Raw genomic sequence first — 144,179 nt, forward strand, 5'->3', positions numbered from 1 at the left:
TTGCGGTGATGTAGTGAGATCATTTAATTCTTCTGGTGATATCTCCGCAATCATATGCCTTAATTATTGTAAACAGACAAAGAGAGGATCAAATGATTTTAAACAAAACAACAAGAGATTATTTTTTTTTTTACATTTATTTTTTAGAGAGAACAAGAAATGAAAAACTGATAATAGCAAAATGACAAAAAGTTAAATGTTCAAGAGCTGAGTAGGGGGCAGTCCGGGTTTTCCAACTTTGCGAAGACCTTGTCTGGCTGGAAATCTCCTCCGTAATAAGCTTTTATCCATTGTCCATTAACTTTAAATGTTCGGCTACCATCCTCAGTGATCAGTTCCACCGCACCATGTGGAAATATTTCCTTGATGATGAAGAGACTAGACCAGCGTGATTTTAATTTTCCCGAGAAGAGCCGCAATCTTGAATTGAAAAATAAGACTTTTTGCCCGACTTGGAGGTTCTTACCGCATATGCGTTGATCATGCCAATGCTTGGTGCGCTCTTTATAAATCTTCGCATTTTCATATGTGTTGTTCCTCCATTCTTCTAGCTCGACCAGTTGCAATTTTCTCGCTTCCCCTGCCTTCTCCAAATCAAAATTTAGTTTCTTGACCACCCACAATGCCTTGTACTCCAGCTCCAAAGGCAAATGACACACCTTGCTAAATACCAACGCATAGGGGGACATACCTATTGGTGTTTTAAATGCGGTCCGATATGCCCATAACGCCTCATCAAGCTTCATTGCCAAATCTTTTTGCGAAGGTTTGACTACCTTCTCAAGTATCAATTTAATTTCCCGATTGGACACTTTAGCTTGGCCATTTGTTTATGGATGGTATGTGGTGGCCACTTTGTGGAGGATATTGTACTTGCGCAGCAGCTCCTTTATATTGTGGTTGACAAAGTGTGATCCTTCATCACTTATGATGGAATGAGGAGTGCAAAAACGCGTGAAAATTTTTTCTTCAGGAACTGGGAGACTACTGTCGCATCACTTGCAGCACATGCAATTACCTCTACCCACTTGGAGACATAGTCAACAACTAATAGAATATAGTGCTTACCGTTTAAAGGAGGGAATGGTCCCATGAAATCAATCTCCCATACGTCGAATAATTCTAGCTTCAAGATAGTATTCATCAGCATTGCGTTCTTCAATGAAATGTTGCCAGTGCATTGACACCGATCACATTTCATTGCATAGTCAGCAGCATTCTTGAATAATGAAGGCCAAAAGAATCCACTTTGCAAAACTTTGGTTGCAGTGCGTTGTCCTTCAAAATGCCCTCCATAAGGTGAATCGCGGCACTGTGACAATATGCGTTGTTGAGCAGCATCTGGTACGCATAATCGAATGATTTGGTCTGCACCTCTTTTATACAAATTTGGCTTATCCCAATAGTAATGTCTACATTCATTCTTGAGCTTCTTCTGTTGATGGTAGGTGTAATTTTCAGAAAATTGTTCACAGACCAAATAATTAATGATGTCTGCATACCATGATAGTTCTTCTATGCAAAACAGCTGCTCATCCGAGAACACGACACTCACTTCAGATTCATTGCAATCAACTTCAGGATTCTTCAGTTTGGACAAGTGATCCGCAACTTGATTATCTGTCCCTTTTCGATCAATTATCTTGATATCAAATTCTTGAAGGAGGAGAACCCATCTGATCAATCTCAGCTTTGTGACCTTCTTTGTCATCAAATATTTGATTTCCGAGTGATCAGTATGAATGAGTATCTTGGTTCCCAACAAGTATGCCCGGAATTTTTCCAATGCAAAAATCACAGCCAGGAGCTCTTTTTCAGTGGTGGTGTAATTAAGTTGAGCAGGGTTCAGAATTTTACTCGCATATGCGATGGGGTGCAAAATTGTTTTCTTCTTTTGCGCTAATCCAGCTCCCATCGCATACCCGTTTGCGTCGCACATGATTTCGAATGATAGTGTCCAATCCGGCGCAATTAAGACGGGTGTAGTAATCAGCGCATCCTTTAGAATTCGAAATGCATTGAGACAATTGTTGTCAAATTCAAACTTTCTGTCTGCCTCTAGTAATGCACTCAATGGTCTTGTTATCTTAGATAAGTCTTTAATGAATCGTCTGCAGAATCCAGCATGCCCCAGGAAGCTTCGTACTGCCTTCACATTGGTTGGAGGTGGAAGCTTTTCAATTGCGTCAATCCTTGCCTTGTCCACCTCCAACCCTTCTCGAGAGACCTTGTGCCCCAACACTATACCCTCTGTCACCATGAAGTGACATTTTTCTCAATTAAGTACCAGGTTCGTCTCTTCACATCTTTTCAGAATTTTCTCCAAATTGGCTAGGCAGACTTCATAATTGTTCCCATAAACGGAGAATTCATCCATAAATATTTCTACTGAGTCCTCGAGAAAATCTGAAAAGATTGCCATCATGCACCTCTGAAACATGCTTGGCGCATTGCAGAGGCTGAACGACATGCGGTGAAAAGCGAATGTCCCATATGGGCAGGTGAATTTGGTCTTGTCTTGGTCTTCAGAAGCTATTATGATCTGGTTATACCCGACGTATCCATCCAAGAAACAGTAAAAATCATTCCCTGCCAATCTGTCCAGCATTTGATCGATGAATGGCAGAGGGAAGTGATCCTTCTTTATGGCCGCATTCAGTTTGCGGTACTCCATACAGATGCGCCATCCAGTGATGGTCCTCTATGGTATTAATTCATCGTTCTCATTGAGGACTACCGTCATTATGCCCTTCTTCGGCACACATTGCACGGGGCTGACCCACGTGCTATCTATAATGGGATAGATAATGCCTGCATCCAGCCACTTGATAATCTCTTTTTTTACGACCTCTTTCATCGCAGGATTAAGTCTGCCTTAATTATCAATGGTTGCTCTGTGGTCATTCTCAAGACGAATGTGGTGCATGCAGTACGCGGGGCTAATTCCTCTGATATCAGCGAGTGACCAATCGATTACTCGCACATGCTTTTTGAGAATACTCATCAACGCATTCTCTTGATCTGCATTAAGTGCGGAGGAAATTATCACTGGCAGCTTCTCATTCTGCCCCAGAAATGCATACTTCAGGTGTGTTGGTAGGGTTTTTAGTTCAAGGGTCAGTGGCTCCACGAGAGAAGGTTGTGTTATTTTTCTTTCTTCCTTTGGCTCTGCTTCTTGCGTTGCAATCGATCCTTCTTCTTTGTTTGTTTTTGCTATGATCGCATTGCAGACAACTACGGATGCGTCAGCATCCTCTTCTTCATACTCTTCATTAGACTTTTCTTCTTCAATCAAATTCACATCGTCTTCCGAATCTGCCAGGTCTTCCTCATCAGGAAATTTCATGGCACGAATTATATTAAATTTGAGCTTCTGTTCGTTGATGCTCAAAGTGATCTTGCCCTTGTGCACATCAATTTCAGCACGACCTGTTGATAGGAAAGGTCGCCCCAAAATGATGGGCACATCTTTATCGGCCTCATAATCTAGGATGATGAAGTCAGCTGGCAAAATAAATTTATCAATCGTGATCAGCACGTACTTCACCTTACCCTCTAGATGAACCAGAGATTTTTCGATCAGTTGGAGAGTCACGGATGTGGGCACAAGTTACCCCACATTTAGTTATCGAAAGATTGACAGCGGCATTAAATTTATGCTGGCCCCCAAGTCACACAGGGCTTGCCCAATATAGAGTCCTCCTATGGAGCAAGGAATAATGAAGCTCCCAGGATCGTTCATCATCAGTGGGATAATAGATTTGGAACTTTGCGTTAATGCCACCGTGGCAAATTTTCTAGCATCTCTTTTCTTGGTTACCATATCTTTCAGAAACTTGGCATAGGTAGACATTTCCTCAATCGCTTCACTAAAAGGAATGTTAACATGTAATTACTTTAACTTAGATAGGAAGCGTTGGTACTGTACTTCTTCGTTTTTCTTCTTCTTTAGTCTCTGAGGGATAGGTGGTAACTGGACTTTCACAGTTCGTGTTTCATTTGACTTTGAGGTTAACGCAACCTCAGGTTCTACTGCTTCATTTTCTTTTTCTTCTTCTTGCGTTACCGCAATTGTAGGTTCAGCTGTGATGGAGGTTGATCTATTCTGCTCCTTCTTTTCTCCCTCCAAAGTCTTTCCACTGCGCAATGTCACAACCTGCCATTGCTTCTTACCTGAACCCCCTGGGTTGCGTGGAAGCTCGGTTGAACTTGGCTGCGCCCCTTGCGGTCTACTTTTGAGCTTATTTGCAATCTGGCTCATTTGCAATTCAAGGTTATGGATGGACGTAGCATGACTTTGAAGCACCGTCTCATTTTTCTCTATATATTGCTTCAATAGGCCTTCTAAGGAAGAAGATTGTGATGGTTGTTGTGAGCTACTTGCTTGTTGCTCTGTTGACCGTTGTTGCATTGAAAGAACCCTGTGGCCTTTCTTTTTGTGCCACATATTGGAAATTTTATTGTTGATTCTTCCAAGAAAAGTTTGGGTGGTTTTTCCACCTAGGGTTGTAAGTGTTGGAAAAGGGGTTAATTCTTACAAAATTTACAGACTGTGGGTTTTGTGGACAATCCTCCATCGCATGGCCATCACTGCAAGTCGCACACCTTGCAGTGTTTTGACTTATTGCATTGATTTGCCCACCTTGAGGTGTTGGGCTGCTAATCGTCATTACTTGAATCAAATTCATCATTGCGGTCATTTGGTTCTACAATGAAACAATAGCCTCGTTATTTGCGTCAGAATCTTTGAGTCTTAATCTCTGGTCGCTCTCCCTCTAGTCTGTTGCCACATTGGCAGCGGTCTGCGAAGCAGGATTCAAACCGTGGTAGAAATTTTCCATTTGAAGGCAGTTTGGCAGCCCATTATGTGGACAATCTCGAACCAACGTCTTAAACCTCGCCCAGGCATCACTGAGCGATTCGTCCATGTCTTGTTCAAAATTTGTGATAAGCTTTCTTTGCCTAGCATTTTCTATAGGTGGGAAATACATCTTCATAAACTTCTCCACCACCTGCTCCCAAGAAGTGATTTCTCCTGGTTCAAGCGAATAAGCTCATTTCCTAGCCTGATCACAGAGAGAAAATGGAAACAGCGTTAGTCGAACCTCCTCAGTAGAGATATTCGGGAACACAAAAGTATTGCAGATTTCAATAAAACTTCGGAGGTGGGCGTGCGGATCCTCGCCACGCCTTCCTTCGAATGGACCTGTAGCCTGGATCATCTGCAACATCACCAGTTTCATTTCAAATCTACTTCCGTCTAAGGCAGGCCTCATGATTCCCGGAGAGAAATCATAAAGGTTTGGTGATGCATAGTCCCTGATAGGCCTATTGCGATCGTTGGCCAATAGAATTGGATTTGCAATGACATTTTCGTTGTTTGATGCTTCATTCCTAGGTTACTCCGCCACTCTTCTTTATCGGATTGTGATTACTGTTGGCGGTTCCTTAGTCTCCTTCGAAATTTTCTCTCAATCTTTTGGTCGTAGTTCACCAGAGATTGAGAGTTCTGCAAAGAATTCACAAAAATTACTGTTAACAACTATTTTGCCGAAGTCCCCAGCAACGATGCCAAAAACTAAAAAACTTGATGTGTTATTTTATTGAATGGAAATATGGATGAAATGCGTTGATGGATTTGCGTTGTGCACTCAAGTTTCCCCAACGGAATTCAAGTGTAAATTCTCCTGAGTTTCTTGGTAAGTCTAAGGTCGATCACAGGGACTTGTGAAAATAGTTTGCGTTGATAATTTTCTTATGAAAACTTTGTGGTAACCGGGTAAATAAATAAGGTGGTTGGTTTGTTGTTGTGTTGATAAAAAGAAATAAAATAGATGCGACGGATTTGAGAAACAAAGTTGCGTTGATAGATGCAATGAGTATGCGATGAACGGGTTGAGAAGATCTTTAGCTAGTGTTACTTAGGAATGCGTCAGATTATGCGACCATGTTACTACCATGCACAGCAAGTCATTTTCCAATGTAAATGCGATGCTCCTAAATCTAGGACGCAAGTGTTGCATGCAAAATGTCCATAGAGCTTATTTCTAAGTCTCTATTCTTGTCCTATGCGTTGATGCAAAATGCATGAAAGCAAGGTAACCGCATACAATCATATCTTATTGCTAAGATGCATGCGATGCGTTGATAAAAAATAATGCTCATCTCTAAGCGCCTATCTCTCGTTTATGCGTCCTAATTTGGTTCTTCCAAACCTAGATTCTGACCTGACCTTCCCAAGTCTAGATCTTGTCCTTAGACTACCCTCCCGAGTATCTCTAATAAACGAATGAAGCATACGTAAACAAGATAATCACAAAGAATGAAGATTCCCTCGTTGTGCTAGCTAAATGCTTCTCAACCCATTCAACTAATTTAGCTACTCATGCGTGAATCACAGAGAGTGAACAGATATAGAGAAAGAAATTCCATTCTTATATATATAAGTTAGGTACAAAATGATAATGGAAGTTAAGGTAGAGAGCCTGGTAGCAATTCCTTGCTGACCGAGGCTTTTTACACTGGAATCTCTATTCTGAACTAAAGATATTCCCGCTTCCGCAAGAGTCGACCTTCTCTCGATCTTAGTAGCTTCCGGTGCTCTCCCAAGCTTGCCGGAACGATCAACCGGCACAACTTCCTCCTCGCGTCTGCCTTAAAAAGGTGAAAGAAAACTATGGACGGAGGCATGAACTAAAAATGGTGAACTAATCAACTGCTTAACCCCTTTTCTAAAGAGTGCACTTGGTATTTATAAGGCATCAAAAGGTGATAGAATGCTTCTCTTTCCTGGTTGTACAGATGGGACAGCTTTAATTCCTGACTGACGCGCTGGATAAATGTCACCGATAAAGCTGGATGTACGATATGACCGTTATCGGCTATCAACTTAATTTCGATCCGACTGTCATCAGCTTTCTGTCCCATCGATCTTAATTGTCCTTTCGTCCGGATGCGTCCACCATGTTGCAGTGATTCTTCTTGGGTGAATGTTTGCAAGCACGATCAACGCAAAGTCTTGCGGTGAAGTTGCGCTCGACCGATGAATGCCTATGATTGCAATCTTTATAATGCGTTAACGCATATTCTACACAAAAAGACAAAAATCAATAGTTTCAATGCGCTGACGCACGCGACCACAATATTATAGATTTTATGCTTAATGGATGCAATTTATCATTTTTCATCAACGCAATCCAACATTGTTTAATAACTTCGCACTATGATAACGTGCATTTCTGCCCATTATCAATTGTTTTGTTGGGATTAGTGTCCTAATTCTCCCAAAATCTCGTAGTTTGTAAAATTTGTACACATTGTTATTAATAAAATAAGAGTTATTTTATTTGCATTTACTCATATCTAATAAATAAAGATCCGTGGTTATTGTATGTAAACTTAAGCATGTATATGAGATATACAAGTAGATCATGTCTTAAGTAATAACCTAAAAAGTTGTAGTATAAGGATAAAGTAGGGATACCACTATGGATAAGGCCTGTTTTGTAGAGGTTTTACAAATGTTGTATACTACTACAGATGGTCCGATCTTGACCATTCATTTGAAGACATGCAAGCGGGGGTGTCCTATACAAAGAGTTTGTATAAGACCGGACCACGAGATGATTCGTCTCTTTATATAATGTCATTGATAATTGGGACTTACATCTCACTAAAACGACCATAAGTGACATGACCTTAATCCTTAGTGTTTTGAGAACTCCTGCTTAGGAGGACGATTCTTTGATTAGTATAGGTGAGAATGGCCAGATTGCCAACTTAACAAGCCTACCTTTTTAGGGATTTGTCTGATTGGGGAGCTAGGAACCCAGTTACGCAAGATGGAATTCACTCATTCCCCGAAGCAAGGGTAAGTAGATAGATTGATCCCTTAAGGGCTGATTCCGGGTCTTGAACATAGTGGCCACATCCTCTCTTTAGAAGAGAAGACTCAGTTATAGTAGGATTATGACTTATTGTTCATTAGAGGAATCAGTGGTACTTAAGGAGTTAGATGTAACTACAGAAGCAAAACGGTAAATTGTCCCAGCTGTACTTACGAACGATCTGTGAAGGGTTATCGCATTATTGATTGGTTGATATGGACAAAGAAATATATCTGTAGTGAGAAAAGTACAGCTGTCAGTCTTTAGTGGAGTGCCAGTAGTTAACGAATGATGGATCTCGTGACTAAAGAGTTTAGTCAGTTATTCACGTACCGTTGGAGCTTCAAACTACAGATTCATAAGGTCCCCTTGGTAGATCAATGGATTCATGTTGAGAATCTGATTTTGGGGTTGATTTGAAATGTTCAAATTAACAAGAGAAAATTCAATTATATATGATATAATTGGTATGATGTATGAGATACATCAAGTTGAGGAATTAATGTAAATATGATTTACATTAAGTACCATAAAATAGAAAAAGAACTATGGTTTGTATGTTTCATGAGATGAAATATTAAAACTATAAGTTATAAATATAATATGGTAAGTTGGTTATCATATTTATTTATAATATATTAATTATATGATAATTAATTTTTTTTCTCTAATAACCGATTGAGTGAGAGATTATTAGTAGTTTTATGGTAACCGTGGGAGAAAATGAAAAATGTTTTCCTAAAATTTGGTAATTACTTCATTCGGAAAATTCTCACAGAGACAAGCTATCAAGTGAAAAAGTTTCACTAAGCGATAGTTGTTCAGAGACTAAACGATCGTGTAGAGTTGACTATACGATAGTCATTCAGCTGATCGTTGCTACACAATCGAGTGGCTAAGTCTATATGAAAGGCTGTCGTTTACTAAACGATCGAGCACATCGTCTATATGATAGACAACATCTTATCTCCCACTTGCTCGATCATAGGCCTCCAGTCTCTTCCTCAAGCCAAGATCAGACAGAGTCCACAACTTCTGGATTCTCACACCAAGAATACCAAGGTAACCATTGTGGTGGTGTCCTCATTCAGTTCATGGATCGAGTTAGACTCGATTAGGTTCGAGTTTTTGTTGGTCATTCGTTGTGTTCATGGTCGTGTTGTTGGAGTTTCTGTTCGTGGCGTTCGAGTGCTGTACTTGGACGCTTGGAGATTGATCGAGGCATTATTGAAGAATGGTTCTTCAAGGGTATGCATCCTCTATCCCTTGAATCATCGTTTAGAACGCTGTAATTTCTATTATTGCATGACCTGTTAGTTTCCATTTTTATACTGTAATTGTTTGTGTTCAATTCGAATGGAATTTGGAACGATCTCTTCCACTGCTCATGAAAATCCTCGTGTTTGATTTCCTTCAATTGGTATCAGAGCCAGGTTGTTCTGATATTCCAAATTTCATTTCTATTTTGAACTTCTTTTACAGTCGTGGTGGGTTTTAATTATCTGCATTGCGTTTAAGAGTTAAATGCGTTTGTTGATGTGTTAATGAATGTTTATGAGATGGTTGCCTCTATTTAAAACTTTCTTTAAGATTACAAAGTGTTAATTTGTACGGGCCTCTGCGTTTTTGGGCATAATTAACAGCAATCGAGTCTGTATTCAAAGTATTTGATGTTTGTTGAGTCGTTCGTGATGAAGTTTCGAAGCATAGAGATACTCTCATCAAGGAAGAAGACCAAAGGTTGGTTGTATCGTGTAGCCTAAGGTAAATGATCGTTGAGATTTGGCTACACGATCGTGTAGAAAAGTTCTGCCCGATCGTGTCATATTTACTAAACGATGGAGTAAAGCATTTATGGACACTGGAGGTAAACGATCGCATAGAGTATTTGATGTTCATCGTTTAATAAAAGGTTCGTGCAATAAATGATCGTGTAGTTAGCATGCTTCATCGCATAGTCACTGACTACACGATCACCTGATATACGATACCTTGGCGCTTGCTCCGCGATCGTTTAGACGATTATGCTTCACCGTATCGTTGTCGTCTACTTGGTCATTTAAGGCTTGCGTTGCAAGATGCCCGCTGCACGATCACGTGCCTTCATGCTTCATCGCATAGTCAAAGGTACACGATAGTTGCTAAACGATCACTTATGCTCACACAACATTGCTAAACGATTAAGTAAAGAGTTTACTCTATCGTGTAGGCAATCACAAGGATTTGATACACGATCAAGGAGACGCGTTTCTTCGCTCGAATGGTTCAAGACCCAGTTCGCCTGTTTGAACCGAAGACTCATTGTTCTTTGTAATAGTTAGCTTGGGTTTAAGGATTTTGAGGCTAATTATCCCGTTTCATCAACTTTTATTTAATGTACATGAGATGTATGTTGGTTTATATGCCACAATGTATGACATATAGGTTTAAAACCCACCTTAGGTTATGCATTTTATTCATGCATCATATATTATAAGTGTTATAATATAGCAAAAGGCTTGATGAAATTACCTGAAAGCATGTGCATGCATCATGAAATATAAGAGTTATATTTATGCATGCATTAAGCATATTCATGCATCATCTTTATATTATAGTATAAGGGTGTACGAGAGCACGTATTCTTGGTTCATTGCTTTGTTATATAAGTGTTATATAAAAATTATCAATGAATGAACAATGCATGGAGCATGACACTTAGGCTTATTTGTAGAACTTATGAATTCCTTGTATGTGTAGCTTCGCATTGTGTTGGTTTTAGTTGTTTCCTGTTATAAGCATTATAATGGAAATTAGAACTAAAATCGATAAGAAAGAGTTGCATGTGGACTTAGGTGAACTCACGTTTTAAAAGGGTTTTAAAATTGGATTGAGATAAACCTAAGTTCAAGGTCCTAATGCGATTAAATACCTAAGTTTAATCTTTTGAATCGGTTTAATAGGATTAAATTGATTGGCATAAAAGATTAAATTTGTATTAAATCTATCTATAAGGGACCTTTTGTCTAAGGTGGGTTCTGTCAAGGCTGGGGTACTTAAGCTGATGAAAACGGAACACCCCTACCTGGGAACCTACCTGGAAAGGTGAATTAGATAGATTTTTTGCAAGCATGCAACAGTTGATCAAAAACTTCTTTAAAGAGTTTAATGAATAATGATCCAAAGTTGTTCAACTTTCCAAAGTAAATGTTACTTTTGGGCAAACCTAAAAATCACTTAGTAAAAATCCTTAGCCGTGTTTTTTCTAAGTAAACTAAACCCTAGGTTATAAAATACATAGTGGGAGGAAGAGATATATATGATATGTCAATGATTCCACTCACGTTTCTCCCGAATGTTCACGCCGTGAGATTCATGCTTAGCCTCGTGGTGCCCTGGGAGCATCCCCCTTCTAATGGTGTTTGCATGAGTCAATATCAAGGTGGACGGAGAGGGTGTTTATAGTAAGTGGGTGAAGGATGTGTGTCAACATGTCCTGCGGTCTCCTTTATTGGTTCGCACCGTGAGATCTTCTTGCACTCCCTCATGGCGCCCTGGGAGCGTCCCCCTTCTGATGGATTTTGTGTGGTTGGTCAATATCAAGGTGAACTCCAGAAATGGATAGGGTCGCTTTAGTTTTTGCCCCAATTGAATTTTTTCCCTTCGGATTGGCTGCTTGGGGTGGAACTCTAGGCCCTAAAATGAAGGGTCACACTTACAGAAAATTGTTAAGCAAGTTAATGATTTCTTGACTAAATCAATGATGGTTAGTCGTTATAGGAAAAAGAATTGTTCTGGTATTAATGGCTGGTTGAGAATGTCTCAATTCAGAGGAGGGATAAATTGACCACCCTTCAGTGGCTTTTGTCTAAACCTTCGAAGCGTCATTACGAAACTAGATGTCACATGGGGTTCATTTCAGTTTTGCTAAACCGTATTAGATGTTGTTTTTTTTTTCAACGAGTATTTGCTAAAATCTAATGTAGATCAATATGTTTTGTTTTTTCAATAACATGAATGATTTTCTATTAGTTGCCTCTAATTTGACCGATTACATACATTGGAAAGAGTCCGTTAAAACATATTTCGTGTTAAACGATCTTGAGTTTGTCATGGTTGAGGAGTGTCCTCAAGTCCCGACCCTTGATGACCGCGAAATGTTCGTTATGCATATGAGGTGCGGATGAAGGCTAACTTATTGGCCCGACTTCACATTTTGGCTAGCATACCTAATGCATTGGCCAAAAGGGTTGAAAACATGGTCATTGCACGTGAGATAATGGACTTGTTGCAAGAATTATTTGAACGCTAGTTCTTACTTTTTTAGCACAAAGGGATGGATGACAAAGAAACCAGTAGTGCCAGTTCCCAAGATAACCTCCAGTTAGAGAAAGCAAGTTTGCTGACTCGGATGAAGTTCATCGACGAGAATTGTTCTCTGAAATGGAACTTGCAGATTATTTAAGTTCTGATAGTAATCCCACTACTCTCCAAAAAAGAAAGAAATCTAAAGATAGTAAATGTGATTTATTGGTCTTGGAGACGTGTTTGGTAGAGAATGATGATTCTGCCTGGATACTTGATTCAGGTGCTACTAATCACGTTAGTTCTTCTTACCAAGGATTTAGTTCCTGGCAAACGTTGCCAGAGGGAGAGTTGATTCTTTGAGTCGGTATTGATGAGGTTGTTTCAGTTGTTGCTATAAGCAGGCTGAAGTTATTTTTGGACAAGAAACGTTATCTGTTACTGGATAATGTTTTTGTAGTTTCTCATATCAAGAGGAACTTAATGTCTCATTGAACAAGGTTATATTGTCTCCTTTTCTGAGAGTAAAGTGTTTATTTTCAAGAATGGCATAGGGATTGGTTTTGGTTCAATGAAAAATAACTTGTATGTACTAAGGCTGTTAGTCATAAAAGCCTTGCTTAATACTGAAATGTTCAATACAGCGACAACAGCAAAAAGACTAAAGGTTTCTCCTAAGGAAAATGCTCATCTTTGGCATCAAAGGTTAGGTCACATCAACCTCAATAGGATTGAGAAGTTGGTGAAATATGGACTTCTAAAGAGTTTAGAATAAAACTCCTTGCCGGTATGTGAATCATGGCTTGAAGACAAGATGACCAAATGACCTTTTACTAGAAAATGTTACAGAGCCAAGGAAACCTTAGAGCTTGTACATTCAGACCTCTGTAGTCCATGAGTGTTAGAGCTCGTGAGTATGAATATTTCATCTCTTTCATAGATGATTATTCAAGATACGGGTATCTATACCTAATGCAATGTAAGTCTGAAGCTTTTGACAAGTTCAAGGAGTATAAGGCTGAGGTTGTTTGAAAACTTGTTAGGTAAGAAGATAAAAACACTACGATCTGATCGTGATGGAGAGTATATGGATCTCGGATTCCAGAACTATATGATAGAACATGGAATTACATCCCAACTCTAGGCCCCAGGTATACCTCAGCAGAATGGTATATCAGAAAGGAAAAACAGAAGCCTATTAGACATGGTTCAGTTTATGATGAGTTATGCTTGTTTTGGGGTTTTGTAGTGGAGACTGCAAGTTATATTTTTAACAATGTTCCCTCGAAAAGTGATTCTGAAACACCTTTTGAGTTGTGAAGAGGCCGTAAAGGTAGTTTACACCACTTCAGGATTTGGGGATGTCTGGCCCACGTGCTTATGGCTAATCCAAAGAAGTTGGAACCGCATTCGAAAGTTTCCCTCTTTATAGGCTACCCCGAAGAAATGAGGGGTGGATACTTCTATGATCCGAGTGAGAACAAAGAGTTTGTGTCAACAAATGTTATCTTCTTGGAAAAAGACCACATCGGGGATCATAAACCACGATGTAAGCTTATTTTACATGAGATTTCTAGTGAGACTATTGAGGGTTCAACAAGAGTTGTTGAACAGATTGATAGATCAACAAGAGTTGTTGATGTCGGTACATCTAGTTAACCATCTCAAGAGTTGAGATTGCTTCGACGTAGTGGGAGGGTTATGAACCCATTGGAACGCTACATGGGTTTGACTGAAGCCCAAAACATCATGTCTGATGATGGAGTCGAGGATCCATTGGCTTATAAGCAAGCAATGGAGGATGTTGACAAAGATGGGTGGATTAAAGTCGTGAACCAGGAAATGGAGTCTATGTACTTCAATAATATCTCGGAACTTGTGAATCAACCTAATGAGGTAAAACCTATAGGGTGTAAGTGGATCTACAAGAGAGAACGAGGTGTAGATGGAAAGGTGCAAACCTTTAAGGCTAGACTCGTGGCAAAGGGTTATACCCAGGTCGAGAGAGTGGACTATGAGGAAACTTTCTCACTTGTTGTCATGTTGAAGTCTATCAGGATACTCCTATCCATAGCCACATTTTATGATTATGAGATATGGAAAATGGACGTCAAGACTACCTTCCTGAATGGTAATCTTGAGAAGACCATCTACATGGCTTAACTAGAGGGGTTGATTATTCCAGATCAAGAGCAAAGAGTTTGCAAGCTTAATAGGTCCATTTATGGGCTGAAAAAGCATCTAGATCGTGAAACATTAGATTTGACAGTGCGATTAAATCGTTTGGCTTTGATCAAAATATTGATGAGCCTTGTGTTTACAAGAAAATCATCATAGCTCAGTAGGTTTCTTGGTACTGTATGTGGATGATATCCTACTCATTGGGAATGATGTAGGTTTTCTGACTAGCATTAAAAAGTGGCTAGTCGCCCAATTCCAAATGAAAGATTTGGGAGAGACGCAGTATATTCTAGGGATCTAGATCATTCAGGATCGTAAGAACAAGAGGTTAACCTTATCTCAAGCATCGTACATTGATCAAATGTTGTTCAGGTATAGGATGCAAAATTTCAAGAGGGGTTTGTTACCCTTCAGGCATGAAATTGTTTTGTTTAAGGATCAGTGCCCTAAGACACCTCAAGAGGTTAAGAAGATGAGACGGATTCCCTATGCTTCGGCTGTTGGAAGCTTAATGTATGCAATATTATGTACTAGACCTGACATTTGCTATGCAATAGGGATTGTCAGTCATTATCAGTCCAATCCAGGATTAGATCACTAGATGGTGATCAAAACGATCCTCAAGTATCTTCGGAGAACGAGGGACTACATGTTCGTGTATGGAGATAAGGATTTGATCCTTACAGGATACACAGACTCTGACTTTCAGACTGATAGAGATTCTTAGAAATCGACATCAGGGTCAGTGTTCACTTTGAATGGAAAGGTTGTAGTTTGGTGAAGCATTAAGCAATGATGCATCACGGACTCCACTATAGAAGTCGACTACGTAGCCGCTTGTGAAGCAGCTAAAAAGGTTGTTTGGCTTAGGAAGTTCCTTACAAATTTGGAAGTTCTTCCAAATATGTCTTTGCCGATCACACTCTATTGTGATAACAGCGGGGTTATAGAAAATTCAAAGGAACCTCAGAGTCATCGTAGAAGCAAGCATATTGAACGGAAGTATCATTTGATCAGGGAGATTGTGCATTGCGGTGATGTGATAGTCACGAAGTTTGCGCCAAAGCACAACGTTGCTGATTCATTTACAAAGGCTCTCACGGCTAAAGTGTCTAGGGCAAGTGGGAGATGATACTGGGGTATAGAGTATGCCCTAATTTATTGCATATTATACTTGTTTTTTCATGTATTGTACATTAGTCTCCTAAGCCATTAGGACAAGTGGGAGATTGTTGGGATTGGTGTCCTAATTCTCCCAGAGTCTCGTAGTTTGTAAACTTTGTACACATTGTTATTAATAAAATAAGAGTAATTTTATTTACATTTACTCATATCCAATAAACAAATATCAGTGGTTATTGTATGTAAACTTAAGCATGTTTATGAGATATACAAGTGGATCATGCCTTAAGTAATAACTTAAATGGTCTGTAGTATAAGGATAAAGAAGGGATACCTTATCCTGGTAATACTACGGATACGACTCGTTTTACAGAGGTTTACAAGTGTTGTAAACTACTACAGATAGTGTGATCATGACCATTCATGTGGAGACATGCGAGTGGGGGTGTCCTATACAAAGAGTTTGTATAAGACTGAACCACGAGATGATTCGTCTCTTTATATAACGTCATTGATAATTGAGACTTACATCTCACTAAAACGACCATAAGTGATATGACTTTAATCCTAAGTGTTTTGGGAACTCCAGTCAATGAGGGCGGTCGTTTGATTAGTATGGGTGAGGGTGGCCAGATTGCCAATTCAACAAGTCTACCTTTTTGGGGATTTGTCTAATTGAGGAGCTGGGAACTCAGTTACACAAGATGGAATTCACTTCTTCCCCGAAGTAGGGGTAAGTAGATAGATTGCTCCCTTAAGGGTTGATTCCGAGTCTTGAACATAGTGGCCATATCCTCTCTTTGGAAGAGAGGACCCAGTCATAGTAAGACTATGACTTATTGTTCATTAGAGGAATTAGTGGTACTTAAGGAGTTAGATGTAACTACAGGGGCAAAACGGTAAATTGGCCCAGCTGTATTTACGAGCGATCTGTGAAGGGTTATCACATTGTTGATTGGTTGATAAGAACATAGAAATATATCTATTGTGAGAATAGTGCAACTGTCGGTCTTTAGTAGGGTGCCCGACAGTTAACGAATGGTGGATCCCATGACCAAAGAGTTTAGTTAGTTATTCATGTACTGTTGGAGCTTCAAGCTATAGATCCATAAGGTTCCCCTGGTAGCTCAATGGATTCAAGTTGAGAATCTGATTTTGGGGTTGATTTGAAGTGTTCAAATTAACAAGATGAAATTCAATTATATATGATATAATTGGTGTGATGTATGAAATACATCAAGTGGAAGAATTAATATAAATATAATTTATATTAAGTACCATAAAATAGAAAAAGAACTATGGTTTGTATGTTTCATGAGATGAAATATTAAAACTATAGGTTATAAATATAATATGGTAAGTTGGTTATCATATTTATTTATAATATATTAATTATATGATAATTAATTTTTTTTTTCTAATAACTGATTGAGTGGGAGATTATTGGTAGTTTTATGGTAACCGTGAGATAAAAGAAAAATTGTTTTCCTAAAATTTGGTAGTTACTTCATTCGGAAAGTTCTCACAAAGACAAGCTATCAAGTGAAAGAGTTTCACTAACCGATAATTGTTCAGAGACTCAACGATCGTGTAGAGTTGACTATACGATAGTCATTCAGCTGATCGTTGCTACATGATCGAGTGGCTAAGTCTATATGATAGGTTTTCGTTTACTAAACGATCGAGCACATTGTCTATATGATAGACAACATCTTATTTCCCACTTGCTCGATCGTAGACCTCCAGTCTCTTCTTGAAGCCAAGATCAGACAGAGCCCACAATTCCTGGATTCTCACACCGAGAATACCAAGATAACCATTATGGTGGTGTCCTCACTCAGTTCGTAGATCGAGTTAGACTCGATTGGGTTCGAGGTGTTGTTGGTCGTTCATTGTGTTCATGGTCGTGTTATTGGAGTTTCTGTTCGTGGCGTTTGAGCGCTATTCTTAGATGCTTGGAGACTGATCGAGGGATTCTTGAAGAATGGTTCTTCAAAGTTATGCATCCTCTATCCCGTGTATCATCATTTAGCATGCTGTAATTTCTATTGTTGCATGACCTGTTAATTTCCGTTTTTATACTGTAATTGTTTATGTTCAATTCGAATGGAATGTGGAACAATCTCTTCCGTTGCTCATGGAAATCCTCGTGTTTGATTTCCTTCATGTCTCACTAATACGAGTAGAATATGTACGAGAATTAACATGAAAGGTGAATAGAAGTCCGTACAAGCTATATCTAGCTAACGTCCTGGGTTCTACTCGATCAATAGCACTGATGAGAGCTCTATTAAGAATATTGATTGTCTTCTAAAAAATTACACTACTCTAGTCGTAGTTGCAAAAGATCTCCCAATCATTCACAATACCAAGGATGGTATAGTCAAACACCTGTTTTTTCTCCCTCCCTATCATGACCAACTCTATGAAATAGACAAGTGTCACTTTCATAGCATCCTCATCAATTTTAAAGTCCATAGCAAGAAAATGTTCTTCGACTTGAGTCTATTTTAATCTAGGCCTATTGTTGAATTATAGGTTTCTAAGCCTGGTAAAGGTTAGGATTATTCTGCACCACTCGCGTCTGTACCTTAAACCCAGTGATGAGGTCAAACTCATCCTTACCAAAAGACATCCTAGACTCAAATAGATTAAAGGAAATTACGTTCAGTCTATCATCCACAACCTCCCTGAGAAGTAGGTGATGTATCAGTTGTCCATTGAGGAAGAGAATACTATCTAAGATAGGCCTGTTGTCCATTGAGGGAGAGAGTACTATTGAAGATGGGTTCGAATATGGTCTGTCGAAACATGTCTAACTGGATCTCAGTTAACTTCATACAGATCACCATACAAGTCTTAGCCAGATGAGAAAACAAATAACAAAGCCTTAAATAATCATGTTGGCTCGATCCTCGGCTCCATAATAATTACCTATATGTGCCACAAAACATGGTACAATGTTAAAATCCCTAGTGAAAGAAAATACCCTTAGAAAGGACAAACTTCATGAGAAAGAAGCTAGAGAGCCATAAAATCTTGTGAACTCAGCTTCATGAGACAAAAGACATAAATGAACTCAATTTTATGAGACTATAGACTGTTTTTTGTCTCATAAAGTTGAGTTCATAAGTAAGTCTTTTGTCTCGTGAAGTAACTTTACAAGAAAAACTTACAACATTACAAGACAAACGAGATAGTTTGTCGTTTATCTTGTAAAGTTATAAGTTTGTCTCGTGAAGTAACTTCACAAGATGAACTCACAACATTACGAGACAAACAAGATAATTTGTCGTTTATCTCGTAAAGTTATAAGTTTGTGTCTTGTGAAGTGTTTATCTCGTGAAGTTACTTCACAAGACAAACTTACAACATTACAAGACAAACGACAGAGAGCTTTCAAGCTATTTTACAACCTTCCACTATTGTGAATACTTTCATAAGACAAATATTCGTAACAATTTCATGAGATATTTGTCTTGTGAAGTTCAATACACCCCGAAAAATGTGAAAATCAAACTCAAACGAACACTTATCCCCTTACCTCACATAGGATATTTGTCTCATGAAGTTCTTTTAAATTCGTAAAAGTTCAAAGGATGAAAAAGGGTTTTGGATTTTTCAATACAGATTCCTACCAGAAATCACACAGACTACCCCTATATAAACAATATAATTGATTAATCCTTTAGAAACAAATAAAATAGAAATGGTACTTGTGTAGCTTTTGTCAAAATCTGAATCGGGTGAAGGGGAAACGGAATATGTCCAACGACCACGAAAGATGGGTCTTCTTTGCGAGAAGAGAATCTAATAATGGTTGAAGTTTTCACGGGAAGATGAATAAATTGACTTTTATTGGGAGACAAAATGGTATTTTCACAAGGTAGGTCCCCCATCAAAGTTTGAAAAGATGGGAAAGACGTTAAAAAAGTAGATTTTAAATGAGATTACTTTTGAATTGAAAAAAAAAAAAAAAAAAAAAAAACTTTTTGGGTCAAAATCGATTATTACTCAGTTTTTTTTTTTTTTTAACTTGCGATAATTATCAACAATATATTATTAATCTCGAAAACTCCATTTATTATTTTAGTTTTATAAAAAAATAAAAAATAAAATAAATAAAAGACACCATTTATTATTTAACCTAATTTCAATGAATCCACAATTTCATTTTCTTCCACACTAAGGCACGCGCTCTGTCTCTCTCTGCCTTCGCGTATCATTTTTCCTTTGTGAATGTGAAATTCCCAATTCCCCTAAGAAAAATCCATCTCCGGCGATCAGATCCTCCGATCAATAGAAGCAATCCAATCAATTTTCCCAATTTCGATTCGTCAATCTCTATGCTATGGTACCGTCGCCGTCTCACTCCGATCCCTCGCCGCCCAATCCTCAGATAATCCAACAATTCCTCAGCTCCGTCCTCTCTCAGCGCGGCCCCTCTGCCCTCCCCTACTCCGAAGACACCAAGTGGCTGATCCGCCAGCACTTGGTCTCCCTCACCACCGCCTTCCCGTCGTTAGTCCCTCGTACTGCAACTTTCACGCACAACGATGGCCGCTCCGTCAACCTTCTTCAATCCGATGGAACCGTTCCCATGTCCTTCCAAGGCGTTACCTACAACATTCCGGTTGTTATTTGGCTCATGGAATCGTATCCTCGACACCCCCCTTGCGTTTACGTGAACCCAACTCGAGATATGATCATCAAGCGCCCTCATCCTCATGTTAATCCCTCCGGTATGGTCTCAATCCCTTATTTGCAAAATTGGATTTATCCGAGCTCTAATTTGGTTGAATTGGTTCGTAATTTGAGCGTTATGTTTGGTCGTGATCCTCCACTTTATTCTCAACGGAGGCCGAATCCTAGCCCTAGCCCTAGTGCTTCTCCGAGTCCTAATTCTAGTTTTGGGCGTAATAGTGTTAATTCTTCGATTGCTTCTAATATGGGTGCTGCTGCTTTCCCACGCCCGGCAATTCCGCCGAGGGCTTACCCACCGTCGCCGTATGGTAGTGGTAATGATATTGCTTCTGCTGCGCGTCTACAGCCTCATACGGAAGATCCTAATGAAGTTTTCAAACGAAATGCCATTAATAAGCTTGTGGAGATGGTGCATAATGATATTGTGGGGTTAAGAAAGACTAGGGAGGCTGAAATGGAAGGACTTTTTGGTGCACAGGGAGTGTTGAGACAGAGGGAGGAGGAGCTAAATAAAGGTTTGAAAGAGATGCAAGATGAGAAGGAGGGTTTAGAGCAGCAATTGCAGATGGTTTTGATGAATACTGATGTTTTGGAAGCTTGGTTGAGGGAGAATGAGGGGAAGATTAACAATGATTTTGAAGCCGATGATGCGTTTGAATGTGTTGATGGGCTTTCAAAGCAGGTGCTTGAGTGTACTGCTTCAGATTTAGCAATAGAAGATGCTATATATTCATTGGATAAAGCTGTGCAGGATGGGGCAATACAATTCGATCAGTACTTGAGGAATGTGAGGTTATTGTCACGGGAGCAGTTTTTTCACCGTGCTACGGCTGCCAAAGTCAGGGCATCTCAATTGCAAGCTCAAGTTGCTAACATGGCTTCCCGGATTTCTCAATATACTAATGGCTGAAATATTGTGGCAATTTTTCCCTTTGGCTCTGCTGCCTTGATTTGGTGCGCAGCTGTGCACTGCTTGATTTCTGCTATTTGGATGGCCTTCGGGGTTATCGCTGGAAGGTTAGAATTTTGTGAATTTTGCCCTCTTTTTTATTTCTCCATTTCAAATATGTTCCCTTTCTGATAAAGATTTTTCTAGCATTTTACTGTTGGACGGGTATGGGTTTGGAAAGAAATATGTACCAAAGAATAATATTTGTGTCAAAATCATTTGTCTACCTACAATTTGATGTGAATGATAGTATATTTTTTCTTCATAGTTCGGATCAGGAATTTGTTCTTTACAATGTTCTTGGTTCGATTATTTAGATCTATTAATTTATTATGCTCATGTGATTGATGTTTTCTTTTGAAAACAGTTGAGGTTATTGATTGATGTCTTCTCTTGATCTATATAACCTGCTTTACGTTATTGTTTGGTCTTCTTGATCTGAAGACATGGTCCTTCCTATGACAATTCACCGAAGTACTAACAATCTCGATTTGCATCATACTGCTATTATTGTGGTGATCTTTCTCTGATTCGACAAACTTGTTTTTTATGAGATGGAGTAATCTTATCATAAGAAAAATAACGAGGAATTGGGATGAAATCCCACTGAAGATATGCTCTATACATTGACTAGATGAGCATGAGCTTTGAAAACTCCCTCTCTTTTCATGGATACCCCCATAGTAAAAACCTTGTTGATGATTGAAAAAATAGAACCCCTCCCAGGAAGCTTGATGAGTCAGTATCCCTTAATCTGATTCGAGGACGTCTTGCTTTTTTTACCTGTTGACTCTACGGTTCAGTGCTTGAATACCTTTTGCTCTGCCTTTATGGACCAGCCGTCTCTGCCTTGTTGGTTCAATTCCTTCTCTTTCTCCTATCCTCTTTAGGAGCATTTGGAAAGTGTACGTCTCGAAGTTAGATTATCTGTACACTCATAGTTCCTAGTAGGACTTCTTTACCGGTCTGACCCAATCCCTCTTTGTCGTTGTAGGAAGACGATCGTGAAGGTTCTTCTATACCCACCCTTTTTTGTTATAGGTCAGGGTTTGTTCCATTTTGAGGGGTTGTGTGAGAGAAACAATAGAATCTTTAGGGTTCAAGAGCAATATTTTAGCATGTTTGGTTCCTTGTTAGATTCTATGTTTCTCCTTAGGTGCACTGGTCACTAAGTCTTTTTGTAAGTACTTGATAGGTCATATTTTATTACATTGGTTCCCCATTCTGTATCCGGCTTGGCTCTCCACATCTTTTTCGGGCTTTTTTTTATTCCCATTGTATTCTTTCATTTGAAAGTTTGCTTTTCCACCAAAAAGGACTATGTTCCCTAATTTTCTTCCAAAGAGGATTGTGTTTTACTGTTTCCTCTCTCAATGGTGCCATTCTTTACAAAGTAACTTCAAGAATTGGAATCCTTAAATTCTTAGGCTTTCAAGGTGAATGTTGCTTTTATAACCCGTGTGTTATGTGGGGTTGTCTTAGTTGAAAGTAATAGGAGGGCTTTCTGTATGTGAAATGGTTTAGGACTTCATTTAGTTAATGCTTGCTAACTTTGTTCTGTGTATTATCCCCCGTCTGCTTTCTTGTGCATTGTTGTACCGTCATGTTTTTTAAGGTAGAGTTTTGTTCTGGGATGTTCACTGTTCAGTTAGGTCTGGTAACCGAATCAATCGATTCGAAAATTTTGGTTTTAGATATACCAGATCTGAAAATTTTAGTTTTCTTATTATTTTAAACCGAACTGAATCTTTAGTAAAAATCAAATTTTTGGTTTTGTTCAACTCGGTTTGGTCGGTTTTAGTGTTCATCCCTAATTTTGTTTATGGGTTAAAAAACATTTTTGGTCATTAAGTCTCTAAACTTAGGTTGTTTAATCATTATCCTTTAATTGTATAACAATTTAGTCTATGAAGTTTAATATATAACAATTTAGTTTTTCTACTTTAAAATTTGGTCGCTAATCAGTCTATCGATTTACATAAACAAGAAATTTATCGATCTTAGTAATATTTTTTCACAATAAGGACTAAGTTGTAATTTTAAATTGTGTGGACTAAATTAATACCATTAAAGTTTAAAGGCTTAATTGTTACATAATTAAAAGTGTAGGGATTGGATTATGATAAACCAAAGTTTAAAAACAAAAGTCTTGTTTGGTAATCATTTTGTTTTTTGTTTTTATTTTCACACTCTTTCTACCCTCAAATTTCTTCCTTTATTATCTACTTTTCACTAATGGTTTAAAAAACCAAGCCAAATTTTGAGAACTAGAAAAAATAATTTTTTGTTTTTGTTTTTGGAACTTGGCTAAGAATTCAACCATTCTACTTAGAAAGATGCAATCATTGTAAGAAATGTAGATGAAGTAGACTTAATTTTTAAAAACAAAAACAAAAAATCGAATGGTTACCAAACGTGGCCTAAATGATTATCGACAACAATATTGACTATCAAAATGTTATTTTTTAACATTTATTCTAAGCACTTCAAAAATCATTTCAAATAACCTTATTTTAATCACTAAGATGCCAGTATTCATTATGGGTCACTCTCAAATTTATTACGACTTATGTTAAATATTAGATTTTAATGTTACTGTGGTAAGATGGGGAAGTGATATATATTAGATTTTAATCTTACTGTGGTAAGATGAGAAAGTGATATACATTGTGAGAACGAACTTAGTTCAATGGTGAATAATATGCATTATCTTTTTTGAGGAGGTTGGAAGTTTGATTTTCATACTTGTAATTAGGCTTTTTAGAAAAATACAAATTCTAGCTAAATTCGTGAGATTGTACCTCACCTCACCTCTCAATGCTTCAAGTTTTGATGTCAAATTAATGAAGGAACGATGAAGTTCTATTGCGGAAGCGGAGATCGGTCCAGTTTTTAATTTTTTTTTCACAGAATCAAGAATTTTACAGAACAATAAAAAAAAAAAATTATGCATTAACACAAAATTTTTATGACATGCAAGGGAGGAGAAAAAGGAAATTAGGGTTTAGAAATCAAAAAACTTACCCTTGAAGAATCGTTCTTCACGAATCCTCTTCTTCGAATTGATCACGGTCAAGGAAAATTAGAATGGTCACCACTACAAGTGAGACCTCCGTATTCTCTGTAGGGGTTGAGAATCACAAGAGGTGTGGGCTTTGTGATTTTTGGAGGAGGAAGAGATTGAGAGGAGAAGAGAGTGACTGGGAGAAAATTTTCAGAAAGATCACAAAAAACCAAAGAAGGCTTCTGTCATAAGTCTTTTTTGAAGAAGATTATCACCCCTATGAGGAGAGAAGTTATTTCCCTTCCTTTATTTTTAAAATTAAAATAAAATAAAATAATTTAAATTTAAATAAATATTATACATATATAATAACTAACTTATTATATATATATAACTATATGTTATATCATATATAATACATAACCTATAGATTAATATTGTATCAAATACAATATAACTTATAGTTTTAATTCTCTCATTAATGCATGGTATTTAATCTAAATCTCATTTATACAAAATTTAGTTATATGAATCCAATTCACATCATTCATATTTGAATTATATTCAAATATTTATTTCCTCTTAAATAAACTTTATATAATGTATCAAATACATTATATTAATTATATCATATATAATTAAGTTAAATTAATTATATCACATAATTAATTCTCTCAATTAATATCAATAATTCAAATTAATCCAAAATTGATTCTCATAAATCCTTGTTGAGCTACAGAGGGAAACCTTATAGACTTGTAGATTGAATCTTCAATGGTACTTGAATAATTAATTAAACTCCTATAATTAAATTATTCAACATCCATTTATTGGTCACTCCACTAAAGACCAAAAGTTGAATTCTTCACACTACAGATATATTTCTATGTCAATTGGATTTAACCAATCAACAGAGTGATGACACTTCGCAAATTGCTCGTAAGTACAGTTGGGTCAAAACTACAGACTAATCCCTCTAATGAACAATAAGTCGTAGTCCAACTATGACAAAACCCCTCTCGGGCCAAGAAAGGGTGTGGTGTCACATTGTTCAAGTCCTAAAATCAGCCCTTAAGAGAGCAATTTATTTACTTACCCCGACATCAAGGAATGAGTGAGTTCTGTCTTGTGTAACTATGTTCTTAGCTCTCTAATCAAACGAATCTCTAAAATGGTAGACTTATTGAGTCGACGATCTAGCCACTCTTGCTCGTACAAATCAAAGGACCGCCTTCATAGGCAAGAGTTACAACTCACTCAGGATTCAGGTTATGTCACTTATGGTCATCCTAGTGAAATGTAAGTCTCTACTATTAACTACGTTATATAATGGGACTAGTCATTTCGTGGTCCGGTCTTATACAAACTCCTTTGTATAGAATACTCTCGCTTACATATCTCCACATGAATGATCAGGATTAGATCATTTGGAGCACTTTACAATAATTGTAATATCTACAAAGTGGGTCGTATTCATAGCGTCATTAAGATAAGGTACCCAACCTTATTCATTTATCACAGACTATTTAGGCTATCACTTAAACATGATCCACCTGTATGTCTCTACATACATATTTAACCTAAGATAACCTTGGATGTTAGTTTATTGGTTTGTGGGTTAATGCTACTAAATGTCAAATAAAACATCTCATATTTTATTAAATAAATAATTTGTTTGTACCTTACAATTACAAACTACAGGACCCACAAATTTAGGATATCAACCCCAACAATTAGAAAATATAAAATTAGCATAAGTTAATACGTTTACTTGATGACATAAATCAACTTAATCAAATCACTTGAAACAAAGGTCCATTCTACTTGAATCGTGAATAGGCAATCATCATGTAGAGGTGGTTGGCCTCCCATCTTCGATCTTTTAGGAGGCGTTTGGGACAATAAGTTGGTTACTATAGTCCTAAGTTATTATAGTTAGGTTATAATAATTTGTATTTGGGGTGTAGATTATTTTAGCTTGGATTATAATAGTATGTGTTTGAGGTGTAAATTATTTTAGTTTGAGAATGAAATAGTAAAAATTATAACAGAAAATTAAAAAAAAAATGTTGAATGTAAAATAGTAAAAACTGTAGCAAATAATAAATACTATAGTAAATAGGGGGTTTTGAAAGAGTTTTGATTGTAGTTAATTGGGGAATATGAAATAGTATTTACTGTAACAAGAGGTGGTACTATAGTCTTAGGGTAATTTTTGCCCCAAACACACCCTTAGAGATTAACAAATTTAGTGCTGAATATTGAAGTTTGTAGGGGGGAGGGGGCATAAAGGCACCAAAAATTGATCCGACCAATCAAAACTGACCAAATTAAGGTCGGTCGATCGTTTTTCGATTTTCATATAAAAGATCTGAAAAATCAACCGACTGATTTTGTATACATATATATATATATATATATATATATATATATATATATATATATATATATATATGCACACACACCTGCCCTACATGATTGATTTTAATTTTTTTCATTAAAAATTATTGATTTAAAATTTTTTAAAAAAAAGTTTCAAATTACGTCAACCTAACAATAACACTTCATTAATTCACCTTTCCTTTCCATTCACAAGCTTTGCTTGTAAAAGGAAAAAAACAAAAACAAAACCGACAAAATTGACCAATCGACCATCGGTCAGATTTCACACGCTTTTTTGTGTCAGTTTTCTTTGGAAGAAAACCGACAACCGACCGACTGATGCATACCCCTAGAGGTCTATATCTATCTGTGTATGTGCATGTGCGTGTGTGTATTAGTTCTTTTAGATTTTTTTTTAAAAAATATATATAAGTATAAAAGCAAGTCAACTACCATCAATCCAAGCCCAAGCTACCACCTTAGTATTGATTCATTATTTTCTTTATTATGTTGCCTAATTTTCAAACCCGCTACATGATTGATTTTAATTTTTTCATTATAAAGTTATTGATTTAAACTTTAAAAAGTTGCAAATTATGTTAACCTAACAATAACACTTTATCAATTCATCTTTCCTTTTCATTCACCTTAGCTTTACTCGTAATAAAAAACTGACAAAATCGACCGACCGTCGATTGAATTTCACACCCTTTTTTGGGTCAATTTTCGGTGTTGGTTTTCTTTTAAAATCGACACCGACCGACCGATGCACACCCTAGAGGTTTGTATCTATTTGGTCCCTACACTTTAAAAATGTCTAATAAGTTCCTAAGGTCTCGTTTGGTAACTGTTTCGTTTTTTAGTTTTAGTTTTTAAATATTTAGCCTATTTTCTTACATCTTTCAATATTTTGCATCTTTCTTAAGTATAAGAATTGGATTCTTAGTCAAATTTCAAAAACAAAAATAAGTTTTTAGAAACTACTTTTTTAATTCTCAAAATTTAGCTTGGTTTTTAAAAATATGGGTAAATAATAGATAACAAAACAAGAAATCTAGAAATAGTAGAAGCGTTTGTAGGCTTAATTTCAAAAAAAAAAAAAAATCATAAGTTACTAAATAAGACTTAAACTTTCATTTTTGTATTTAATAGATCCCTAAAATCTAATAGGTTCTACATATCAACATATTTTTATAAAATTAATTGATGTATAGATATAAATTTGAATTTTCTGTTTAACGGAACTCCAAACTTTCAATTTTGTATTCAGCAAATTCATTAAAAATTTTAAAAACTCAAGGAATAAATTTATAATTTTGAAAATTTAAGGATTAAATAGGTATAAATGTCAAACTTTAGTAACTAAATGTGTAGTTAAATAAAGAAAAGGTGTTATCACTTTACACTTTTTAATATTTCTTAAATAAATTAAAAAATTAAAGAAACAATGAATATATTTATAGTAGATAGTTATAGGAAAGTGATATTTTTGTATTCTCGTTGACGTAATTGTTCGTAAGAATTGTCCTTTTAGTTGTGTGTTTTTGAAAATTATATTTGTTTTCAAACTATTATTTTTATTGGGTAAGTTTTTCACCTTCTTTAAAAATACATTTAGATTTTAAGGAAAATTTAAAAACAAACCAACTTTTTTAAAACTATTTTCGGTTTTTTAGTTTTTAAAAATTTAACTTGATTTTTTAAAACGTATTTGTAAGTAACAAAGCAAGAAAAGTGTTGGTAAAAGTAGTGATTGTAACCTAAATTTTCAAAATTACAAAACTTAAAACAAAATAGATATTGAACAAGACTTTAATTTAAAGTTTAGTTGATAACAATTTAATCTTCACAGTTTAAAATTTGTAATGATGTTAGTCTCTATTGTGAAACATATTATAAAAATATATTTGAGTTCTTATGTATCTTGATAAAGTAATAAATCGTTACATACAATACTTTTGATGAGTTTTATTTTATGGACTAAAGTATTACATATTAACCATGAAAACTTAAATCTTACAAACTAAAGTCAAGGGTATAAATTGTTATTAAATTAAAAGTATGTGGACAAAATCGTTATAAACTATAGTTCAAGTACTAAATTGTTATTAGATTAAAAGTGTCTTTTTTAACTTCTAAATAATCAATTTTTAAATATAATATTTGTTTTCAACCCTATTATGAATTGTGATATCTCACTAATTGTGCAGATAACCAGTTCTATGCATGTAGAATCTCTCTGTACAATCTTGAAGAAAATGATCTACAAATTACATGATCTTTTAACTGGAAAGAATCTGATATGATCAAAGTATAAGCTGAGCATAGTGGCACCTGTACTAAGATGGCTAAAACAGTTGCCAGGCTATTTACATAAAAATGCATACTTACTGGTTAACTAAAATTGCAAAAGATTCCTCACAATTTTGATTTCCTAAGAAATGTAGAAAATATGCAATTACCTAACTCGTAGTATCATGGTTCTTTCGTTCCAGATTTTCAAAGACTGTTTTTGAGCATAGGAAGGCTATGGACCAAATGAGAAAAAATTGCCAAAGAATCAAAGAATCTTTTAAGCTTTCTTAGTACTGTTGGATTTAGAGTCAACGCGAACTGTCTTGTTTGAGAAGCAATGGCGAACACGGACTTGGTGACTGAATGATCGAGTCGAGCAACTTCCTTGTACAGTGACAGTTAACATAACTTCCTTGTCTCGTGTGTCTTCGCACCACCAGTTTTGTGGGATGCCATCAACAAACTCTTCAAGGGTGTGGGATTCTTCATGGTGTACCGATATCTCTACAGATTGCTCAGGTTTAATTATTCCTGCAGCTGGTGTTACCTGCACAATTAGAAATAACACACGAGTAAGAGAAATATCAAAGGGAAGAAAGGCTCCTTGTGATATGCACAACCATTTACTCTAACTGCACGTCATATTTCAGAAGGGAACCCACAAAACTATCTAAGAAAAAATCCTTGGCAGGATCCTAATGCATTGGAGCTGGCTGCTTTAAATGTAAAGGAAACCAACCCAACCATATCTATAATTTGTATCATTAATATCCAGCTACGTGGGGTTTAAGCCTCCTAAAACTTAGTTGCATGCTTGACATAGAAACAATAAAACTTATGATCATAAATCATGCAATACTCAGCTGGAAATCGGATAAAGAAATAGTGTGTTTATCAGGCATGATTATAAAATCCTCCACAAAATTCAGCAAGTTTTCCTTTAATCCTCTAGATAGGGAGAAGATTGATCCTAAACAAATTTTGATTTAACGAGGGAAGAACAGTCCGAAACCAAATTTCTAATAAGCTGTTACCTTACGTCTTTATTCTTTCTCTAAACAGATATATGGTACCTAGGCCATTAATAATTTGCAAGCATTTACATTTAACCTGAAGGAAATAAGACAATACCTCAAGCCACCGAGGAAAGCCAAAGGCGCCTCTTGGATGATAATCACGCGTTTCACCTTCATCCTTGATTGAGGATTGACCTTCGCAGATTATACTAAAAGTAGCCTCATCTTTCACGCACTTATTGGTTATGTAGAAAACAGATGACTCCTGGTTTTGTAGAATTATAGTGTTGGTGCTGACAATGGTTTCCGGAATGTATAATAATTCTTCGAAAATAGATTTCACTTTCTCATTAGTTTTAATAATGTCCCCGAACTCTTTTCTCCTCACTGACCTATCAGCATGGGAAATCTGAATGTTGAATTTACATCTAACAGGTTTGTGATCACTGTCAGTCACTTCCATGCAGGCCTCGTACCTGGAGTGCATAAAAGTCTCAGAACCAAAAAAGAAAGTTATAGGAAACAAAAGAAAACTACTCAAAAAGCACACTCACAATAAAACAGATGATACTACAGGGCATTCTAAACTACTTTCTGATGCTGGAGTGAACCTATTGTCGCGATATATTACTCTGTCACACCAGGCAGGAATACGTTTCTTCTCGCCAGCATCATATCCTGGAACAGGTATGTGAAGAATTTTAACAAGTTTAACCACAGACAACAATGTGAACCTCTTGAGGGAATTATAGATCAGATTGATATATATGAATGAAACTGGCTGATTTTGTTCAAACCATGGAGACTTTCCCAATCCTATACTTAAATCCAAACCACTAATAGTTGGACAGATCTGTTTCTTTTCTTAGCCGTATACCTGCTAAGCCGGGCCGATGCCTTTCAAACTTGTATGTAGGAGGGAATCTAATGAGTGCCTCACGCATGCCTTGGAAAACTTTCCCATTTTTCATCTCAGCCCTAAGCTGATCCTTTTCTCTAAGCCAGTCAAAGCATCTCTGGGAAACAAAGTCTCGTGCTTCATCGTATGATATGCCAAAGAGCCGGTAATTGAAATCACCCAGAAACACAACCATGTCTGCATCAGATAACTCAGGTTTTGGTTCTTCAGGATTGACGGCAGCAACCTAAATACCAGAAAGAGATAAATATAGTGGATGGTAAAAAAGGCAAGGACGTAAAAAATGCTGCTGTATTAATCATCAAGACATACATTTGTAGCCCGAAGCGTATGAACAGAAGTTGAGACACCAGCTGCAATAGAGAGGGCCAACGGCAAGCCAGAAGAGTAAAGCAGCCAAAATAAATATGTGGAGAAGGCAAGAGAGCAAGACAAAAACAGGTATGGCACCATACCAGCTGCATTATTTAGAAGGCTAGATGAGCGGTTGAAGACCATGTTTCGATAGATGTGGTCAAAATCAGCATTTCGACGATTTACTGCTTCCAAGTGTGCAGCCAAGTGACAGTTCACAAAGCATATTATCCTATCATAGACTCTGATTCTCAAACCTACACCTCCCTGTTGGATCAGTTTTAGCCAAGTCATATACTGGAAATTAGTGAGCACGAGACTAAAAGAAGCTGTTCAATAATTTAAATATCTCATCTAACCAAAGCATTGCCATCTCAAAGGGAAAATGGAATGTCGCAAAATAAAATGATGCACCTAAAATATTCCAATACATCATCATTGTCATAGGACATCTCAAACAACAAGCTCTCTAACAATAACCCTGATGAGTAAAGTTATCAATACATGTCAACTTGATACATTTTCAAGGCTGCTTAATTATACTTCTTTTGAAGTTGAAGCATTCCACAAACATTCAGTTTCAGGGAACCTTCAAAGATGTCTTACAGTCGGATTTGATGGGCTTCAGGGCACTAAAAGCAGATTATTCAAGATATTATGATTAAGTAATTTTTATACATGAAAACTAACAAAAGTCTGAAAGATTAACAAACCTTATTACCGATCGCACGACCAAAACCACAGGGAACTGCTCCCGCATCAACATCTCCAACATGTGTTCTAAGATTTTTCTTCACCCTGACAGAAAATATCAGCATATGCAATTAGAAATGGTCCATACAAATAGAGTTAACAGAAAATTCCACTAAGCAGTACGATAAAACAGTTAACTTATTCTAGATGTTATAAAAGAATAATTACATCTAATGTTCAAATTACAGTGCTAACCAAAGAGAAATAAGCAAGCCAGCCAATTGCCTGGAACCCATGCGTTCAAAAGTTGTCCCTTCATCCAAGGCTTTTCCAATGGTATCAATCCACCATTGTCCTACCGCACTGCCTTCAAGTCCTACCTGCAGTTGAAATAATATTGTTAGGCAATAACCTTTTTTTTTCTTTTGCTTTTTCTTGCAAAGGGGGTAAAATTTGAATGACTGAAAATGTATGCATATGCAACTTAATAATGTAGTGTGTGTTTTTGCATGTTAGTTCCTCGACCGGTGAGAAACAAACATAGCTACAATGATATAGATTGTTTACAGCTAAGAAACAAAGAGAAAAGTGAGCAATACATACAAGTCATTAGACTAAAGTGAACTTCCTATTAGGATTTTGCATTTAGCAAGTTCCATCATAAAGAATTTGATTTCAAAATTTGGGTATTGCATCATCACAAGCTATACCAAAAATATCTCGAAGATTGAGCTTTCAGAAGCAAACAAATTGAGTTCATGAGTTAGTTAAAAGAAAACAGTTCTAACTTCTTCCTTTTAATGAAATTTCTGGTACGTAAATCCTGATCTTAAAAACATTGATGGTTAGAGACAAGCTTAACAATAATCAGACACCAATACACCATCAAAGAGTGCAGACGATCTTACAGTTTCTTTTGCAGCAGACATGGCAAGAAAACCTGCACCCATCTCTACTTCCTGCAATCCAACAACAACAATGCCAACATCCGAGACAGCAGAACCCAACCATGTCATCAGTGCTTCATGAGAGGCTCTTCCTTGTCCCACATTCCATGTGCCAACCAGCATTTTGACATTTTGTTTTCTTGTGTATGACCCCTCTCTGGCAGCCAGTTCTGTCCGTATTATGTTATCAATAGGTCCTGGAGAAGTCATGTTCCAGCCACGAATCCCACCATGGCTAGCCAAGCTATAAACATATCCTGCACCCACAGCCATTTTTAGCACAGGGCTACTGTGAGCAACCCATCCTGCAACTAGGTTCCCCTCAAGATCCACTATTTGGATAACTCCACTCACATAACCCACATACATCCGCGTCCCAAAGGCACAGAAGCACTGAACAGCATAAGGGTGGTGGTTAAAATCTTGCAACCGGTTACCATTTCCATCCCACTGCACTAACATGCCATTTGTACATCCACTCCAAATCATGCCATCCTTGGCCAGTATTAATGTCTCTACTCTCTTGATATCTTCTGTAAATGCCCCAGCTCCCTTTGCAACCCGACGAACAGCATCTGCAGCTCCCATTATGGCATTGCGAGACCTCTGGAGAAAGCCTTGTGGTTTTTCTTTTTTGGATGTGGAAACAAATTTTACTTTCATCTCATCTTCCACTGTTTGATCTTGAGGGGTTGTTAGCAAATCAACTCGAGTCTCAGTCTGACCATCTACACTAAAAACTTTAACAAGCTCCCTTGTTCGAGCATCCCTGTAGCATAAAAAAATTAGAATGAAGTTCATTTCTTTCTCCTCCCACACAATATGTAAGATCCCAAATGAAAGAAATGTGATAATAGGTCAGTTTGATTCATGATGCTTGGTTCACTTCTAAAATGCTCTATGAAGACTAATTTTGCAGCAATTATGAAACAATAAGAAAATTGTACTTCCCTAACAGGAGAAAGAAAGCCGTTGGACAAATACTTAGCATGTTCCTCTCTGTTCTTTTTTTTGGTGGTGGTGGTGGTGATAAAATGAGTTCTAAAAGTTACTTTAAATTTTATCACCTTTGAATGTCTAATGTATTCATTTTGGACTCTCTAAAATATGCTAAAAGATCCAGTCATACCTAAAATATTGAGCCATACCCAATGACAATTTCAGAGAAGCCACGGTGAGGTGAACATTTCCAGACGTATAATAGTTTAGAGGGCTTTTTCTTTCTTTCTTATGTGCAAACAGAATTCGAAGCTCTGACATTTGAATGGAGGATATAATGTCTTAACCAATTGAAGTATGTTTAAGTTGACAGCTTAGAGGGTTAGTTGAGTTGTGGTATATTGAAAAATGATGAAATATATCATTCACCTCACCCTGGTAAAATGATCACATTAAAGGTCGATGGTATGAATTATAACAACCATATTAATTCAAGAGTAAAAAAGTTATTTCCCCCAAATCTCTATTGATTATTTAAGATAATATTCACAAAAGTTTTAGGATTTGATATAACAATTGAACTATACAGAACTATATCTGAAGTGAACACCTACCACAGTGAGAAGGATAGGGCCCCAGCACACCAAACTTTGGCTTTAACATTATCAGATAACAAGCACTTTACGTCTTGAGAAGATATACTACAGACACCATTAACTGTTACTTGGCTCCTCAGGTCAATATATGACCTCTCTACAAGTAAAGCAGCCATATGCCTTTCCCCTGACGAAAGACATAGAGACTTTTCAATTGCTTCCCATGGCCAGACCTTAATAATACCACCCTCAGCACCTGACCACAGATCACCTGCGAAATCAAAATAAATACAGTATGTCAAAATCAGTAGGGGAGAAGTTGCTTGTAACTTGTAATACCTTTAAATCACATTGTTTGGTTCATACATGAATGTACTTCAATGAAAAGAGAAAAAGGATGGCGAGTGTTTTTTCTTGGATAAGAGGGTGGTGAGTGTTTTTTAAAGTTCGAGGCGCAATAAAGCACATCAGTCTTTTGGGGCTTAAGGCGCACTATATATAATATATACTACATTAAGAAGATAAAATATAGTTGAAGTGGAAATATGGGGAAAAAAATAAATTAAAATTTAAAAAAATGCATTTAGGCTAAATAAATTTTTTTTTATTAGTTAATAATAAAGGAAAACCCCTAATTATGACTATTTTTTTAAAATATTGAGCGTGCCTCAAAGCCAGGGCTTTCAGCCTTGGGACTTCACAAAAGGCGTGCGTTTGAGGCCTGCCTTATTCTGTGAGCCTCACCTTAAAGACTTGCACCTTGAGCCTAGGCGCACATAGGCATGCACCTGGAAGGGATTTTTATAACACACCATGGTGGTATTATGAATCTAAGATCTTCAAACCCAGTCTTCTCCACAGTAAAACTCACATTGAAGAAATCCCAGATGGGGTGTTGGCCCATTTAATTTCTCTTATTCCTGAACTCATCCCATCACTAAAATTGCCTGGTTTTTCTTAATCACGAAATTTCTAGGGCAAAGAAAATCGTACCACGGTAACATAGAAAAGAAATGAACAGTAATTTCCTAGGATGAAAAATTGCAAAACATATAGAATCAACAGTGAACTATTCAATAGTTAGTTTAGTTCAGACTTAGAACCCTCTCCTTTACCAATTCTATCATGCCTCTTTTGACTTTTCTTGGGAGAAAAACCGCTTACCATAAGCAGTTATGGTCATAGCAAGAACAGGACCACGATGGGCTTGCCATGAAAGCCCTTCCTTGAAAGGCATGTCATCCAAAGACTGATCCATCTTCCATGATCTGATCTTCCCATCCTTATGGCCACTCCAAACCAATCTGTTCCCATTGTCAACAATCAAACACATGGTGGGGGAGGTGTTGGTAGATTCATAAAAAGGGGCAGCGTCTTCATCGCCCCTTCTCACCCTCCCACCCAGTCCACTGCCAGCTTCATAAGCATTCTCAAAATTCCAGAACCGAACCCCACATTCCTGCCCTGCCCATAACTGCGTCTCTGTACACACAATATTCCTCAAGAATTTCCCTACCTGTGTCTCCCTCAATGGATGCGGCCTCAGCTCTAAGCACGTCGGCCGGCCAGGATGAACGGCGGCGCGAATCGGAACCTTGAAAACCCCAGTGGAGCCACCGCTGCCGACGAACTCCGCCAATGCCTGCGATTGGCGTGAATCATCGAAGCCTCCACCGCCGTCCATACAGAGATTCTGGTCCAATCTCTGGGAGGGAAATTCCTCACCTCCAATGGCCGACGTGGTTGAATAGGGAAGGAATTCATCATCAGAAGAATCGTAGTAAGCATCCATAACTTTGGGAATCTGGTCCTCATCCAAACTATGCTTGCGAATCTGGTGACGCTTCTGATCGGAAGCAGCTCGGAGCTGCTGGCTGTAAGAATGGGATTTCCGAGGAGGAGGGACGGAGCTCAACCCCGCCAACGCCTCCCGTTCATCGTCTTCAATCCGATCGTCCATGAAAGGGGTGGAAAGAAAGGTGGATTAGAGGAGAAATGGGGAAATGGGTATGAGTGAAAATGCGAAGAATGAAAGATTCTTGTTGATTGAGAATGGGAAATGGGACAAGGGGGGAAACGGGAGATGATCCGAAAGAGAAGGAAGAGAGAGAGAGAGAAGAACTGTTGAAATAGAACCATGGAAAATGGAAGAGGAAATTGAACGATTCTGCAGAAAAGGAAACAGGAAGAGCGGGAAGCAAGGCGAAGCATTACAGAATTCTTTGGACATTATTGCTTTGCTTTCACCAACTCACCGGAACCACCTCCATTCTTGTCATCACCTTCATCCATTTTCTTACAGTAATTTAATTATTTAAATTAATAAATAAATATCTTATATTTTTTAAACAAATTAAAATCTATATTATTTCTATTATATTCACGTAATGACATTTTGTTACTTTTTAGAAATATTGATTTGTCCAGTGACATTTTGTTATCTTTTTAATGATATAATAGGAATATTGATTTGTCCACTCATATCGATGTTCAATTCATGAAAAATTAAAAGAAAAAAAAAAACTCATGAAAATAAAAGAAATGTCACATGTCAACAAAAATTAGTCTTTCATGTTTTTTTTTTTTTTTAAATCTTATTTTAGTTCCTAAACTTTGAATCTTATTTTATTTTGGTTTGTTAACTTTCAAAAACGCCAATTCTAGTCCCGAAACTTTTAAAAAGTGTTTGCTTTGGTTCTTGCTATTAATATTCTATTAATTATTCAACATAAATGTTAAATGATTTGTATTTTTTGATGACTAAGATTGTCAATAAGTTAGTCATGACTCATGCTAAAAAAATTTAAGGTTTCAATTTTGAATTAGGTGGTATAGAGATTTTCTATAGGGTCAAAACTCATTTTGTGTCCAAGATTTTGGTCGTTCACTATTTTGGTACGTTGGTTGCTAATATTTTATTTCAACTTTCATCTTGCTCAACTCATGTTAGATGCAATTTCATCTTTAAACGTATTTTATCTTTAAAATGTTCACATAATCTTAACAGTAATGACTAAAATAAACTTTTTCTTAAGTTTAAGAACTAAAAAGATGTTTTTTAAAGTTTAAAAACCAAAATAAAACAGGGTTCAAAGTTCAACGATGAAAATAGGATTTAAATATTTTTTTTATTAAAATTTTGATTTAGCTATTTTTTTTCTTTTTCTTTTTTTTTTGGTTAAAAAAACTGCCTAAACGGTCTTGATAGCAATAATCTAGTCTTAAAATTCTATAGGATAACCATTTACTTTAAAAATGGTAACAATTTTTATTAGATAATAACTTAGTATATAGTTTATAAACATATTTGTTACTTGATTAAATCATTAGTCTACATACGTAAGAATTCTCACTAAGGGGGCATCTGACCCCCAAATTGAGTTGGGTTGGGTGGATAAAAGAAAGCTACATATTTTTTGGTTCACCAATAATTAAAGAGTTTTATTACCTTGTTATTCACGTTAACTCACATTTCTCATTTTGTTATTCACATCAACTCCCCCAATTACTCATTTCTTATAATAATTAAACTCTACGTTTCAAATGCCTCCTAAATGTTTAACAATAGTTTTCATCACCAAAACTGAATTGTAATAAATATTAAAATATATAGACTAGATTATTAAAAAAGAATAGAAATATATAGACTAAATTATTACAAACTAAAATTTAAGGACTAAATTATCTCTTACCTAAAAATTTAGTTATGTAGTGCGTTCTTTTTTTTTTCCTAACATTATTCAGACTTAGTATTCAAATTGTTGGTTAATTATTATTTTGGTATATGAAGTAATCTTATCATTCCTTTTAATTTCTAAATTTTTTTGTTTTTCTTTTTATTTCAACAATAAATTGCGAGGTTATAATACCTTAATTAGTTAAGTTATATTTGAGTTAGTTTTTCAACTGATTTTTTTTTATATAATTTTCATAATGTATATTTTAATTTGAATAAATAGTCTTTTTTTAGTATAATAAATCATCTTTACTTTTATTTTTCTTTTAACAATATGATATGATAACTTTGATCTCAAGTTTATTTATTAACAAGTTAACATATGCCAATCTAAAAAAATGTTAATTTGAACATGTATTCAAATCAAAATTGTTAGAGCAAGAGTATTAAGTAAATAAATATTTTGTAGCTAAACAATACACCGAGAATCAAAATAATTAATTTAAGCCTCATAACAGTATGTACTATTTTCATTTCGAAAATTCAAAATTTTATCCCGATTTTTATTATTCTAAGAATGATCATTTTGATAAAGTTCAGAGACTTGTATCGACATGTATCTAAAAATAAATCATGTAGTTTGGAAGTTATATAAAATGGTTCTTGATTTGCCTTTTTTCTATCTTTTTTTGATAAATTTGTACTTGATTTGCCTTTTTTCTGTCTTTTTTTGATAAATTTGTATGCTACAAATTCGAACAGCTAATCTAAAGGTTGATAATATAAGTTTTATGTCAGTTGAATTCAAGAGTATAAGTTATACTCTCGTAGAAGTTGAAATCAATTTTTTAGTATAATTGAGGATGAGGGGATCCAAACCACACACCTCTTTGTCACTAATACATGTTGGGTTATACTCATTTTAATATTTGCACAAACCAAATTGAACTCTATTACTTTATCAACTTAGAGCAAAGACAATGAAAAACTAAAGAGATGCACATGTTTATGAGGTCAATTATATACATCATATACGACATGAATATAGTTCAACTGACATAAAACTTGTATTATTGACCTTATATATATGTATGATGTACATTCGCTTTAGTCAGATAGTCTCTTAAAAAGGAATACTTTAAAATTTATAGGAAAATTCTTCCAACAAACTCTCCAATGTATAGAATTTAGTATTCTACACCAAAAGAATCCAAAATTACTTTGTTCGTTTTTCAGTCAACCTCTTGATTACACATTTTTACAAGGAGGGATAAAAAAAAATATACATATAATAACCTTTTAATCTAATAATTTAGAGAATTTTGAGGGAAAAATTTTAAAATCTAACATTTAATATCATTTTTTAATTTACGATAAGCCAGGACGAGACCTCCTTGAAGGAACTCTTATACAAGAATACCTATGAGCGGAAGCCGATATTTCCAATTTATTGTGACAGAATTTTCACATATACATTCACACATACAAATATGCATTCAACAACTAAATTACTGAGCATGTTTTCAGATAAATAACACAGAAAACGAGGACTTACCAGTTGAAGACTTTCTTCAGAACAAAACTCGTTCTCACGCGAACAGACTCCTTGCGCTCTCACTCGAAAAGTAAGCTAACGTTCAGCACCACTCCAGTCATCTATCACGAACGGCTTCACATGAACAGCAGGAAATGGGGACGACACCACCACTTGGAGCCCTTAGTATTCTCGGAGTGAGAATCCAAAATGTAGGCTTTGTTCGAATTTGGTAGAGGTGAGGAGAAAAGGCAATCGTGTACAACGATCAAGCAAGTAGGGGAAGGCAACGGCTATCATATAGTCAAGATGCTTAATCGTTTAGGCGAGGCACACGATCGTGTAGGAAAAACTAGGCGATCGTCTATATGATCGTTTAGTGAAGCTCAAGCGCCAAGCGATCACTTAGGAAAAGGTGGGCGATCGTTTAGAAAAGCGCGCGCCGTGAACGATCGTTTAGTAAACTAATGCACTATTGTATAAGCTCTGAATTACTAAGTGATTTAATGCTAACACCTCGTGAACAATTTTTGCGTGTCTTTTTTGATCTCTTTGCAAAATGAAAATAAATTTCATTTTATTCTTCAGTTACGAAAACCGAATTGAACTCCCACTAATGCGTGGTTATGGAGAAAACTTCGGGCAATTATCCCATAACTGTCCAATTAATAAAATAATACACATTATATTCATAACCTATAGTTTGATATCATATATCAACCACAATGTTTTCTCCTCTATTTGATATAAATCATATTTATATCCAATTTCCTCTAAATTAATGTATCTCATACATTTAGTCAAGAACGCGGGGATATAGCAAGTAAGCAGCAGGGGCGATTTAAGCAATGACGAAGGCTTGGGACCTTGAATGGTGACTACAACTCAATTTTGGCTTTTCCCTCCACCATGTGAACTAAGCCCAGGGGATGATCGAGGATTGAAGGTCTGGAATTGTGACTGGGAGCACGATATCGATGACCGTCTGCGGCATTTCCGTGTGCTCAGACGTGATCTGATACGCTTTCCTCTTCATCCACTGAGTGCTCGGGGGATAGAAAGCGGGTTGTCATCAAGCGTGACGAATTAATGTATCTCATACATTTAGTCAATCATATCATATATAATTAACCAGTTCAATTATATCATATATAATCGAACTCCCTCTTGTCAATTTTGAACATTTCAAACTGACCCCAAAACTAATTCCCAACTTGAATCCAAGCTATCAAGGGGACCTTATGGACCTATGGCTCAAAGCTCCAATGGTACGTAAATAGCTGACTAAACTCTTTAGCCACGAGATCCACCATCCGTTAACTGTCAGGCATTCCACTAAAGACCGATGGCTGAACTCTCCTTGCCATATATATATATATATATTTATGTGTCCATCGAATATAACCAATTATGAGTACGATAACCCTTTACAGATGCTCGTAAGTACAACTGGACCAATTTATCGTTTTGCTCCTGTAGTTACATCTTACTCCTTAAGCACCACTAATCCCTCTAATGAACAATACAACATAGTCCTACTATATGTGAACACCTCTCGGGCCAAGAGAAGGTGTGTGGCATCACATCGTTCAAGTCCCGGGATCAGTCCTTAAGGGAGCAATCTATCTACTTACCCCTGCTTCGAGGAAGGAGTAAATTCCATCTTGTGTAGATGAGTTCCCAACTCCTAAATCAGACGAATCCCCAAAGTGATAGGTTTGAGTCGGGGAACTGGCCACTCGCATCCATGCAAATCAAAGGACAGCCTTCAATGGCAGAAGTTCCTAACTCACTTAGGATTGAGGTCATGTTATATATAGTCATCCTAGTGAAGTGTGGTCTCTGTCATGAATGACATTATATAACGAGACATTAACACTTCGTGGTCAGGTCTTAGACAAACTCTTTGTATAAGACGCCCCCGCTCGCATGTCTCCACATGAATGATCAGGACCAGACCATTCGTGACAAATCACAATACTTGTAACCATTCCACAAAGCGGGCCGCATCTGTAGCGTTATCAGGATAAGGTTTCTCTCCTATATCCATATACTACAGACCATTTTGGTTATCACTTAAGACATGATCCACTTGTATGTTACCACATACATGCTTAAGTTACATAATGACAACCAGAGATTTTAGTTTATTGGTTTGTGGTAACACAAATAAAACATCAAATATGCAAAGTCAAGAAGTGAAATAAATATCATATATTATACATCACAAGTGTTCATATAAACTATATTTACAAACTACAGGACACAAAATTTTAGGGCATCATCCCCAACACTCCTTCCTTCCATCAATGATTAAAATATATGTTAGTTGATACACTCATATATGTACTAATATATCTGTGACTCATTATCCACATCAATATATGATTTAGTAGATATCCATGATATCTTATATCAATATCCATAAAATATAATGTATATCATCAATTAGTCACTAATATAAGAATATATACGCCAAAGTGAGATTAACTCAACGATAATTGACATGACTTTCCTCTCTAGAGATTGAAGGTTTGATCCCTCGTTCCGTAGTTGTTGTACTAAAAAATATAAATATATATTCTACTAATAAGATTTATAACTTATTTAGAGAATGAAATTACTTAATAAATTGGTCATGTGAAGGTCCTTATATTATCCAAAATATGTTTTTTACTAGTTTTGGATTATTTTATGAGCTTTTACGGATAATTTTGACTATTTTGCAGAATTTGCTGTCAACGCGCCCATGTTGCCGAAAGTTAATGTTCCTGCATCAAAACCCTAATTTTCATAATTTTGTCTAGTCATCCATAGTTGTTATTCTCTCAGTCCAATGTCATTTCTCAACATCAGATTTACTTGATAAACCCTCAAAGCATCATTTTCAACCTTCTCTAAACCAATTTGAATCTATAAAAGGATGGGAAGCTTCTTCTTTCAATCATCTTCTAAATTCATCCACCCTTTGATAAGATCTCACCCTCTCAGTCAGAAAACCATCAAGAATGAAAGTTCCTTTGAAAAATATTAGTTATAGGGTCATCCCTACCCCTGAAGATGTGTGTAGAGAGAGGACTCATCCTTGAAAAAGAAGAATCCACTCTAGGGAGAGATTAGGAGAATTAGAGTCGTTTCAAGGAGTTCTTTTATTGTATTTTTCAGCATTTTTCCTTTAGTTTATCTTTGCACTTTCCATTTCATCTTTTATTGTTTTGAACATTTATCTTATAATTATGGTTTATAATCTAATAAAATTCATTTATTTGTTCTTAATCATGAGCTAAATTCTCCATGGGGTTCAATTATGTGAATACCATGGGGTTTTATGGCTCGAGCAATGCTTGTACTTCATACCTTTTTTACTCGTGTATTTCCTTTGTTGAGTTTATAAATAAAAATTATAAGTCAAATTGGCCACTTAATTTAGAAATCTAGTTAAGTCTTAATGTTGAGAATGTTAGGATATAAACTGATTTTACAAAGGAATATGGGATTAAAAGCCCAAAAATATGATTGTCACGTAGCTTTAAAAATAAGGTACACCATATGATAAAGAAATTATATGAAATTAATCTAAGATCCAACTAACCAAAAAAAAAATATAGGCATTAGATGCTTAGGCTCCTAAAGAAACTTGACACAAGACCGAATAGGAAGCTTTCTATCCATGACTAAGTCCACTGTCTAGGTATGATGCGACCACATTGCCAAAGGCATATTTCCCTTTTGGTTTGAACGTAATTGTATCCATGTTCATCACTATTCGTTTACTATTTTTTAATCAACATTCAACCTAATCACTTTTTATTCACATTTGGTTTCTTTTTTATTACATCGATTGTTTTGCCTTAAAAGAATTTAAATTGGATATAGTCTCGTGGGATTCGACACTTGAAATACTCTAAAGTTTATTACTTCTTTAACATATACTTAGACCATATTTATTCTTATAATTATTAATCATACACAATTGGTCAATCAATGCATGTTATTCCTATGCCTCTTCTTGGTATCTTGTGGGCTTGGGTCTGCCCATGGACTTTAGGCCTTACCTTGAGCAGCTCTCAACAAATATCATACATTGATATTATAATCTTTGTTTACACCTCATCATTTATAGAGTTCAAAGTATCAGAAAATAAAAACAAGATATTTAAAAATATAAAGATGAAAATTTAAATAAACCACAATTATTTGATGACCAAAATAAAAAAAAATGTAAATATATAAATAAACCGTACTTTAAATTCTATATAAAGAAAATTAAGGGCCGATTTGGAATTGCTGTTGGATGAGTCAAAAGTAATTATAAAAGTATCTTGACAACTTGACATGTTCGTGAATGATTTTGAAATAGTTAAAATCAATATTATCGTGTTAAAAATCATTTTGAAGTATCTATTCGTTTAGAATTAATGTTTGAATTTTAAACTTCTATCCACGATTCATTTACCAAACATAAACATTTATTTTTTTCAAATGTAAAATATACAAAATTACTTAATATTACATTTGATTTTTCTAAAAATATGGTTATCAAGAATTAGTTTAAAAGCTATCAAGAATAAACTTCCCATACATCTCATAAGAGATAATAGATATTCAAGAACAAAGACAAGGACCGAACGTGTGTGCAACTTTTGTTTTCTTTCCTTTTTAAAAAAAAAAAAATCCCACAATTTGCCTGTCCAAAACGCCTTTAATCTCTTTTCTACGACGTCGTTTATTCTTTTTTTTTTTAAAATAATAATAATAATTTTTTATTTTTTTTAGAGGATATTCGATTTAGCATCATTGCTCATCATTATAAAGTACGAATCCTTTACTTTTTCTATTAAAAAGAAAATTAATTTAAGAAAATCGAATAATAACACTGAATTTCACAAAAACTTGAACTTGGGCCTTGTGGATCATCTTAGAAAGTCGAGCCTCCTGGAAGTTACTTAAATTTTGTTTAAAGCGATATATCATTTTTATATTTGAGAAAAAAACACATTTTTAGTCCCTGAGTTTCTAGAAATAAGTAGAGATATATATAGGTTAAATTGGGTTGAGGATATTTTTTGGACGAATTCAAAAATTCGGGCTTATTGAATTGGCAATCCAAATGACCCAAATAAAGTTTCTAACTTAACCCTAAATTCGGGTTTGATTGGATTGGGTTGTCGGATTATAACTTATTTTTTATTTTTTATGAAAAATATGTAAATTTATATACAACACATCACTAATAACTAAAATCTCATAAAATTCAAATATTAAATATCAAATATCTATGATATTTATTGCAGACTTTAAACGAAGACAAATATTATAACAATTTTAAAAGAAAAATATTAAAAATTTACAAATTAATCAATATAAATTAATTATATATATATATAATTCGGGTTAGAATGGGCCAACCCAACATTTTTTTAGCTAACCAACAACCCAATAAAAATAGAAAAGTTCAATCCAACCCAACCCAAGAACAAAACTAACCCAACCCAATCTTTACATTTTGGGTCAGATAGTCCGGTTTGTTCAGGTTATCGGGTTATTTGAACACTCCTAGAAATAGGTGTGATTGATTCCTAAAATTTTAAATTAGTCATTTTGGTTTCCTAAGAAATAGGTTTAAGAGCGTAGTTCAACTGACATAATACTTGTACCATCGACTTCAAGGTTTGAGGTTCATTTCCCACACCCCACACTTTAATTATAATACCTTTCAAAAAAAAAAAAAATTAATTAAGAGGTCCCTTGCATTATATTTATCATTTTTTTTATTGTTTTAATTTATACTTGACATTTTAAAATTACAAACATTAAAATTAAAATTATCTCTCATCTCCCACTTTCCTTTTATTCCACAAAAAAAAATGGTAAAAAGAATTGGACAATTATAGAACTTGAAAACTCAAGTACTCTGACTATGGTGAACCCAGTCAGAAATTTGTTGAAAACAAAGCCATAGTAGAATTTTTGGAGGCGAAGAGATTGGTAATTGAGGAGGGCTTGGGCTATAGGGTATGCAATGATGAAGATTTTAAAGCCATTGTCGAGAAAGGAAGTCGTCGACGAGGCCAGTGCATACACAACCACCAATGCCATCGGAGGCTTCAAGGAGGAAAAAGATGTTTTTAGAACGAAGGTGAAGGGTGGGAGATGATAGATATTTTATTTTTAAAATGTCCAAATCTAAATTAAAATAATAAAAAAATGATAAATATAATGTGAGGGACCTCTTAAACCTATTTCTCAAAACTTCGGAACCAAAATGGCTAATTTAAAACGTTAGGATCAATCACACCTATTCCTGAATGTTGAATGAGAAATTTTGGACCGATCGCAAATTGCCATGTCATTTACTAAATTAATGACGAAATTTCAAATAATTGAAATCGAGACTAATTAGAAGTTGACATTTGTCTCAAATTAAAGTTGAAGACATAAATTGGCGAAGTCCGATGATGCCACATGTTTCCTTCATAACCGTTGGATTGAATAAAATTACTTCGGTCCAATTTGATATTATTTTTTGGGCTAAAAGTCCAATTTAGCCCATAAATAGACTTAATTTGACCAAAATGTCAAATAAGGCCCAAATCCAATTAATCAGACCCATGGACCGACCAAGCCTAAACCCATGAAGTCCAGCAGAGAACTCTATAAATAGAGGAGTTCTCCTCATTTGTGAGGGTCAGCAATTCTATACTCCAGAGAGCTTATAGAGAATTCTTTACAATCTCCTTGACTCTTGAAGCTGACCACACCTAAAGACTGAAGTCCTTCGAAGATACAAGAATTCTGAAGACTGAAGTCCTTCGAAGATACAAGCATCCTGAAGACTGAAGTCCTTTGAAGATGCAAGCATTCTGAAGACAGAAGTCCTTTGAAGATGCAAGCATTCTGAAGACAGAAGTCCTTTGAAGACAGAAGTCCTTTGAAGATACAAACAATTCTACATTTAGAGAGTCCAAAGAGAATTCATCAACAAGCAGAAGACTTCCAAGACTCCTAAAGCTGCACTCTTAGAAGATAGAAGACCCTTAAAGACTGAAGTCCTTCAGAGATACAAGTATTCTTCTAAGACTTTAACTCCACGATCCTCACGCGCTTCGCATCCTCAATTCAAGCGTACATATTTATCTGAGAGAGAATCAGAGGATCAAGTACTAGAGATCGAACCACATCGCATCAAATCAACTTCAACATCAACACCAACTTAAGTTCAACTCTACGAAACAAGTTTCTCCGAAAGCCTTGTACGAACACTGATCATCCAAGAAGATCAACAAGCCCAAAGGTTGATCACCCAAAAAGATCAACAAGCCCAAAGGCCGATCTTCCAAGAAAATCAACAAGTCTAAAGACCGATCCTCCATGAAGATCATCAAGCCCAAAGGCCGATCATCCAAGAAGATCATCAAGCCTAAAGGTCGATCATCCAAGAAGATCAACAAGCCCAAAGGTCGATCACCCAAGAAGATCAACAAACCCAAAGGCCGATCACCCAAGAAGATCAATAAGCCCAAAGGCCGATCACCCAAGAAGATCAACTAGCTTAAAGTTTATAGTTTATTTTGAAAGCATCAAAATACTCATTTTGCTTTCTATTGAAATCTCGTGCGAACAAATTGGCACGCCCAGTAGGACATCTCTACCTCTCATTTCTTTTTCGTCATCCAAGTCCATAAACCTACAAATGGCACCAAAGAAAGTTATATTCAAAGCTACCGTCACGAGCGATACTTACATAAGCTCTGTCATCACAGAAAAACTAATGGAATCTACTAAAGGCGGGATTGTTATTAGAGAAAATCCATTGTTTGAAAACTATGCTTCTGCTACTGATCTATCAGAGAAAGAATCACATTTTGATGTAGTGTCTGTCATAATGACTGACGTAACGACTGAGTCGACCATGGCAGAGATGGAGATAAAGATAAATCTCCTAATGAAGGTTGTAGAGGAGCGAGATCATGAAATTGCTACTTTAAGAGATCAGATATAGGCTCGAGATACTACTGAGTCAAGTCAATCTCCAACTACAAAAGCTAATGACAAAGGAAAGACTGTCTTGCAGGAAAGTCAGTCATCACAATCCACCTCTGTGGCCTCCCTGTCAGTTCAACAGCTCCAGGATATGATCACAAACTCCATAAAAGCTTAGTACGGAGGACCGTTGCAAATTTCCTTTATGTACTCCAAGTCATACACCAAGAGAATCGACAACCTGAGAATGCCAGCTGGGTATCAACCTCCAAAGTTCCAGTAGTTCGATGGAAAGGGCAATTCAAAACAACATGTTGCACACTTCATTGAAACCTGTGAAAATGCAGAAACCAGAGGAGATCAGCTAGTCAAGCAGTTCGTTCGTACCTTGAAAGGAAATGCTTTCGATTGGTATACTGATTTGGAGCTAAAAGTGATTGACAGTTGGGAACAGCTAGAAAGGGAGTTCCTGAATCACTTTTACAGTACAAGGCGTACTGTTAGCATGATGGAGCTAACGAACAGCAAACAATGGAAGGGAGAGACAGTCATCGATTACATCAACCGATGGAAAGCTTTAAGTTTGGATTGTAAAGATAGGCTCACTGAATTTTCTGCAGTGGAGATGTGCACTCAAGGCATGCACTGGGAGCTTCTCTACATCCTACAAGGGATAAAACCTCGTACGCTTAAGGAGCTGGCAACACGCGCTCATGATATGGAGCTAAGCATCGTCAACAGGGGAACTAAAGATTTCCTAGTCCCTGAAGGGAGAAAATACAAGAATGAAGCCAAGGGCACTGAAAAGATCGTGGATAGTGCCACAAAATAATCTATGGTCGTTCATGTGACCCCGTTGAAATTTTCTTCTAAAGGAAAACAAACAAAATTTGAAAGAAGGCACAATGAGGGCGAGAAACATCATCCAACTCTTAAAGAAATACAAGAGAAGGTTTATCCATTCCCTGACTCTGATGTAGCAGATATGTTGGAGCAACTGCTAGAAAAGCAACTTATTCAACTGCCGGAATGTAAGCGGTCGGAACAAGCACGAAAAGTAGATGATCCTAACTACTACAAGTATCATTAAGTTGTTAGTCACCTAGATGAAAGGTGCTTCGTGCTGAAGGAACGAATTCTGAAGTTGGCTCATGAAAAGAAGATTGAGCTAGATTTGGATGAAGTAGCTCAGACAAATTACGCTATAGTAGCGACGACTTCAAGTGTTCCAACATTGTCTGTGTCCCATGCTCAAAGACAAAGTCTGATCTAGGTCGGAGCCTTTGAGCCTATAATTGTTTGATTCTAGCAAGAGGTTCAAACAACAAATTCCAAAAAGAAAAATGAGCTCGTTGAAGATGACAATGAATGGTGGATAGTTGTGACTCGTCGAAAAAGAAGACAGCCAAACTCCACCTAAAAAGAGTCACGTTCCTATCGAAGCTATAGATGAAGGAACAAGACTCATACATGGATGACACGGAAGCCTAAACCTGCTAAGAAAGAAGACAAGGACTTCCCTCAATTCCGACGGTCGGCAACTTTAACAGAATTTCTCCCAATAAGCTTTCTCAATAATCATCCAAAGAAAGTATCAGAAGTTACTGCATGTCACACTGTCGGCATAGTGGAGGTCGAAAACAATCATATGATTGTTGAAGAAGTCAATGACTCAGAAGAAATGAAGCAAATAACTTCTGTCTCCGATCGTATCAAGCCTTCAAGTGCTCGATCTTCAATCTTTCAAAGATTGAGTATGACCACGGTAGAAGAAGAATACCAATGTCTAATGATTACTTCTGCTCGAACTTCAGCCTTCAAAGGGCTAAGTATATCCACATCAAAGAAAGATCAACCTTCAACATATTCTTTTGATCGTCTCAAGACAACAAGTGATTAACGTAAAGAAAGGATGAAAATCTTGAAGCCAACGTCATTCCATGAAGAAAACAATGAAGAAAAGATTCACAATCGTGTTCTTTCACGCATGAAGAGGAAATTTTCTGTTGACATAAGTACAAAAGGTTCCTTGATAGTGAAGCCAAAACTCATCATATTGACAAATCCTACAAATGAAGAGGATGATCAAAACTATGATGAAATAAGAGCTTCTGAAGTTTAAATGAAGAAGCTTCTCATCATAAGAGCCTAAACTGCATGATGCTCCTGGCCCGCATGAGCTTAAAATGTGAACGGCCCAAAAAAAAAAAAATCCTTGTACGAACTACATTATGACTTGATCCCTATCATTAAGAAGGGTATGTTGGCAGCTTGAAAGAAACTTCAAGTTCAGTCCAGTTAAAAAAAAAAGAAAAAAAAAACTTGAACGACGTCATGATTTGATCCTTTTCTTTAAATGTAAGAAGGAAACTTAAAGAAATTTAAGTTTAGTCTATCAGAAAAGGTACCACAACCACCTAAGTATGATACTACAAGATTGATGTTGATCATCCCCGAAAGAATGACACTCCAGATTGAAGATGTTCATCCCTATTGGAGGCAACACAATGGATTGAAGATATTCATCCCTCGTAAGGAGCCAACACAGTAAATAAAAGGCACACACTTGGAATGCGCTTCGCTTACTCTTTAAAAACAAACTTTGATGCTCTTCAATCTTCAAGTTCAGAGGCTTCATCGATGTTACTCCATCTTCAATTTTAGAGGCTTCATTGATGCTTCATCTTCATGCTCAATTCTGGAGGTTTTGCGATGCCATCTTCACACTCAAAGTCGCGAAGTCGAGCTCAATGTGAAGATTCATCGATGCTTCATCAAACTCAAATGCCGAGGATTTTTTTATACTTTGTCAAACTCAAACGCGAAGGCCCCATCGATGCTTTTCCATCTTCAAGTTCAAGGTCGGTATGTATGGCTCGACTCCATCTTCAATGGCTTGGTCTATAAAATCATGATGCAACTTCGCTTCATCTCCAAAGTCTGGCGTGGTTCGCTTCATCTCCAAACCGATGAAGCGATTTCACTTCATCTTCAAAGTTGTGGCGTGGCTTCGTTTCATCTCCAAAATGATAGCATGACTTCACTTCATCTCCAAATATTGACGCAGTTTCGCTTTATCTCCAAAGTCATGGTGCGGTTTCGTTTCCTCTCCAAAATGTTGGTGCAACTTCGCTTCATCTCCAAAGTCATGGCGTGGCTTCGTTTCATCTCCAAACTGATGGCTCGGTTTCACTTCATCTCCAAATTAATGATGCGGCTTCATTCCATCTTCAAAGTCGTGGTGTGGTTTCGTTTCCTCTCCAAAATTGGTACAACTTCACCCCTTCTCCAAAATTGGTGTAGCTTCGCTTCCTCTAAAAAAATGTGGGTGTGGTTCCACCTTATATGCGAGATCAAGTTTGGTTTGCCAAACTCTACCTCATATGCGAGGACAACTCTGGTCCATCCGACTCTACCTCATATGTGAGGACAACTCTGGTCCGTCCGGCTCTACCTTGTACGCAAGATCGACTCTAGCCAACCTGACTCCGCTCAAAAGCTTGATGGCATATTCTTCTCATCTTCAAAGTTTGATGGCATATTCGCCTCGTCTTCAATACTCAATGGCATATTTCCCTTCAAGGAGTAACATAACAAGGTAGACTTTATCGGGATTCTCCCTAGGGTGAAAGCATGGGAGAGTTGTAAGCCTTGCAGGGCCCCTCCCATGATGATCAAGATATGCGAATGGTGCTACAAGGTAGACCTTATCAGGATCCTCCCTAGGGTGAAAGCATGGGAGAGTTGTAAGCCTTGTAGGGCCTCTCTCATAACGTTTAGGATATACGAACGGTGCTACAAGGTAGACCTTATCAGGATCCTCCCTAGGATGAAAGCATGGGAGAGTTGTAAGCCTTGCAAGGCCCCTCTCATGACGATCAGGATATGCGAACGGTGCTACAAGGTAGACCTTATCAGGATCCTCCCTAGGGTGAAAGCATGGGAGAGTTGTAAGCCTTGCAAAGCCCCTCCCATGACATTCAGGATATGCGAACGGTGCTACAAGGTAGACCTTATCGGGATCCTCCCTAGGATGAAAGCATGGGAGAGTTGTAAGCCTTACAGGGCCCCTCCCATGATGATCAGGATATGCGAACGATGCTACAAAGTAGACCTTATCGGGATCCTCCCTAGGGTGAAAGCATGGGAGAGTTGTAAGCCTTGCAGGGCCCCTCCCATGACGATCAGGATATGCGAATGGTACTACAAGATAGACTTTATCGGGATCCTCCCTATGGTGAAAGCATGGGAGAGTTATAAGCCTTGCAGGGCCCCTCCCATGAGGTTCAGGATATGCGAACGATGCTACAAGGTAGATCTTATCAGGATCCTCCCTAGGGTGAAAGCATGGGAGAGTCGTAAGCCTTGCAGGGCCCCTCCCATAACGTTCAGGATATGCAAACGGTGCTACAAGGTAGACCTTATCGGGATCCTCCCTAGGGTGAAAGCATGAGAAAGTTGTAAGCCTTGCAGGGCCCCTTCCATGACGATTAGGAAGCATGAACAATGAACAAGCATACAGTAGATAGACCAAACCAACGTCATCCTACAAAAGATGCGGTTGTACTCCCTTGAGTTGCGTTTTAGCTCCTACAAAAGAGTAAGGGGGACAAATTAGTAAACCTACGCAAAAAAAAAAAAAAAAAAAAAGTAAGGAGGCAAGTAAAAAAAAAAAAAAAAAGAAAAAGGAAAAAAATACAAAAAGGAATGAAAAAAAAAGGAAAACAAAAGGAAAACAAAAGGAAAAAAGAAGTAAAAGAGAAGAAGAAAAAAAAAAGGGAAATTTTTTCTTTTAACTACCGGTAGTTTCATCCATTGACTCAGCTTGCCTCATCAATTTGAAAATCTTTTGTCATGAAAAGCAACAAAAAGTAGGGAAAACAAATCAATTAAAGAGGACAATAGAAGAAAATTCTCAATGAAAATAGAAATCCAAATGAGGAAATGTTCTCATAAAAAGCTCAGGTGCTTCCATCAATTCACCATTGAATGGATCTAACCGAAATTCTGCAACCATACAAATTCATCGAATCGGAAGCTTTTCTATTGAATATGATCTCTTTGAAGACTTACCTCTATTTATAGATGAGGAAGTGGTTATGTTTAAAGAAATATATATAAAAGAAATCACAATTGTTGGAAGATTTATCTCAAATTCAATTAAGATTCTTTCAATTATTTGAGGTAGTTAACAAAATTGGTTGAAAATCATATTTGACTAAGTTAAAGGATACAACAAACAATAATCTAAATACCTAAATTTTACTTGAAATTGTCAAGTTTTATCAAGATTCAAGTTAAATCTAAATTTTAGCTCAAAATTTTAGTATATTTCAAATTTTACATTGGTGAGAGTTGGATACGAACCAAATTATTGAATTTGAATTCAAATTATAGTCAAAATCAAATTTTCTGAAGACAAAATTTGGCATATTCCAAAGTTTATGTCAAATCCAAATTGGAACGAGACAAAAATACTATTCGGGTACCAATAAAATTTTATCCAATGTTGAAACTTTTATATAACTTAAGTGTTGCCTTGAATGAAAATATAGACGCATTCCGAGCTTCACCAAATCAAGGTTGAAGTAAAGAGAAAGACGAACTCGAAATTCTACTCTAAATCAAAATTGAAGCTAATAGAAAGGCAAAGTCAAAATTATACTTCAAATTTGCATGAAGAATTGAGATTATTCCGAACTAAAAAGAAAAGTTGTTAATATTTGGGATACTACTCAAAATTCAATTTGCAATTAAAGTGGAGAATAAATTCTACTTTAGTTAAAATTAGAGTTTACTCGGAAACAAGAAAGTCAGAGACTGAAATTCATTTTTTGTTTATTTGGCGAAAAATGTGTCAAGCAAACAAAATTTCCAATCAAAATTTTGAGCTAAATTCTCATATTTTGATCATGATGATGTATCAAATTAAAAGAGTCAAAATCATACTTTGATTTCAAATTACATTTTTCGAGATTCATCCACCCATATACGTGCATAAATCTCGAAAATGGGGCATTTGTTGAATGAGAAATTTTGGAATGATCGCAATTTGCCACGTCATTTACTAAATTAATGACGAAATTTTAAATAATTGAAATCGAGACTAATTAGAAGTTGACATTTGTCTCAAATTAAAGTTGAAGACATAAATTGGCGAAGTCCAATGATGCCACATGTTTCCTTCATAACCGTTGGATTGAATAAAATTACTTCGGTCCAATTTGATATTATTTTTTGGGCTAAAAGTCCAATTTAGCCCATAAATAGACTTAATTTGACCAAAATGTCAAATAAGGCCCAAATCTAATTAATCAAACCCATGGACCGACCAAGCCTAAACCCATGAAGTCCAGCAGAGAACTCTATAAATAGAGGAGTTCTCCTCATTTGTGAGAGTCAGCAATTCTATACTCCAGAAAGCTTATAGAGAATTCTTTACAATCTTCTTGACTTTTGAAGCTGACCACACCTAAAGACTAAAGTCCTTCGAAGATACAAGCATCCTGAAGACTGAAGTCCTTTGAAGATGCAAGCATTCTGAAGATAGAAGTCCTTTGAAGACTGAAGTCCTTTGAAGATACAAACAATTCTACATTTAGAGAGTCCAAAGAGAATTCATCAACAAGCAGAAGACTCCCAAGACTCCTAAAGCTACATTCTTAGAAGATAGAAGACCCTTAAAGACTAAAGTCCTTCGGAGATACAAGTATTCTTCCAAGACTTCAACTCCACGATCATCACGCGCTTCACTTCCTCAAATCAAGCGTACGCATTCAACTGAGAGAGAATCAGAGGATCAAGTACTAGAGATCGAACCACATCGCATCAAATCAACTTCAACATCAACACCAACTTAAGTTCAACTCCACGAAACAAGTTTCTCCGGAAGCCTCGTGCGAACACTGATCATCCAAGAAGATCAACAAGCCCAAAGGTCGATCACCCAAGAAGATCAACAAACCCAAAAACCAATCTTCTAAGAAAATCAACAAGTCTAAAGATCGATCCTCTAAGAAGATCAACAAGCCTAAAGGTCGATCATCTAAGAAGATCATCAAGTCCAAAGGCCGATCATCCTAGAAGATCAACAAGCTCAAAGGCCGATCACCTAAGAAGATCAATAAGCCCAATGGCCGATCGTTCAAGAAGATCAACTAGCTTAAAGTTTATAGTTTATTTTGAAAGCATCAAAATACTGTGTCTTTGAGATTGTACTCACTTTCCACAAAATTAATACAAATACAAAGTTCAAGTTCCACGAAATAAATTTATATTGAAATCTCGTGCGAACACTAAAAACTCGAGAAATTAAAGGGTATTTTTCACTATATTTTATTTTAGTTCATCAACTTCGTTGATTTTAAATTCTAACATAACAACTATTTTAAGAGAAATGATTTCAAATGGCAAAACTATTGGAAATATTTACAAAATATAACAAAATTTCAGAATCTATCACTGATAGACTTGTATGAGTATCTATTAGTGTCACTTAAAAGACATTGATAGGAGCATGTCAATGTATATCATCGATAGATTCTAAAATTTTGCTCTATTTTGTAAATATTTTAGTTCATTTTCTATATTTAAAAATGGTCCTAATTTTAATTTTAATGATAATTTATTGTTTTGTTTGAGATTTATATATAGTCAATATTTTGGCTTCTCGGATAGTTTTAAATTTCGTGACAAGTTTTCATTTTCTTACTCCTCTAGCTAATAAAGAATTTAATCATCATATCAACCTTTGGGTTACTATTTGAATAAAGTTATTTTGTGAAAAAATAAACAAATAAATCTAATAAGTTATTTTTAATATCTCACAACTCATCCTCCATTCCATTTCTTTCCCTCTTTTCGAGTTTAAAAAAATAGTAAGTCATTTCATACTCTACCCCATGTTACCATCTCTAACCCAAGATGTACTTTGCTTATGATAATAGATTCCAACTAAACTATGCAAACTATATTAAATTTATCTTCACTCATCAATTTAAATTTTTGGATCAATGTGTGATTGTTAACATGATATTAAAGTGTGTCTTACGAGCAATTCGTTAAGGGTCATCTCACTGTTGACTGGTTATATCCAATGGACACATAAATATATTTATAATGTGAAAAGTGCAACTGTGATCTTTAGTGGAGTGACCGATAGTTAATGAATGTTGGGTAATTTAATTAAAGAGTTTAATTAAATATCTAAGTATCATTGGAGCTCTAATCTACAGGTCCATAAGGTCACATTTGTAGCTCAACATGGATTTAATTGAGAATTAATTTTGAATTAATTTGAATTGTTCAAATTAATTTAGGGAAATTAATTCTATATGATATAATTATTTAAATTAATTATACGTGATATAAGTAATATATTAGATATATTATAATATAAAGTTTTTCTAGAGGATTTTGAATATGATTCAAATACTAATTATATGAATCAATACTAATTATATGAATGAGATTCATATAATTAAAGTTAATGTAAATATGATTTATGTTAAACACCATAAATATTTTAAAGGAATTAAATATTTGAATATGATTTGAATATTAATTATAATTATATGGATGTGATTCATATAATTGAATTTAGTATAAATATGATTTATATTAAATGTTATGCATTGTCGAGAGAAAATAAAACTATAGGTTATATTGTATTTGATACAATATAAAACTATAGGTTATGTGTTATATTTGATATAAGATATATATATATATATATATATATATATATATATATAATTAAATTAAATTTTTAATTTTTAATTTAATTAATAGAAGGGAGTTGCCTCCCCTGATCTTTCTCAATCTGTACATGAGAACAAAAGTTGGGATCTCTTATTCATCCTGCAAGTTTCACAGAGAAGAGAATTCTCTCTGGAAAACTCTCTTTCTTCTTCTTCCCCTCATCCTCATTTCCAATTCAAAAAAACTCATAACTCTTGCTTGAATTCTTAATCCCTAAAGAGAATACTAGAGGGTTCTCAAGTGGTGGTGTCCAATTGAAAATTTCGAATTAGAAACTAAAGAGATCATGATAAAAAAGGAATACGTGAAGAAAATTGGGCTTCAAGTGTAAGTGTCATTTTATTCCTTAATTTATACCCAAAACGCATGTTGTAATTTATGCTTGATAATGCATAATTGTTTTGTTTATGTAATTTCAAGTTCTATAAAAAAAAAATAAAATTCGAAACAATTTCCGCTTCCACATAGAAATATTCATTGGTTTCCTTCAATTGGTATCATGAAGCACTAATGAAAAAACATATATGTTTCAATTTCAAATTGTTATAAAAAATCTCTAATGATACATAATGCAGTCAAAACGTGTTAGCCTCTCCTAGTTGGAAAAGATATAAAGGATGCATCTAAAGAAAAGCAAATACAAAATGATATGCAACTTATGAAGACTAAGATATCAACTTCACTAGGCTAGTCAAAAACTCAAATGAAAAATTATGGCATGTTGCGTATACTATCACCAAATTTTCCCTTCCACCATCAAGCCCGAAATCGTTCTTCCACTTCTCTCTTTCGTGCGTGCTCTCCTTCACTTTCGTCGTTCTCTCTATTTTCCCTCTTCCACCTCTCTGTCATTCTTCCTATTTTTACATTCCTCCATTCGATTTCTCCACCTCTCTGTCGTGTGTTTATCATTCGCCATCTCTCCATCTTATACTCTATTCATCCACTCGTCTCTCCATCTTCGACTCCAGGAATCTTTCCATCTTATACTCCGTTCGTGCGCCATCTACGTTGTTCGCCCAAGTCTGCTGTCAACAATTCCACCATTAGCCCAAGTCTCGCCATCTGCAACTCCACCGTTCGTCGAAGCAAAACTTATTTATTCTCATTATGTAATCTGTAAAAAGGACGAACAGTTAAAGGGATACACTCTCATTAAGGTACTCACAAAGTTGCTTTTTTTATGTTACTCAAAATTTCCCTTTATGTTTCACAAATTATTTCTCCTTGAGGTACTCACAAAGTTCTATCATTATTTTTTCCAACTTGATGGTGGCTCTGTCATTCTTTTATTTTCATAATCTTTGGTTATTTTATTGATGATTTGGTGTGTTAATGTGAAATTTTATTTTCCAACTTGTGGTGAAGTGGCTTGAAAAAGTGTGTGGTTGTCATTTCTTGTAGTTATATTAGCAATTTAAATAGATGAAACGTAGTTTAATTTCACCTCAAATATATTCCTTCTTAGTTGTAGATCTTCAGTTAGATAATCCTTCCTTCAATCTAACTAGCATCGATATAGTGTTTTACTAGTCTTTTTGATGACTTTTTGAATGATAATCCATCACTTGAAGTGCCTTTCAAGTATCTCAAACTCCTCATTTGAATTATTCATATGTTGATCGGGTTGTCTTGTTCATATGTGCAATGAATATGAAACTTGAAAGACTGCTCATTTTATCATCGATTCATACTTATATATGCTTACAAAAGAGCTTACTAATGATGGGGATACAGTCCTTATCGTTGCCGCAAAACATATTTCCTTTTTGAAATTTTTGTTCAACTTACATCCCCAATGCACTTCAATACAAGAAATAAAAAAAGAAGATGCCCTCTAGCTTCTAGAGCTTAATTTGGGATTTTGAAGATAGCAAAAATTATACTGAATTCAACAATTCCAAATGCTAAGAATTTAAGGATCAAACCCAAATTGTGTTTGTTAATTTGTTTCCCTTTTTCTTTTATGAGAGTTTTTCTTTCTTTTTTCTTTCAGGGAAGTTGGAGGGTATTGTTGTTGGGTATGATTCCATTCAAGAATATCAGGTGAAGTTTTTCTTTCTTCTTAATACTTCCACTTATTTTTCTGGCTTTGTGTTTGGTTTATAATTTCTCCCACTTTTTTTTTTAAAGGTGAAAAGCCATGGGGAATAAAAATATCTAATAACTTTGTAATAATCGAATCATATGTGTGGCCCAAATTCTTTATGATATGATATTTAAAGTAAAAAAAAGTTGAGGTTTGTGTTGCTGGCATAATCAAACTTTCTTGATTTCAAATGTAATTCTTCTAGGCATTAATAGTGGTTTTATTGTAGGTGCCTTAAAATCCTTCCAAAGGTCTTCCAAGTCTAGATTAAATTTACTTTAAACTATCAAGATATTTGTTGAAGTGTAACTCATTCACTTTTGACATTGCAAGCAACTAGCCTTCCAATGATTTATGTTGATGATTTGCATGCTTTTAGATGGTGAACATTCCTAGAATCTAATCTTGTGCACTCAACCTTTCTATTCCCGCAATTTGCTACAACAATACATTTAAGGGCACTCCAACAAGTACCCTTTTAATAACATTTGAGGATAGCTTTTTATAAAAATCGCTATTGAAAACAGGAAGAAAACCAGGAAGTAAATTTAATTCAGCTGGCTAAGTAACTCTCCTTTTCTCTAATTATACTTTTCCTTCCATCACACATTTCAGGAACCAAATTTCTCCAATGTCACGCGATCGACTTCTCTCCCTCTCTCACATGTTTCTTTCACTCGTTTGTCTTTTCCTTCTCATTTACAAGCTTCGGTTCGTTCTAGCATCTCCATAGGGTCTGCGCCTATCCATCTTCGACAAGTTTCTTCTTCATCTCCATCAGCATCCTCGTCTTCATCTCCACTGTCATGCTCGTCTCCTACGTTTGCATTCGCATCAAATACACCCACTTTCGCCCCGCATTTGCCCTAGACCCTTTGTCTCTCTCCCCTCTCCTACCGCTGATAATGTGGTGGTTCTCATGGTTGGATTGGACGACTCCAACATCGAATTGTACCCTAAAATGGTCTTCAGAAAGAGTTGTCATCTTTTCGCTTCTGACCACGACCATTGCTTCATTTTCCTTTCCGATTACAAGCCCTATGGTTCGCTCTGTTACATTCCCAATTGTCACCATTGTTTGGACTCTGATTACATCGATGGATGGCTTCTCATATGAGCGCTACTTGCCCCTTGTGCCGAAATTCCCCTGTTCCAACCCTTGTTGCTACTCCTCTTTTTAAGTTTGTGCCTCTAGCTTCCAAAGCTAAGTAATCTTCTTCTTCCCCTTCACTATATTTTTAGGGTCAAAGTTTACGATTTTTCTCTGTGAATTTGTGTTTGTGTTTACATTGGGCTATTAGTTTCTAGTAGATAATGGGAACTTCTTGGATTATCTCTGGTATCTGTGTCTGTGTTTAGTCATGTAAAGTTGGAAAAGTTTATAATTAATCTTGACTCATATGCTTAATTTTGTGTCTAATAAATTAATATCATCAGTTTTTTAACACTTACCTCTCATAAAAGGGTATAATTGAAGAGCATGTACTTGAATTTTTGTTATAATCTTTCTTTAGCGACGTGTCAAGTGAGTTTTATCGGAGATTGGATGTAGTTTAGGTGGATGAGAGAAGTGGTGGGAGGTAAACTTTCATCACTTTCGACTTTGAGGTTTAAAAATTGATTTTCATCATTGCATTCAATGCTTTGTTTTCGCAGGCTATGGGGCTACAAAAGCTAATTCTAGCTTAAATTAATATTTAATTGTTGGATGAAGAACTGGGGAATTTTTCTTCTCTTGTTATTAAATGTTAGTCACAACAAACTTTCTAAGTTACCAGCTGTAATTGGAGAGACAGTTTTGGTTTATTATTTTTCCTTTCTCATTTCTTAAACAAAATTTTAAGATGGTTGCATTTTGGTAATAATTATGTTGTTATTAATTCACTTTTGCAGGCTTCTTGGAGAGTGAGTAAATATCTGTGATGTTTTCTAGAATGTCCTGCGAGTACTTTCAAGAATATCAGTGGACCTGATAGAGCTCTTTGTCGACAATGCACCCATGATGAGCTTCAATATCGTGCCATTTATGTATGTATTCGAGGTATTTTCTTATTCATGTTCTAATGGTCAAAATTCAATGAAGAAATTGTGGCGAATGGATTTACTGTATTGTGGATTTTGAAAGTGGTTTTATATTTTGTCCTACAGGAATAACATGTTTACCTCGATCTATGAATTTTATTCATATAACTTTTATAGACTTATTTTACGATTCAAGGTTAATATCATATGTAATGTCAGTTAGCCTCATCTATTAACTTTTTTCAAATGGCATTACTGAAACTCCATGCCCTCACAGATACATTTCAGATAGATACCATATGCAGAAATGTTATACTGCTCTTGAAGAATTAATTTATATATTTGATGGTTCTTGACTATTTTTTGGTTTCCTACTTGACCTACTTGTTCTGCTAGCATTGGTGCTTAGTGTTACATGGATGAAATTTGTCGGGGTGGATGACCTACCTGGCTCTGTGCCCACTCAAGATGGATCTCAAATTGATCATTCCTTTCCTTTCATTTCCTAAAGTCATTAAATGAGGTTTGTCTCTAAATGAAATGACTTTTAATCCCTCAGAGACATCCTAAATACGTAAATAAAAATGAAGTTCTATTGATAAGGTGTTTTTTTGTGATTTAGGTCTTGGAAACAAATAAAGTTGAGGAGTCTTAAAGTCATGTATATGGAATATACTTTACAAGTCCAAACACCTTTAGTGAACCCTAACATCTTTAACACTCGCCTTTAGAACAACTAAAAGAAACTATGTAAGTAACAAGGATTTATTGCTTTAATGCATTTCGTTGATGTCAACATATCTACTTTATATTACTTTGTGTTTAGCTACGACTACCTATGAGAAATGACTGCTTATCTAAAACTTGTCTATAAGCATGTGTTTGTTCCTAGATTAACACTTGAGTTACTCTTTTTTGATATTCAGATATGAGAGTACATTTAATACATTTGTGGATCAAATCAATGCTATAACAATATATCGGGGGGGGGGGGGGTATACAGTATTCTTTCTACTCTTGCATATCCTCTCGCCTGGTCATGGTAGCAACGACGTCGAATGGTGAAACCGCAACGTCTATACGAGTTTGTTAGATCGGAATATCATCATGATTGCTTGCGATCTTGCCGCTCTCATGCTATTTATGAAGGCATTAAGGTTTGTTTTTGTTGGATTTTTATGTCCTAAAATTCGTGGTTTGTAAACAATAAAACTTATTCTGAAAATTCAATAAGTTGTTATTGAATATATGAATTGCTTATTTCGTTTTAGAAATAAATCCAATAAACTAAAAGTTCCATGACTATTACATGAATACTTGAACTTTATGTGACGACATAAAAGTGGATCAGGTTCGAGTAAATAGTCAAAATGATTTATAGTATATGAATAAGGTTAGGTGTCTTATTCTAGTAACACTATCGGATGCGGGCCATTCTGTAGTTGTTACAAAGAGTTGTAAAGTACTACAAACGATGTGATCCTAATTCGTACATGTTATGACATGAGGAGTGAGAGCGTCTTGTGCAATGGGTTTGTACAACATCGAACCATGAAATCAATCACTCTTACTTTATAATGTTGTTTACTGTTTAAGACTAACTATTTCAAAGCGATGACCTAGGTAACTTGACCTTAATCCTAAACTAATTATGAACTCCTGTTTATTCGGGATTATCCTTAGATTTACATAGGTGAGGGTTAGCTCAACAGTGCCAGCTCAATAAACCTTCATTTCAGGGGTAAGAACGGATAGATAGCTAGGGACAAAGGGAGCAAGATGGAACCCACTCCTACCCGCTTTCAGGAATAGTAGAGAGGTTGTCTCTTAAGTGCTGACTCTGGGTCTTGAACAAGGGGCCACACCCTCTCATAGGCCCGAGAGGGACTCAGTTTGTTGATCGGATCACAAACCAATTGTTCGTTAGAGGATCAGTGGGACTTAAGGAACAAGAGGTAATCTCGGGGGTAAAACAGTCATTTGATCCAGTCGTTATTACGAACAACCTGTGAAGGGTTAACTTACTAATCATGGTTATATCGAGTGGACATAATATATCTACAGTGAGGGGAGTGCAACTCTGGGCTTTAGTGGAGTGACCCAGCAGTTAACGAATGTGATTAATTCGATGTAAAGAGTTTAGCCCATTAATCTCGGATCGTTGGAGCCCATGATCTGTAGGTCCACGAGGTCCCCCTACTAGTTCATAAATGGATTAACCTTAGAGTAGCATTAAGTTAATTTGAAACGTTCAAATTAGAATTAAGGGAATTAGTAATTATATGTGATATAATTACGCGTTTAATTTTGATATTAAACGAAATTGGAGAATCAATTAATATTTAAATACGATTTAAATATTAAATTCATGAATAAGGATTCAAGATAGAGAAATTTGTGTTAAATTAATTTAATATTTGATATTAAATTAATTATAATTAATTAAATTATTTATTTATTATTAATTTTATTAGAAAATTAATTATTGAATTAATTTTGTAAAATTAATAAAGATTTCAATTTTGAAAAACAAAAATTGATTATGGAAATCAATTTGTAAATTCAAAAAATTGAAATAGATTGAAAATGGAAAATCCCAAAAGTGGGATATCTCCACTTTATTTCCTAGTAGCTCACACATTCTCCACTCCTTTCTTGATTCCATCTTCCAAGCATGAGCATGAGGTGCATTTCATGCAGCAATCTTCTTTGCATGATAGTCTTGCAATAAATAGAGAAGATTGGGTTGAGAATCGAGCATGCAACGGATGCACTTGATAAGTTTTTGCCGAAGAACTTAAGGTTGAAGAAGGTCTTCTTCCATGGTACAATAGTGACTTCTCCAAATTTCCTTTATTCAAGCTTATTTTGAGTCCCACAATCTAAGGCACCAAGAGAATAGTAGGGAAGACCTTGAGGTGGTTCACAAGTTGATTTAGAGAAGATTTGCAGCTGGAATCGAGATTCAAGTGGTTCTACAAAGGTATGTCATGAAACCCTCTTATTAGTTTATGAACATGCTTAATTTAAAGCCAAAATTAATTAATTAGAATGCTTATCGATCCGTTTAACTTCCGCTGCGTGTTCTCTGACTCTAACATTTTGTATCTATATTATGTTTTATTGTCTAATATCAGTTTCATCTATATTTGCTACTACTACTATCGAATGGGAATTCTTCTCCTTATAAGAAACCGATGTTTCCAAAGGGAAATAAAAGGCATAAAAAATGGCAGCCCAACAAAAGGGATCAAGCCCAACTAATTATACATAAAAATAATAGTAATGATATAATAAAAAGACTCCAATTCAAGATAGTTCCTCAAGTTGCTAGGGTTAAAGCTTCTACTTTGGTGTTGTCTCTTCAAACTGTTCGCTAATTTTTTTCTATTCAAGATATTTGTTTAAATTGGAATATTTTATTCTCACCAACTTGAGCTTTAGCATTCTTCAGTTATATTTGATATGTTTTATTTGTATCTTCATTTTTACTTGAAGCTCGAGTCTCTTTTCATTATTTTAATGAAAAGCTTCCTTCTTTTAAAAAGAATTGTCTCAACACCCTTTCTCAAGATCACATGTTTTATGTCCTCCAGCTTCAAGAGTTTATTTGTTTTTATTTTGGTGGCTTGGAACATGGCAAGACTTGGATACTTTTTAGATTGTTTTAAGAGTAGAAATATCACTTTGAAATATCACTTAGGCTTATATTGAATTCTTGGCTTTCGTATAGGTTATTCAGCTCTTTGATTTACTATTGTACATTGGACACAATATGTAAGTATAGGGTTCATTTTCTATTTGGTTTGATTTTGTTCATGAAGTTCAACTTCCATTTTTTCTTTCTTTTTTATTTTATGTATTGTGACATTTGAAGGAGATTGTCATTGCGTGATTCATAGGGGTGTTCATGGGTTGGGTTGAAAGATTTTTTAGACCCACCATAATTGTTCGGGTTGTAAATTTCTTCAATTCAAATAACCCTTATTAAAAAATGAACCCAACCTTGGGTTGGATTGGGTTAGGTTGGTTTGGGTTAATCAGGTCATTTATTTAAAATTTTATTCTCAAAAAAAGCAAAACGTAAATATGTAAAAATCTAATTTAATTATTTTCACATATTGAATTAAGATTAACTACTCAATTTCAATTTATATAGTAAAAATTTTCTTTCTAGAGTGCAAAAAAACTACTTTTAAGAGTTGTTGAAGAATAAATTATTCAAAAAATATTGGAATTAAATAAAATTAAAACCAATATATGTATAAACTCAGGTTGGTTTGGGTTATATTAGGTGAACCCATAAACCAATCCAATCCATAAATTTTTCACTTATTTGAACCCAACCCATCCCAAATGAGTTGATAACCCAACTCAAACCACACGGGTTGGGTTGGATTGATCGGTTTTTTTGGGTCATCGGGTTTTTTGAACATCCCTAGTGGTTCCTACCATTTTGAGATGGTTTGTTAGTTTCTTAGATGAAAAGTTCTATTGGTATAGTTGATGTTGGAAGTGTATGAAGATTTAATTTTTTGCTTTTTTTTCTTTTGATATTGAGAATGTTTCATTTTCAATTCGTGCATGTATCTTATCATGAAATGTGACAATATAATTGAAAAGTTTTAAGGTATAAAATGAATATGGCAAGCATTCAAGAAGAGGAATAATATAATTGAAAAGTTTTAAGCATATAGGACTAAATTGAAACTCGTTAAATAATCGAGGCTTATATATATATAGAGTTTAGGAATCAATTCTTTGATCTCAAGTTATGTCAGTTTAGCTGTATATGTTTTGTTGGCAACAATAGAGATTAACTAGCACATATCTCTATCTTTTGTTTTGTTCTATTGGTATTTTTCAAGAACCAAATAAATATACTTTTCTTATTTTTTTAATGTAACGACTCGGTAAAAGTATAATTCATTCTCATTTGTTTCTCTTGTTTGTGAGTCGAAATCTTAGTTGTGACATGATTTGGTATTACTATTCTAGATTAGGATTACTAAGGGAAATTGCCGATTTTGACTTTTGTCTTGTGAAGAACTTCACAAGATGTCTCATTTAGACATGTCCCAAACTCCCATCTCCGACCTTCATATCTCATTCAGATGTTGTATTTTTGCAAGACTTGCATTTGTTCAAGGAGGAACGTTAGGCTTCAATGGAGATGCACATATCAGGGGTGGTCATTCAAACTGCAAAAATTGAATCGTTTCTAAAAATCGAACCGAAAACTCAGTGAAGCCGAAAAATGTGGTTTGATCCGGTTTGAAGAAATTTTAAAACCGAATTAATTCCGTTCGGTTCGGTTTCAATTTCGAAAACCAAATTTGAAACTGAACCGAACCGTTTTTAACTAATATATATATTTTTAAAAAAGGAGTAAAACCGAATTTAAAAGCCAACAATTTTAAATTTAAAGAATGAAATTGAATTTAAAACTAAATCGAATCGAACCATTTTTTAATTAAAAAATATAACATAGATTTTTTTAAAATACCAAAATCAAATTTAAAACTGAACCAATAAATCAGTTTGGTTCGGTTTCACATATTAGAAATTCGGTTCGGTTTGGTTTCACCACCAAAGCAAACCGAACTGAACCATTTCCACCCCTAACACATATCACTCAACATATTTGTCTAAGTTTAATTTTGTATTCCTTTTTGTTCTTAATGTTGGAAATTCTTAATTTTGCATTTAGATTTGTAAATTGTTGGCTTGACCAAATGTCCAGTGTTAAAGACTTTGACTTTTCTTTAGGTATTCATCTATGTTTTCACGTAAGTGTTTGTTTCAATCTTCTTATTTATGTCAAATAGCTATGTAAACCCTTGATATTATATGTTTCTTGAATCGAAGGTAAATGTTGTGATTTCTCTATTTTTGAACTTTGGTATATGGTCTCTTTAGTTGCATGCAGTATTTTTTTTTCTTCTCATACTTGTGTTTTACAATTTTAGTTTTACGTCATATTCAACACTCTATTGTAGAAAATATTGTCACATTTGATGAATGAATTTGAGTTTGACAGTAAAAATATGTTATTTTTGCATAAAGCAGGATAAGAGACTTCCTAGATTTTTTTATGTAAATATTAATGGATGCACCATTTTAAAAAGATGGAGACTAAAGAATACTTAGTGTCTTGAGAAAACTAGAAAGTTGAGGTTGTATTGTTTTTTTATTGTTTTTTTCTTTATCTTAATGTAATTTGTACAACATGTCGACCCCATGTTTGAAACATCTCATTACGAGCGATATTTATACTACTGAAAATTTATTTTGATGTAAATGTACTTGCATACAATATTAAAGATTTAGATGATTACAGTTGATTTTATAACTTCTTTTGTAATAATTTTTTACTGGTATAAAGTGCTATGTAAACTATATACAATTTGATCAAAATCAACTATCAAGGCGAGATTCAAAATGCAAGGTGGTATTTATAGCAATTTTTTTACGATTGTAAAAACTATAATAAAAAGTCAATTGTAGCATTTTTTTAATGCTATTAAAACTTTCCAGAACATTAAAATTATGTAATAGAAAATGAATATTTTATAACTTTTTTTATAACATTGAAAAAACGTTGTGGAAAATCAGGGACTTTCAATAACTTCGGCTATAACAGTGTGCCTAAAATGCTATAGAAAGTCTTTTATAGCATTTTTTTACCGTTGTAAAAAATGCTATAGAAAGTCTTTTGTAGTATTTTTTTTTTTTTTACCATTGTAAAAACACTATAAAAGACCTTCTATGACAATTTTTTCCCAACGCTATGAAACATTTTCATAACATTAAATATGTGCTATCAAAAGTTTATTTTTTATAGCGTTAAAAAAACGCTATCAAAAGTTGGGAACTTTCAATAACATGGACTACAACAACATTTCAAAAACGTGCTATAAAAAGTCTATGATAGCATTTTTTTAAAGTTATCCAATGTGATATTTGTTGTAGTGTAAAAATCTCAATGAATGATAAATTTATGTGAAAAATATCTTTTAAGAAAAAACTTTTCTTACAAGAAAAATTCAAAGCTATATAAAACAATGTAGATTGTAAAGTATTTTTTAATAACTTGAGATAATTGAAACATAGAGAAAACTATAAGAATAGCTCTTGAAAATATAACTATGAATTAGCATAAATCATCACCAAACTTGTATTCAAATCTTTGATCATATTCGCACATAGTATTCTCAATAATACAATAAAATAATCTCTAACTATATTGTATTTTAAGTAAATCTAATCAAGATACATCATACGTATAGTAAAATAATCTTTGATCGTGTTATGCACCGAATAATATCTAAGTATAGACCAATTCTTTGTCAATATGTGCACACACATAAGCACTCAAACGACAAAACATTTTAACACACGGGCCAAAGGCTACGTGGGCATTGAGCGACAAGCATCTATTCTCTCGTGTTATCTATAAAATCTACAATTGTACCATTTAATTTTTTTTAAAAAAACTAAGTTGAATGGTCTCTTACTTCAAAAGAAAAAAAAAAAAGAATACACACAAAATTTCGTGAAATGAAGTCTATAAGAATTTATCTCTCTTTTTTTTCAATATACAAAATAAATAAAGTAAAAAAAAATCCTTTGTCATTTTTTTAGACAATATATAAAGTGGAGGATCAAATCTTAGATCTTGATGTTTAGACTTATACTCTGTCTGCAAAAATTTACTTAAATAAATATGCCAATTTTCATCACTCAATTGGACTTAGATTTTGATCAAGACACTACATTATTTTTTAATGTTACAATTTAAACATAATTGAGTTAAACAAAATTGAACATAAGTGACCCCCAAAATTATTGTTCCTTGTTCGTTGGATTAATTGAAATATCTCAAGTAAAAAGGAATTAAAAAATGACTTACATATATCTTTAAAGCATTTGAACTTATTTATTCATTGAACTAATTTAGAAAAGCCTACTGCAAAAGAGAAATAATATTGAGAAAAACTAATATATTGATTTTTACATATAATCTTTAAAAAGAAAATATAAATTTAAGGGGTTTGTATAAATTAAAACCCTAAATTAATAATTTTATAGATTTAAACCTTAACTTTGTATTAATTTTCACGTAATCTTTGAAATTTCATTAAAAATAATAAATTTATAATTAAATCAATTTATAGTCTTCAATATAATTTACATCGAAAATCATTATACGTATCCATTTTCATATGTATATACATTTCTTCAAATATTATGTTTAATAAAATAAACAATATTTTCTCAAATGAAGCATAATTGAAGAGGTAAATTATTATATTCATAAAAGTTGAAGTTCTAAATTGATATAATTATTGGTCTCGAAAAATTTAGTATCATAAATTGTCTCTTTTTAAAAATGTGAGAAAATCTGAACCGTCAAAATAAATCTGACCGATCAAAATCGGACTCCTCAAAGAGGGATTCATTTTCCATTCCATGTCATAAAATTAGGGTATTATAGTCTTTTCAATCGGTAATGTTGAGCTACTTTTACAATTGTTAGATTTCTGGGTTCGGTTTCTAATTTCTTGATCGTAGAGCTATTTATGATAAAAACCCTAAATTTTCCTGGATCTGAGATTGCTTCGATAGATTTCTGCGTTGATTGCCAATTTGTTCGAAATGGTAATCGAATTCTGGTGAAGTTTTGGCAATTTTTCGCTGTTGATTCTTCGCTTTTCATATTTTTCAATCCATTTGAATGCCTCGAATCTGACGCCATGAGGAAGAAGCTCGATACCCGCTTTCCTGCTGTAAGTTTGTTATTGTTTTTTCTCGGTTTTTATCTTCGATCGATTTGATATTTCTCTTGTGTTTCTAACGAATTGAAGAGTTAATTTGTTCCTTTTATTAATTTCTGCTATTACGAAGAGATCATGGCGTACAATTTCGTCCGATGATTTGTGCTATTTTTTTTCTTCTTTCTATTGTGCAACGTTTTGATGTGTTCCTAATACATAGTGATTAGACTTGTAATAGTAGTGTTTTTTTCTACTAGAAAATTTTAAAAAAATTATTCAATTCCTTGGTCCTGCCAAACAAAAGGGGCTGCTGAAAAAGAGAGCAGATTAAAAATGGGCACATCAATTGAACTATGATGGAGAGAGAAGTCTTTAAAACAAATTGCATAAGAAGCTCAAAGGGAGGCAGGGAAGTGAGCATTGAACCTAGAATCCTCCCACTATGTCTCCTCCTAAATACCCTCCTGTTCCTCTCTTCTAACCAGACATGCCATGACATATAGAAGAACACCCCCCGGTCACGACAGTAGATGTTTCACCCGATGAATGAGATCGAATTGGCAAAAGGGCACAACAGAGGACATGATTGTGTCCTCAAGACACTAAACCATAAAGATTAACCAAAACTCTACCCTTTGCCTTCAAGTTTTGTGTCAATGTTGTTATTTTTTAAGATATGGTAGTAAATAAATTTGTAACATTCTTATTTATATTAGTTTTACTCACAGAATCTGTTCATTTTACTGAAACTTTGAAATCTTATGGAAAGTTTTAACTAAAAATCCAATAGCAAGACATCCCTCTTGATTTGAATTTGTAACTGTGAAACTAGTAGAAAACTATTCTATGGTAGACATTTTTTCCCTATACAAGAACCAATTTTCTACTTTAAGCCTTTCAACACTGGTTCCAATAGATTTTTGTTGCTTACATTCTGAATTTTTAAGGAGAAGCCTAGAGATTGACAAGAAACCCAGGAGATGATTAATTTGTTGGTCGCTTGGTGGCGCTCCTACGCTTTCTGCTCTCTACAATTGCTTCTATAATTACAATACTTTTTTGATTTGTGCCAATTGGAGTAGTTCTTATCTTTGCTTAAGGCTTTGAAAAGTCGATTCCTTGTCTTCTGCATAATTCTAAGTTCCACATATATTAAATTTGATATATGTCTACATAATTTTTACTCGACTCTTAGGTCTTGTATGAGCTGTCTGTCAATTTTCTTATCAGAAGACAAAAAAGTTCTCTGTCATTTTGGTTTGTCAGTCCTTATAACTTACCTTTTGACATGAATCATGCATATTGTAGCTTTGAGTGTTTAAACTGGCCATTTCTTGTACACATATCAGCTATCTTTTTCAAGTATAGAAACTCTAAATTATGAGGTCTTAAGATAATTTGATTAGTGCATACATGTTTTGGTTGGAAGCTTTTTCTTCTTCTTTGTTTACAGAGATAGTAAAAAACAAAAAAGTTCCCCTATTTCAGAATTTGGATGTAGGGTTCTCGGTTTTCTTACTTTGAACTGGTGAGGACAGAACATCTTGATGGTTACATAATGGTTTTATGATGAGGATATTCATTTTTTTAATGGAACTGCCTCTGAGTTTTCATTAGACGTCTTGACATACATTTCTTGGGCGTGATTCTTTATAAGCCTCTTGTATTGTTTCATTAAATAAAATAAAATAAAATAAATAATAATCATCTCAACATGAAATGCAAGGGGCCATTTTATTCTCTTCCTCCGAAGGGTGTTCTTCAACAATCTCCATTTTATTACCATCCATGGTCCACCATTAAATGCTACTCAAAAGATTTCTTGGAACCATGTGAAGAATTGTAGCTCAAAATATTATGAATTAATGTCAAATCACTGAATGAATTAATTGGCAATTCCCTCACTTTTTGTTATTAGCTTATCTGACTGATGTGCGTACATCACTTTTTTCTGTTGCTCAATATTAATTGTCTTCTTGTTGCTTTTCCTAGCAGTTGTTGAGCATCATGATCAAGAGGCAACTTTTATACTTAATTAGACATCTAATGGCTTGGCTTCTTTTTGATCATTTTAGAGTTGCTATACGATTTTAATTTTTGGAAGTTTTAACATGTAAGAAATTTTCAAAAACCTCAAGACTTTTTGGATAAATAATAGACTCACTTTCTTCAGTTAAACTGTGAGGAAGAATATTCATTTCAACTGAACTTTAAACTTTCAAATGAATCCTATTCTCCGGTTGGATATTCAGTTCATTGTTGACAGATAAATGATTTAATTTGGCAGGCTCGAATAAAAAAGATAATGCAAGCAGATGAGGATGTTGGAAAGATAGCACTGGCAGTACCCGTTTTAGTTTGTAAGCAAATATTACACTTACAGATGATTCAGTAGTATTTAATGTCATAAGGTGTTCGGTTAAGAAATATATGATTGCTAATGTTTTCTCACCATTAATACCAGCTAAAGCATTGGAACTGTTCCTGCAAGACCTCTGTGATCGCACATATGAGATAACTCTACAAAGAGGAGCAAAGACAATGAACTCATTACACCTGTAAGAATATATTTTAACCGAATTGTTGTTGTTTTGTCTGAAGTTTTGTGACAGCCATGCATTTGAACTTTTTAAATTTACGTTTCTTTGTAGTTCAGATTTTTGTTTTGAATTTACCTTTAGCATCTAACTGGTTAGTTCCTTGGGTGACCCCTCAAACCTTAATTGGTATTAAATGCATACTCTGTTTCCCCTTCCTCATTTCTTTCCCCAGACTTGATTGTTTTGTTTTTGGTTTTCAATTTGTCTTAACATTGTTTCCTTTTATTACAGAAAGCACTGTGTACAAAGCTATAGTGTTTTTGATTTTCTGAGGGATATTGTTAGTCGGGTTCCAGATTATGGTCATGGTCATTCTGATGGTGCTGTTGATGATAGAAAGAGGAGGTATTATTTTACTTATTTTCCTGCTCATATTTTGTTAAGATCCAAAGATAACTGAACGTGCTTAATATCTGATCAGGAAACCCCTTGGTGATGAGGGCAACGATTTTGATGAGTTGAAGAAGAGCAAGATGGTAATTATTTTTTCTCCTAACGAACCAACTCAGCATTTGTTAAACTGCATTTTATTTGACATAGACAGCAGACCTAGACTTAGGAATTAGCAATAATCATTCTTGTGGTCTCATCAAACGCATAATGAATCCATTGGACTGGAAAAGATTAATCAAAAGATATTTCAGATTTTGAATGAGGAAGTGATTTGTTTTCCTTTTAATCTCCCCAGCATGACATGAGCCATGGCAGCACTGGTAGAGGAAGAGGAAGGGGACGAGGACGAGGTCGTGGGCGACCTGCACGAACAGCCGAGAGGGACAACTTCCAACCTAACCTTGACGTTGACCCTTGCACATCTATAGAGAACAGGAACAAGAACTCCAACCCAGATGTGCACATGGAGCATCACGTCGAGCCTAACGAAACACCAAAAGAAATAGGTGAAGCCAATCAAGCTATCCAAAACTTTGACCTTAATGCTGATGTCAATGCCAGCGAGGACTCCAAGACTGTAGCAGCAGCAGCAGCAGTGTCAGAAGCGCCTGTCGAACCAGCTGTGCCTGCTACTACCGAGTCCGAGACCAAGGCAGCTGATGAATTCCCTGCCTGGCCTCTTTCTGATGTGGACAAAATGGCAATCAACCCTCTCCAGTATGCACATCTCAGCTCAAGAGTAGACGAGGAAGAGGAAGATTATGATGAAGAGGAGTAACCTGGTTGACCAACCGGCTAGCCGGCCGGCTGGCCTTAAATGTGCTGAGAAACATCTGTTACTTGAAGCAAGCTACATAGGAAGGAGGTGGTCAGGTCTTAAGTAGGCAAAGAAAATAAGAATCGGAGATTGGAGTTCAATCTGTCATAATGTCCTACCATGTAGTTATCGTTTTCTGATATTTTTTTCTTTTTTAATGTTCTAAGTAAATGATTTCTCGATCTAACATTAGGACCGTAGCTGTTGAAAAGTAATAGCTTGTTCATTATGTAATCCATGTGAAGAGTGTTAACCTTTGGGGAGAGGGTAGGGCTGTACTTTTTTTTTTTTTTTTTTCTCTCTCTCTTTATTGGGAGCTGAAATATGCATGTCAATTGTCAAACCCTAATTAATTTACTTAAGATAACAGTATTTTAGTTGGGATTCCAACATTGCTCTGTTTACACCTTATACCCTTGCTGTTGTTGCCATTGCTCAAGCCAACAGGTTTGCGATTTTTCTTTATCGAAATAGGAAGTTTGTTCGGTGGCTCATGGCCTGCATCGTGTTAAACCTTTGAAGTCTATGCATATTTCACTTCATAAAGTTCTTAATCTTTGTTTCTAAATAGATCCTTGATTCTAGAAAGATTGATTAAAAGTTTAAAAACCAATTTAAAATTTTAACTAAATGCCGTTTCATGATCATTTTCCAAAATTAAGCATATATCCTCCTGTCTAAAAACAAAATATGCAAAAGAATATTTGATCATCTCTGTTGCATTTTTTTTTTTTTTACTAATTTTCCTGCACTTTGGATCCAAAAACTATGCCAAAAGGAACCATTATATATGCCTCCTCTGGATTATCAATTATAGCTCCGTTTCACAATCGTTCTTGTGTTTGAAGTAATTATGAAGTCATTATATTTTGCACTGTGACCTACATAACTACGTTAATAACCAGCGATTCGAGTCTCCTAAAGCTTTTAAAATCTGTATACCAAGCATCTCTCCTCAGCAAATTTAACTTATATATGCACATTTTGTTGTAAAAGCCTATGTTAGACGTTATAGCTTAAACCCCACCAATTTAATAATTTTTATTTGCCATTTGCCAACCACGGTGACTATTGATTGGTTAAAATATCATTTGGTCCTTAATAATTTGAAGTTCACTGATTTTTTGGTCATTAAACGCCATCTTATTGTTTTCTAGTACTCAAAAAAGAACACCCCACCCCCAAATTCCTATAAATTATAATCTACTCATTCATACAATACAATCCACGCAAGTATTAACAACGAAGGCAGGTCCAAAAGCTAATTAACAGGTGACTCCATAATTTATCATGCCCTTTTATAGGTATCATCCTGAGGATATCAGTCTTGAAACTTTAGATAAGGCCAAGGTTCAAGATCAAATAGTATACAGCATTAAAGAGGAAGCAATGCAGATGTTCCTATCATTACATGAACTTGTATTTTATTTTATTATATTGCACAAATCCAAACTCCTAGGAATGATCTTGCACCATCTGATTCAGAAGGAAGTTACCTTCATTGTTCTTGTGGACTTCCACTTTGAACTTCTCTTCTTTACTCCCTCTCTTCAGCTTTAGGAGCAAATCAAACTTTGCAGCATCTTCAATCACCTGTTTTCGTGAGTCTTCATTAGCATTATAGAGCATAATAGAAAAGATCGACCCGACCGAAAGGAAATCTTCATGAACACCCCTACCTCTTTCTCGGGTAAAAAATGTCAGTCATGTTTAGTTTGATAGAAGTGAGAGAGAAAAATTAAGCTGATCAAAATGATATAATCGTTTTAAAACAAATGCAGGGAACTGATAAAAGTGAATCCTACCTAAAACTTCAGAAAACACATCAACAAAGATAACATTGGGAAATATGCTTATCCAAAGAAAATAAAGATGTTTCTATTCACTAGGTAACATTTTATCTAGTTGGAACCTTTCTTCTTTAGCGGGATTTTTTTGGGTTTAAATTTTTGTATTATTCTTTCATTCTTTCTCAATGAAAGAATATCTTTCTATATGAAAAAATAAAAATTGAAAAATTGAAATTAAAAATTAAAGATCATTCTACGGGAAGCTAAGTCTTGGAGTTATGAAAACGCATGGACGATCATTTTCAAAAGCGAATGCCTCATTTCAACCTGTCCATCTTGATGTGCATGTGTTTTTCAAACTCAGAGCACACACATGGCTTCTTTGCTTCTAGTTATTGGGCAACAGTCTTGAAGAGTTTGGTTGGTCCACGTCTTTGCCTAACAACATTTAGGATAATCATGCTTCCATCCTTGTGGAACACCCTTCCATGGTGCGAAGAAAACTTGGGGGTTTGTTATAAATAAAAATTCTCTGGCCTCTTTGGAGCAAGAGGAATAGAAAAATTTTGAAAGAATCCTCAACCTATAATACCGTCGTGGAATTGATTTCATTTTATGCTTTTTATTTGTATGGGTGTAAATGTAAGCACCCTTTTAATGACTTAAGTCTCTCTTGTTGTTGATTTCTAGTTGGGAGTGCTTTTTTATAATTCGCCTTCTAATGATGTGAGTTTTAGTCCCCTTTTATTTCATCATCAATGAAGTCTGTTAAATTATAAAAATATCAGTTACATAAATATCAGTTACGTAAGAAAAAGTAAGACAAATCCTGATATAATAGATCAACTCCGCAGTCTTGTGAAAACTAACTTAACCAGAGGCAAAACATAATATATAGAAGGACCATGATCCATTTACCTCTGCCTTGGCATGTATGATTTCCAGCAGTTCATACGGGAGTAGAGAATTAGATCTCTGCTGAATGGTCTGAACAGCATGCTGTGCCGCATCCTGAACATGAGGATCATGTGGTGGCACTTCCCGCCATCCCTGGGGATGATCACCTAATTTTTAACCATGGTCAATAATATATCAAAGACAACAACGATTATCTGTAGAATCAGTTACAAGAATTTCAAATACATCACAGCTTTTATGGCCTATAAGAATATGAACCACCATACAAAAATGTTAATTAGCTTATGTAAAAATACGAATACTAATGGATGCTTATGCTCTATAGAGCTACTACCATTTGCTAAGTAGTGATGGATGCAAGTTTGTTCGAATGAACAAATCATTTGCAAGAATATCAACCCTTGGTAAATTGGAAAAGAAACAAAGCCTTAACTTCAGATTTTATCAGCCTGCAAGAAGTCACGAATGACTTCAACCAAAACTAACCTCAAAGTAAAATATGAGCCAAAAACTTCGGAACATTTAATTTGAAATTGGTTGTATATTCAGAGCTGTCATTTAGTTTGTAATTGAAACAGCACTGCAGGAGTTGAAGAATGTTATCCACCTTTCTTTGCACCAAGATCAGAAGAAGTAATTGAGGGGACATCGCCTGCATGCTTGAACTCTTGCAATTCTTTAAAATTCATCCATGACTTCACCCAGACCTTTGCTTCGTACAGCTTCTTTTTACCAGCATCAACAACCTCAAGGGTAAGATGGTGCAGTGTACCAGCTACTACCTGCTCTTTCGCCTTCACGACTCTCACAAACTCGAGAATTGAATTCTGCAAGGGAGTGGAAAGATAATTACATCATAGACATATATAACACAAGTGAAAAGTATACGTGTGTTATTACAGTTGCATGAACAGAGGAAATAGTAACAACAGGAGTTTCCAATAGCAAACAACTAAAATACCATGCTTATGTGTATCGAATTTGGAAATTTCTAATGCTTGGGATTTATTGTAGATATTTTTCAAAGGAAATTTCCTCCTCGGTTATGAAAAAAAAGAGCCCATCAAATTGATATAGAACTTCCACTTAAAAGCTGAATTAAAACTATTATATAAATACTTGGGATGTGATAGAAAAAATAACTCTTCTAAACTGAAATAAGATTGAAATACAAATACTTGGAATTCGATAAGAAAAAAGATTTCTTAAACTGAAATAAAATCAATATACAATTACACGGGATTTGATTGAAAGACTTCTTAAACTGAAATAAAATGAACCTAAAAGTCTTGTGAGAAAGGAGGAAACAAACTTCTCTTTCGAAGACGCCGAATCGCCGAATGTGCTTGTTTAAGTGACTAAAAAGAACATAAGAAGAAATCACATCGCCATAGTGAATCCACTAATTTTAATTGCGCAGGGACCATTCGCTGACCTAGTTTCCATCAACCTTGAAAAGACTAAAAGGCCAACATGTATCCAGTCATCATCTACGGCAAGACTGCAAGATTTTCTTCCAAAAAATTGAATGTTAATCCTAACTAACTACTTATAACCAGAAAAAACTGGTTCAGTTATTCAGCTTTTAGTCATGAATTTATATTCTATGGTCGAGCTAAAGAGACATTTACGCATATCCACTGCGCAAACCTAAAAACTATAGACAGTCCAGTTCCTGAAAGAAACAAGAATCACACCACAGTCAACAGACTCAACTCCATCAAACAAACGAAAGACGAAGAGAATCGTTTAGTTTTAGTTCTACACATCCTGATACTAATCATCGACTCCACAAAAGCCGACCGCATCAAAATGCAGAACAAGTCGATACAAAATCCAGCATCGCGAAATAAATGCTGCCTGATACACAGAAATCTACAGCACAACACAACTAGAACAAGATCGGGAACTGACGGCACAGAGGCCATCAACGAAACGCAACAGGATAAAGGAACACCGAGTACGAAACAAATTCATTTAAACAGAGAGCAAGAGAAGCTGTTTACCTCTTTCTTGTTGTGTTCATCGACGGCGAAACGAGCGAGTTCATCGACATCGGTGGAGTTGGAAGCTCCCTGAGAATCGCGCACGCCTCCAAGTGTGGACGCCATAAGCAGTGGATCGTCCTGTTGAGCGCAAAATTGAGCTGATGCGTTACCTGCAAGAACGATTATCCAAGAAAACAACAACAGCAACAATAGCGCAATTGACGAAGATAACGAAATCGAAGAATTCTTGTTCATCACAGAGAAGAGATTTTCACTATTCCTTCATTTCTCTTTTGATTTTGTGAAAAAAAAAAAAACCCTTGCGGTGAGATATGAATTGTGAAATGTGAATCTTTCTCTCTCTCTCTCTTGGTGCCACGATCGTAAAATGTGGATTCGTGCCAATCAAGGAACTTCGCCACGAAGTGATGCGTTTTGCTTAAGCTTTTTATTTCTTGGAAAAATAATCAATTTCTTTTGGTAACCTTCCCGAGGTCTTTTTCTTTTATTATTATCAACTTTGGGGCAAATATGAAGAATAAAGAAGGGAAATGGCTGCAATTGAGCTTTAGCTAATTATTAAGTCATACACATTGTAGCGTTTCCAAACCACCTTTAATATTAATATTATTGTTTTCAAAACTTATTAGAAAAATATTATTGTTTTGGGAGTTCAAGGCTAGAGATCGAACGTTGAGAATTCGATTAATGTAGAGGTCGAATGTTAAGTACTCGACGAACAAATAAAAACTTGAAAACAATACATAGGCCGAAACTTCAACCCTCGACAAGGGAAATCTCGTGAATCTCGCTTAGGTTGTCAAAGGTTGAAGTTTCGACACACATCCACCCTCGAGATTGCAGGTTTATTACTTATAAAGTAATGAGATGGTATACTATATGTATCTGTGTACTCGAGCTGCTTCTAACAACCTATGCATTTTGTTATCATTTCAAATTAGACGGAAGCTTGTGGGATTGACGTGAGGGGGTGGGGATGGCTATATTTCTGGGAGCGAACTCCAGGCGAATATGAAGCGCATGGATACAAGTTATGCCTTGGAATGAAAGACAATTCCGAAGTAGCTTTGTCTACGAACAAAATTTTGTATATTAGGTTGTCGAAGGTTACACACATGTCGAAACTTCAAAGCAATTAAGGATATAAGTGGGTTGAAGCAGATTAAGGAGAGAGTGGGATTCAAAGCGAGATTTTAGGAGAGAACAAGATTCAAAGTAAGAATGTTGGAGAGAGCGAGATTTAGTTTATATTGACTAATCTGACTAACATTTAACTTGGTAAAATGAAATGGTTGAATAATTGAAAAATGAGATTATTCAAGAATACACATTGAATACTAAGATTACGCATTGAGTTTCTGGTAGTAGATCCATAATAAAAAAAAGTGTTTGTGATTGTTCCAGAAGAAATGAAAACTAGTAATCATTAATGGAAAAATAACAACAATAACAGAGAGAAAGATATTGAGAGAGAGCGAGAGCGAGATCTCAGGAGAGAGCAAGAGTGAGAGAGTGAGATCTTAGGCAAGAGCAATATTGAGAGAGCAAGATCTTAGGAGAGAGCGAGAGTGAGAGAGTAAGATCTTATAAGAGAGCGAGATCTTAGGAGAGAGCGAGAGTCTTCACTTTATTTGAACTTTCCATAGAAATATATATAAAAAAGAGAAAAAAGAGCTAATAATCATACTATAATTGAATAATCATTAGACTATAATTGAATATATTAGATTATTATAATGTAAAACTTTATTGATTACAAAAAAAAAAAAAATGAATATACAGTAGATTAAATAATCAATTTTGTGTGACTAGGACAGCCACACATGTAGTCAACCAGTATAGATACATGTTTGATCTGCTTTAACCTGAACAAGTACATTACAATAAACCTAATTGATTATTTTATTCACATTTTTATTGTATTTGTCTTTAATATTCTCTAATATAATATTTTGTGTTTCAGGTTATTTGGGAGCCATACAAAATTATTGTGCATCCTTTGCCTAATTTTTGTACGAATGGTCAAAACATATGGCGGACGATGAGTCCTCTCATATGTTTTCACATTGGTGAGTGACATCTTCCTGACAGGGTGATGAGACAAGTTGGTTTTCAGTAGGATGTCCCATCGCCTTGTAATACTAAACCCGTACTGCATGATATTGACCTAAGGACTGGAGATTGGTCCGAAAAAGTTGCACATTTGGTAGTGTGATGGCACTATCGTGTAAAGTTTATTGCAGTGGGGGTTTCTCTTGAACAATTTGACACAAATGTCACTCCATAATATATTCATTGGTATAATAATATCACAAGGCGCTACGTCACTCGTCCGGGAGCAGTTGTGGGTCATCTGGTAAATGAATGAATATTATCTATTTTTTTAATTTAAATTTATTTTAAATATTGTCTAATTGTTTTATAATTCACAGAGATCGAACAACAGTAGACTCCGTGAGGTTGCGAATGATCCGAACCAGGTTCTTGTTATATGTAGTGACAACCAAAGCTATATGGAGGAAATTCATTATATGTACGATATACCTATTGTTCCTCCACCAGCTCCTAGAAGTAGAGGACCTGTTCGGGAAGATGATGAGTTTGATGAGGTTGCATATAATGTGGAAGAGTTACCCCCTATGACGCAGACGTAGAGTCAAACTGATTATGTTAGTCCGATGATGATGTACCAACATTTGGTTCAGGACATTATGACTTAAAGGCTGGTCCTTCGTCTTCATACGTGCATGGACATGGTCAGGGTCGTGGAAAGCATAATGAATATTTATATTATGAAGCGCCTACAGAGGTACCAGAGCAACATCAAGAAGAACCCGAGCAACCTCAAGTTCGAAGTCGACGACAACAACCAGCTCGAAATCGACGGTGTCCGCCTTGTGGGACACTTTGATTTTTGTAATTATTTTTATATAAATGAGATATTTAATTTACATTTTTTTATTTTTATAAGTTATTATTTTTAGAATTTAAATAAAATAATAAAATATTTTTAGAAATTGTTTTTATAAAATGAAAATAAAAAAAAAAAAAAGATTAGAAAGAAGAAGGTGGAATGTGTAATAATTAAAAAGGGAAAAAAAAGGAAAATTTGTACAGTATTCTCGCTCTCTATCAAAATCTCGCTATTTCGCTCTCGCTCTCGCTCACGCTCAAAATCTCGCTCTCTCTCATAATCTCACTCTCGAATTTGATCGAAAAGTTCAGTGGCAAAAAGAAGGAGATTCATTAGCTCGTTATTTAGTCAGACTTGTCGAGATGACAGAATCCGTAAAAATTATTCGACAAACTTTGGAAGGAATTCCAGGGGACCTTATGAACAGACTCAATAATAATGTTAGGAAGGACAAGGTCGATAGTTCAAAGTTCGACATACAAATTAAAAGGATATTGTCCTTTGAAACTATTTAGGAAAATATTGTTGTTTTCAAACTATTAGGTCGATTTTTCAACTCTTGACTTATTTTTTTTAAAAAAAAACAACACTTTTACAAATAGTTCGAAAACAACAATATTTTCCTAAATAGTTTCTAAAAGGACAATATCCTTTTAATTTTTCCCGTTAGGTTATTATAGTTAAATTATAATAATTTGTATTTAAAAGATAGATTGATTTTGAAATAGTATTAGCTAAATAGTATTTACAATAACAATAGATGATTATTACGATTAATATTTATCGTAGCAAGATGTGATTACTATAATCTTAATAATAGTCCTTATCCCCACTCGTACATGTACTAAAAAAGTTGAAAAATTATCATAACATTAATAATAGTACACACTAATTCCATTTGAATTAGGCTTATTTTAATGTACAAACGATCTTTGCATATCCAATATACTTTAACTTCTATTTCCTTCTTGTCTTCATTTATAAATAAAATTGTTATGAAAAATTCACAATAGCAAGAAACTTGCTACATATATATTCAAAAATCAAAGATTCAATATCAATATTAAATATTAACCATATCTCGAATAACTTAAATGATAATAAATAAACATAAACACCCATTATCATTTATTAATCTAGATATAAATATAAATACCAATAATAAGACTCATATTTTATTTAAAAAATAAAAACAGCTCCATCATTATTCTAAATCATTTTTATAAATTTCTTTGTTTACAAAACTATCATTGAATGTTGATATTTTATCAGATATAAAATTGAAATCTCAAAATTCCAAACAGGCCCAAACGTATCTAAATTCCTCTTCCTTCTGTAATCCATCTGTTTATTCATTCTACGCCACTTGCTAGATGTTTCAATAATATTCCTCCTCAACATCAGTGTCAAATAATGCATGAAAATGTTGAGAGAAGAACAAAAACATAAACATGGTCCTTATACAATTTGACATTAAAGATATATGCAACATAGATGGTACATTAAGTTCAGCATTGTTCAGTACACTTTGCAGTACACAAGAAACTCTCCCTTCTATGGAGAGAAAAAAAGAAGAAACTTGAGTGACTCTAGACACTTGAGACAAATGAGAAACTAAAGATGGGGAAGTATAAGGCCCCGGAGAATAATAGAACTCGAGCGCTTCAAAAACAAGTGATAAAATAGTGAAAAGGCAGCACTCGAGCTACTATAAAACATAGGGAGGGAAAAAACATGTGTCTCAGCCTCCCATTTGATGTCCGATGTGTCGGGGGAAAAAGATACAGAACTTCCCCATAAAAACTATTCAGATAAAATCTTAGTAAATTGACCTGAAGTACATACATTACATGGGGGTTGTAAGCTTTTAGCTACCTGTTCTTCAGCTGTTCCTCCTTACGAAGGCTATCTTTGAACTCGGAAGGATTTGAGCTGTAGAGAGGTTTGAAGACGACTTCGAGTCATTTGTAGATTCTGACTGAAGTTTTATCTGCAATATGTAATGAAAATATAAGCAATGATCAATGAGATCATGCAATGACTCTGCTAGCTAAGATGGCATTTATAATTTGGTCCAGATTCAACCTCATCAATAACTTCAAAAGCCACAGTTCAAAAAACATTCCAATTTCATGATTCCCCTTCAGTTCCATCTTTCCAGACCTTCCAGTAATCAGCATAACTAATCACAACTAAACCTAACAGCCAAAATTGTTGGACTAAGGGGAGTCCAATTGTTTACTATATTCTAAAATGTACTAGAAGAGAGTACTAATTGAGAATGACATATTAGTGGAACCCGATAAATTTATTCTCCCTTTATTCTAAGAAACATGAAAAGGAAGACATGTATGTTAATGGAACTCGATCAATTTATTCTCCCTTTATTCTAAGAAACAAGAAAAACGATGACATGTTAGTTTTTTTCATTTTTTATGTTGGTGTTTAAGTCCACTTATGCATATCTCAACTATTCTTATGAGACAACTTTCAGTCCTGGTTGCGAAGTTAACTCGTAAGATGTTACATCCTAACTCCGTGGTCACCATGACTCCAATCCATTCCCTCTAAGCCCTTTCATTATTTACAATACCTTTTATAGCACTACACCAACCCATGGTTAATGAACAGTGGCATATCAGTGGAACCTAATCAATCTACTTTTCCTTTATTGAGATGTCACTCAATCAATCTACTTTTCCTTTATTGATAAGAAACAAGGAGGCCATAGAAATCGTCAAGGATTTTTGTGTTGTAGGCCAATTGCTTTATTACAGTTCAATATAGTTCATTTATGTATTTTCAGCGTCCAACAAGTTGGATGATGGGTGTAAGTCGAGGTGCTATCGACAGGTATGGATGGTCGGAATATTTCATTAGCAAATTTAACATATCTCATTGTCGATGTTTTCAACTATCTCGGTAGTAATAGTCAGAGAGAAGAAAAGCACTATCAATTAGGCCTTGTCAACAGCATTCCCCAGAATGTAAATAGCTAAACCTATATCTCAGAACTAATGAATGAGCTGATAATAATTAGAACCTTTTTAATTCCTGAAAGCTAGTGTACATAGAATCTAAACATACATACGGTGATATGCATATAGAAAAGCTAATTACCAACCTCGTAGTTTGCCAGCAATGAGGCAAATAATGTCGCTAGTCCCTGTATAATAAATTTCTGACCGACACAGGAACGTGCACCAAAGCCAAAGGGAAGAAATCCAACATTGCCAGTTGGATCATTCAAAACAAATGAGCTCTCTCCTTGATCCCCAGCATTTTCACCTGCCATCACGAAAAGCACATCAACACGCAATCCAGACCATTTTATTTCAACAAATTGGGCTGACACTACAATCTTCATAAAAGATCCAAATTTCACTTCTCTTCAGAACATAGACAATTCCCACTATACTAATTATCCCACCCTGCCGTGGGATAAGTTTAGCTCAAAGTTGAATGTTTTAGATGGTGAATATATCTGCAACGGAAGGAACAATAACCAATAAAGTTCATAGATCCTTTCAAACGAAAGGACAAAAGAGCTAACCAAAAGTGGATATTGAGTTGTAAAGTAGAATATGCTAGGATAAGTATTTAAGTGTGGCGTAACATACCTGCAAGTGATGTTCGCTCACTCATATTAGTCCCATTACAAGCCATTGATAGAAAACGGTAGGGACTAAACTCATTGGCATCACTTCCCCAACTTGAACCATCCATCTGTACCAACTTTATGGGTACAACAACTAATGTTCCCGCTGGTATAGTTATACCAGTCTTTAGGTCCAAATCTGGATGAGGCAGAAAAATAAAGGGGTGACCAAGAATGCAGTGAAAAACAATGAAGTCTGAGAAAAATCTATAATACTTGGTAGATATATGACCACAAAGTCAAAAGTCATTCACAGAACACAACCATATAATTGACTATCAGAATTTCCAAGTATTTAACTATCCAATAAACATTTTATCTAAGTGCTGGATCTTTTGACGTCATTTGTGCTTCATTCTTGACTGTGAAAGTCATGGTAAGAAAATTGACGGCTGTCATACACTCTAATTATTCCAAAGTACTACATTGTCCGGCAGTTTACTTGGATGAAAAGTGAGATGTGACAAGGAAACATAGACTTAAAATGCAACCATATGTGTATATATATTTGCAACTCAAGATCCCGAAAATGATTATGGATAAGGAGTCATAATATCTAGGAAGGAAGTGTAAAAGAACCCACCATATGTTTTGTGATTTTGGAAAATGATTGAGCCATACCAAGCAGTATAAAATACAGTAATAGTATTCGCATCTAATGCCGAGGCAGATTTTGATTAGACACCGAAATTAAAATCAACACTCTTTTTCTTTTTATTCCTTCTTTCTTGGTTTTCCCTCGACGGCCGGTCACCGGTGTGAAAATTATAAATTTTTCATAAACAATCATTAAAGGAATTTCTGGGTCAGAAGCACTGTTACCACTAAAAAGCATGAGCTTGGCTATTGTCAATTCCATGGCACCTCATTTTAGTTATCGAATCAAAAGATAGAAAAGGACCAATGCGCTACTACTTCCCATAAAGCACCAATAAAGCAGCTATAGATGTTCAACCGCGCTGACAGCACCTACCAATACCAAGCTATACTATAATAAAACTATAAAAGAAGTGAGATACCTTGTTTAAGTGAACATCTTTGTAACAGAGGCCCTGCTGGTAGAAGACGAGCAGACTCATATATAGTTGCGAACAGAAGTGGCATGTTATCAACATTTTTCTGGGGATCTTTCACTGAGCCCTTTTGTGCTGTGTCTAGTTCCAAGTTGATCTGTATGAAGATTAATTATAACTCTTAGAATATCAAATATTCCGTCCATTATTGCAAACAAAAGAAAAAAGAAAAAAGGAAAGTATTTTAATTCAATCGATAGAACTATTTCAAAATATCAAACAGCATTTAGGGAAAATACAAATAATTGATTCTACCTTTATATAAAGTGGTTGGTGAATGGAAGAATATGAACAAAGATTTTGTATTCAAGTTGATTTAGAAAAGATTTTGTATAGTTGTATTAAACATTATTTATCATGTTAAATTCTAGTAGATTGAGATTTTTTAGATGTCTATCTTTTTTTCTTTTTTTAATTAAATTCTAGATGCCTATCTTCAAATATAATAATTAGGTATTCTATGGAGAAATGGATCTGTGCATTCCTAGTTTCCTCCACCTTCTCTATAATTCTTAAGGTAAGAGTTAAATGAGATCACTTGCACAAGAAGCTTAAGGCAAGGTAGCCATTTGTTTTTGTTTTTCTTCTCTATAAGCTTTGAGGGATCCGCACCTCTGAACATTGTGATTCATAGCCTCATGCTCTAATTCTTTGAGCCTCATCCCATCTCCATGGTTGGTTTGGCTCCACTCATTTTAACTTCATCAAAGCCTTATCTTATCAAATATGGAAGGGGAGGAATTAGCTCCATACTTTCCTTCATCAAGAGTTTTGTCCTTCATGCTAACCTCAAATCACTAGAAAAACAGCTTAGTATCATAACGTGTTTTATTACAAATTGTTTTCACTCATCTTTCTTCTTCCCACCAACCCTAGATCCCTTTTTTGGCCAGACTTTGAAAAGTCTCAACACTGAAGAAGGTTTTAATCTTCTCTGGTAGGTTAGGTAGTTCTTAAGATAAACACCATAAACCTTATCCCCATGTCTTCTCCATAGTGTTGCATTCATTATAAGCAGGCGTTTGGGGAGCTTGGTCATTAACTGTGGAGGTGTAGGTCAATTGGAAAATTCAACAAAGATATTTTTTTCAGGCTGACAGCTGTGGGGTGTAAGCTCCAAATTAGACTTATTATGTGATGATAGAGAAAGTTATTCTTCACCCTTTTTTTCAAAGTGAAGGTTCTCTAGCAATTTGCCATTGTAAGGAGTATTCAGTTAAAAAGAAAGAGAAGGGTTTACTTGGGTGTTAAGGGGTTTTAAGAACGAATTTGAAAGTGTGACTCACCCAATCCCTTCTCCCTTTTAAGTTTTTTATTCAAAATATTTCTCGAGTTTCCGTTTGTTTTAGTTCTTAATTATTGACCTTTTTTTGTAATTTTTATGGCTCCCTAGTTGCTTTTTTGTATAGCTCCAAGCAGCGGTCTCTCGTTCTTCTTTAGTTCTTTTTTTATTTAAAAACATTTAAAAATAAATAAATTTAAAAAAAAAAAACAAAACAAAACAAAAGACAATTTACCTTTTCTTGTATTTCGGGATTTGTGGCAAGCCTTTCCAAAATGGAAGCGATCAAATTTGCGGTAGTTAGGCATCCATGAAACATCACACCCATAATATTTCCGTATGGTTCTTCATTAGGATTAACATGATCATTAAGACCGTAAAAGAAACAGCTATTTTGCATCTCGGCAGCAGGACACGGTGGTATGTCAAATGAAACCTCCACGCCAGAACTTTTAATTCCATTTTGAAGGTTTTGATTCTGAGAGTGAGAGAAAAGCTTGTAATGTTTTTTATATTGCTGAACAATATCTTGTGTTAAGCATTTCAGCTTCATGCACAAACGCTGATACCGCCAGAATCCTTGTTTCCAGAAAGGAGTAACTCTGTAGGAGGCCCAAACATTGGCATCTTTTGCAATCATCATCAGAAGTTCTTCATAGATGGTTGCCTTAGACCAACCCAAAAAAGCATCCCCAAAAAGTGTCCACCCTAGCAATGTAAAAGCCAAATGTTGAGAAACCTTATTACAATCTATACTTTCTTCAATCATAAGATCTTGTATTCTCCGTACGGAATAATCCACAGCCTTGGCAGGAATAACTTGAGATCTCTGAAATGATATTTCATCTAACTTTTCTGCTAACCACTGTCTTCTGCTTTGCACCTGTACTCAAGACCCAAAAAAAAAAAAATAATCAAACACTAATTTAGAATAAGACTAAGACAATTATGTCATTGGCATCACCATGAAACAATTATATGATCAAGAAAACAAGAAGAAAGTTTATTCAATCAAATATGTTACAGCCTCCCTGAACATGTGATTGCATAGCTGCTGCCTAGAGCAGCTCCTCCTATGGACAGGACATAAAACTAGGACCCGTTACCAGAAAGCACATTATTACAGCCTACAGGACTCTTGTTAATGGGTTTGCAATTCATACTCCAAACACTCAGAAAATTTTAAACAAAGAAGAAAATTCTTACTCTGCTCAAACAACTCCAAATTAAATGATTGAATGAGAACCACATTCTTTTTCTGCTCCCACAAATCTCTTCAGTTATACACCATCACATTTGTGACCTTGCAAGAAATTTGAATAAAACACGAGAGGAGAAATACAAGACTCGTACCTTCTCAAAAGAGGAAGCAAAAAGACTTGATCGTCCAAATGCCAATCTGAATGCCCTTCCTGTCAAAGGCAATTTATCCTCGGCCTTTACCAGAATTTCTTTGAGAAGAGCTGGCTCCTTTACAGACACTAAAAGCTGCATGGGACCCAACCATAGCTTGACAACTGGTCCATATTTTTTATGAGAGTCATATAACAGATCTGCAGGACAAAAGAGTAGTAATTTCTGAGGAAATATTTGTAGATTCCAGATACCATAGCAGTTTGGTATATCAGATTTATGAGGGGCCAAGTAAATAAGCAAAGTCTACTGATATAAACCATCAGAAGCAGAAGATTCCGATCCTCGCTCATAATTTTTTATCATTTATCCTTCTTCATGCCCGCCTGGAAAAATAATAAAAAAATAAATAAAGGGATATAAATCGCAAGGCAACCGTGAATTCTCGTAGGACTGTGGGGCAAGAAACTGGATTCTTTTTTATGTTCACAGAAATTTGTCTGGTCGCGAGGTGGAATGCTGGCCTGGCCTCATGATAGTTTTAGGAACATTCAATCTCAAATGATCAGTATAAGATGTCCTAGTGTAAAGATTCAGCTGGTGGGTTTTTTAGTAAATCATCCCAAACGAGTTTGTACCAGGAGGATGGTTTACTGGTGATAACCTAAAATCTTCGATTGAAGCGAATGAAAAGAAAAGTATCCGTTGAAGGTAAAACCGTCCCCTTGAATTCTGCAAGAGGAGGGCTAAATATTAATGATCTGATGGATCCAAACTAGATACTCAACCATCGCTCTAAAACCGAATTGCCCTTAATGTCCAAGAGTGAAGCTACACATCTTAATTCCTTCATTGTGAATGCACTTGGCAAATGCGGACGTTACTGGAAATCATTTCGGATATTTGATTACAACGACACTACTACAAGGGCAACCTGTCGTGGTTCACCCTCTCACTTGCTCGGGGCTCCGTAAAAATAGAAGGTTGTTTGGATTAATTTGGTGCGAACTAGCTACCGAGAATTTTTGCTACTACTCCCCTTTACCATCTCTTCCCATATAAACGTGTTATTTTTGTTTTCCCCCGAGAGCATTTATAAATTTCATCGCATCAACTGAATTTCATTTTTTACTAATAAAAATCCAAGAACAGTCTCGTTGCTCCGAATTCGACCACACGAGTTACAGCTCAAATGGGAATTAGATTCAATTTCATCAAATCCTTTAAAAAATTGCAGAAGGCTAAATAAATCGAGAAAAACTCAATTTCCACTACCATCCATTCTCTGTCCTCGACAAAAACCACAAACTCCAGAATCAAGCAAAGCAAAAACGAACAGATCACATGCAATTTACAACTCACCAGTGAGATTCCAGCGCGAAATAACCTTGGAGTGACCATAGAAAGACGGACAAGGAGGTCCAGGGAGTTGCTTCGCCTTCGACCACAGTCTGAAGAGCGCAACAACCTTGCTGATCAGAACCGCAGTGATGGCGATGAGAAAGAACCAGAGGAAAGCATTGACTTCGCGAGTGACGAAATCTCTAAGAATACGGGACTTCTGTTGGGAATTACAGTTCCGGGAAGACTCCGATCGGAGAAGAATTCCGATGACGTTGAGAGGAGTAAGGCCGCCGCATGTGGAGCTCATTTTCTCATCGGTACAAAGGAAAGAGAAAGGACGAAACTGTAAGAACTTCAAAGCCTTTCTTTTTTGACTTTCTATGTCGCCGTCTCGATTATGGCGATATTTAAGTCATGTCATTGCCGACTTTCACGAGAATTTGATCTGCTACAGGCGGGTGTATGTTAAATATTTTGCTTACGGGTTTACATTGCGCCACGTGGATGAATAAAGTTCACGATGAGAAAATAAAATTCGCCGTCTGTGGGGATCGAACCCACGACCACGTGGTTAAAAGCCACGCGCTCTACCACTGAGCTAAGACGGCTTTGATGCATACTTAGCTTTAATTTATATATAGTTTTAATTTATATAATGAAAATAACATTCAATTGTGGTCATGTTTAGTTGCAAACATAATCCATCCATTCTAATTTGAAAAATTATCCTCATTTGATTTACGTTCGTTGCTGTTTTTCAGTATTTTGTAGTTGTAATAAAATGTGAGTCTCGTAATAGAATTTATAATCAACAACCGTAATTCTTTTGCATAAGGAAGGGACATCAATTAGAGATGTTCATTTATCCTGCGAGATTCACTCACTCAGAAAAAGGTGGAAAATCCTTAATTAAACGGGGAATGGAGGAGGGAACGAGGAAAAGTTTCTCTCCATTGACTAAATAGAGAAGAGGATGGGATTAGAGACTACATTCCTCGTCCCCAATCCCGACCCGTCCCACCCCAATGGAAAAGAATATATATATATATCTACTTTTTTATAATACTTTAATAGCTTCAACAACTAGATTTTTCTAATTTTTATATCAATGTCTTTATACTTCAATATATTTTTTAAAATATTTAAGACTTTATTATTTTTAAGATCATGAGTGTTATAATATTTAAGTGGAAGGGTTAGACTTATATTTTTATTTGTAGAAATTATGAGATTGAATATTTAAGGCCTCGTTCAGTAACCATTTTATTTTTTGTTTTTGTTTTTTTAAATTAAGCCTATGGATACTACTTCCACCTCCAAAATTTCTTCATTTATTATCTACTTTTTACTAAGATTCCCTGGGAAATGGGGTTCCCGCGGAGCCCCACCATTTCCCCGTGGGGATTCCCCTACTAAATCCCCGGGATTCTCTATTTCTTAATTAAAATCTGGACTTAACTTTTGGGCTTAGATTTAGAATTTAGATATTTAATATTAGACTCCACAACACTATACATTATAAATATACATATAAATAAGTTATTTTATATATTATAAATATATATTTATAAAATATAAAAAATATAAATATATCAAATCGGGGTCGGGGATTAGTCGGGGCGAGGATATCGTCCCCGTCCCCGCCCGTCAAAGGACGGGCCCCAAAAAATTTCCCTAGTTTGACCCCATCCCCGGTCAAACTGGGGATTCACCACCCTGATCAGGGCAAGGCCCAGCAGGAAATTTTGCCAACCCTACGTTTTCAACAATAATTTAAAAAATTAAGCCAAATTTTGAGAACTAAAAAAAATAGCTTATAGAAAGTTGTTTTTGTTTTTGGGAATTTGGTTAAGAATTCAACCATTGTACTCAATAATGCAAATTATTGTAAGAAACGTGAATGAAGTAGGTTTAATTTTAAAAAACAAAAACTAAAAATCAAATGGTTACCAAACGGGATCTAAATTATATCTTTGCATATGAAATATCATTGTTTTTATTAGGAAATTTTATAGTGTTTTTAAATTGAAAAGAAAAATGTATTGGAAATGACCCATTTAATATACAAAATTTTATCAAGGTTGATAATAAAATTAAAATTTTAAAAAATGAATAAATTAAAAAAAAAAAACAAACGGAGATTTTTTTCCCCGTATGGAACCATTTCCTTATGAAATCCCCAAAGAGAATCCATGCGGAGAATTTTGTGGGGATGAGGAATGAAATAGGGGGCGGGGATGCGGACGGAAAAGTCTTCCTCGTCTCCACCCCACCCCTGTGGACATCTCAAATATCAATCCAATTGCCTTTGATTATTACGTGGGACTCATACTCTTTTGTTACTAGCTTTTCATCATTTACCTTTTTCATTAAAATTTTCTAAGGAAGTAAACAACATCAATGGATTTTTTTTTTATTACAATTATATTAGTGTGTGATAATTAAACATAATCAAAGGAACCTCATCCTTTTGCAATTAAGTGTCACTATAAATGATAAATGAATGTGAACACATTACGATTGCAACAATTTTGATTACAGATTAGTAATCATGGATTAAGTACTTAGAGAGATAAAACTTTAAAAGTAATAGGTTAAAATACCATTTTGATCTCTATACTTTGAAATTTGTTCAATTAGTATTTATACTCTATATTGTCCAATTTTAGTCTGCACTTTCAATAATAAATCTGAAATTTAGTCCTTAATGTTAGTTTTTTGTTGAATTGTTATTTTATATTATTATTATTATTTTTTTTTATTTCTACTACAAATTATAAAAATATATTTACATATTGTATTTATTTGTATGAAAATTATTATTATGATTTAACTAATTTTGGTAAAAATTGACTTTGAAAGACTAAATTTAAATAAACTTATTTAAAGTATAAGAATTGAAACTAAATAAACATCAAAATACAAGGATCAACGTAGTTTAACCAGAGTAATAAGAGAGATTTTATAATTAAATGCACATGGTATATAGGGACGATGCTATCAATGTTTATTCTTCTAACTCTTATATTTGCATAGCAAAAGATGGAAAGTTTATTTGGGAAGATAAAAATATTACCTAAAACTAAAATTTATTGTTGAAAAATCTACATCGCGTCATCACAAATAAAGTTAATTTATCGAGAAGTGACTCTTTATGTGTTATACGCAACAAAACTAAATAAATATCATTTCATCTCCTTTGAAAAATGTAAGGTAACGAGAGATATTTGGCTCCATCTCTTATCTACCCATTTGGCCTTTAATTTTAAATTAATTAATTTTAATTAATTCATTAATATTTTAATGATAATAAACTGGAGTTAATTTACTAATAATTTGAGTACTTTTTAAATGTCTATTATGTAGAGCTTGAATTTACGAATCTAACGCAATTTTAATAACTCAAATCGGAGCTCAAATGAATAAGATATAATCAAATCAAGCTTAACAAAAAAAAAAAAAAAACACGTGTTGATGACATGCCAACCAAATTAATATAATTAAACTAAATTAGAAGGTGACATGTGGATAAATGGAGGAGTGATATTTGGTATACTTTGGTTGGATTTAAAAAGAAAATGAAATTTGACTTTTGCCACTTTTGATCTCCACATTTCATTTTACTTTTTGAACAATCCAATTACCTAAATTAAAATCTACATTTTGTCTCACTTCCTTCTCTTTTTAAACTTATATTCCCTAATTTTTTTTTCAACTTTTCACAATTTCACAATCCTCAAAATTTGCAAAAGGCCATAATTATTGATCTCTCTCATAGTTTTCAATTTTCTTTCTTTTCATCTTGTTCTAGAAAGAATTTTTATTTTGAGGATTCAATATTGTGAGCTCTTGTACCTCCACTATTTTTAGAGAGTTTTATTGTGTGATTTAAAGCTTTAAGAATATTGTAACAGTTGAATCCTACCCCATTGAAATGATCGAGTTTGCTCTTGAACTCGTAAAATGAGCAATGTAGGGATTTGGCTCTCATCTGTGGAAACCTCGAAGGAGATTTTTTCATCGAAATCTCAAAAGACACTTGGGAAAGTAGATGTAGGTCAAGTTTGACTGAACCATTATAAAAACTATGGTGTCTTATTCTCTAACTATTTCCTAATTATTTTTGCATTTAATTTTAATTGGATGCTTTTGTTGGTTGAGATTGATTGAGTATATTGTTATATAATTTTTATCAATCTTGTAACACAAATTAGAGTCTTTTTAATTTAATTTAAAAATATTTAATTAGATTAAGTTGAGCACAATTAGGAAAAATTTTAATTAAACCATGTTCACCCCTCTAGGGTTGCCATACGGTCCAACAATTGGTATCAGAGCGAGGTTGCTCTCTTGAATTTTAATTTTCTCGATAAACTTTATTATTAGAGCATTATGGCAAATCTAGTAGTAAATGAAATTGTTGAAGGTCAATCTACTTCTAACCCTCATTTATTTGCAAGCTATTAACTATAATTTGTGGTTAATTGTTCCTAAAGGTTCATATGTACCCATGAAAAAGGTTGATAATGTTGATAAGCCTAAATTAGAAGGAGAATATGATGAAAATGAAATGAAAAAGTGTCTTTTAATGCTAAGGCTATAAACTGTTTGTATTGTGCTTTGGGCAAAGATGAATTTAATCGAATATCTATGTGTTCTTCAGCTCAAGAAAATTGGAATACTCTTGAAAATATTCACGAAGGAACAAACTAGTTTAAAGAGTTTAAAATTAGCATGCTTGTTCATAGTCATGAATTATTGAAGATGGATGCTAATGAGTCTATAATCAATATGTTACTAGATTTACTAACATCATCAATGCTTTGAAAGAACTCGGTAAAGTTTATACAACTTCTAAAAATGTTAAGAAAATTCTTAGGTCTCTACCTAAGTCTTGGAAAGCTAAGGTGACAGAAATCTAAAAAGCAAAGGATCTTACCAAACTTCAATTAGAATAACTCATTGGCTCACTCATAACCCATGGGATCACTATGAAGAAGCACTTGGAGGATGAGTTTAAAAGGAAGAAGAGTATTGCATTAAAGACCATCTCTTTGGAAGTTGACTCCGAAGATGAGGATGCCCTTGATGAAGTTGACATTGCCTATCTTTCACGCAAGTACAAAAATTTCATCTAGAGAAAGAAGCAATTCAAGAAACACCTATGTCACACCCCCTTCCAGATTATTCTCTAAATCCGAGAAGGAATGTGAAGACAGTAGTCGCGAACCCTCTTATGACAACTACTGTCCAACTTGTTCCTGTGAACCTATCTTCTTAGCACTTATTAAACCTGATTAGCAATTTATAATATCTACATCTTACCATAATCTCGTCATCAAATCACTGCACACACACATACACACATTGCTAGTCAGCTGCCAAACCAACATACATTAACAGATTCTGAAAACTTAAGTTTAATACAACAACAGTTTGACACAAATTCTACCAATTTCCCCATGACATGTACAGACCAATACCAGGGTCTAAACATAACAAAGTGGACCACCTAGACTTCAAATCCTTGGAATATCCCGAGTAGTGATTGACCGTCAGATCCTCTAGGCTTCGGGACGTTGACCGCTAATTGGGGAGAAAAAACATTAAAAGAATGAGCTTAAAATTCCCAGTCAGTGACTACTTTTAAGGAACATGTTTATCATTAAACATTTACATTCTCATTTTCAAATGTAAATATACTTGCTTTAAACATTGCATACTCATTTTCAGGGTTTGAAAATAAAACTGAAAACATGAAAACATAGCATATGGAAACCCTGAAATAGAATTCATCATTATTTCCTGTAAAGCATCTCTACTCCTCTGCTTGAACATGTGGGAGAGCCCTTCTGCTTGGTCCCTAATAACTATTTGAGATAGAACTCTTTTGCTCGATCTCATCAACGTCAATAATATGGGTCGTACGTGCACGTAGAGCTGAATTGGAACCTGACCACCTTACCATACCTTCGATATCAAGGATTCCTAACATAATTGAAATCTGGGTACCTTTACCATATCTTTGGTACCAACATTGGAGTAGGGTTGTACAAGGCACAAAACATTTAAAAACATTTCATGAACAAAAAATATAATACTTATGATAACATGATTAACGTTTCATGGTAACATGTCATCGCATAGTGCCTTATAAACAGTAACAGGCTTATAAAATTCCTTTGCTGAAATCATCATGCTTCATCATATAAACATAAACCTATGGAAATCACATGCTAGTTTTACATTTAAAACCTCATTCTTTGAAATCACGGATCATGTGATCAACATATAAATAAAGCATGCGTTGAAGAAATCATGGTATTAAAACAACATGTTTATCTAGTTATGCATTTAAAATCATACGCAAAACTTGTCATTTAGAAATCATTATTTAAACTTGTTTGGTACATCAAAGAGATAAAAAAAAATAAAAAACAGAAAGAAATAGTATGTTTTTTTTTTTTTTTTTTCTTGTGGTAAGTATGGACATAAAACTTATTTTTGTTACTTGTCTAGATCGAATGCTTTAAATGCTAATGGAAAAATGAAATGGATTCCGAAGTTTGTAAATGCTAATACTATTGAACCCAAACAGGTGTGGATACTTGATGACATGCAAAAATGCATGTCATTTTAGGCCTTTTATTTAGAATTATGAGGATTATTAAGCAGAATATGCAGCAATTATGTTAGAAATTTATGAGCAAATGAGTTTGCGCCGTTCAGCATCAAGAATCTCAGCTAACCCACTATTATGCATTATTATGCGTTCAATTGCCTATCTTTGTAGCCAATGTAGGAATCAGACACAGACGCGGAAGCCGGGCTATCGCATAGATGACCGCATGTGGAGAACTTCTCCATCGCAAATGCAAACACATACGATCAATGCATTGGTGTTGCGGTAATCAACTGCATGCGTCAATTACATAGGAGTTACGATCATCAGGCGATTGCGGTCGTCGTGTAGAAGTTGCGGTAACCAAGCGATTGCGGTTATTTCAAGATTGCGGCTACATGATGATAACCATAATAGTAGGATTACCATAAGGTTGGTGGAATGGAAGCATCAACACATATCTCAGAAAAATCAAAAGATGATGTTGACATTTCACCTATCACGCCGTTAGCAGCCGAGATTTAGAAAATGACCATCACGCCGCGAATGTCAAAATCAGAGTAGGTCCATTAATGCTGTCGGCGATCTCTATAAATAGAAGCCGATGGGCAGAATTTCATTTTCATCCAAGGTTTCCTACCTTCGGGTGGATCCTTGTGATCCAGACGAACGCGTTAGAAGAAAGCTTGAAAGTTCTTCATCTCCTTCATATATTCCGAGTGACGACCGGAGCCTTGCCGGAGTTAGATCTCGAGAAAGTTAGCTCTACCACCCATCCATGGCACCACTGGCAGCCTTGACACACATCTGCTGGAAGCAAGACATTGCTTCCTACTGGTTCTTTCATTTTCTCTTATTTTCTTATATTGTATTGTATTACATTTTGGATTAAAAAATTAATACATTGTGTGTTCAATGCATTTCTATGTTTCCTTCGATTCCATCTCTAGCTTTCTTCGCTTAGCACCTTTAACATTCATTGCATCACTTAGTGAGACTGTTAGAGTATCGCATGCTTAGTCATGCGGATTAGAGATATGAAGCATGTAACAAACCACCGGAAGGTGTGCGTTGTGCAAGTGTTGAGAAAACCTTATTTGCTTAGTGTAAAGCTATAGCAACGCCTGTCTATAGGCAGACGCAACGCTTGTCTATGAGTAAAGTCAGCAACAACTAACTGTCCTGGAGGGTAAGTGGTTGGTCGCATTAAGCAATGTAAGCAAGTATTCACTAGAGATAGGAATAATCTTACGTCAGCCAAGTTTATGCGGTTACCGTGTCTTATGAGTGCATCATTCATCATTTAGGCATACTTGGAAGAGTAGTCTAAAAACCAAATCTAAGTCTCGAGAGAGCGGATTGGATCGTATAAGTAAGAATGGGGAACTTAGGAATAAGCTCCGTTTGCTATTACATAGCGTATGCACCCTATGGAGAAGATATTGCATGCATCCAAGAAGTAGGATACGATGGCGGTATGCGGTCATCTTGTTTATGTGTGAGAGCACATGAGCAGGAACAGAGACTTAGGAATAAGGCCTCTCGACACTTCGCATACATCATAGATTTAGGCACGAGTGTGGGTAGCATGATCACATAGCTTGCATTGGCTGAGGTTGCCCTTGCGGTCACTCTTAAGGGTTGCAATGAAGACATCCTCATATTTTATCTAATTTCCATCCATTTACTACGTGTCAACAGTTGTCGTGTCCCTACCTCTCATTCATACTTCCAATGCTTTGTCTGTTAGTTAGGAGTAGGATTAGTTATTAGCTTATACCCTCCATCATTCTTTTATTCAATTGCCGCAAACAAATCACCGTATAGCATTTAGTTACAAGTCCCTGAGTTCGATCTCGGATCACCCGAGAAACTTGCGTTCGCGTTATATTTGACGCGAGGGTAAGAAAACTTGTGACGGGAACACATGGTCATCGCATACATTCGTTAACGCATAGTTTCATTCCAACGCATGACCACCGACGCATGAGTATCAATGCATACCTTAAGACATGCATCGCAAATTGAGTCCCTCTAATTTTAGTCATCAACTAAAGAATCAAACTTGAATTTTTTTTATTTGTAGGTTTGTTTGAAAGCCTTCAAGAAAAATAAGCGGTACTTGAATAGTGAATAGTGGTTGCTCAAGACACGTGATAGAAGACCAATATAAGTTTATCTCTTTCTCCAAAAAGGATGGAGACATAGTAACTTTTGGTGACAACAAGAAAGGTAAAATAATTGGTAAGGGCAATATAGGAAATGATTCTTCTACTTTGATTGAAAATGTACTTTTAGTTGATGGTTTAAAGCATGATTTGCTTAGTATTAGTCAATTGTGTGACAAATGATTTAAAGTTTTGTTTGATAAAAATAATTCATAATCGAAAATATTAGTGATAGAAAAGTCTTGTTTGTTGGAATTAGGAATGGAAATATATACACTATTGATTTGAATAATTGCCCTATTAGTGATAAATTTCTTTCGACTTTACATGATGATTCTTGGTTATAACATAGAAGATTAGGACATGCTAGCATGCACTTAATTTAAAATATTTTCGAGAATTCTTTGATTGGAGGTCTTCTCAAATTTAAATTTGAAAATGATAAAGTTTGTGATACTTGTCAAATGGGTAAACAAACCAAGTCCTCTTTCAAATCGAAAAATGTGATTTCCACTACTAGACCCTTACAACTATTACACATGGACTTATTTGGCCTTTTAGAATTGCTAGCTTTAGAGGGAACTGTTATGCATTTGTGATAGTTGATGATTTTTCAAGATTTACTTGGGATATGATGATAAAACATAAGGATGAAGCTTTAAGAAGTTTTATTAGTTTTGCAAAAAGAGTTCAAAATGAAAAAAATATCTTTTATTTCTAAAATTAAGAGTAATCATGGAGGAGAATTTCATAACGATGCTTTTAAGCTTTTTGTGAAGAAAATTGTATGCTTATAGTGTAAATATATGTGGAGGATACTATTTTTTGTTCTACTAATCCATCTTTGTAAAGAATTCTCTAAGGGTATGCATAGTGAAATTGAGATGCGTATGATGGGAGAACTTAGTTTATTTCTTGGAATCCAAATCAAACAACTCAAGGATGATATCTTCATAAGTCAAGAAAAATACACAAGGGATTTTCTTAATAGATTCAAATTCAATGAAGGTAAAATTGTAAAAACTCCAATGAGCACTCCCACTAAGCTTGACAAAAACGAAAAAGGTAAATGTGTGGACATAAAAGCTTATCGAGGTATGATCAGATCTTTAATTTATTTGACTGCTAATAGACCCGATATCATGTTTAGTGTATGTTTGTGTACTAGATTTCAATCTTGTTCTAAGGAATCACATTTGCATGTCGTTAAAAGAATATTTAAATATTTTCTTGGAGCTATTGATGTAGACTTTATTGAGTTGGATGTCCTAAAACTTACAGTTTGTAAAGTTAAACATATTCTATTATCAATAAAGATGTTATTGACATTTATTCAATAAAGTTGTTGTTGAATATGTAAATTGCACTTATAAAGATAAAATCCATTAAACTAAAATTCATGGCTATTATATGAATATCTGAACTTTATGTGGAGACATAAAGATGGATCAAGTTTGAGTAAATTTCCAAAATGGTCTATAGTATATGAATAAAGTTGGGTACCTTATTCTAGTAACACTATCGAATGCGGTCCACTTTGTTCATAGTGCAAACGATGTGATCCTGAATCACTCATGTGAAAACATGAGAAGTGAGGGCGCCCTATGCAACGAGTTTGCATAAGATCGGACAAAGAAATAAGTCACTATTGCTTTATAACGTTGTTTACTATTTAAGACTGACTGATTCAATTTGATGACCTAGGTAACTCGACCTTAATCCTGAGCAAACTATGAACTCCTGATTATTTGGGATTATCCTTAGATTTGCATTAATGAGGGTTGGCTTAACAGCGACGACTCAATAAGCCTCCCATTTCAGAGGTAAGATCGGGTAGATAGCTGGGGATATAGGGTGCAAGACAGAATTCACACCTACTCGATTTAGGGATAGTAGAAAGGTAGTTCTCTTAAGTACTGAATACAGATCTTGAACAAGGGTCCCCATCGTCTCATTAGCTCAAGAGGAATTCGGTTTAGTGATTGGATCACAAACCAATTGTTCATTAGAGGATCAGTGGAACTTAAGGATCAAGATGTAATTTCAGGGAGTAAAATTGAAGGAATTCTTAAACAAGAGAATCCATGAGCGGAAGCGGATCTTTCCGATTTCATTGTGATATAATTACCACACATACATTCTAACAAATAGATATGCATTGTAAACTAATTACTGGCATGCTTTAACAAGTAAAATACAAAAGACTGAGTAAACGTACCAGTTGAATACTTTCTTCAATCAAACTCAGTCTAGTGGAAGCAAACTCCTCTACACTTCTTACCACCCAGCAAACAGTCGCCTAGCAGCACTACGGTCGTCTACACCATCGACAGTGCACGAACCAACAACAACCGAGGACGACACCACCGCTCGAAGCCCTTGGTATTCTCGGAGTGATAATCAAAAGGGTGGACTTTGATGGAATTGGTAGAGGGAAGGAGGAAAAGACGATCGTGTAGTTGAATAAGTAAGTGGGAGATAGTAGAAGATTATCGTATAGTCGGGTGCTTGTCGTTTAGAAAAAGGTACACGGCCGTGTAGGTTTAGCTAAGCGATCGTCTATCAAATGGTAAGTGATCGTTTAGTTCCGCTTGGCGCGCTAAGCAATCGTGTAGTAAACGTAAGCGATCGTTTAGAAATCGCAGGTGATCGTTTAGTGCGCGGGTGTGTGATCATTTAGAAAAACGGGTGATAACGGGCAGAAATGCACGTTATCATGTACTAAGTTCTTAAACAATGTTGGATTGCATTGATGAAATATGTTAATTTGCATCCATTAAGCATCAATTTCATAATATTGCGGTTGCATGCGTTCAACGCATTAGAACAGTTGATTTTTGTATTTTTTGTGTAGAATATGCGTAGACACAATGCAAGAATTGTGATCATAGGAAATCATTGGTCGAGCGTAACTTCACCGCAAGGCTTTACGATGATTGTGCTCGCAAACATTTGCCAGAGAAGGATCGCCGCAACTTGGTCAGCGCAATATAGTGAGCGCATCTGGGTGAAAGACCAATTAAGTACGATGGGACAGAAAATTGATGACAGTTGAATTCAAATTAAGTTGACAGTCGATAACGGTCACAAAGTACATTCAACTTTTCGGTGACAATTATTCGGCGCATCAGTTAGGAATTAAAGTTGTCCCATCTGTACAACCATGAAAGAGAAGCTGCCTTTCACCATGGATACTCTATAAATACCAAGGGCATTCTTCAGAGAAGGGGTTCACCATTTTTACAATCTTTTGTTCCAAAAGTTCACATCGTTGTCCATAGTTTTCCTTTTCATTTTAAGGCGGAACAAGAGAAGAGTGGTGATGCCGGAGATCGCTCAGAGCAACTCGAGAGAGAACCTTGAGGCGTAGGAGCAGAGAGCGGGCCGACTCTCGCGAGAGCGAGATTATCATCTTGAGCACGAATAGAAAAACAGTGTAAACGCCTGACAACAAGAGATTGCTACCAGGCTCTTTATTCTATACTTGCATTGTTATTTTGTACTTCATCTTCATATTTATACAATGGAAGTTCTATTTCTACATCTGTTTACTCTATTAATATGCATGAGTAGCTAAACTAGTTGAATGGGTTGAGAAGAACTAAGCTAACATGACCTAGGAAGTTCATTGCTTGCGATTGTCTTGTTTTATGCTGTGCAAAATACCCTTTAGAGTTTCTCGAGAGAGATTTTAAAGAAAGAACCTAATGACTCGAGAGAGCTAGGTTAGAATCTGGACTTGAAAGAGTAAGATTAGACTTGCATAAACAAGAGATAAGAACTTAGAGATAAGCTCTGTTTGTCAACTTGCATCGCATGCATCTTAGAGATAGGAAGGATATTATGTGGTCACCTTATTTGTGTGTGTGTTATCCTGTCAGCGCATAAATAAGAATAGAGACTTATGTGTAGGTCCTATAGACTTATCACATATATCACATGCGTTCTAATATTAGAAGTTGTAGCATTCGCGTCGAGAGATGGTTTACTATTGTATGCATGTTGCATGATCGCAAAACATGAATGCATTCTAGGAAGTGTTAGTCGAAACCCTTCTCAACCCGTTCACCGCATATTCATCGCATCTCTCGTTTATCAACTCTTTTTAAAACTCCGCCACATTTATTTATTTTTCATCAACGCAAACAACAAACCCAAAAATTTATTTATTTATCCGGTTACCGCAAAGTTCTTCACAAAAATTACCAATGCAGTCTGTTTTCACAAGTCCCTGTGTTCGACCCTGGACTTACCAGGAAACTCAGAGGAATTTATACTTGGATTCCACTGGGGAAACTTGAGTGCACAATGAAATTTCATCAACGCATATCATCCATATTTCCACTTCATAAAATCAACCATCAAGTTTTTGGCGCCGTTGCCGGGGACTTCAGCAAAATAGAGTGTTAACGGTAATTTATTTATTTGCAGACTCTCAATCTCTGGCGAATTACGACCCGTAGATTGAGAGGACATTCAGAAGAAGGTTACGAGACAGCCAACACCAACAAGAAAGAACACCAAGAATGGCGGAGCAACCGGACGCAAGGGCCGCTAACGCGAATAATATAATGGTCAACCCCATCCTTTTGGCGAATGATTGCAATAGACCCATCTGGGACTATACGCCACCTAACCTCTATGATTTCTCTCCAAGAATCATGAGGTCGACGTTAGATGGATCGAGGTTTGAAATGAAGTCGGTAATGTTGCGGATGATCCAGGCTACTGGGTAGTTTGGAAGAAGTCATGGAAAAGACCTACATGCCCACTTCCGGAGCTTCATAGAAATCTGTAACACTTTTGTGTTCCCGAATATCTCAACCGAGGAAGTTCGACTAACTTTGTTTCCCTTTTCTTTGTGTGATCAGGTGAGGAAATGGGCATATTCTCTCAAACCGGGAGAGATAACTTTGTGGGAACATGTGGTGAAAAAATTTATGAAGAAGTATTTCCCATCAACTGAGAACGCTAGGAGAAGGAAATTAATAACAAATTTTGAACAAGAAGATGACGAATCGCTCAGCGATGCTTGGGCGAGGTTTAAGCGGCTGGTAAGAGACTGTCCACACAATGGCTTACCAGATTGCCTGCAAATGGAAATTTTATACTAAGGATTGAATCCCTCTTTGCAGACCGCTGCTAATGCGGCAGCCACTGGTGGTCTGCTCGACAAAACATATGAGGAGGCAAAAAGTATACTTGATCGCATTTCCAAAAATCACGAGGATTGGAGGAAAAGCGATCAGAGATTAAGAATCAAAGAAAATGACGCAAACAATGGGGCCATCGCATCCCTGCAAAAATCAAATGACTGCGATGATGAGTTTAATATAAGGCATCGCAATTAATAACACGAGACGAAGAAAGGGCAGGTCAGCATAATTACTCAAACGACCACAAGTTGTGTCATTTGCGGTGATGCTCACTCGATGGAGGAATGCCCAACAAACCCGCAGTTGGTATACTTCATGAGAGATGATCCCTATTCCAATATATATAACCCCGGGTGGCGAAACCACCCAAAATTTGCGTGGAAAAATCAACAGCAAAGCTTTCAAAATGTGGCACAAAAAGGAGGGCCACCCAGTTTTTTCCGGCAGAACAACGGTCCAGCACATAGCCAAGCTAGCAGCTCACAATCACCGGAATCTTCGTTCCTAGAGAGCTTGCTGAAGCAATACATTGAGAAAAACGAATCTGTGCTTCAGAATCAAGCTACATCCATTAGAAATCTCGAAATTCAAATGGGACACATTGCGGGCGAGCTAAAAAATAGACCGCAAGGAGCGTTGCCGAGCTCAACTGAGTCCCTCGCAATGTAGGTGGTAGCGGGAAGGAACAATACTTAGCAGTCTCCTTGCTAAGTGACAACATGACTACGGAAGTAAGGGAGAAGCGCATTGCGACCAACTTGAATGCGGTGATAACCGAAGACCCGTTGACCTATAGTTTGGAGAAGCTCGAGAAAATAGACCCTGAAGTTGCGTCCACCCTTAAGCCTCTAGATCTTAAGACAGAAGAAGTTCAACCACAGTGACTTCACAAAGACTAAAAGAGGAACATAATGAGGAAGGAAAGATCACAATAATGGTTGCAACGCAAAATGTTATGATCCCACCTAAAATAGGCGACCTAGGAATCTTCACGATACCATGCTCTATCGGTGGGACCTGCAGTGGCCAAGCACTATGCGATCTTAGGGCAAGTATAAACATAATACCGCTATCAATCTTCAAACAATTGAATGCCGGCACACTTACGCCCACAAAGGAAACTCTCATGCTCGTGAATAGATCTCGAATACACCTTAAAGGAAATTTGAAAAATACCGCAATTTCAATCGATAAATTCATCCTGTCGGCAGACTTCCTCATTTTGGATTATAAAGCGGACGAAGATGCGCCTATCATATTAGGACGACCATTCCTTTCAACCGGCGTGCTCAAATTGATGTGCGCAAAGGGGAAATTGTAATGAACATTCATAGGGAGAAACTCTGGATTAAGGCAGTCAAGATCCCAGAGGACAAGGAAAAGAGAGAAAAGCCACCATGGACGTGAACAAACCAGCTTGGAATAAATGGTCCTTGCGTTATCAAATGATTGCAATCTATCAGGGACGTAAGTTTTGGGAAGCATCAACTATTCAATTCTTCTCCACTACTCGAAATTTTCACTATATCTTTTCAATCTTGATTTATTCTTATTTTACTATCAATATCTCTATTTCTAAAAAAAATGGAGATTGCGATGACGAGTTTTGTTTTGTTTAAAATAATTTGACTCTCTCTCTATTTGTTTCTTGCAACGATCGAGGCGCTGGATTGCGGAGATGATACGCAAAGAAGCCTCTTATCTGACTCCATCACTACAATCTAAAGAAGAGAGATCGCCGCAAAGATGGATGCGTCAATACACAATGCGGGCGACAGCACAAAATTTGGAGGTGTATTCTTCCATATCTTTATTTCAAATTTTGCGCTATCACATTGCATTTTAGCTTTCGCAGTTTATCACCGCATCCTCTTTGATTACCGCAATCATTTGACGGAGATAAATTTAGTAAGTTATCGCATAATGTTTCTTTGCCAAGTATGATTTCAATGATGAAAAATATGTTTCTATTTCTTTCGTATATACTAGAGTCAACTTAGTCTTAAGATAGTCACCGCATGAAACATTTCTAGAAGTTAGGGGTTTGCTAGCTTTCTTTCAAATTCTCTTTACAACGCATTCTAAGAACATCGAATGACTTATTTTAATCTCTTGGAAATGAGAATATTGCTGCATTTTAAATTTGGGGGCGAGGTATTTATTTTCGACCTTGTTATTTTGAAAAAATATATATATATATTTTAGAATAACAACTCCATTGTCAACGCAATGAGAAACCCATGTTGATAAGAGTTAAGTTGTGAAAGGCACTTACCCGTAGTTGGATGTCTGCATGACACATGTGGAAATGAACATTGCGGTTGACTTGCTAAAGGAATCTTTAGTTGATGCTTGAGGACAAACATAGTTTAAATTTGGGGGTGTGATAACGGGCAGAAATGCATGTTATCATAGTACTAAGTTCTTAAACAATGTTGGATTGCATTGATGAAATATGTTAATTTGCGTCCATTAAGCATCAATTTCATAATATTGTGGTCGCATGCATTCAACGCATTAGAACAATTCATTTTTGTATTTTTTGTGCAGAATATGCGTAGACGCAATGCAAGAATTGCGATCATAGGAAATCATTGATCGAGCGCAACTTCACCGCAAGGCTTTACGATGATCGTGCTCTCAAAGATTCGCCCGAGAAGGATCGTCGCAACTTGGTCAGTGCAATATGGTGGGCACATCTGGGTGAAAGGCCAATTAAGCGCGATGGGACAGAAAGCCGATGACAGTCGAATCCAAATTAAGTTGACAGTCGATAACGATCACAAAGTACATTCAGCTTTTCGGTGACAATTATTCAACGTATCAGTCAGGAATTAAAGCTGTCTCATCTGTACAACCATGAAAGAGAAGTTGCCTTTCACCATGGATGCTTTATAAATACCAAGGGCATTCTTCAGAGAAGAGGTTCACCGTTTTTACAATCTTTTGTTCCACAAGTTCACGCCACTGTCCATAGTTTTCCTTTTCATTTTAAGGCAGAGCAAGAGATGAGTGGTGGCGTCGAAGATTTCTCAGGGCAACTCGAGAGAGAATCTTAAGGCGTAGGAGCAGAGAGCAGACCGATTCTCGCGAGAGTGAGATTATCATTTTGAGCACGAGTAGAAAAATAGTGTAAATGCCTGGCAGCAAGAGATTGCTACCAGGCTCTTTATTCTATACTTGCATTGTTATTTTGTACTTCATCTTCATATTTATACAATGGAAGTTTTATTTCTACATCTATTTACTCTCTTAATATGCATGAGTAGCTAAACTAGTTGAATGGGTTGAGAAGAACTAAGCTAACATGACCTAGGAAGTTCATTGCTTATGTTTGTCTAGTTTTATGCTATGCAAAATACCCTTTAGAATTACTCGAGTGAGAGTCTAAAGAAAAAACCTAATGACTTGAGAGAGCTAGGTTAGAATCTGGACTGGAAAGAGCAAGATTAGACTTGCATAAACAAGAGATAGGGACTTAGAGATAAGCTCTATTTGTCAACTTGCATTGCATGCATCCTTGAGATAGGAAGGATATTATGTGGTCACCTTATTTGTGTGTGTTATCCTGTCAGCACATAAATAAAAATAGAGGCTCATGTGTAGGTCTTATAGACTTATCGCATATATCACATACGTTCTAATATTAGAAGCCGTAGCATTCGCGTCGAGAGATGGTTTACTATTGTATGCATGTTGCATGATCGCAAAGCATGAACGCATTCTAGGAAGTGTTAGCCGAAACCCTTCTAAACCTGTTCACCGCATATTCATTGCATCTCCCGTTTATCAACTCTTTTTCAAACTCCACCACATTTATTTATTTTTCATCAACGCAAACAACAAACCCAACAATTTATTTATTTATCCGGTTACCGCAAAGTTCTTCACAAAAATTACCAATGCAATCTATTTTCACAAGTCCCTATGTTTGACCCTGGACTACCAAGAAACTTAGAGGAATTTACACTTGGACTCCGCTGGGGAAACTTGAGTGGACAACGCAATTTCATCAACGCATATCATCTATATTTCCACTTCATAAAACTAAGCATCAACGGGCACTATCGTATAGACTCTCAATGCTAAGCGATTGTATAGGTTCACACCTTGAGTGATTTTTCGACTTGTTTTTTTTCATGTATCGCAAAATGAAAACAATTTTCATTTTATTCTTCAGTTACAAGAACTGAATTCGAATTTTCCACTTTCGCACAATTCCGAAGAAATACTCGGCCAATTATCTCATAACCGCCTAATTAATTAAATAATGAATATAATCATATTATTTCTTAACTTGTAGTTTGATATCATATATCTACTATAGTATTTTCTCCTCTACTTGATATAAATCATATTTATATCCAATTTCCTCCAAAATAATGCATCTCATACATTTAATCAATCATATCATATATAATTAACCAATTCAATTATATCATTATATAATCGAACTCCCTCTTGTCAATTTGAACATTTCAAATTGAACCAAAAACTGATTCTCAACTTTATCCAAGTTACCCAGGGGACCTTATGGACCTATAGCTCGAAGCTCCAACGGTACGTGAATAGCTGACTAAAATCTTTAGCCACGAGATCCACCATCTGTTAACTGCCAAACATTCCATAAAGACCGACAACTGAACTCTTCTTACTATAGATATATTTCTATGTCCATCGGATATAACCAATCATGAGTATGATACCTTTCATAGATGCTCGTAAGTACAATTGGGCCAAATTACCATTTTGCCCCTATAGTTACATCTCACTCCTTAAGTACCACTGATCCCTCTAATGAACAATACAACATAGTTCAACTATGTGTGAACACCTTTCGAGCCAAGAGAAGGTGTGTGGCGCCACATCGTTCAAGCCCTGGAATCAGTCCTTAAGGGAGCTATCTATCTACTTACCCCTACTTTGGGGAAGGAGTGAATTCCATCTTGTGTAGTTGAGTTCCCAACTCCCAAATCAAACGAATCCCCAAATTGGTAGGTTTGAGTCAGCGACCTGACCACTCGCACCCATACAAATCAAATGACTGCCCTCAATGGTAGGAGTTCCTAACTCACTCAGGATTGAGGTCATATTACCTATGATAATCCTAGTGAAGTGAAGTCTTTATCATGAATGGTGTTAAATAACGAGACGTTAACATTTCGTGGTCAGGTCTTATACAAACTCTTTGTATAGGATGCCCCCGCTTGCATGTCCCCTACACGAATGATCAGGATCAGACCGTCTGTGACAGGTTACAACACTTGTAACTATTCCACAAAGCGGGCACATCTGTAGCGTTACCAGGATAAGGTTTCCCTTCTATATCCATATACTACAGACCATTTTGGTTATCCCTTAAGACATGATCCACTAGTATGTAACCACATACATGCTTAAGTTACATAAAGATAACCAGAGATTTTAGGTTTATTGGTTTGTGGTAAAGCAAATAAAACAACCAACTGAGCAAAATCAAGAAGTGAAATAAAATATCATATATTATACATCACAAGCGTTCGTACAAACTATAGGACACGAGACTTTAGGGCATCAACCCCAACAAAAGCATCATTTGACCCGGCTGTTATTACGAACAACTTGTGAAGGATCTTTTGGAATATAAAGAACACATGCACAGCGGAAGCAATGATCAATAACGTTCTAATTACATAAAAACAAGAATAAGCATGCATAAGGGTTAGAAATTACAACCTTTGTAGAATCCATCGTAATCTTCCTCTCCCGAGCTTGATCAACACCACCAACGACAAATTCTCGCTATTCTCTGATTGAAGAACACGGTTATGGGATCGTTTTGTTAGTGAAGACAAGGGAAAATCACTTTAGTAAAAGGAGAGTAAAGAGATTTTGGTAAAAGAGTTTAGGTCAAAGGTCAAAGAAGCATTAGATTTTTGATAAATCAAAAACAAAATTATTTATAGAATTGCCACTAGCATGTAACTTTAGGTATCAAGCTTTAGAATTGCCACTTCAAAGTCCACTTAGTTAATGGGAAAATCCAAAAATTGGATTTTTCCACTAACTAATTTTTTATTAAAAAAATGAAATACAATTTTCAAATTTTGGAAATTATTTATGAAGGAAATTTTTGGAAAAAATCCTTTGAGCGGAAGAAAAGATCGTTCCAAATTCCATTTTTGTTAACATAAAGTTTTACATTAAAACAACAAGTAGATATGAATTTACTTAAAATTACAACATGCTTAAAAAAAATATAAAGGGTTTCAGAAACCCTTATCTTTGAACAAATCTTTCTTCAAAGAATTCCTTGTACAAGCCACGAATGGAACTCCTTCCTCGCGGATCTCCTTCTTCACGCACGGACACTACCACTCGAAAACCCTCTATATTCTCTTTGGGATTAAAGGATTCAAGTAGGAGTTGTGGGCTTTGCTTGAATCCTTGGAAGAGAGAAGGAGATGGAGAGGATGAGAAGTATGTTTCTACAAAGAACTTTTCTCTTGGAGAGAACACTTCTTCTTTATGAGAATTGAGGAAGAAGATGATCCTATTAACTTCTTTAATCACATGTTAGTTTTCTTGAGAGAATGTGGGGAGAGAGTTATAACTCCTTCCATTTTTATTAATATAAGAGTTGTTTTATCTGACATTTACTCATATCCAATAAACAAAGCTCCATGGTTATTGTATGTAAACTTAAGCATGTATATGAGATATACAAGTGGATCATGCTTTAAGTGATAACCTAAAAAAATCTGTAGTATAAGGATTAAAGAGGGATACCTGATTCTTGTGACACTAGGATACGGTCCGCTTAGTAGAGGTTTGCAAGTGTTGTGAACTACTACAGATGGTAGATCCTGACCATTCATGTGGAGACATGCGAGCGGAGGTGCCCTATACAAAGAGTTTGTATAAGACTGAACCACGAGATGATTCGTCTCTGTATATAACGCCGTTGATATTTGAGACTTACATCTCACCTAAATGACCATAGGTGACACGACCTCAATCCTGAGTGTTTTGGGAACTCCTGCCTTTGAGGGCTGTCCTTTGATTAATATAGGTGGGAGTGGCCAAATTGCCAACTCAACATGCCTACCTTTTTGGGGACTTATCTGATTTGGGTGCTGGGAACTCAGTTACACAAGATGGAATTCACTCCCTCCCCAAAGCAGTGGTAAGTAGATAGATTGCTCCCTTAAAGGATGATTCTGGGTCTTAAACACAGTGGTCACAACTTCTCTTTGGAAGAGAGGACTCAGTCATAGTACGACTATGACTTATGTTCATTAGAGAGATCAGTGGTACTTAATAAGTTAAATGTAACTACAGGGACATAACGGTTATTGGCCCAGTTGTACTTACGAGCGATCTGTGAAGGGTTATCGCACTGTTGATTGGTTGATATAGACACATAATATATCTGTAGTAAGGAGAGTTTAGCTGTCGATCTTTAGTGGAGTGTCTGGTAGTTAACGAATGGTGGATCCCATGACTAAAGAGTTTAGTTAGTTATTCACGTACCGTTGAAGCTTCGAGCTACAGGTCCATAAAGTCCCCTTGGTAGCTCAATGGATTCAAGTTGAGAATTAGTTCTTGGTGTTGATTTGAAATGTTCAAATTGACAAGAGGAAATTCGATTATATATGATATAATCGGTATGATGTATGAGACACATCAAATGAAGGATTAATGTAAACGAGATTTATATTAAGTACCATGAAATAGAAAAAGAAATATGGTTTATATGTTTCATGAGATGAAATATTAAAACTATAGATTATAAATATAATATGGTAAGTTGGTTATCACATATATTTATAATAATATTAATTATTGGATAATTATATCTTTTTCTCTAATAACCAATTGAGTGGGAGGTTATTAGTAGTTTCGTGGTAACCGTGAGATAAAAGAAAAAATGTTTCCTAAATTTAGTAGTTGTTGAAAAGAGATTTTTCATTCTCGAAAATTACTCACGGAAAGGCTGTCAAGTGGATCAGATTCACTAAACGATAGCTGAAGAGAGATTAAACGATCGTGGAATGACACTACACGATAGTTCACTCAGTTGGCCATTAGCTAAACGATCGTAGAGCATTTGCTAGATTGTGGAGCTTTTATTAAACGATTGGGTATTCGTTTATACGATAGACTTTTGTCATCTCCCACTTGCTCAATCTTTTTCATGATTGTTATTCCTCCGGTCTCATCCTCTAACCAAGTCCACACAGAGCCCACACTTCTGGATTCTCACACCGAGAATACCAAGGTAGCCATTGTGGTGGTGTCATACTCAACTCGACTGAAGTCGAGATTTTTAGAGGTTGTTCGTTGAGTTTGCCGTGTTCGTGTGTTGGTCATTGTGATCGTGTTGTGTTGCTGTCGCTGTGTTCGAGCGTTTGTGTGTTGCATTCTTAGAGATTGAACGAGTGTTTATGATCAAGGGTATTTGAAGATGAGTCTTCAAAGGTATGATGTTCTATCCCTTGATCTTATGTAAAGCTTGCTGTAATTTCGTATTGTGCATAACTTGTTAATTTTCGTTTCTTGATAGTAATTGTGTATGTTCAAATACGAATGGAATTTGGAACGATCATTCCATTGCTCATGGAAATCCTCATGTCCGATTTCCTTCATATATATATATAATAACTACTTTATTATATATATACACTATATGTTATATCAAATATAACATATAACCTATAGTTTTATATTGCATCAAATACAACATAAACTATATATTTTATTATCTCTCAACTATACATGGCATTTAATATAAATCATATTTATATTAAATCCACTTATATGAATCTCATCCATATTAAATGATATTTGGATCATATCCAAATATTTGATTCCTCTCATATAAATCATATTTATATTTAATTACATGAATCTCATTCATATAATTGGTATTTGAATCATATTCAAATTCCTCTCATATATAATGTATCAAATACATTATAATTAATTATATCATATATAATTAATTTCTTCAATTAATTTGAACACTTTAAATTAATCCAAAAATTAAATCCCTGTTGAGCTATAGTGAGGACCTTATGGATCTATAGATTGAAGCTCCAACGATACTCAAATAATTAATTAAACTCTTTAATTAAATTACCCAACATTTGTTAACTGCTAGTCACTCTACTAAAGGCCGATAGTTGCACTCTTCGCACTACAGATAAATTTCTGTGTTCATTGGATATAACCAATCAACAATGCGATGGCCCTTCACAAATTGCTCGTAAGTACAGCTGGGCCAAAATACCGTTTTGCCCCTGTAGTTACATCTAACTCCTTAAGTACCACTGATCCCTCTAATGAACAATAAGTCATAGTCCCACCATGACCAAGTTCCTCTCGGGCCAAGAGAGGGTGTGGCCACTATGTTCAAGACCCATAATTAGCCATTAAGGGAGCAATTTATCTATTTACCCCTGAATCGCGGAATGAATGAATTCCGTCTTGTGTAGATGTGTTCCCAGCTCTCTAGTTAGGAAAATCCCCAAAATGGTAGGCTTGTTGAGTTGGCAATCTGGCCACTCTCACCCATACAAATCAAAGGACCACCTTCATGAGCAGGAGTTTACAACTCACTCAGGATTCAGGTCATCTCACCTATGGTCATCCTAGTGAAATGTAAGTCTATATTATTAATGGCGTTATATAAAGAGACTAATCATTTTATGCTCTTGTCTTATACAAACTCTTTGTATAGGATACCTCCATTCGCATATCTCCACATGAATGATTATGATCAGATCATTTGTAACACTTTACAACACTTGTAACACCTACAAAGCGGGCCGTATCCATATTGTCACAAGGATAAGGTACACATCCTTATCCATATACTACAGGCCATTTAGGTTTTTATTTAAACGAGATCCACTTGTATGTCTTTACATACTTGTTTAAATTACATGAAATAACCTCGGATCTTAGTTTATTGGATTGAGTATATGCTGATAAAATAACACTTATTTTATTAACAACAATATGTTTATACAGAGTTTACAAACTATGAGATTACAAGGAGATTTAGGATAACATTCCCAACAATTTAATCGAAACAATTTCAATTAAATAAAATAAATAAATTTAATATCACATATTAAATTGTCTTTGACACCTAGCTTTGATTAATTACATTTATTGAGTTTGAAAAATACTTTCATGCTAATGATCCTCTAAAAAATAAATAAATAATTATTTAATTGTAAATTATATCTCATATAAAATACAATTTTTCCTAAAACCCGAATTTGAACATTTCAAATTATTACTTCACATAGTTCTTCAATTTTGTCCATATTGAGCTAGCAATGAGACCCGATGGACCTACATATCATGGGCTCCAACAATCTGAGATTAACCAGTCAAACTCTTTAACCTAGTTAATCAACATTCGTTAACTAATAGGATTGTCCACTATTGCCTGTAGTTGCACTTCCCTCACTGTAGATATATTATGTATCCATTTGATATAACCGTCATCAATAAGTTGATCCTTCACAAGTTGTTCGTAACCTCAGCTAGGTCAAATACCAAAACACCCCTGAGTTACATCTTTTCTCCTTAAGTACCACTGTCCCTCTTATGAACAATTGATTTAGGATCATAATCACTAAATCCATTCCCTCTCAGACCAACGAGAGGATTAGGTCCCTTGTTCAAGACCTGGGATCAACCCTTAAAGGAACAACCTTTCTACTATCCCTAAAATGGGTAGAAGTGAATTCTATCTTGCAAATTCTATGTCCTCAATCATCTACTCGGTCTTATCCTTGAAATGGGAGACATATTGAGCAGCGATGTTGAGCTTACCCTCACCTATGTAGATCAAGGGACAATCGCAAATAAACAGGAGTTCATAGACAACTCAGGATTCAGATCAAGTTTTCTAGGTCATCAATAAGTGTAATTAATCAATGTTAATAGTAAACGGTGTTAATACATAACAGTGATTATTTCATGGTCTGTCTTACACAATCTCATCATGTAGAACACCCCTACTCACATGTCTCTACATGAACGAACTGATCACATCGTTTATGACACTTTACAACATTTGTAACAATCATAAAGCGAGTCGTATTCAATAGTATCTCCAGAAATATGTACCCAACCTAATCCAAGTACTATAGACGGTTTAGGCTATTTTACTCGAACTTGATCTAGTTTATGTCTCCACATAAAGTCCAAGTATTCATGGAAATAACCAAGGGTTCGTAGTTTATTGGATTTAGAGTTATTAAATAATCAACAACACTTGTCTGGATAAACTTTATATATGTTTACTGTTTACAAAACTACGAGTTTTAAGACATACAACCCAACAGGGTCAGCTTACTAATCATGGTTAAATCAAGTGGACAGAAATATATCTATAATGGGGAGAGTGCAACTATTGAGCTATATTGGTGTGTCTCGGTATTTAACGAATATTGATTAATTCAGTTTAAAGAGTTTAACCAATTAATCTCAAATCATTGGAGCTCATGATATGTAGGTCCATAAGGTTCCTCTACTAACTCCTAAAATATTAACACCTTGGATTAAATGAATTGAGTGGTTTTAAAATGTTCAAAATCGAAATTAAGTTTTCAATTTGAAGTGTTCAAATTGAAATTAGGGTTTGGATAATTATATTCAATATAATTAACGTTTAATTTTATTGAAATTAAATGAAATTGGAGAGTTTAAAATATTTAAATATGGATTACGGGAATGGGATTCATGTTTTGAATTAGGTGTTTAATTAATTTAATATTTGATATTTTAATTAATTAATTAAAATCAAATTAATTTTTAATTTTCAAATTCAATTTTAGAAATTGAATTTGGTATTTGATTAATTTTGAATTAAATCAATGGAAATGGAAAATTAAATTAAAGTTAGTGGAATAATCCTTATTTAGGTGAATTGGAGTGGATTAATCCACAATTAGATACATAGACCACTCCTTAATGCTCTTTGATGTGTCAATGAGCTGAATCTTCTAGTGCTTGCATGTATTAGTTACATAAAAAGCTCAAATTTATCAGATTGAAGAGGAGAATTTCTGAAATTTATGAAATTCTTCAGAAACTCTCTTTTTCTAAACAATTCTCTCCATTCCCTCTCTCAATTGACTTCAATTCGAAGTTCCACCACTCAAATCCAAGGCATAGAATAGTAGAGAAGACTCTTTTGGTGGTCTACTATTAATTTGAAGGTCAAATTTATGGAGAGCAGCTTGGATTTGAGAGAATTCTTCAAAGGTATAACTTCTGAAACTCTCTTCTTTGAAAAGTTGTTTTCTTACATGCTTTTAAACTCAAATTAAGTGTAATTAGAGTGCTTATTAATTCTGATTGCTTCCGCTGCTTGCATGTTCTTTCCATCAGGCTCCGTGATATCTTAGAAATGTTGAATTTAATTTGGTAGGATATTTTGACACAGATTTTGTCAGTAGTTTACTTGATCGTAAGAGTGCTAGTGGGACTTGCCAATTTCTTTGTAGTTTCTTAGTATCTTGGTTTAGTAAAAAGTAAAATTCGATTGCATTATTCACTACCAAAGTAAAATAAATTGTAGTTGCTAGTTGTTATGCACAAATTCTTTGGATGAAACAAACCCTTTGTGATTTTGGATTAAAGTTTGGTAATGTGCCCATATATTATGATAATACCAGTGCTATTAATTTAACTAAAAATCCTTACATCATTCTAGAGCTAAGCATATTGATATTAGACATCATTTTATTAGAGAGCATGTGCAAAATGGTCATATTACTCTTGAATTTATGAGCCCTAACAATCAATTATTAGATATTGGTCGAAACGGATTTCGTCACCCAAATCCGGACCAAATAATTTAACCGTATCCACTACAACAAACTGCTAGTCTTGGTAGAAAAATTGAGTCGAACTCAAGGAGCTCTTGAATTTCTCAATTGAAGTATTTTCAGTCTTTAGGTAACTAAATGGGTTTTTTTTAAAAAAAAAAATTATTTTATAGCAAATAAATTTAAATACATAAAATAAAATAAAATGTTAAAATTCAATTTGAAAAAGCCCAACTTAGGTTACTATGGAATTATCCTATTCGATGCATTTGATCATAAAATTCTCATTACTAGAGTTAAACAATGGTCTATCTCTAACCAAATTAATTGGAACAACCAGTTAATTTGACCTAATCAACTAATTAGCCCAATTTAAGTCGATGAACAGCATGTAAATTCAAGTTGACCTAATTGCATTAAAATCTAATGTAAAGTTAGGTTGAATATCTAATAGGAACATCCTTGATTAAATATTTGATGGATTTGATTCTAGGTTGGTTAGCACAATACTCATCTAAATGATTTGCAAGCTAACCTAACTTATTGCTTATACTTGTTTAACACGAGATTAAATGTCAATAAAAAATGATAATTATAAAATTTTCAAGCGTCCAATAATATGATCATAATCATTCAAGGATCGAATTGAATCTGACAATTACAAATAACTAGTTCGAAAACTCATAAATACATAAATAGGTAGAAAAATCCTAAAACCCAAACTAGAAATGATTACCTTAGCCCATATTCATGATAATCGCCAAGGAATCATTTTGATACATCTTACTGACCAAAAAAAGGAGAAAAGATGAGAGGAATTGTGTGGAATTCAGCTGATTGCCAGAACAATGACCTAGTTCGACAAGAATTCAATTTATATTAAAGTAGCAGCATAACGACGCCAATAGGAGCATAATTACGCTGGCTTTTTCTTATCGTAGGCACAATGTAATTACTATGATGTGTTACGTTGTTCATCGATCATGCATGTGTTTTCTTTTTCGTAGCGTAGCTATGCTGATGGCAACGTTGTTATGCTACCCTGATATGTTGCATTCTACCTTTGCGTGTAATGATGCAGTGTAAGGCTAGGGTAATTACACTACTTACAATGTGTTGCTTTTGTCTTTGAGTGTAACTCTAAGCTTGGTGGAGGGTCGCAACACTCGATTCAGAGGCATTTTGATAATTTTTATTCTTTAAAGCCAAGATGCTCAAATTAACTCCAAATTGCTTCAGATTAATCCCCAAATGACTCCAAATGGTCAATTCTACATCTTGAATACTCATTACCTATAAAATAGCATAATAAGCATATAAAATCCTAGAGTAATCTTGAATTATGCAGAGCTAGATAGCACAGGTGCTGTCAAACACCCCCCACTTAATTCTTGATCGTCTTCAAGCAAGTTAGAAATAAACACACAGTCATACAAATTATATGCTCACTTAAATTGTACGGTTCGTTACTCAAGCCTCAATAGTCTCTTATGATTTAATTTGCAATCAACAACAAAATCAAATTATAATCAATCAATAAATCAAGATTTAAAATTGATTCTATACTTATTCATGCAAGAGTGAGTTCAAAGCCCTTCTATTTAAATCCTGATAAGCTCATAATGGTTTTAAATGGCCTTCAATTTGTTTTTCCCCTACACTGGCTCAAGCACTAACTGTCAAGCACAAAAAGAATCAAGACGATAATATTTCAAAGGTACCTAAAATTTAACTAGGGCCCTAAACTTGAATTTATTTTACCCAAGGTCATTAGCTTTCACACAAGACTGCAGGGAACTATATTCACTCTTTTCTTGCGAGTGTCCTTACTAATCACAGTGAGGTAGCTCTTTATCCCTAATCATGCATAACATTACAAGTTCTTTTTTTTTTTCTCCATGATATTTCCCTTTCCATGCAAACATACATCAACTGATTTTTTTTAGCAGGCATATAAATAATTATTCTCCCTCAGTATTACATTACAACTCATCATGCAAGACACTTTCTAATCATTGGGGCCAATCGGAGTTACAACAAAAATACAGGCTAAGTAATACGAGTCTAAGTGTGCAAGGCCTAGTTTAGCACACACAGAACTTAAGTGTGCATGAGAAGTACGATTTTAAAAAAAAAAAAATGCTAAAAAGCATGATTATTCATATCAAACATCATGCCATATAAATTCAAAACACAAGGGAGTGTGTTATATACTAGTCATCATAATGAACCACTTAACATGAGCAAACATGCATATAAAGCATATAAACAAAATAGCTTGAGTTTAAATGCTCAAGGGCTTCAACTAGAACACAAATATACCCCATCCCCAACTTAAAATCTAACATTGTCCCTAATGTGATAAAGAGTAGAAAACATGGGACAAAACGGAAAGGGAAACAACAAACTTTCCTAAAATTTGGCACACTCAATGATGGTGATATATGGCTTATCACAAATATAATTTTCTCCATCTTCTCAAGGACAACTAAAACCTAAAGATCAAGAAAAATTGAAAGAATTAAGCTCAAGAAAAATTAAAATAAACAGAAAAAAAATTAAACTAAGAAAACAATAAAAGATAAAATCTAGCTGCCTCTAGGTAGCACAATTTTTTAAGATCAGTATGCTCGACCCAACTCGACTTCATCGACCATAACCATCACGAACAACCAAGTCTTCATCTCTCACCTCCAACTTAGGAGGTTGACCATTATCTTGTAAAATATGAGTACTATAACACATAGGATTAGTGGCGAAAGAGGAATAAATCATAGAAATGTTTTCAATTCTCTCATTATGCTTAAGAGTTGGGAACCCTTGGTCAACATCAATAACAACCCTAGCAGCCTTTAAGAAGGGTTGACCTAGCAATACAAATAATTTTGGAATCAATGTCATATTAATTACATAAAAATCAGAAGGGAAAGTTAGGCCATTGACTTTAATAAGCATATATTTGACTAAACTAACTGCCCTAACAAAGGAATGGTTAGCTAACTACACCAAAATATCAGCAGGGTGTAGGATATGGGACTGAAAATCAACATACATAGAAGTAGACATAATATTGATTGCAAACCCTAAATCTAACATAGCATGCTCAAATTTTCTAGTGCCTATCAGATAGGGCATAAAAAATGTACCTTGGTTGTTATGCTTAACAGAAAGATTACTTGATAGTACTACCTCCTGTTTAACCTCTTCCTTTTGTTTTTTTCTTTCTTCTCAGGAACTTTAACTTTATTTTCCTTTGGAATCTCAACCCAAACCTTCTTGACCTTTGTAGTAGGGCTCTTGGTACCAAAAGACTGCACTGAACTCACCTCTTCCTTGAGTGATCCTCTCTAAGCAACAGTCAACCTACTAGAAAAAGGAGTACAAGGGATATTAGCTTTTAAATTCAAAGGTGGATCAAATATTATACCTTATTTTCTAGGTGGGTTGGCAATCTGCTTCTCAAAATCCTCAGTCTCCTCTTCATTTACAACTTCTACTGGATCGTCAATAAGCACTTCAGAGCTCTTCATACAACTAAAAATAGAGATGACACTAACATTAAGCATTGGTTGGAAAGGAAACTTCCCATACTAAGTGTCCAACCTGCTGACCACATCGGCCAGTTGGGAGATCTGGGTAGCTATACTATTCATGTGGGAGGTAGTAGTTTGCTAGAACTTCTTTTGGTTATGCTAAATCTACATGGTAGACCTTACCAAGCTTTTTATTGTTGGTTTACATAAACATGCAGCAGAAGAAAACAGGATCATTAAGCATTCTAATTCCTCAATTTTGACATCAAATTAAGCATGTTCATGGGGGTATCAAGAGAGTTTCATTACATGCCTTTGAAGATTCTCTTCTTCAACGAAATACAACTGCAATCTTCTCCAATTCAGGTTATGGACCACCATTTGAGCTTTCCTAATATTCTCTAGGAGCCTTAGATTGAGTTATGAGACTCAAAACAAGCTTGAACTTAGGAAAATTGGAGGTGAGGTTTTATGGTTTTTCAACTTGTTAAAGAACAACTTCTTCAACTTTCAAAAACTCAGCAATTCAGCAAATTGCATGTTCTTTTCAATTGAACCCCTTTTGTATTTTAAACCATTAACCCATGCTTTGAAGTCTTCATACCATGAAGACACCACCTACTTGGTGGAATTAGTGGATTATGGTGATTAAGGTACTTTGAAGTTGAGTGGAAAAATCCCACTTTGTGGGTTTTTCTAAATTTCCATTTTTTTCATTTTTCATTTTATTAATTTTACAAAAATTAATTCAATAATTATTTTTTCTAATAAAATTAATAATTAATAATTAATTAAACAATTTGATAAATTCTATTAATTTAATATCAAATATTAAATTAACTTGTCAACAAATCCATCACCATGAATCCCTATTCATGAAATTAATATTTAAATCATATTTATATATTAATTGAATCTCCAATTACGTTTAATTTCAAAATTAAACGTGTAATTATATCACATATAATTACTAATTCCCTTAATTCGAATTTGAACGTTTCAAATCAACTTATCACGCTATTCTAAAGCTAATTTCGTTTGTGAGTTAATAGGGAACCTAATGAACCTACAAATCATGGGCTCCAACGATCCAAGATTAATTGGTTAAACTCTTTACATCGAATTAACCTCTATTCATTAACTACCGGGTCACTCCATTAAATCCGAGTAGTTGCACTCCCCTCACTGTAGATATATTGTGTCCACTCGATATAACCATAATTAGTAAGTTAACCCTTCACAGGTTGTTTGTAATAACGGTTGGGTCAAAAGGTTGTTTTACCCCCGAGATTACCTCTTGTTCCTTAAGATCCATTGATTCTCTAATGAACAATTGGTTTGTGATCCAATCATCAAACCGAGTCCCTATCGAGCCAATGAGAGGGTGGAGCCCTTTGTTCAAGACTTAGAATCAGCACTTAAGGGAACACCCTATCTACTATCCCTAAAAGTGGGTATGATTGAATTTCGTCTTTCACCCTATGTCCCCAGCTATCTACCCGGTCTTATCCCTAATGGGAGTCTTATTGAGCTAGTACTATTGAGTCAACCCTCACTTATGCAAATCTAAGGATAATCCCAAATAAATAGAAGTTCATAGTTAGCTCAGGATTAAGGCTAAGTTACCTAGATGTGATGAAATAGTCAGTCTTAAACATTAAACAACGTTACAAAGTAAGAGTGACTTATTTCTTGGTTCGATCTTATGCAAGCTCATTGCATAGGACACCCCTACTCCTCATATCTCCACATGAACGAATCAGGATCACTTCGTTTGTAGCACTTTACAACTCTTTGTAACAACTACAGAGTGGGCCATATCCGATAGTGTTACCAGAATAAGGCATCCAACCTTATTCGTATACCATAGATCATTTTGACTATTTACTCGAACCTGATCCACTTTTATGTCTCCACATAAAGTTCAAGTACTCATATAATAGTCGTGGATCTTTTAGTTTATTGAATTTATTTCTAAAACGAAATAAATTCATATATTCAATAACAATTTTATCGATTTACATAATGAGTTTATTGTTTACAAACCACAAGTTTTAGGACATAAAACCCAACATTCACCATATTCTCCAAAGGTATACTCAAACTGCTTTGGCCTTAGTGTCCTTGGTTTCTCTAAGGATTAACGTTGCACATCCGACTGCTTTGCTGATTTCCAGTATAATTTATCTCAATAATAGGCTCCTAAGATTGTGTCTTTGCAAAACAAACCTATTTCACAATAGTAGATAGCTTAGCAATTTCAGCTTTAGATTCACTTACCTCTTGTAAAGATCTGGTTGATTGAAAGATGTGATCTCTAGTCTCGAACTACTGGTTATTTTTTTCCATGGTGGAAATCGACTCCATAGTGTGAGAGGGGTTTTTGTTCATAAGTGCTCTGCCTGCAGTTGCATCAATATTATGTTTGTCCTACTGCAGTAATCCCTCATAAAAGTAGTGAATCAGGAAGTGATCTAGGATATGATGATTGGGAAAGCCAGTGCAGAGGCGCTTGGACCTCTCCCAATACTCGTCTAATGACTTCTCATGCCTTGTAGAGTGCTGTAAATATCTTTCCTTATTCTAACAATTCTAGATGTTTGGAAAAATTATTTAGAAACCTCTTCTTCATCCCTGTCCAGATGGTGAGGCACCCTGATGGAAGATAGTACAACCAATCTTTCGCGTCATCCTTTAGAGAGAACGGGAAGGCTTGTAGGTTGAGTTACTCCTTAGTTACACCGTGAGGGCACATTCCACTACACACGATGTGGAAGTCTTTCAAGTGCTCGTGGAGATCCTCACCTGCAAGCCCAGAAAAAGAAGATAGTAAGTGAAAAAGACCAGTTTTTAACTCAAAATTACCTGTTGTCTCGGGGTAAGTGATGCAAAGGGCTTGCTGAGTAAGGTTAGAAGTTGAAAGCTCCTTCAGGGTGAGCTCTTCAGTCTGCACCATCGTGTCCTGTTCAAACTCCTCTTCAAATGTGTCTTCAATACAGATTTTCTCTTCTAAAGCTCTTCGTTCTTTAGACTCACTTTTTCATCTCCTTTCCTCCCTATCAAGATTTGTAAAATACAACAAAGAATTTCGATCCTAGGACGATCGAGTCATACAAAGAAAGAAAATTCAAGAACAAACAAAGAACCGAAAACCCTTTAAGAAATAAAGTACTTGGCTCTCTAGCAACGACACCAATTTGGTCGGAACGAATTTCGTAGCCTAAATTTGGATTAAAATAATTTAATTATATCCACCATAACAAACTGCTAGACTTAGTAGAAAGACTGAATCGAACTAAATTTCTCAATTTAAGTGTTTTCAGTTCTTAGGTAACCAAACGGGGGTTTTTGAAAATTGTTTTTTAGCAAATAAATTTAAATGCACAAAATAAAATAAGTGTTGAAATTCAATTTGAGAAAGCTTAGCTTGGGTTATTGTGGAATTCTCCTATTTGGTGCATTTGATCATAGAATTCTTATTACTAGAGTGAAATAATTGTCTATCCTTAACCAAAATAATTGGAACAACCAGTTAATTCGACCTTATCAACTAATTAGCCCAATTTAAGTCGATGAACAACATGCAAATTCAAGTTGGCCTAATTGTATTAAAATCTAGAATAAAGTTAGGTTGAATATTTAAAAGGAACATCCTTAATTTAATATTCAGTTGATTCGATTCTAGGTTGATTAGAACAATACTCATCTAAATGATTTGCAAGCTAACCTAACCCATTGCTTCTAATTGATTAACGCGAGATTAAATGTCACATATCAAATGTCAATCAAAAGCGATAATTATAAAATACCCAAGCATCCAATAATAATCATAATCATTCAAGGACATAATCAAATCCGACAATTACAAATAACTAGTTCGAAAACTTACAAATACATTAAATAAGTAGAAAAATCATAAAACCCATACTAGAAACGATTACCTTAGCCCATAATGTTCATGATAATTGCCAAGGAATCGTTTTGATACATCCTACTATCCAAAAAGAGGAGAAAAGATGAGAGGAATCATGTGGAATTCGGTTAGTTTCCATAATTATGACGAGAATTCAATTTATATTAAAGTTGCAGCATAACGACATTGATAGGAGCGTAATTACGCTGACTTTTTCTTATCTTAGTATAAGGTGCAATGTAATTACTATGATGCATTACATTGTACATCGATCATGCATGTGTTTTCTCCGTCAAAGTCTATAATATAAATATGTTGATGGCAACATTGTTACGCTACCCTGATATGTTGCATTCCGCCTTTGAACGTAATGATGCAGCGAAAGGTTAGGGTAATTACGCTGCTTGCGATGTGTTACTTCTGTCTTTAAGCATAACTCTAGCTTGGTGGAGGGTTGCAATGCTAGGTTCAAGGACATTTTGGTAATTTTCCTCATTTGAAGCCCGAATGCTCAAATTAATTCCAACTTGCTTCAGATTAATCCCAAATTACTCCAAATGGTCAATTCTACCTCTTGGATACTCAATACCAAAAAAAATAGCATAACAAACATATAAAATCCTAGAATAATCCAGAATTAAGTTGAGCTAGATAGCACATTTTCGGTGCTATTAGATCTTTTTACTAAGCCTTTGAATGAAGAATTTTTTTGCAAAAATAGGCTTCAGTTTGGTATTATTCGTTGTGATCATCTTGATTTTATTCTTACTTGATATTATTATATAATGCATATTCATCAGGTCTCCCTTACTTGGTCTTCAATTCAAGTTTGTTGTACTATTTTCTTTAGTAATTTCTGTTGTAACAAATTTAGTTCCTATCTTCACTCTTGTTCACTCATTCTAATTGTTTGCCCTTTATAAATTGGGATGTCGTATCCTTATTGAACTCAAACTGAAATATACAGAAAATTTCTTCTTAACTCACTATTTCATCTTGTTATCAAGAACTTTTGACAAACACTTCCTCTTCTTTTCTCGTCCCTCCCTCCTTGAAAGGACTTCCTCCTATCTTCAAACATCTGCATCTACACCTCGCTATCTCCTTTCCAACATATGTGTCACAAAGTCAGCGCGACGCGGAGCGGTCGACGTGCCTCCCTAAGGGTCTCTCCTTCCAATCTATACTCTCTTGCTTCCTTTCTTCGTTAATCTTTATTTTTTTTTTAATATATTTTTTCTTCCTCTCTATTAATCCTTTACTTTTTCCTCTCTCTATTCCTTCTCACTATCTCAATATATTTTCCTCTTCTTTAATCACTCAATCTATACTCTCCCAATCTCCCATTCTTTTTTTCTCTCCCTCCTCCCTACCATTGTGTCAATATTTATAGGTTATTAGTATGACTTAAATTAGCATAGAATGATAGTTAAGAGATAAAGATTATTGAGGAGAAAAATGGGGATGATTAAAGTTGAATAGGACTAGGGAAAGGAAGATTTTATTTTTATACATTATTTTTATTCTATTTTTTCTTCTGTAATTTTACTTGAAATAAAAACCTTTCTTTCTTTCTTTTTATTTATATATTGTTTTAAACTTTCAATTTATAGGTTATTGGAAATAAAGATAAAATAAATATAATTCCAAAATTAAGCTAGACCAAATATGATGTCTATAATATGTAATCTCATACCTGTTTGCCTTAACTCCATAAACTATGTACAATGAAAATGTCAGATGGCTACCAGATTGAAAGCTCATACCTAGTTTGGTCACATCGATGGATCCACACCCCGACTGTACCAATTCCTTCCTTCCCCCTTCTTAAACACCTCTACCTCTACTAAACCTCATTCCCAAAGAGAACCTAATCCCAAATACCTCCCATGGGCCTATCGTGATCAAGCCTTAATCACTCTCATCGATGCCACCTTATCCACTTTCGCTTTCTCCCATGTAACCTCGATATCCACTGCTCAGTAACTCTGGCTATCTCTCAAAAAACGTTATTCTTCCAAAACTTGTACGAGTATTTTGGATTTTCATTCAAAACTCTACAGTGCAAAAAAAAAAAAAAATCACCTACCAAATTTATCGAGTAATACACTTGGCGTGTCAAGGACATCGTTGATCAGCTAGCCACCGCCTTGGTCACCGTCGATGATGAAAAGACGCTCCTCCACATTCTAAATGACTTGCCATCCGGTTACAACTCATTCTGCATCTATCTTTGAATTCGCAATACACCGATTACACTTGAAGAGATCGATGTGCTACTCACGGCTGAGGAGAAATCTATTGCTCACCTAAGTTTGGTTAGCGAACCAATGCCAATAGCCATGGTCATCGTCAAGTCTTCTGAAAACCGGCAAAGGAATCATGGAAATCAACAAGCATCATGTTCCTTTAATTTTAACCCTAACTTTTGCAAGTCATCAACTCAATTTCAGCAACTACAGGGGGCATGGACATTGGTTAAATCAATTGAATGGATTTGGATCTTCTCAAGGCTCATTCAACCCACCAAGCCTTTTCAATGGCCATAATTCTTCGGGCCTTTCTTTAATCAATCTTCTTCATTGCCCAATAATGGGCCCTCAACCAATTCAAATACTAGGCAAATTTAAAGTCAAATATGCTTAAAAAAGGGCCACATTGCCATTGACTGCAACAACCATATGAACTTTTCTTATCAAGGATGACATCCTCCATCCCAATTGGCTGTAATGGAAATAAACTCCATGCCTTCCAATTCACTTCCTTATTCTAATAATATTGTGGTTATCTGACAGTGGGTGCAACGTTCATCTGACTAATGAACTTAGCAACCTTAACTTATCCACTAGTTACAACGGTGAAGAGACAGTTACTATCGACAATGGGCAACCTCTGAGCATTATACACATTGGTAGTGGTATTCTTCCCACCCTTACACATGCTTTTAATCTCTCTAAAATACATCACTCTCCTAATTTATCCTCCAAACTTCCATTTGTTCATAAATTTTGCACTAATAATAACCGTCACTTCATTTTTTATTCTGAATTTTTAAACATTCAAGATAAAAGGGTCATCTATTGTATATAGGGCAATGTGTCTATGGCTCTGTATCCCATTTCTTGCCAGTCATCCATTCTCTCCTCTTCTGTATCTCCCAATAACTGCAAATTCGTAGTAAAACAGGAGTGTCATTTATGGCATCATTATTTAGGCCATCCCTTGCCTAAAGTCCTACACAATTCCCTTCGTCGCTTTGGTTTGTCCACTGTTAATTCTTTATCTACATGACATTGTCCTAATTGTTTAAAAGAAAAAATGACAAAATTATCGTTTTCTATGTCACGCTTTGTTTCTTTTAATCCTTTAGAACTTGTGCATAGTGATGTTTGGGGACCATATCCTGTTTTATTTAATAAAGGCTTTTATTGCTATGGTTGCTTTATTGATGATTTTAGCAAATGTACCTAGTTGTTTCCTATTCCTATAAGACTGATGTTGTCGGTGCCATATTGCATAAATTTGTTCCTTTTGTTAATTGTTCGCTTAAATGTTTTTTGATATGATGGTGTAGTGACTTTTGTAATTCTTCAGTTTATTCCTTATTTTCTACTAAAGGAATATTATACCAAAATCCTGCTCATATACTTTTGAGCAGAATGGGACAGTTGAAGGAAAACATAGACATATTGTTGAAATTTTTATGTCTCTATTATTTCATTCATCTATCCCTCTTGAATTTTGGCCTTACACTCTCTCCACTGTTTTATTAATAATAGAATGCCAACTTCATCTCTTAATATGATGTCACCGTTTGAGAAATTGTTTGGATACACTTCTCATTTGCTACATCTAAAAGTTGTTGGGTGCACATGTTATCCTTTATTAAAACCATATAATTCACATAAACTTCAACCCAAAACTTCCCAACATATTTTCCTTGGTTACACTTTAGACTTGGTTAAATTTTCTTTAATCCACTAACACAAAAATCAATTATCTCATGTCATATTATTTTTCATGAAATAACATTTCCTTTTTCTACTCAATCTGTTGGTCTGTGTAATGTTCCAATGTTGCCCATTTTCCCTAACAGTTCACTATCTTCGCCTACTCCTAACCCTCCCATACTTGCACCTTAACCAACAATCCCTTCGTCACCATCAGTTGCTATACCTGACCCTCCACCAATATTTACTCCATCTCCACTAGATAATCTTCCCGCCCCAACACCAAGCCCAACACCTCCATCTTCAAAGCCAACAAGTGTCAATCCCTCTCTATCAACACGACATCTAACCAATGTCCATCATATGCAAACACGGTCCAAATCTGGTATTGTTAAACCCCAAATTTTAAATTTTAATGCTATTGTGTTTGTCCTCATTGATCCAACAAGTTATTTAGAAGATTTTAAATATCTTAAGTGGCTTTCCGCAATGTTAGATGAATTCATGTCTTTACAACACGAAGATACTTGGTCCTTGGTACCTCGATCTGCCGATATAAATGTCGTTGGTTGTAAATGGGTCTACTGCACGAAGTACAACTATGATGGAACCATCTCATGGTACAAAGCCCACTTGGTTGTTAAAGGTTATCAACGTATTGAAGGCTTTTGCTTTGGTGAAACCTTTAGCTTTGTTGTTAAGAAACCCACCATTCGCATTATTTTATCTCTTGCTACTCAATAAATATGACCTTTATATCAATTAGATATAAGAATGCATTTCTCTATGGTCAGTTACAGGAATAGGTCTATATGTCTCAACTTGTTAAATTTATTGATAATGTTGGGATTGATGTCCTAATTCTCCTGGAGTCTTGTAGTTTGTAAACAGTTTGTACAAATTGTTATTAGTAAAATAAATATTATTTATTTGCATTTACTCATATCCAATAAACTAAGATCCGTGATTATTTTAAGTAACTTAAGCATGTATGTGAGACATACAAGTGAATCATGTCTTAAGTAATAAATGGTCTGTAGTATAAGGATAAAGGAGAGATACCTTATCCTGGTGACACTACGGATACGACCCGCTTTGTAGATATTTACAAGTGTTGTAAAATACTACAAATGGTCTGATCTTGACTATTCATGTGGAAACATGTGAGCAATGGTGTCCTATACAAAAAGTTTGCATAAAACCGGGACACAAGATGATTTATCTCTTTATGTAAAACTGTTGATAATTGAGACTTACGTTTCACTAAAATGACCATTGGTGACATGACCTTAATCCTGAGTGTTTTGGGAACTCTTGCCTATGAGGGCAGTCCTTTGATTAGTATAGGTGAGAGTGGCCAGATTGCCAACTCAACAAGCCTACCCTTTTGGGGATTTGTCTGACTGAGGAGCTAGGAACTCAGTTACACAAGACGGAATTCACTCTTTCCCCGAAATAGGGGTAAGTAGATGAATTTCCCCCTTAAGGGTTGATTCTGAATCTTGAACATAGTGACCACACCCTCTCTTTGGAAGAGAGGACTCGTTCATAGTAGGACTACGATTTATTGTTTATTAGAGGAATCATTGGTACTTAAGAAGTTAGATGTAACTATAAGGGCAAAATGGTAAATTGGCCAAACTGTACTTACGAGCGATTTGTGAAGAGTTATCGCACTGTTGATTGGTTATATGGACATAAAAATATATCTGTAGTACGAAGAGTGCAGCTGTCGGTCTTTAGTGGAGTGCCCAGCAGTTAATGGATGGTGGATCTCGTGATTAAAGAGCTTAGTCAGTTATTCACGTACAGTTGGAGCTTTAAGTTACAGATCCATAAGGTTCTCTTGGTAGCTCAATGAGTTTAAGTTGATAATCAGATTTTGGGGTTAGTTTGAAGTGTTCAAATTAACAAGAGAAAATTCAATTATATATGATATAATTGGTATGATATATTTGTTGGATTGTATCAGCAAGCAGCGAAAGCAACAAGGATCAATAAGCACTCTAATTCATTAATTTTGGCAGAAACTAAAGCATGCTCTTGCATAAATAAATGGGTTTCAAGTTATACCTTTGTAGAACTCTTGAAATCTCGATTTCCAGCTGCAGATTTCTTCAAACCTTGTTGTAGACCACCTCAAGATCTTCTCTACTATCCTCTTGGTGCTCTAGATTGAATTGTGAGACTCAAAATAAGCTTGAATGAAGGGAATTTGGAGAAGAGCTCACAACAACAACCCAATTGAAGAACACCTTCTTCACACAAAATTTTCAACAAAAATTCTACATATTGCATGCCTCAAATTCACTCTAATCTTCTCAATATATTGCAGTCAATCATGTAATGAAGATGGTTGCATGAGATGCAGCTCATGCTTGGAGTAATTGAAGCCTTAGGATTGTGGGTTATGGGTGAGTAACTTGAAGATGATAATGGAAAATACCATTTTTCCATTTTGTGTATTTTTCAATTTTCAATTTTTCAAATTTGATTTTAGAAAAATAATTTGATTTCAAAAATAAAAAATTATTAATTTTATAAATTAATTTTTCTAATAAAATTAATAAATAATTATTTAAACAATTTAAATAATTCTAATTAATTTAATATCAAATATTAAATTAATTTTACAAACATCCACCTTCAAATATTTAAATCATATTTAAATATTAATTCTCCAATTCCGTTTAATTCTTAAAATTAAACGTGTAATTATATCTCATATAATTATTAATTCATTTAGTTCTAATTTGAACGTTTCAAATTAACTTATCATGCTACTCTAAAGCTGATCCATTTACGAGCTAGTAGGGGGCCTCGCGGACCTATAGATCATGGACTCCAATGATCCGAGATTAATTGGCTAAACTCATTAGACCGAATTAACCCCCATTCATTAACTAATGGGTCACTCCACTAAAGCCCATATTCGAACACTGTAGATATATTATGTCCACTCAATATAATCAATGTAAGTTAACCCTTCACAGGTTGTTCGTAATAATAGCTGGGTTAAATATTTGTTCTACTCCTGAGATTACCTCTTGTTCCTTAAGTCCCACTGGTCCTCTAATGAACAATTGATTTGTGATCCAATCAACAAACTGAGTCTCTCTTGGACCAATGAGAGGGTGGGGCCTTTTGTTCAAAACCCATAATCAGAACAACCTCTCTACTATCCCTAATAGCGCGTAGGAGTGAATTCCTTCTTACACCCTATGTCCCCAGCTATCTATCTGATTTAACCACTGAAATGGGAGTTTTTGAGCCGGCATTGTTGAGCCAACCTTCACTTATGCAAATCTAAGGATAATCCTGAATAAACATGAGTTCATAGTTAGCTCAGGATTAAGGTTAAGTTACCTAGGTCATCACTTTGAAATAGTCAGTATTAAACAGTAAATAGCGTTACAAAGTAAGAGTGACTGATTTCGTGGTCCGATCTTGTACAAATCCTTTTGCACAGGGACGTCTACACTCCTCATGTCATAACATGTACGAATTAGGATTACTTCGTTTGTAGCACTTTACAACTCTTTGTAACAACTACAGAGCAGACCACATCCAATAGTGTTACCAGAATAAGGCACCCAACCTTATTCATATACTATAGATCATTTTGACTATTTACTCGAACCTGATCCACTTTTATGTCTCTACATAAAATTCAAGTACTCATGTAATAGTCAAGAGACTTTTAAGTTTATTGGATTTCTCATAAGCAATATATTCAATGAAAACTTATTAAATTTTTAGAATAAGTTCTATTGTTTACAGACCACGAGTTTTAGGACATAAAACTCAACAATATTAGATACATTAAATGGATGAATTAATATAAATATGATTTATATTAAGTACCATAAAATAGAAAAAAAAAACTATGGTTTATATGTTTCATATGATGAAATATTAACACTATAGGTTATAAATATAATATGATAAGTTGGTTATCATATTTATTTATAATATATTAATTATATGATAATTAATTCTTTTTCTCTAATAACCTTTTGAGTGGGAGGTTATTTAAAATTTTATGGTAACCGTGAGATAAAAAGAAAATTGTTTTCTAAAATCAGAAGTTAATCCATTCGAAGAAAAAAAAACTCATCGGAAATAGGCTATCAAGTGAAAATTGTTTTTACTAAGTGATCGCTGTTGAGAGACTAAACAATCGTTTAAGAGTTGACTATATGATAGTTACTCGGCTGATCATTGCTACACGATCAAGTAGTAGAGTTTATGCGATAGGTTTGCGTTTACTAAATGATCGAGTACATCGTCTATGCGATAGACAATGTTCATATCTCCCACTTACTCGATCGTAGACATCTTTTCTTCCTCAATCCAAGATCATACAGAGCCCACAACTTCTGGATTCTCATACCAAGATTACCAAGGTAACACTTGTGGTGGTGTCCTTACTCTGTTTGTGAATCGAGTTGGACTCGATTGGGTTCGAGGAGCTTTCAGACGATCATTGTGTTCGTGGTCGTGTTGTTTTGATCGTTGTGTTTGAGTACTTCGTTGGACGCATTGATATTGATCGAGGGATTCTTGAATAATGGTTCTTCAAAGGTACATATACTCTATCCCTTGAATCTCTTATAACATGCTGTAATTTTTAGTCGATGCATAACTTGTTAGTTTTTGGTTAGGCTGTAATTGTTTGTATTCATCCAAATGGAATTTGGAACGATCCACTTCCGCTGCTCATGGCGATTCCCGTTTTAGATTTCCTTAAGATAAATCATATCCAAATCATGTATGTTTACTTCACAAGAGCTTGTACGGTTTAAAACAAGGGTCACATGCATGGTATGACAAGTTCACTTCTTACTTATACACATTTGACTTTGCTGTCTCCTTAGCCAACTCTTCATTTTTCATTATGTGTATTAGGTTGTCTATTACATATCTACTCATGTATGTAGATGACATTATTCTTACCAATATATCTTATATCGCTTCTTTCAAGATAACATTGCTTTTGAGTTTCAGATTTTTGACTTGGGAAAACTCGAGTGTTTCCTTAACTTGAAAATATATTATCTTTCAAATGATCTGTTTATTAATCAGACCAAATATCTCCTAGATCCATTGAAGACCTCTGGTATGACTAGGGCCAAACCTTGTCTCATTCCTATGTCCACCACTGTAGATTTGCAGATAGATTATTGGCTCCCTGCAATATCTCACTTTTACTTGTCTGACATCACCTTTGCTATCAACAACGTAAGCCAATTTATGCAGAACCATTTTGTTGTTCATTTCTCTGTTATTAAGCGGATCTTACATTACCTTGCTAGAACCTCTGGTTTTGGCATGTCTGGCTACCTCAATCTCCATGCATTTTGTGATGCTGACTAGGTAGGTGATGCCTTCGATCATCGTTCGACCATTGGGTTCATTGTTTTTCTCAGCTCCAATCCTATCTCATAGGCTACAAAGAAACTATTACCCATCTCTTGTTCCTCCAACAAAGTTGAGTATCGTGCTCTTACCAACACCACTTCTAATATCTATTGGCTTTGTCAGTTGCTATGTGATCTTCGTGTTTTTCTCAAGCATCCTCTTATTTTATGGTTAGACAATGTTTCGATCATTTCTCTTGCTAGCAATCCTATTTTCCATGCTCGAACGAAGCACATCAAGATTGATTATCATTTTGTTCGTGTAAAGATTGTTCACAAGGATATTGAGGTTTGTTTTGTCTCCACTAAAGATCAGATTGTAGACATTTTTGCCAAGCCTCTTTCCAGCAATCGTTTTAGAGTTATTGTGGCAAACTCTTTGACTTCTACACTGTCATGAGTTTGAGGGGGTGTATTAGATCTCCCTTACTTGATCTACAGTCCAAGTTTGTTGTACCTATTTTTTTTTAGTAATTTATGTTGTAACAAATTCAATTTCTATCTTCACTCTTGGTCACTCATTTTGATTCTTTGCCCTTTATTAATTGGGTTGTTGTATCCTTATTGAACTCAAGCTGAAATATATTGAAAATTCCTTCTTAACTCAATATTTCATCTATATTGGTAGGGGAAGATTTAGAAACTTTTTACGTGTTCATATTTTGAAGGGGGAACAATTACATGTTTACTGTTCTTTTTTATGACTCCAAAGGGAGAGAAGTATAAAAAAATGTGTTATGTATGTGAGTTGATTGTGATTCAAGTACATATTTCATGTCACACACCATTTTGAATTTGATTTTTCTTGACTTGTTTGTCATCATAAAAAAGGGGGAGATTGTTGACTTTTTTTGCCCTTAATCTCGAATTAATTATTTATAATTAATCAATTGATTAATTAATATTTTGGTGATAATAAACATTAATTAATTTAGTAACAATTTGAGTATTTTAAGTGTCTATTGTGTAAAGCTCGAATTTACGAATCCAATGCAATTTGAATCACTTAAAATCAGAGCTCAAATGAAGAAGATATAGTCAAATCAAGCTTAACAAAAAAATACCCGTGTTGATGACGTGACAGTCAAATTAATCAAATTGGACTCAATTAGAAGGTGACATGTGGATGAATGGAGAAGTGACACTGCTTTGGTTGGATTTAAAAAGAAAATGAATTTTGATTTTTGCTTGATTTTAATTTAAATTAAAAACAAAAAGAATTTAAAAGGAATTATATATATATATATATATATATATATATATATATTTCTTTTTACTTTTTCACTTTTAATCTCCACTTTTCATTTTACTTTTTGAACAATCCAATAACCCAAATTAAAACCCACTTTTTACTCCACTTTCCTCTCTTTTTAAACTTCATTTTCCCAAAATTATTTCAACTTTTCACAATTTCACAATCCTCAAGACTTGCAAAAGGCCATCATTGTTGATATCTCTCCAAGCTCTCAATTTTTTTTTTCTTTTCATCTTGTTATTGAGATAATTTTTATTGTATTGTGAGGATTTAATATTGTGAGCTTAAACTTATACACCCACTCTTTTTAGAGAGTTTTATCGTGTGATTTAAAGCATCAAGAATATTATAATGATTGGATTCTAACTTGTGAAAAATATCGAATTTGCTCTTAAATCCAGAAAAGAAGCAAGGTAGCGGTTCGACCCTCATCTATTGAAAGAGTCAAAGAATATTTTTCACCGGGTGTGAATCATGATAAAGGGAAACCAGAATTTGGTGGCTCCTAAAATCCTTAACTTTTTTCCTTTGAACAATCCTGTTAGAGTCCCCCACAAAAATCGAAATCCCCAAAGGCGTTTGGGAGAGTAGAGTAGGTCGAGTTTGACTGAACAAGTATAAAAGTTACGGTGTCTTCCTTTTTAACTCTTTCTTAATTTTAATTGCATTTAATTTTAATTGGATGATTTTATTGGTTGAGATTGATTGAGTATATTGTTACATAATTTTTATCAATCTTGTTATCTAACATAAATTAGAGTTTTTATTATCTTAATTTAAAAATATCTAATTAGATTAAATTGAACATATTTAAGAAAATTGTTAATTAAACTGTATTCACCTTCTATAGGGTTGCCATATCGGTCCAATAGTATCCATCTCTTAAATTATTTATTTGACCAAATGACTAATTGGAATATTCGAGATGATTGGGATTGAATTTTGGATCACTATCGTCTAGGAGATCTAGATAGTACAATGACTATCACTTGGTGAGTTTGGAAAACGCACTTGGAGAGAATGACTTAAAAGCTTGTCAAAATGATGTCTTATCAAGCTAGGTTTCGACAATATGCAATGAAATAAGCCATATATATCAACATATTCAACTTATTAAAGTCATTAAAGAATAGAGACGACCGTCACGAAGCTACGACGAAACCGAGAGGTTAGCGCTAGGTCTTAAGAAACTAAAATGTTTTGTGAAGTATCTCTCAATCTTTCAATCGGGGGACTTCAATATGATCCTCAAAATAATATCTTTCTGGTTTTTATTCCTGGGCCATATATTCCTCTTTTTTTTTTTAACCAAATATATCATTTTGGTTTTTATAAGCTTTGATACCATATTAGATAAAACAAGAGATTTTATCTCAACTCTATATGACAATGAAATGAATAACTCATGTATATTATAAAAATTGTGAAGTCTCTTTATACTTTTAATGTAAAACCTTCAACAGAACAAAACATACAGACTTATGAGATGACCATCATTGAGAGACACTCTTTTGTATTGATATAACCCAACTCGACCTCTTATGATGGGATGTGACTATGCTAAGATTATCAATTGGTTGAATTAACCATAAAGTCTTAGACCTCAAAGATGGATAGGCATTTGACCTAGGGTTCCTAGAATTTTTATTCTTGGGTAGTTTGCGCAGTTTGATTACATTTCAAAATTTATTTTGAATTGGTTTTATGTCGTTTGTTATTTCTATCCCATGAAATAATAATAACGATATAAAATAAAATTTGAAAGTGTCCAATAGATTTTCATAATTCCAATTCTAAATTAGAATACAAAAATATTACACATAAAATTGAAAATTTATATATTTATTAAGCATTTTTTCAAAGTTGAAACACATGTTAGAACTTACTAGAAAAGCTAAAAAAAGTTAAAACGACCAATGTCAAAAGATAAATAAGGAACTAAACTTGTAGGTGAAAAGACTTGCAACCAAGTACAAGAAAAGGGAAAAACAAAAGACACTTTCATTATAAACTATCATCGTCGATGCTACAAGTTTTGATTGAGAAAGTAGAATTGTTCGATTCTTCACGATTAAGGAGAAATGATTGGATTTTTTTCAACAATTTCATGTCAGCATTTAGCAGCTTAATCAACAATGTTCAAAATTGTTTTTCAAACTTTAGACATTAGAATAAACACGTACTGTGAAGTCCAAACCTCAAAGAACAAGTATTAAATAAAACTGTCAAAGATTAATAATGTATTCTGTCTCCCATATAACAAAGTCATCAACCCATTTCAATCTCCCATGGATAATTATTTTTGGGTCAAATTAAACTTAGTCAAACAATTATTGACATATAATATCTCTCTTAAAGTTAGAGATTCGATCACATTTCTCTGCAATCTTAAAAAAATAATTATTTTTTGCTCAAAGAAATTTTTGCAAAAAAAATTACAAAAACCCCATTTTTGCATTTGTCATTTAGTAATTTAATATTTGCAAATTCCAAAATCTACCGACATTAATGACTTCCTATAAATTCAAATTCTCATCCCCAACCCCAAGTGAATTATTATTATTATTTATTATTTTTCAAATGAAGTAAAAATTCGTACTTTAAAAGGAGAAAATCAAAAGGAGCGGTTGGCGCCAAAACCTAACCCAAAGTCCGCACTTGCCATTTTCGAAAACGGGATCTTCTGATTCTCATTAGGGATCTTCGCCATTTCGAGGATTGAAGAACTGAATCAGTGGCCGATCGAATCGCCATTTCAGTGAAATTCAGCGCAATTTCATCTTCGTAACGCTCGTCCGTTTCAATTTTCGGTCGGATTCTCTTTTTCTCTAGCTTCCCAAACTTCGATTCTTCTTTTTTTCTTTTTTTCTCTTTTGCCGATTTGCTCTGCGGCTCTTCCACTGGATTTTGGTGTTGGAAATGGATACTTTGCCTCCCAGTCTCTCCCCTTCTCGCACCACTTGCGGCTCTCTCCTCCGCGAGTTGCAGGTTTTCTCAGTCTCTCTACTCTCAATCGTTTGATGTTTTGATTTGCCAATCTTTGGCTCTTGGAATTGACAATTTGTAAATTCAAATTTCTTGTCAAGCAACTTCATGTTTTGATTATCGAAGCCTGTTGACGTTATCTGTTAATGATTTGAATAATTTGGTTGTTGTACGCTAATTGCACTCAATGGGTGTTTAGTAGTGTTCGAACTAGTTATTTGCTTTGCTTCGTTATCACGTTTGGTATCAATTAAGTTACTTCTGTTCACTTCTTAGGGAAATATGAACTCAATTTTGCTAGCCGACAGTCTTGTGTGTTCTTGCATCATATTTAGATTTGTAAATCTTGATTCTTTGTTGTCACGTAGATTATATGGGATGAAATTGGCGAGTGTGACAGTGAAAGAGATAAGATGCTTCTTCAACTTGAGCAAGAATGCCTCGATATTTACTGTAGGAAGGTTGAGAAAACGAGAAAGTATAAGGCCGATTTGCACCAGCAGTTAGCAGAAGCAGAAACCGAAATTGCTCAGATTGCATCTGCTCTTGGCGAAGGCTTCTCCTCCTTTTCACGAGTAGGTTCCTGTAGCATTAATCGGTTTTAATCTTCTTCAAATTGTTGTTTCATATGCAAAGTGGTTACTGTTAAAACTTCCATTTAACATTTTACGTTGACACTTTTTCTCTCGTTTCTGTTGGAGAAGGGAAGGGGCACTCTCAAGGAGCAAGTTGTTGCTATAAAACTTATTCTGGAAGAATTGAGATCAAAGAAACGAGAAAAATTAAAGGAATTTTCAGAAGTTCAATCGCAGATTGTCTCCATATGTTCAGAAATAGCAGGTAGTGGTCAGTCAAAGAGTTACGTTGATCCGCAAATTAATGAGCGTGATTTAACGGCGAAGAAGCTGAGTGAACTTAAATTGCATCTCCAAGAATTACAAAATGAAAAGGTTGCCATCTCTTGTCGAACGTGTGCATGTGTGTGTGTGTGTTTTGTTTTGTTTGTTTTTTCCCCGCAGTACACAAGTTATAATCAACATGGAATTATCGTATACCATAGTCAGTTCTTTCCATTTTTGCAGCATTTACGTCTGCAAAAGGTGAACAGCAATATCAGTCTCATCCATGAGCTGTCAGTGGTGATGTCAATTGATTTTCTGAAGACTGTGAATGAAGTCCACCCAAGCTTGGGTGATCCTAAAAGTGGTCCCTCGAGGAGTATCAGTAATGATACTCTTGCAAAATTGACCGGTGTAATTCATTCTCTAAAACAGGAAAAACAAGAAAGGTTACAAAAGGTAATTAGATAGTCAAGCATCTTCTTTGATCTGTTTTCATCATGTCGATATTGGTGCACCTTGTGCTTTTACTCCTTACCATAAAATTCTTGAACATTTATCATCCAAATTTATCCTACACTTCACCCCACGTACTGTAGCTTCAAGGTATTGGCAAGAGCTTGACGGGGTTATGGAATCTCATGGACATACCTTCTGATGAGCGAAAAAGATTTGATCATGTTACCTGTTTAATATCATCTTCTGCTGACGAGGTGTCTGGGAAAGGATGTCTTGCTTTAGATATTATTGAACAGGTCGTGCCTCTCCTCTTTTCCATAATTTCGTTATCAAGAACCTAGGAAAAGAGTCTGAGGGTATGCATAATTAACAAATTCTCAAATTGAACAAATAGCAGGTTGAAGTTGAAGTTGAGAGGTTAAATATTCTGAAAACTAGCAAGATGAGGGAGCTAATTCTTAAGAGGCAAACAGAACTCGAGGAAATATATAGAGGGGTTCACATGGATATAGAGAGTGATGCTGCTCGAAAGACTCTTACCAGTCTAATAGACTCAGGTTAAAGCATTTTCTTTAATTCAAATTTCTAAGTTTAATAGGAACTTTACTAAATCATAAACCTTTTAATTTTCTCAATAGTATTTTTTTGTCAACCTGTCTTTTCCAGGGAATGTCGATCTTGCCGACCTACTTTCTAGCATGGATGATCAGGTCGCTGAAGCTAAGGAGCAGGCTCTAAGTAGGAAGGATATTTTGGACAAGGTAGATAAATGGCAATTTGCATTGCAGGAGGAGAAGTGGCTCGAAGACTATGAAAGGGTACGCAGTGCATTTGGCTATATGATTAAATACCCTATATGAATAACATGTTATATCACATTACTAGAGCGTTAGAAGCTTGTAAAGTTACTCATTAGTGGTTGCGAGTTTCCTTCACTTGTTGACATGGGCCATGCTCATCATATGAAAAATTCGTCTTTAAGTACTTTTGCAATCTCTACTCTCAGGACTTTGAGATACAAGTCCTTAATACTACCGCATACTGTAGAATTCATTCCACGTGCTGTAGAGTTATTCTGGTTACAACACAGTGAAACAGATTCAACAGTATCCGCGGACTATGTAGAAGTATGTCCTTTTTACTCGTTTGTGGTATCTGGTTTTTTCATTTATTTAGGTTTGCGGCTATAAGCCTATCTGTAAGGCATTTAGGTTTTAGAACTCTTTCTAGTATGCACATGCAGTTGGATTAGAACTTTGATTTTCCGGTGAAGTATAAGTAGGTTTTTTAACTGATTTCAAATTTATTTTTAATCGAGGATATAAACTAAGAATATGCTTACCTGTACTTGCCCAGTGTTTACTTTTCAACATATCCGTTCATTCAACGTAAAGCTCTAGAATTTAGCTTCTGTTCAATAACTTCAACACTTGACCATGACACCAACATTTTAGTTGTCTAGAAAACTACTGCTTACCCTTTTCAATTCTTCAAATCCACGGGACTGATTGAAATTAGGACTTCATGCGTTCAGAAGATATTTTGTGGACTGTAATTGCAAGCTTCTGGCCATAAATAAAAGTTCATTTTCATAGTTATACTGTTCTTTTGCCTAGGATAACAATCGTTACAGTGCGGGAAGAGGAGCTCACAAGAATTTGAAACGTGCTGAGAAAGCACGAGTGCTCGTCACCAAATTACATTGTGAGCTTTTCATCATGTTCTTAATTCGGCCCCTTATTTTTATTATTATTTTTTTAATTTCTGAATCATGCCATATCACCTTTATGCTATTTATTTTAGAATGATGCTTTTACCAGAGCTGAACGAAAACTTTCATATGTTCCTGTGTTTATACAGCATTATAATTCTTCATTTTGTCTCATAATTCGACACCTAACTTCTCAAGACTAATATTCAAAGACAATGAAATAAAATACATTATACCAATGGATATCCTCCAAGCATGAGAGTAACAAGCTGTACAAACTTACCTTGCTGTTTGATAGCTAAATGTTTGATACATATTTGGCACCTCACATTACTAACTAAGCTGACTTTTTTGTTTAGCCATGGTTGAAAATTTGGCTGCTAAAGTTAAAGCATGGGAATCAGAAAAGGGAATGATCTTCTCATATGAGAAGGTAAGGAAAAAAGAATCGATTTTGGGCTTGAAATTGTGCTAGTTTTGGTCGTGACCTTGATTTTATAACTTGCAGGTTCCCCTTCTGCGTACGTTGGAGGAGGATGCAAAGTTGCGGCAGGAGAGAGAAGAGGAGAAGCGAAAATCACGGGTACAGATTTTGACTTCTATGCCTCTAGTATAAATTTGCATCACCATCACTCGTTAAACTTCAGATTACCTGAATCTTTACAAACATTTGCAGTCTATTTCATTATCCTCCCCATACTTTTTGACGGTTATTAACATACAATCCTCCTTTGGTAGATTCTTTCACGTGTTAGAAAACTTAGGGCACATTTGGGTAGGAAATTCCACTAATTGCTTTGATAAAAAAAATTAATGATTATAAAATGGTTAAAATCATTTTTGTCATTTTCAAAATCACTCTAAAACATGTTTTTAATCATTCAAAACTCATTTCGATAGATATGGAAATTGCATTAAAAAGTGTAAAATTAAATATTAAATTAATTTTGAGCGATTGAAGGCGTGTTTCGAAGTGGATTAAAAATATGAGAAAAGTAATTTTAACAATTTTAGAATTACTTCCAACATGCACTTAGAAGTGCTAGGTTAAGTGTTGAACAAGAACAAAAGTAAACACCCCAATCTGAGGGAACCCAATTGAAGGAATTGAATAGGTTTGGTTTGATTTAGTTATGCACAATCATTTAGTTCTATTCTAACTGAACAGAACCAAACCCCAACCACACATGAATTTGGTTCAACAAATATTATGTTGAATTGAATCAAACTGAACCAAATAAATATAGTTTCAAACTAGATAATCACTTAGTTCTAAGCCATTAGTATAAATATAATGTTCATGGTAATTTTAATTTATGTGGCATTCTTGTTTTCTTAGATTGACCATGGCTCTACGTTCAAAGTAAAATTTCTATAATTAAATGGTAAGACAAACTGAACAAAACCAACCAGCTCGATTTGGTTTGTTTAACCACAAATCAAATCAACTTGATACCCCACTAGTCCATAGCATCCTAACATTATTTCTTTGACAAAACAAGAAGTCAGCCCCTAGTATTCTAACTTCTAACAAGAATTTTTGGTAAAACAGGAGCAGAAACGGTTGCAAGAGCAACTTGCTTCAGAACAAGAGGCACTGTATGGATCAAAGCCAATACCTAAGAAACCATTGGGTCAGAGCAACACGATGTTGGCGACCCCTGGTCGTCGGATCGGAACTCCGGGCCGGTATGGGTTCTCCAGCGGAAAAGATCGGAGAGAAAGTGGGAGAGTACCCAACATAATACCAGTGAACTATGTTGCTCTTCCAAAAGATGATTCAGCTTCCAAGGGAGCCTGAGACAGAGGAAGGTTTATACATTCTAATTCTCATTGTATATGATTCCTTTGCTATTCTTGAGATTCATCCCTTGCTTTTCTTTTTGTTGCATTTCTTATTCTTGCTACAGTCTGATTCTCTTCTATGTGACTGATACCAACTATACTATTAGGCTAACCATGAGATCTTATAATTGTTGCTACCCCCCCCAAAAAATGTAGTTAGTCCTTATGAAGGGCCCTTTTAGCTTTGTTTTTCTTGTTCCTATATATCCATTTATCTCTCTCTCTCTCTCTCTCTCTCTCTCTCTCTCTCTTTTTTCCTTTATACATATATCCATTCATATATATGATACTGATTCTGGTGGAGTTGGAAGGGGGAGAAATATCATGGTGTAGTGGGCTGTGAACTGGACCTTCTTTGGCCTACATTACACTGCCAAGCTCACTCATTGGTTTAAGTAAAAGATTGGAAACTGACCAATGGCCATGATCAGTCAGGTGTTGATCAAAATTGAAACTAGTGGATTAGAATGGATTATTTATTTATTTATTTTTGTGATAATTATAGGTAGGATTCCGACCATCAACCTTTAAGATGATAATTGATATCTTATCAATTTCAAACTTAGCATAATATTTTTATAAAATCCATTCAAATTGTCTTTGTTTTGGTTTCATACATGGGAAAATAAATAGATTTACCATGGTAATTCAAATCTATCAAATTAATTTGCTCAGTTGATTTGGGGGTGTTTGAAAATTTGAATTAACTTTGTTAGTTATTATTGAGAGCTAAAATGTGTTTACTACCTCCACCAAAAGTTTCATTGTTTTATATTTGTTACGAATGTTTATTTACATAATCCAAGCTAAGATTAGTTCAATTTCAGTTTTGTTTTTGGAATTGAAGATGGTAAATATTGTTGAAATAGTGAAAAATTAAGCACTATTTTAGCAATTAAATGATTAATTAAATTATGCTCAATTGATTTATAATAATTAGTTTTAAAAAATTGTTCTAAAATTGATTGTTCAAAAAGTTATTATATAAAGTGATTGACTTGAAATTACTCGAGTTGTAACAAAGAAGAAAAAAACATGTAAGAAAATATATCTAAACCTACCAACATTTTAATTGAAACATTTTTTAATAAAAATATTTGAAGAAAAAAATGCATGTTAAAAGTATTTATAAATTAGAAAGAATGCAAAACTCCTTTAGTAAAAATGTCCAGTTTTGACTTTTGCTCCTAAATATAATGTAATTTGTTAAAATACCTTCTGAACTCTTTCTATGTTGCAGGTTTCTCATCAGGTATTTTAAAAAGTAATTGTTTATGTTAATCACTTGATTGAAATAACTCAATGCATTTAAAAAGAAAAAACATTTAGAAAGATTAAATATGATTTGCATTGGATGATATATATATGTATATAACTATTTACAGAAATAGCAAAAAAATTAACCATTCTTGTGCAAATTTGTAAATTTTGTTATTGGGTAAATAATTTTCCTTATTTTTCTATTTTTGAAAAATCTTCTGATCCTAAAAAGATGTAAGAAAGAGCACCATAATTGTATATATATGTATATAACTATTTACAAAAATAGCAAAAATATTAACCATTCCTGTGCAAATTTGTAAATTTTGTTATTGTGTAAATAATTTTACTTATTTTTCAATTTTTGAAAATCTTCCGATCCTAAAAAGAGGTAAGAAAGAGTACCATAATTGTATATATATGTATATAACTATTTACAGAAATAGCAAAAAAATTATTCTATTCATTTTGTTGTCCTTTTACAATCTTGCTATGTGATTATTCTATTCATTTTATTGTCCTAACCTTGCTGTTATTTTTGTTTTTATCCAAGAAGATTAAATTTTGTTATTTTGTGTAAATAATTTTCTTTATTTTTTTATTTTTGAAAATCTTCCAAACCTAAAAAGATTAAGAAAGAGCACTATAATTGCGCTTAAGTGGTGTGTTTGGTTAATATTAATTAACCATTAACTTAACTATCAACTTAAAAGTTGTACAAAGGATTTTTTTAAATATAATTTTATTTTTTTCTAAATAAAACAAAAACAACAGCAGGTTGTAAAAAGACAACAAAATGAATAGAATAATCACATAACAAGGTTGTAAAAGGACAACAAAATGAATAGAATAATCACATTTAAATGTTAGTGTTTAAATTACAAAATTTGTTGTAGGAAATAAGTCTCTAACTTCGAGAATCAAATAAGTCTTCAAACTTTAAATTTTGTATCTAAGAGACTTCTAA

The 144,179-nt window shown here is 35.0% G+C and overlaps 6 protein-coding genes, 1 non-coding gene and 1 pseudogene across 11 annotated transcripts; 4 read left to right on the plus strand and 4 right to left on the minus strand.

Moving 5' to 3' along the window:
* Positions 1–19,628: 19,628 nt before the first annotated feature.
* On the plus strand, positions 19,629–21,391 carry LOC120081956 (protein ELC-like). Its single transcript, XM_039037145.2, has one exon. It carries the CDS (start codon positions 19,825–19,827, stop codon positions 21,085–21,087), a length of 1,263 nt encoding a protein of 420 aa, XP_038893073.1. The 5' UTR covers positions 19,629–19,824; the 3' UTR covers positions 21,088–21,391.
* A 7,370-nt stretch (positions 21,392–28,761) lies between these two features.
* LOC120081596 (type I inositol polyphosphate 5-phosphatase 12) lies at positions 28,762–36,677 on the minus strand. Of its 4 annotated transcripts, XM_039036622.2 has the most exons (11): positions 35,436–36,677; positions 34,290–34,542; positions 32,698–33,505; positions 32,045–32,169; positions 31,810–31,894; positions 31,198–31,363; positions 31,055–31,095; positions 30,701–30,968; positions 30,378–30,501; positions 29,939–30,299; positions 28,762–29,354 (listed from the first exon to the last, which is right to left on the minus strand). In XM_039036622.2, the coding sequence occupies exons 1-11, from the start codon at positions 36,229–36,231 to the stop codon at positions 29,085–29,087; spliced, it is 3,297 nt and encodes a 1,098-aa protein (XP_038892550.1). In that variant the 5' UTR covers positions 36,232–36,677; the 3' UTR covers positions 28,762–29,084. The 4 variants fall into 4 exon arrangements, with proteins under 4 accessions (XP_038892550.1, XP_038892549.1, XP_090171740.1 ...); XM_039036621.2 differs by having other exon boundaries at positions 31,055–31,363; XM_090315614.1 differs by lacking the exon at positions 35,436–36,677 and adding an exon at positions 35,016–35,286 and having other exon boundaries at positions 31,055–31,363.
* Positions 36,678–48,938: 12,261 nt separating this feature from the next.
* On the plus strand, positions 48,939–61,126 carry LOC120081974 (RING-H2 finger protein ATL70-like; annotated as a pseudogene). The gene is made up of 5 exons (XR_005483002.2): positions 48,939–49,218; positions 58,221–58,270; positions 59,036–60,354; positions 60,732–60,858; positions 60,958–61,126. The product of XR_005483002.2 is annotated as an RING-H2 finger protein ATL70-like (transcript).
* Positions 61,127–68,729: 7,603 nt separating this feature from the next.
* NF-YC11 (nuclear factor Y, subunit C11) lies at positions 68,730–73,312 on the plus strand. The gene is made up of 6 exons (XM_039036034.2): positions 68,730–69,124; positions 71,400–71,472; positions 71,577–71,670; positions 71,944–72,057; positions 72,134–72,188; positions 72,401–73,312. Exons 1-6 carry the CDS (start codon positions 68,918–68,920, stop codon positions 72,881–72,883), a joined length of 1,026 nt encoding a protein of 341 aa, XP_038891962.2. The 5' UTR covers positions 68,730–68,917; the 3' UTR covers positions 72,884–73,312.
* An 883-nt stretch (positions 73,313–74,195) lies between these two features.
* Positions 74,196–78,158, minus strand: CYSB (cystatin B). The gene is made up of 4 exons (XM_039036035.2): positions 77,637–78,158; positions 76,238–76,457; positions 75,631–75,776; positions 74,196–74,515 (listed from the first exon to the last, which is right to left on the minus strand). The coding sequence occupies exons 1-4, from the start codon at positions 77,871–77,873 to the stop codon at positions 74,378–74,380; spliced, it is 741 nt and encodes a 246-aa protein (XP_038891963.1). The 5' UTR covers positions 77,874–78,158; the 3' UTR covers positions 74,196–74,377.
* Positions 78,159–82,035: 3,877 nt separating this feature from the next.
* Positions 82,036–89,660, minus strand: LOC120081523 (cytochrome P450 714C3-like). The gene is made up of 7 exons (XM_039036482.2): positions 89,282–89,660; positions 87,920–88,119; positions 86,802–87,449; positions 85,231–85,381; positions 84,174–84,350; positions 83,678–83,841; positions 82,036–82,543 (listed from the first exon to the last, which is right to left on the minus strand). The coding sequence occupies exons 1-7, from the start codon at positions 89,568–89,570 to the stop codon at positions 82,436–82,438; spliced, it is 1,737 nt and encodes a 578-aa protein (XP_038892410.1). The 5' UTR covers positions 89,571–89,660; the 3' UTR covers positions 82,036–82,435.
* Positions 89,661–89,799: 139 nt separating this feature from the next.
* On the minus strand, positions 89,800–89,871 carry TRNAK-UUU (transfer RNA lysine (anticodon UUU)). Its single transcript has one exon. It is a non-coding gene; the product is annotated as a tRNA-Lys (tRNA).
* A 46,870-nt stretch (positions 89,872–136,741) lies between these two features.
* Positions 136,742–142,172, plus strand: MAP65-5 (microtubule-associated protein 65-5). Its single transcript, XM_039036018.2, has 11 exons — positions 136,742–137,101; positions 137,467–137,673; positions 137,803–138,048; positions 138,181–138,396; positions 138,537–138,692; positions 138,794–138,953; positions 139,063–139,214; positions 140,013–140,100; positions 140,467–140,540; positions 140,616–140,690; positions 141,660–142,172. Exons 1-11 carry the CDS (start codon positions 137,033–137,035, stop codon positions 141,906–141,908), a joined length of 1,692 nt encoding a protein of 563 aa, XP_038891946.1. The 5' UTR covers positions 136,742–137,032; the 3' UTR covers positions 141,909–142,172.
* Positions 142,173–144,179: the final 2,007 nt, after the last annotated feature.

Source organism: Benincasa hispida, chromosome 7, assembly GCF_027475165.1.
Source record: "Benincasa hispida cultivar pf3 chromosome 7, pf3_genome.v1.1, whole genome shotgun sequence".
Classification (NCBI taxonomy): domain Eukaryota; kingdom Viridiplantae; phylum Streptophyta; class Magnoliopsida; order Cucurbitales; family Cucurbitaceae; genus Benincasa; species Benincasa hispida.

What these genes read in the sequence shown, in the direction of transcription:
- LOC120081523 (XM_039036482.2), bottom strand. Translation starts at nt 89,570, where the DNA reads ATGAGCTCCACATGCGGCGGCCTTACTCCTCTCAACGTCATCGGAATT. An exon ending in ATCCCGAAATACAAGAAAAG is followed by an intron (nt 85,382 to 86,801) that starts GTAAATTGTCTT and finishes ATCTTCATACAG; the next exon opens with ATCAACTTGGAACTAGACAC. An exon ending in CATTGCTGGCAAACTACGAG is followed by an intron (nt 82,544 to 83,677) that starts GTTGGTAATTAG and finishes TACATATTGCAG; the next exon opens with ATAAAACTTCAGTCAGAATC.
- MAP65-5 (XM_039036018.2), top strand. Translation starts at nt 137,033, where the DNA reads ATGGATACTTTGCCTCCCAGTCTCTCCCCTTCTCGCACCACTTGCGGC. An exon ending in AACAAGAAAGGTTACAAAAG is followed by an intron (nt 138,397 to 138,536) that starts GTAATTAGATAG and finishes CACGTACTGTAG; the next exon opens with CTTCAAGGTATTGGCAAGAG. An exon ending in AGGAGAAGCGAAAATCACGG is followed by an intron (nt 140,691 to 141,659) that starts GTACAGATTTTG and finishes TTGGTAAAACAG; the next exon opens with GAGCAGAAACGGTTGCAAGA.
- CYSB (XM_039036035.2), bottom strand. Translation starts at nt 77,873, where the DNA reads ATGAACAAGAATTCTTCGATTTCGTTATCTTCGTCAATTGCGCTATTG. An exon ending in TGATCTTGGTGCAAAGAAAG is followed by an intron (nt 75,777 to 76,237) that starts GTGGATAACATT and finishes GTTAAAAATTAG; the next exon opens with GTGATCATCCCCAGGGATGG. An exon ending in TCATACATGCCAAGGCAGAG is followed by an intron (nt 74,516 to 75,630) that starts GTAAATGGATCA and finishes TCACGAAAACAG; the next exon opens with GTGATTGAAGATGCTGCAAA.
- NF-YC11 (XM_039036034.2), top strand. Translation starts at nt 68,918, where the DNA reads ATGATAAAAACCCTAAATTTTCCTGGATCTGAGATTGCTTCGATAGAT. An exon ending in ACAATGAACTCATTACACCT is followed by an intron (nt 71,671 to 71,943) that starts GTAAGAATATAT and finishes CTTTTATTACAG; the next exon opens with AAAGCACTGTGTACAAAGCT. An exon ending in GTTGATGATAGAAAGAGGAG is followed by an intron (nt 72,058 to 72,133) that starts GTATTATTTTAC and finishes ATATCTGATCAG; the next exon opens with GAAACCCCTTGGTGATGAGG.
- LOC120081596 (XM_039036621.2), bottom strand. Translation starts at nt 36,231, where the DNA reads ATGGACGATCGGATTGAAGACGATGAACGGGAGGCGTTGGCGGGGTTG. An exon ending in TGTCTGCTGCAAAAGAAACT is followed by an intron (nt 32,170 to 32,697) that starts GTAAGATCGTCT and finishes TTTCAACTGCAG; the next exon opens with GTAGGACTTGAAGGCAGTGC. An exon ending in GTCGTGCGATCGGTAATAAG is followed by an intron (nt 31,364 to 31,809) that starts GTTTGTTAATCT and finishes CTGATCCAACAG; the next exon opens with GGAGGTGTAGGTTTGAGAAT.
- LOC120081956 (XM_039037145.2), top strand. Translation starts at nt 19,825, where the DNA reads ATGGTACCGTCGCCGTCTCACTCCGATCCCTCGCCGCCCAATCCTCAG.